This window comes from Cynocephalus volans, chromosome 3, assembly GCF_027409185.1.
Source record: "Cynocephalus volans isolate mCynVol1 chromosome 3, mCynVol1.pri, whole genome shotgun sequence".
NCBI lineage: Eukaryota > Metazoa > Chordata > Mammalia > Dermoptera > Cynocephalidae > Cynocephalus > Cynocephalus volans.
In genome coordinates this window covers 134,949,685-135,093,863 of record NC_084462.1, presented here as the reverse complement: position 1 = coordinate 135,093,863, position 144,179 = coordinate 134,949,685, and the positions used below count along the sequence as shown (strand labels likewise).

At 38.7% G+C, this 144,179-nt stretch overlaps 1 protein-coding gene and 1 pseudogene across 3 annotated transcripts; one reads left to right on the top strand and one right to left on the bottom strand.

Moving 5' to 3' along the window:
• Positions 1–20,473: 20,473 nt before the first annotated feature.
• Positions 20,474–24,506, top strand: LOC134372756 (zinc finger protein 296-like; annotated as a pseudogene).
• A 9,681-nt stretch (positions 24,507–34,187) lies between these two features.
• Positions 34,188–110,586, bottom strand: FRMD6 (FERM domain containing 6). Of its 3 annotated transcripts, none has more exons than XM_063089720.1 (14): positions 110,498–110,586; positions 76,702–76,944; positions 69,161–69,251; positions 65,835–65,938; positions 64,796–64,872; positions 62,429–62,615; positions 56,034–56,189; positions 52,573–52,638; positions 51,640–51,708; positions 49,050–49,224; positions 43,894–44,229; positions 42,580–42,711; positions 39,108–39,199; positions 34,188–37,144 (listed from the first exon to the last, which is right to left on the bottom strand). In XM_063089720.1, the coding sequence occupies exons 2-14, from the start codon at positions 76,798–76,800 to the stop codon at positions 36,860–36,862; spliced, it is 1,869 nt and encodes a 622-aa protein (XP_062945790.1). In that variant the 5' UTR covers positions 76,801–76,944; positions 110,498–110,586; the 3' UTR covers positions 34,188–36,859. The 3 variants fall into 3 exon arrangements, with proteins under 3 accessions (XP_062945790.1, XP_062945792.1, XP_062945791.1); XM_063089722.1 differs by having other exon boundaries at positions 65,859–65,938; XM_063089721.1 differs by having other exon boundaries at positions 76,702–76,900; positions 110,498–110,574.
• Between the last annotated feature and the right edge of the window lie 33,593 nt (positions 110,587–144,179).

The following is a 144,179-nucleotide window of genomic DNA, read 5'->3' as shown; positions in this document are numbered from 1 at the left end:
AAATACACTATCCCCCTGCTATCAGAATTATGCTGAGATCTGTAATTTGTCATTGATGAATTTATAGCTCTCCCCTCCACAAAGAGAAGAAACAGAATCTTGAAGGTAATCCACACAAAAGTTATTGTGCCGACACATACAGACAACTTTCACATTCACATGTCCCTGCACTTAAAAAAAAGACAGCCTCTTTAATATTAACAATGTGATTTTGTTTCCAACTAAGCAATTTTAATAATTCTTTTAGAAATACCATTGCCTAATGAACAACACTTTTTAACCTTATAATCTTTGATCACCAAATTTTTTTACCATTTTACCCATTTTTAAGTGTACAGTTTGGTGACATTAAGTACATTCACACTGTCATACAACCATCACCACGATTCATCACCAGAATTTCTTCATCTTCCTAAACTGAAATCTGTACCCTCTAAGCAATAAGTTCCATTACCCCCACCCCTCGCCCCTGGCAACTAGCATTCTACTCTATGAATTTGACTACTCTAGGTACTGCGTTCAAGTGGAATCATATAGTATTTGTTCTTTTGTATCTGGCTTAATTCACTTAGCATAATGTCTTCAAGGTTCGTCAATGTTATAGCATGTTCAGAATTTCCAGCCATTTAAGGCTGAATAATATTCCATTTTATGTGTATACCATAATTTGTTTATCCATTCATCTGTCGGTAGACATTTGGGTTGCTTCCATGTTTTGGCTATTGTGAATAATACTGCTGTAAAAAATGGATGTACAATTATCTGTTTGAGGCTCTGCTTTCATTTCTTTTGGGTATATACTGAGAAATGGGATGGCTGGATGACGTGGCAATTTTATGGCTATTTTTTTGAGGACTACCATACTGTTTTCCTCAGCAGCTGCACCATTTTATGTTCCCAATAGCGATGCACAAGGTGAACACTGTGTTTTAAACCTATCAACTCTGAACACCTTTTGTACAAATCACATGACCTCAGGACCTGCATTTGTTTATCTATCTGTTTACAAAGATATTTAGAATAAAAACTTTAATTTGCAACTGGGGAAACACTCTGAATTAGGGGCAGTTTTGATTGATGTGTAGCTAATTGGCCCCTCTTTTGCTGTAAGTCTTTTATTCTTTTGAGTGTCCGTGGGAGTTGGGGTGTGAGCAGATATCACCCCCATCACAGCTCTGGGGCCAGAGGGGCATATAAGCACTGCTCGGAAAATCCTGGTGACATATCCAATTTGTCCTGAGCAACAGAGATGTGGTCTTTTCCAGAGGGCTTTTCTGTGGGTTTGTAACAGTATTCTAAAGGTAGTCCCCAAACAGAACTGCCCAGAATGGCCCTTTATTTGTTTTTTATATTTTTGGCAACTGGCCAGTATGGGGATCCCAATCCTTGACCCTGGTGTTCTAACACCACTTTCTTTTTTTTTTTTTTTTTTAAATTTTATTTTGTCGATATACATTGTAGCTGATTAATGCTCCCCATCACCAAAACCTCCCTCCCTTCTCCCTCCCCCCCTCCCCCCCAACAATGTCCTTTCTGTTTGCTTGTTGTATCAACTTCAAGTAATTGTGGTTGTTATATCTTCTTCCCTCCCCCCCCGATTTGTGTGTGTGTGTGTGTATGTGTGTGTGTGAATTTATATATTAATGTTTAGCTCCCTCCAATAAGTGAGAACATGTGGTATTTCTCTTTCTGTGCCTGACTTGTTTCACTTAATATAATTCTCTCAAGGTCCATCCATGTTGTTGCAAATGGCAGTATTTCATTCGTTTTTATAGCTGAGTAGTATTCCATTGTGTAGATGTACCACATTTTCCGTATCCACTCATCTGATGATGGGCATTTGGGCTGGTTCCAACTCTTGGCTATTGTAAAGAGTGCTGCGATGAACATTGGGGAACAGGTATACCTTCGACTTGATGATTTCCATTCCTCTGGGTATATTCCCAACAGTGGGATGGCTGGGTCGTATGGTAGATCTATTTGCAATTGTTTAAGGAACCTCCATACCATTTTCCATAGAGGCTGCACCATTTTGCAGTCCCACCAACAATGTATGAGAGTTCCTTTTTCTCCGCAGCCTCGCCAGCATTTATCGTTCATAGTCTTTTGGATTTTAGCCATCCTAACTGGGGTTAGATGGTATCTCAATGTGGTTTTGATTTGCATTTCCCGGATGCTGAGTGATGTTGAGCATTTTTTCATATGTCTGTTGGCCATTTGGATATCTTCCTTAGAGAAATGCCTACTTAGCTCTTTTGCCCATTTTTTAATTGGGTTGCTTGTTTTCTTCTTGTAAAGTTGTTTGAGTTCCTTATATATTCTGGATATTAATCCTTTGTCAGATGTATATTTTGCAAATATTTTCTCCCACTCTGTTGGTTGTCTTTTAACTCTTTTAATTGTTTCTTTTGCTGTGCAGAAGCTTTTTAGTTTGATATAATCCCATTTGTTTATTTTTCCTTTGGTTGCCCGTGCTTTTGGGGTCGTATTCATGAAGTCTGTGCCCAGTCCTATTTCCTGAAGTGTTTCCCCTATGTTTTCTTTAAGAAGTTTTATTGTCTCAGGGTGTATATTTAAATCCTTAATCCATTTTGAGTTGATTTTAGTATACGGTGAGAGGTATGGATCTAGTTTCATTCTCCTGCATATCGATATCCAGTTATCCCAACACCACTTGCTGAAGAGGCAGTCCCTTCCCCAGTGAATAGGCTTGGTGCCTTTGTCAAAGATCAGATGGCAGTAAGTGTGTGGGTTGATTTCTGGATTCTCTATTCTATTCCATTGGTCAGTGTGTCTGTTTTTATGCCAGTACCATACTGTTTTGGTTATTATAGCTTTGTAGTATAGCTTAAAGTCAGGTAGTGTTATGCCTCCAGCTTTATTTTTTTTGCTGAGCATTGCTTTGGCTATTCGTGGTCTTTTATTGTTCCATATAAATGTCTGAATAGTTTTTTCCATTTCTGAGAAAAATGTCTTTGGAATTTTGATGGGGATTGCATTGAATTTGTATATCACTTTGGGTAGTATGGACATTTTCACTATGTTGATTCTTCCAATCCAAGAGCATGGAATATCTTTCCATCTTCTTGTATCCTCTCTAATTTCTCTCAGCAGTGGTTTGTAGTTCTCATTATAGAGATTTTTCACCTCCTTGGTTAACTCAATTCCTAAGTATTTTATTTTTTTGGTGGCTATTGTAAATGGGCAGGCTTTCTTGATTTCTCCTTCTGCATGTTCACTATTGGAGAAAAGAAATGCTACTGATTTTTGTGTGTTGATTTTGTATCCTGCTACTGTGCTGAAATCATTTATCAATTCCAACAGTTTTTTTGTAGAGGTTTTAGGCTGTTCGATATATAGGATCATGTCATCTGCAAACAGGGACAGTTTGACTTCATCTTTTCCAATCTGGATGCCCTTTATTTCCTTCTCTTCTCTGATTGCTCTGGCTAGTACTTCCAACACTATGTTGAATAGGAGTGGTGAGAGTGGGCATCCTTGTCTAGTGCCTGTTCTTAAAGGAAAAGCTTTCAGCTTTTCCCCATTCAGGATGATATTGGCAGTGGGTTTGTCATATATGGCTTTAATTATGTTGAGATACTTTCCCTCTATACCTAACTTATAGAGGGTCTTTGTCATGAATGAGTGCTGAACTTTATCAAATGCTTTTTCAGCATCTATAGAGATGATCATATGGTCCTGGTGTTTGAGTTTATTAATATGGTGTATCACATTTATTGATTTGCGTATGTTGAACCAACCTTGCATCCCTGGGATGAATCCCACTTGATCATGATGAATAATTTTTCGTATGTGTTGCTGTATTCTGTTTGCTAGTATTTTAGTGAGGATTTTTGCATCTATATTCATCAAGGATATCGGCCTGTAGTTTTCTTTTTTGGTTATATCTTTACCTGGTTTTGGTATCAGGATGATGTTTGCTTCATAGAATGAGTTTGGGAGATTTGCGTCCGTTTCAATCTTTTGGAATAGTTTGTAAAGAATCGGTGTCAATTCCTCTTTGAATGTTTGGTAAAATTCTGCTGTGAATCCATCTGGTCCTGGGCTTTTCTTTGTTGGGAGCCTTCTGATAACAGCTTCAATCTCCTTTATTGTTATTGGTCTGTTCAAATTTTCTACGTCTTCACGGTTCAGTTTTGGGAGCTTGTGTGTGTCCAGAAATTTATCCATTTCCTCCAGATTTTCAAATTTGTTGGCGTATAGTTGTTTATAGTAGTCTCGAATGATTCCTTGTATTTCAGATGAATCAGTTGTAATATCGCCTTTTTCATTTCTAATTTTTGTTATTTGAGTCTTCTCTCTTCTTTTTTTTGTTAGCCATGCTAATGGTTTGTCAATTTTATTTATCTTTTCAAAAAACCAACTTTTTGATTCGTTGATCTTTTGAATTGTTTTTTGGTTTTTAATTTCGTTCAGTTCTGCTCTGATCTTAATGATTTCTTTCCGTCTGCTAACTTTAGGATTGGATTGTTCTTGTTTTTCTAGTTCTTTAAGGTGAAGTGTTAGGTTGTTCACTTGCCATCTTTCCATTCTTCTGAAGTGAGCATTTAATGCAATAAATTTTCCCCTCAATACTGCTTTTGCAGTATCCCACAGGTTTTGGTATGATGTATCATTGTTTTCATTAGTTTCAATAAACTTTTTGATTTCCTGCTTGATTTCTTTTTGGACCCATATGTCATTAAGTAGAATGCTGTTTAATTTCCATGTGTTTGCATAGTTTCCAGAGTTTTGTTTGTTATTAATTTCTAGTTTTAATCCATTGTGGTCTGAGAAGATACATGGGATAATTCCAATTTTTTTGAATTTATTGAGACTTGATTTGTGACCTAATATGTGATCTATCCTGGAGAATGATCCATGTGCTGATGAGAAGAATGAATATTCTGAGGTTGTTGGGTGGAATGTTCTGTAGATATCTGCCAATTCCAATTGGTCTAGAGTCTTGTTTAGATCTTGTGTTTCTCTACTGATTCTTTGCCTAGATGATCTGTCTAATATTGACAGTGGAGTGTTCAGGTCCCCTGCTATTATGGTATTAGTGTCTATTTCCTTCTTTAGGTCTAATAGAGTTTGTTTTATAAATCTGGCTGCTCCAACATTGGGTGCGTACATATTTATGATTGTTATGTCTTCTTGATGGATCAGTCCTTTTATCATTAAGTAGTGTCCCTCATTGTCTCTTTTTATGGTTTTTAGGTTAAAGTCTATTTTGTCAGATATAAGAATAGCCACTCCTGCTCGTTTTTCTTTTCTGTTTGCATGGTAAATCTTTTTCCATCCTTTCACTCTTAGTCTGTGTGAATCTTTATGGGTGAGGTGGGTCTCTTGTAGGCAGCATATAGTTGGGTCCTGCTTTTTGATCCAGTCAGACAGTCTGTGTCTTTTAATTGGGGAATTTAAGCCTTTAACATTAAGAGTTGTTATTGAAAGGTGTTGATTTATTCCTAGCATTTTATTGGTTGTTTGGTTGTCTTAGGTGTCTTTTGTTCCTTGCTTTCTGATTTACTGTTTGGTTTCTTTGTTTGTTGGTTCCTTAGGTTGTAGATAGTGTTTTTGTTAGCTTGTTTTCTCTTCATGAATGCCATTTTTATTGTACTAGCGGGTTTAGATTTTTCTTAGGTTTTTATGGCAGTGGTAGTTATTTTTCGGGAACCAAACCCAGTACTCCCTTGAGGATTTCTTGTAAGGGTGGTCTTGTGGTAGTGAACTCCCGCAGTTTTTGTTTGTCTGAGAAATATACTATTTGCCCCTCATTTCGGAAGGATAGCCTTGCAGGGTAGAGTATTCTTGGCTGGCAATCTTTGTCTTTTAGTATTTTGAAAATATCATCCCATTCCTTTCTAGCTTTTAGGGTTTGTGATGAGAAGTCTGATGTTAACCTGATTGGGGCTCCCTTATAGGTGATTTGACGCTTCTCTCTTGCAGCTTTTAAGATTCTCTCTTTGTCTCTGAGTTTTGCCAATTTGACTATGACATGTCTTGGAGAAGGCCTTTTTGGGTTGAATACGTTTGGAGATCGTTGAGCTTCCTGGATCTGAAGATCTGTGATTTTTCCTATACCTGGGAAGTTTTCTGCCACTATTTTGTTGAATATGTTTTCAATGGAATCTCCATTTTCCTCCCCTTCTGGAATACCCATGACTCGGATATTTGAGCGCTTGAGGTTGTCTGATATCTCTCTCAGATTTTCTTCCATGTCCTTGATTCTTTTTTCTTTCTTTTTGTCTGCTTGTGTTATTTCAAACAGCCCATCTTCAAGTTCAGAGGTTCTCTCTTCAACTTCGACAAGCCTGCTGGTTAAACTCTCCGTTGTGTTTTTTATTTCGCTGAATAATTTCTTCAGTTCAGCAAGTTCTGCTACATTTTTTTTCAGGACATTGATTTCCTTGTATATTTCCTCTTTCAGATCCTGTATACTTTTCCTCATTTCATCATGATGTCTAGCTGAGTTTTCTTGTATCTCATTCAGTTTCCTTAGAATTATCACTCGAAATTCCTTGTCAGTTATTTCAAGGGCTTCTTGTTCTATAGGATCTAGAGTATGAGATTTATTAACTTTTGGTGGTGTACTTTCTTGATTTTTTGTATTTCTGGTGTCTTTTTTTTGGTGTTTATTCATTGTGGCAGGGGGTTTCACAGTCCACCGGTTTGAGACTAATGACTAACTAGGATGTTGCTGTGGTTGCTAATTTGGTATGGCTCCCGCCGTGACTGCTCAGTTGGCCTCTAGTGTCTTGTGTGTGTGGTTGCCTCGGGTCTTGGGCTTCTCCGGGGATCCACCTTTCTGGTCAGCTTGTACTCTGCTGGGCTGGTGGATCACGTACCACAGGGTGTGTGATCTCTGTTGAGCTTTCACTTTCTGTACAGGACTTCTCCCCGTTCCGTGTGCTCTGGCCCAGGCTGTTAGATCGTGCAGTGGCGACCCCACCGGGTGTGTGGTTTCTGTCGAGTCTCCCCACTCTGTGCACACTGTGCTGGGCTGGGGTGTGTCTTCTGCACCCCTCGTCTATCAGCTGGGCCTTCAAGACCCTGCTCAGCACCGCCTCGCCCAGGAAGTCTATCAGGTTTCTGCTAGGCACAGACAACCGGTCTCTCTGGGTGCCTTTGTAGCACTGTGTAGATCTTTCTCAGGTCTTGTTCACCTTTGTATCCCCCCGGTATAAACCGAGTCTAGTGCCTGCCTGCAGCCTGCTCTCCGGCAGGTTCAAGCGGACCTGGGAACTCTCCTACCACACTATTCCCAACCAGAAATTCGTTAGGCTTTTTTCCAAACTGGTGGTCGCAGAGATGTTATCTGCCTCCCAGTAACAGGAAGTTTACCGGGGCCGGAGTCCAGGGTGTGGTGGAGTGACAGTCGGCCCGCCCGTACTTTCTAGCCCTCCCAACACTGGTCGGGACGCCCCACACCCCCAGCCCCGCCAGAGAACCGCGGAGGGAGTGGGAGAGGAGGCCGGCCCGCAGGGTCCGGAAAGCCCCGCGCCAGGCCAAGCAAATGGGCTCAGTGATGGCCGAGCAGGGCGGAGCTGCCCGCACCTGGGAAAATGGAGGCAGCACCGGGGCAGTGAGTGGCCTGGTGGTGCAGGCGGGAGCCGCGTGGGCCAGGGATCACTCACAGTGCTGTGCCAGGTCGGGCGCTCGCTCTGTCTCTGGTTTGTTGCCTTCCGTGTTCTCGGCGCTGCCGCCTCGGGCTGTTCAGTCGCGGCGCCGCTCGGGCGCTCCCAGGAATCTTCTTTAATGCCGGCCTGAAACCTCGAATCCTGAATAGGGCAGCTGGCCGCCTTCAGTGCGGCCCCAGCCTCCGGGATCCTGGCTGCATCCACAGCAGCCCTGGCGCCGTGTTCCCTGTTTCAAGACTCGCTTTTGCAGCTAAGAATCAGTTCTTTTCCTGCTCCACACTTCAAAGCTGTTGCCTGTAAATGAGGCAGCCTCTCCTGCCGGGGGCAAAGTGGCGTTGAGCCCCCACGACCGGCCAGCAGCAGCAGTCTTCCCTTAAGAGATGGCCAGAGGAAGGTCCACAAGTTTCCCGGCTGCCTGAGGCCCAGTGGCCACCTTTTCCACCTCAGCTACTCCGCGCCAGCCGCCGCAGCCGCCGCCATCTTGAAACCGGCCTAACACCACTTTCTGACCAACCGAGCTAACCAGCCAGCCCTTGATAATCTAGTTGGAGTCTTCAGTTTTGGGTTTTTTTTTCCCCCCCTCCTCCAGTTGTCTAATTAATTTTAGCCTTTAGTCTTTTAGTATTTTTACCAATACTCATCTAAGAATCTGTCCTCTGGCTTTTCTGGTACCCAGACCTTTTCATATCCTGGGAAGGAAGTCACTTTCTGAGGCACTTCCAGAAAGTGCTGAGCATTTTTATTAGGACATGTTACTTAAAATTGTAATGGCCATTGGGAAGGCAAGAGGCTTTTTACACCTCAAGTATCTGGGCTGACAGACTTGCTTATGTTTGGTTTGTAGAACTGACTTTTGTCATTTGGGGTGGGAAAGAGGAGGTGGAAGAGGTGGGTTGCGGGCGCATTCTCATTGCAGGAAGGGGTCTGGAGCTGAGCCCTCATATTTATTTGAACTGATGCTGCCAGGGGAGTCTCCCATGGATCCTTCCCTCTGCCTTCTGATAGGTTCCTCTTCCAAATAACACTGTGGCAAGAACTGGGACTTAAGTCATAATTTACACATCTTTACTCTGTCTACACAGACAGCTCCTCTAGAGTTTTCTGTGCTGGATCTCCATTCTCATAGCTTCGAACGCTGGAGTGGCCTGGAACTCTGTTCTTAGACCACTGCCCTCGTCCATCTATATTCATTCCTTAGGTGATTTCTACAAGTCTCATGCATTAAATAAATCTGTATGCTGATAACTCCCACACATATATCTCCTATCTTGTCTTCTTCCTAAAACTCTAAATTTGTTTATCCAACTGCCTACATAGTATCTCAAATTGATGCCTGAGAAGAATGTGAAAATGAATACGTCTAAAGTCAAACTCTGTTTTTTTCCACTCTAGTAAATTTTTATCTTCTTCCCTCTTTCCTAGCTCAGTAAATGGTTCCACCATATATCCAGTAGCTCAGGCCAAAATTTTTGCTGTCATCTTTGACTCTTCATTCTCCACTGTTACTTCTAATTCAATCTGCAAATCCTGTCACTTTTACTCACAAAATACTTCCTAAAACCTGCCATTTGCCACCCCTTCACTGCCAACAATCCTCCCATATTACCATCAGTTCTTTCCTGGATGCCTGCCAGCTGGCTTCCACACGGGGCCCTCCAGAGTCTAATCTCTACAGGGCTCCCAAGGTTGATATTTGAAAATATTAACCAGATCACATCGCCCCTTGTATTAGTTTGTTCCTGTTGCTTATAACAGAATACCTAAAACTGGGTAATTTATAAAGAAATGAAATTTATTTCTTACAGTTTCAGAGGCTAGGAAGTCCAAAGTCTAGGGAACACATCTGGTGAGGGCCTTCTCTGGGGAGGAACCCACAGGGTCCCATGGTGACCAGGGTATCACATGGAGGGAATGGGCTGAGCGAGAGAGAGCTAACATGCTCAGTTGCTCTCCTTATAAAGCCATCAGAACCCTGCCCGTGGCCACCCGCTAGACCATCAACCCATTACTCCACGAGTGGGTCAATCCATTCACAACCTTATCACCTCTTAAAAGGCCCCAGCTCTGAAACACTGTAATCGGATTTCCCAACCTCATAACACTGCTACCATGGAGATTTTTTCCAATACACGGATTTTTGGAGGACACATGTGACTCATAGCACCCCTGTTTCTCATACCTCTAAGGGTTTCTTATTTTATTCCCAAAATAAAAGTCGAAGTCTTTGTCATGACCTGTAGGCCCTATGTGGCCTGTCTCTGGCTGCCACTCTTATCTCACCTCTTACCGTTCTTTGTCCCCACCCCTCTGTTGTTCTGGATGTTCTTCTCAACATTCCCACCTCAGATTTTTTTGTGTGTGTGTGTGTGTGTGACTGGTAAGGGGATTGTAACCCTTGGCCTGGTGTCGCCTGCACCACACTCAGCCAGTGAGCGCACCGGCCACCCCCATATAGGATCCGAACCCGTGGCCTCAGCGCTCCCAGCGCCACACTCTCCCGAGTGAGCCACGGGGTCGGCCCCACCTCCTCAGATTCTTGACACTTGCTTTCCCCTGAGTCTGGAACACTCTTCCCATAGTTTTCACATGACTCATTTCTTTACTTTATTCAGGTCTCTGCTCAGGGAGGGGCCTTCTCTCACTACCTTGTGTAAAACCTCACCCTCCCAACAGTACAAGGGTACTTCAAAAAGTTCATGGAAAAATGGAATTAAAAGATAATAAGAATCTTTCCATAAACTTTTTGAAGACCCCCTCGTACACTGTAGCAGGCTGTACCATATGAAATGGCACTTTTTGTAGGTAAAGAATGAGTGGTAGAATACTGTCAATCTCAGTTGGTTCCTTGCACACACGTAACATCATTGTACTTAACTCTACCTGTCGTACTGTACGTATTTATTGTTTATTGTTTATTCATTAATGTCTTGTCTGTCTCCACCACTGGAGTGCAAGCACCTTAAAGGCAGCGACCTGGATTGTTCACTTCTAGAGAGTACCTGGAAAAAAGAGGCATTCACAGATCATCTGCTGTAAACATCTTCCATTTTTTGCCTAGCCCTTTGATAAACTAAGCTCATGCTAAAACTGTTCTCTGTGCAGTCAAACTGGTGTTTTTGAAAGCCAATCCCTTTCATTCCTTGTCAAGATTCATACTCTTGTACACTCATTTTTGAGATCCTCCCATTGCTCTTATACTGTCTTCTCTTTCAGATTATTTAGTTATAAGATTAGGCCACACTTTCCCCTGAACTTCTGAGAACTGTGTACCCATTTAGGGCATGTCAGAGCCTTTCCAGATGATGTTTTCTGGGCATTTTCATCCCACATGTGAAAGACACTCTGACTCCCTGGCTCCTATGGCTCCTGTACTTCTGCTTCAATAAGCAATTCTTCTGGCAGGACAGAATCAAAGCTCGGAGAGAAGTTCCTTTTGTTTCTTCCTCTTCCTTCTGCAAAATGAAATAACCAGCAGGACAAGATTAAAAAAATATATATTTTCTGCTTTGAGAGATACGAGATTTTCAGCAGAAATGCAGAGGGCTAATAAGTTCCCATTACTTCTATGACTTGCAAGTGTGTCAATTCTGTGATTGTTTTAGGAACACATTAATCAGAGCTCCATCTTACTCAGCTGAAGCTATTATATTCACTTATGTCATGCCAGGTGCTTTCCAAACCACTGGATAGTGGACGGAATTCAGTCATTAATAAGACAATGTTCAAGACTTTCTCCAAGGAATGCACCCAAAGAATGTAACTTGAGTTCCTAATTATACTTGACTCAAAGTGTTGTGTGAGTGCCACACTGCAAATGGGGAGGGCGGGGAGGGGAGGGTAACACAGAGGAGGAATTAAGGGCCTAGATCTGGAGTCAGACATATTCATTTTTGAGTCCTATTGCTCTTGTGTGTATTAGTCAGCAAAACAGAAACTAAACCAGTAATTTTCAAAGAAAAGAATTTAATAGAGGGAATTGGTTAAATGGGTATTGGAAACCCGAAAAGGTAAAAAAAAGGGGACACTGGGGCACCAGAGAGATAGTAACTTCTGGAAGCAGCTCCCGCTTGGGCTAGAACAGAGAGAAGAGGATGAGGTTATTAGAACCTAGAAACTTGAGAAGGGGCCTTTTTCCCTGAGACCCAGACTTCTGGGAGAGGTGGGGATGCTAGTTGACTGGTGCTGGTATTTCTGAGGGGCTGGTTCTGGGAGTGTAGGAAATCGCTGCTGCTGAGGTGCAAAACCATTACTGGGATGATGCTGACAGTAACAGGAAGCGAATAGGAAGAAGCCTGTCCCTTCCACTCATCCAGCCATAGAGTCTCCTTCTCGCCTGCCCACAAAAAAACCAGCTGACAAAGCAGAAATGCTATTTGCAGAGTCCCAGCCTCAGCATCACAAAGCAGAGTACAAACGGGTGGTTTTAAAACAGAAAGTTGCCTAAGAACCAGTACAATGGCCTTAGGTAAATTGCATAACCTCTCTAAGCCTCGATTCCTATACCTGTATAATGGGGAGGAATGCCTCCTCTCAAGGGCGTTGTAAGGGTTAAATGAGATAATGAACACAGACTGCTCAGTAAGTGCATTGACAGTAGCTGCAGACCTACTGACACCCCATCTCAGCCTCAATCCAGCAGCCAGAGGGTGACAAGGAAAGGGAGAGAGATGGAAAAAGGAGAGAAGAAAGAAGATGAGAGAAAGAAGAAAGGGGAGGGGAGAATGAAAGGACGCGAGAGGTGCTCAGGGCAGTTTGTAGCCACTTCTGAAGGGAGATTTAACACTGTCAGAGAGAAGGGAAAATCCCTTGGGGACCGATCCCTTGTCCCTGAAGGCTTTTCCCACTTTGAACAAATTACATGCTCCAGGTGCTTTTAATGACTCCTGGGGGTTGTTTTGATTTCTGCAAAATCAAGAGAACTAATAAGAGTAGCTGGAGGTGCGTGATCACTTTCTAAAAAGTGAAGACTCAGTGGTTTAGCAAAAGATGACAGCAGGGGTTCTTAATAAGTTAGACCACAAGTTAATCCTGCCTCGTTTATCCTATAACTGTTTGGGATTTTTTCCCTGTGTCTTGACTGACTCTGGCAGCTGTTCCAACTGTGTAATTAAGTCATTTCTAAGAGAGCTGAGCAGCTGGGTCAGTCCTATGTGTTCTAGTGATCATCGGCTACCAGGCTGAGCAGTTATCAAACTCATGCTGCCCCATCTTCATGGAAGCCAGCAACTGGCATTCAGCTCCTACTTCCATCAACAATTCAAAGAGGGATAAAATCGAGAGCTAGCCTGCTACCTCCAGCAATATTCTCAGATGAAATATCAATGGCAATCTATCAATGAGAAAAATAGACAAGCTTGAATCGAGCCTAAGGAATTAAAAATGTTACTGTTCACTGTGTCTGCCCAACCTAAACAGGAAGAATCATCACATCACCACTGTGAGGTGTCTTCCTTTGCCTTTAGGGCCTGTGTCTTTCCTGGATATTATACATAAATTCCCCATAATGCAAAAGGTCATTTTTCTGGGTGTATAAATTGAAAGTACTGGCTGTATAAACTTATCAAATTAGTTTTGCTGATGGAAATTTTAATTAAAGGGCTGCTTTTAGATAAGGGAGAGTAATAAAGCATTTTTCATTTTGTTTCCCTTCACATCAGCCATATTCACTTTAATGATCTAATTTCTATTTTTCTTATTTAATGAATGACATTAAATTAGCTTTCCGAATGAGCTCATTTGCAAAAAGTTCATGAAGTCAAGATAAGTGTATATGGTAGGTCATTGAGTTTCTGCTGAGAACCATCAATACCCCACAGTCCTGGATGCCACTTCCTGTCTGGGGACAAGATGGGATTTATCAGAACTAGGCTTCTGGTCAAGATGGTGGAATAGACGGTCCCCAGTGTCACTCTCTCCCACAAATCAACCAATTTACAACTATTAAAAAGCAATGACAGCCAAGCTGGGGCCACCAGAGCTCCGGGGAAGAGGAGGAGAGACCTAGCGCTCTGGGGAAGAGGAGTAGAGACCTACAGAGTTCGTGAAGTCAGGAAAAGCCATGATGAGAGAAAGAAAGAACCGCTCTGACTGTTTCAAGCCCTGTCCACTTCAAGTCTGGAGTTGGGGAGTGCACAGAACAAGAGCTGGCAAAAACCATGGCTGCGCCCTTTATATGAAGTGGCTTGGAGATGGCAGAGGAAAAGAAGGCCTTGGTGGCCCCGAGGCCAGCAAGATCACTAACAGCGTTCCTGTGAACCCACAGAGGAGCGAGGGGCCACAGACAACAGGAAAAAGGAGCCACTCAGAGGCTGTTGAGTCATCCCAAGGGACTGGCGCATGGCAAGTCCCATGGGAAGTGTTTGGAGGGCAGGCAGTAGGAAAAACAGGCCCACCAGGGGAACACTGGGCACAGCATGGACAGCTGATCTGCCCTCCAATAGTGCAGGACCACTCAGTGGAGACTGGTCAGGAATATAGAACTGCAAGGGGTGCAGTTTGCTGAAAAGACTCAGGCCCAGACCAGAGTTTCCACACAACCCAGGTGTATTGGACTTCACAAGACCCAGAAGTGCTTACAAGGTCAACAATTAAAACCTGAGCTACACAAAAAGCCTTCCCCAAGGAATAAGTAGCAATGAAGCAATTTAGCTCAACTATAGGACTCAAGTGCTGGTCTCCATAGGAAGTTCCCCCATTTTACAAGTAAGCAAAGGACAACAAATTAGTTCCAGTGCAGAGTTTAAGTGGTAGGAACAGTGATTAAAGTAACAAAGAACTGAAAGAAAAAACAAAATTCCCACAGATCAGAGACCAAGTTTAGTATTAACCAGTAAAGGTCTAACATAACAAAAGAACATCTATAAAACCTAGAAGGATTGGAAGTCCTCTGGGCTCCTAAGCCAGGGGGTGGGGAGGACCGAGGGCCTCAGCCACACCCCACCCCCTCCAACATCCACAACCAGCCCAACCATGACAACTGAGCCACTGCAGATGGAATCCCAAGCCGGGCAGTGAGGGACTGAGGGCTTCAGGCACACCCCCCCAACATCTGCATCCAGTCCAGCAATGACCAAGCAAACTCTGGAAGCCTCCTGATCTCCCCTGATGGAGGCCACAAGCCTTGGCCATGCCCCCCGCCCCTTCCTCCTCTTTCCACCCTATTTCTCTCCACCTCCTCTCTCCCCCTCCCCCACAACTGCTCTGCAACAACATCTTAGAATGAGGCATAGAGCCAGAGGAAGCCAAACCCAGCCACATCCAGGTAAAGAGCACACCAAAAACACCATTTCCACATGGGCAGCCCAACATAGCCACCGCAATTGCCATGGCTGCTGCAAAGGCAGCTAATCTCTATAGCAGCAGTCACAGCCACCGTGCACATGGCACACCAGACTCTCAACTTCATCGACACAAGGAGAGGCACCAGTGGAGACCAAAAAAAAAATGTAGTCCTCTCTCTCCATAAAGCACACTCCAGAGTAATAGAAGAAACATCTGATTTATGGTAATAGGGGACTGTCTCAGTAGTAGACAGATCATCTAGGCAACAAACCAAACCAACAGAGGAACAGTTAATCTATCAGATGGAGAGAACGAATCTACGGTTATTAGAGGGGGGAGGGGAAGGGGGTGAGGAAGGGGAAAGGGGTAGAGAGAGGAGGAGGGGAAACTGGATAGGGGCATAAAGAATAAGTGTGATTTGTAACAATGAATATGCTAATAAAAAATAAATTTAAAAAAAAGAACTAGCTTTTCTTTTCATACCAAATAAATGGCTATGTCCTCTGTACTAGGAAATCACAGAGGAAACAGCATCCTGTTCATCTCTTCCAAAGGAGTAAATTTGCCATGAGATCAGGTTTTTCATGACTTTCCATAATAAAAAACTGAACAAAAGTAATAGATTTAATCTGTGAAAATCGAGATTCGGGAATTTAAAAATTGATGTGTAATAATCCAATCTTGTTGGGTGGGGGGGACAGCATTTTAAGCATTTATTGAAGGTAGTAGCAGGAGTGAAACTCAATTTTTATAATATCTTTCCTTTTTTTTAAGGTAAGAGTATACCCATTCTCTTTCATGTCAGGCTTCTATGGAAAGAGTATGGGATTTGTAGTCAAAAGACCTTAGTTTGCTAGTCTGTTATTTCCAGCCAAGATGGAGTAACAGGTACTAGATTTAAAATTTCTGCCCGATGGGCCGACCCCGTGGCGCACTTGGGAGAGTGCGGCGCTGGGAGCCCTGCAGCGCTCCCGCCGCGGGTTCGGATCCTATATAGGGATGGCCGGTGCACTCACTGGCTGAGCGCGGTGCGGCCAGTCACAAAAAGACAAAAAAAAAAAAAAAATTCTGCCTGAAAAAACCAAAAAACTGGGGGGGAAAAAGAAAGAAAGAAACAATGATTTTCAAAGTATGGATTAGAAAACAAAGTTCTGTGACTTTTGGAAGATGATGGAAAAGAAAAATGAGGTGAGCCTTACAATCTAGAGTCAATGTGATCCTGTATTAAAATCTCAGAAGTTTTTGATTTTTTGTAGAAATTGACAAGCTGATTCTAAAATTCATACAGAAATGCAAAGAACCAAAAATGGTCAAAACAACTTTGAAAAATAACATCAGAGTTGGAGGGCTTATACTATCTGACTTAAAGACTTACTATAAAGCCATAGTAATCATACAGTATGGTAGTGGCATAAAGATAAACAAATAGACCAATATAACAAAATACAGATTATAAAAATAGAGTTTCATATATCTGGTCAACTGACATTCAACAAAGATGCAAAGGGAGTTCAATGGAAAAAGGACAGTCTTTTCAATAAGTGCTGCTATAAAAAAATGGTATCGCTTTCCAAAAAAAGAGTAAATAAATTAAAAAAAAACTTCAATACACATCTCAAATCACATAAAAAATAATCAAAATGGATTATAGACATAAAAATAAAACTAAACCACAAAAACTCTAGAAGAACACATAGGAGAAAATCTCTGTGAATTGAGTTAGGCAAAGACTTTGTAGATATGGTACTAAAAACATGATCCATAAAATAAAAATTTGATGAATTAGATTTTATTAAAATTTAAAATGTCCATTCTTCAAAAGACACTATTAAGAAAATGAAAAGGAAGTCTACAGAATGAGAGGAAATATTTGAAAACTCCCATATCTCGTAAAATATTCATATCCTAAATATATTTTAAAAACTCACAAAAGAATAATAAACAAACAGAAAACCCAATTTTTAAAATGAGCAAAAGGTTTGAATACACACTTCACTAAAAAGGATATATAATGGCTAATAAACAGATATGAAAAGATACTCAATATCATTAATTGTTAAGGAAATGCAAATTAAAACAACAATGAGATATTACTACATGCCTTAGAATGTCTAAAATAGGAAAGATTGAACATGCCAAGTGTTGGCCAGGATGTGGAGAAATTGGAGTGCTCATACACTGCTATATGTAAAGTGGTACAACAACTTCTGAAATCAATTTAGCTGTTTCTTAAAAATTTAAACATATATCTATCATATAACCCAGACATTCTATTTTTAGGTTTTTACCCCCCAAAAATTGAAATTTATGTCCATTACAAAGACTTGCACATCAGTCCTCACAGAAGTTTTATTCATAATAGCCCTAAAATAGAAATAATCCAAATGTTCATCATCAAGACATTGGATAAAAAAATTGTGGTATATCCATATAAAGAAATACTCCTCAACAATAAAAAGGAATGAATTACTGATACAAACAACAACGTGAATGAATCTCAAGATAATTATGCTGAATGAACAAAGCCAGACAAAAAAAAAGAGTATGTACTGTATGTTTCCATTTATATAAAATGGTATGAAATGAAACCCGTCGTGACAGAAAGAAGATCAATGGTTGCCTGGGGATGGCAGCCTGGGGGTGGAGGGGGGCAGGATTAGGAAAAGGCATAAGGAAATTAATGGATAATGCATATGTTCATTATCTTGGTTGCAGTGATGATTTCACAGGTTTATACTGTCAAAATTTATCAAATTTTATACTTTAAATATGTGCAGTCTATTGCATGTCAATTATACTTCAATAAAGTTGTTTAATAAAAAGGCCTGTGTCCAAGTCATAGCTGTGTGATCTTGAATATATTTCTTGACTACTCTGTGCCTGAGTTCCCTCAGGAGGCAAATGAGGTGTAACACCTCACAAGGCTGTTGTATCAGGTAAGACATTGTGGCAGCAGCCCTTAGGAAAGAACTACATCAATGGCATGAAGAGCATCTTGTCTTCCCTGCAAAAGACTTAATTTTCCTATTAATCCCTCAGCAGAATGACGTTGTTCTCTCTAGGTCATGTCTTTTATGTTCAGAAATCAAAGGACATGATTTTTGAAGCTAAGGTGGTTAGATCTCTTAAATGCCTTTATAAAAAATAAAAGTCAGATGGGGAGAAATGAGAACACATGGGGAAATAAAAAGCACCTGCATCAAGGTCTGTAGCTTTGCTGAACACTTGTGGAAATTGCGCCTGCCCTACCATCAAGGGGCATAAGAAATTTAAGCCATCTGACCTATGTGTGCCCCTCACACATTCAGATGATAAAACATTATAAAAAGAAAATAAATTTTAAATAAATAAAGACCATATGATTTAGAGTCAGACCTCTGATCCTGACATTGTTCACTGGCTCTGTGACACCTTGGACAGCTCCCTCGATCTTGCTGAGCCTCGGTTTCCTCACTTGAAGAACGCTATCCCCTAGGATGTCTATGAGGAAGAAACTGAAAAAACATGTAAAGTACCTTGGACAGCACCTGGCACAGGGAAGGTGCTCAGTAAAAACACTAGATCGTGGTCAGGCTTGAACTCAAACCTGCCGGCCCCAGGTCAATGTTCTTTCTATTATCTTCTGTTGCTAGTTTACCTGGGTAGTTTGTGGCTTGGGGGCAATTAAGTACCAGGTGTCTTACTCTCCATCTGGAGCTCTTGCCACTATGCACAGTCATTTTTTTTAAGCCATCACTAATCAGAATCCATTTATTAACTAGGGGGGAAAATGGCACCTAGAGATGAAATTATACTGGTTGAGAGACCAGGAAAAATCCCTTTGGATCCTACTTCAGTGCTACTAATTACCAGTCCAGTCCCCAGTGTGACGCCTGTCTCTCCACTGGTGCATTCTCTTATTGCTGTTGTCCCTGAACCAGAACTCTTTCCAGAGCTTTCCACCAGCGTCAGTCACTGGACCAGGCAGGACGCTGCGTACGTAATTGTTGTGCTGATGGCCTTCAACCACAAGATGGCACACGACTCTCTTCTTTCAGAAGAGAAAAGCTAGTGAAGCAGGGAAGTTTCGAAGCTGGCATGTTTTGACCCAGAGTTATTAGAGGTGGAAAGGGGGAGCCAGAGGAGGGATAGGGAGTAACTGGGTAAGTAATTATGACTTGTAATGATGAACATGTTAATAATATTGATTTGATCATCACATACTGTACATGAATACTGATAGTCAACTCTGTACCCCATAAATACGTATAAATAAAAATAATTTTTTAAAAAAAGAAACGTGGCATGTTTCAAATTGGATGAAAATGTGCTTATTTTTTAAAGTTGCCTCCCTCACTCTTAAAATAGGGAGGATAAACCGAAGAGCATAAAAGTAGGTTGTTCTTTTTTTAAAAAAAAAGATGACCGGTAAGGGGATCTTAACCCTTGACTTGGTGTTGTCAGCACCACGCTCTCCCAAGTGAGCTAACCGGCCATCCCTATGTGGGATCTGAACTCGTGGCCTTGGTGTTGTCAGCACCACACTCTCCCGAGTGAGCCACAGGCCGGCCCCAAAAGTAGATTCTTCTAAGGATGACAGCTGGTGGGTGAAGGGGAGACTGGAGTAGTGAGATGCTGTAAAGTTGCTTGGAAGCTGTAGGACTTGCCTTCTTGGTGCTGCCCATGGTCTTGTTGCCTTCCTCTTTGCTCATATTTGTCAGAGCTCATAACTCCAAAAAGGGCTGCTCTTGAACCCATCAGCCAGATGTATGCTGTGCTGCCTTGTGGGGGCATCAGGGTGGACAGTGACACTGTGTGGAGGAGATGCACTCCTCCAGTGCCATGCGCATGGCAGTGGGCTGCCTCATGGAGCTGGCCTTCAAGGTGGCTGCAAGAGAACTCAAGAATGGATTTGCCATCATCTGGCCCCAAGACACCACACCAAGGAATCCACAGCCATGGAATTCTGCTTCTTTAACCCTGTAGACACCACAGCTAAAATCCTGCAGCAGAAGCTGAATGTGGGCAAGGTCTTCATTGTGGACTGGGACATTCACCATGGCAATGGCACCCAGTAAGTGTTCCACAGTGACCCTCCTGTGCTCTATATCTCCCTGCATCGCTATGACAATGGGAACTTCTTTCCAGGCTCCAGAGCTCCTGAAGAGGTTAGTGGAGGGCCAGGCATGGGGTACAATGTGAACATGGCATGGACAGGAGGTGTGGGCCCCCCCATCAGGGACATGGAGTACCTGACAGTCTTCAGGACAGTGGTGATGCCCATTGCCCCTGAGTTCTCACCTGACACGGTCCTACTCTCTGCCAGGTTTGATGCCACTGAAGGCATCTGTCTCCACTGGAGGGCTACTCCATCACTTTCAGATGTTTTGGCCACTTGACAAGGCAGCTGATGATACTGGCAGGAGGCTGGGTGGTGCTGGCCCCGGAGGGAAGCCACAACTTGACTGCCATCTGTGATGCCTCTGAGGCCTGTTTTGGCTCTGCTCAGTGCAGAGCTGAAGCCCTTGGATGAGGCAGTTTTGCAGCAAAAGACCAACATCAGTGCAGCAGCCATGCTAGGGAAAGTCATTGAGATCCAGAGCAAACACTGGAGCTGTGTGCAGAGGTTTGCTGCTGGTCTGAGCCATTCACTGTGGGAGACCCAAGTGGGTGAGACCAAGGATGCCAAGACTGTAAGCACCATGGCCTTGCTGTTGGTGAGGGCTGAGCAGGCCCAGGCTGCTGCAGTGCAAGAGCACAGCCCCAGGCTGGCAGAGGAGCCTGTGGAACGAGAGCCTGCCTGTGGCATCCTGGCCCCCTCCCTCTGGGCTTCATCATTATGATTTTGTTTATTCTTTCTATTAAAAACAAAAAGTCACACATTCAAAAAAAGGGCTGCTCTTGATTCAGGGTCTATCTGAGCTTTGACTAGATTTTTAAATTTCTGAATTCCTCTTATTCCCATAAAGATGTGAGTATATTTCTTATCTCTTTCCCCTTAACATTAAGGGCGTGTTTTTTACATTCCTGCCACGTTCTCCACTGGTGCATGTCCACTTTGGACATCATTTACTGTTGTTGTTATGCCAGTATCGGGAGATGGGAGTGGACTTTAATCCCCACCCCTCCTCAGGGCTGGGCTGAAGTAGTCCTGGCTCTCATCTGCTGATAGGGTGTTCATCTTCTTCCCAAGTCCTTCCTCCTCACTTAGAATCTAAACAGCTTATGAAAGGCAGATTGTGGAATTTAGAGATAGAAGACCTTAGAGGACCTTGTCACCTTGTGGATACAGGCACAGGCTCTGGAGCCAGGCTGATCTAGAATTCCAGTGCCAGTTCTACCACTAACCAGATATTTAGTCTTGAATGAACTATCTAAGCTCTCTAAGGACTCAGTTTCCACATTTATAAAATGAGGATAACAGAACCTCTTTCATAGGATTATTGCGAGAACTGGATACAATTCTATGTGCTCTATGAATGAGATGGATCATGAAAATGATCATGTGGCAAATCGAAGAGCTAAATATGCCAGCGAAATTCATGGCCCAAAGAGCTGGATAATTTTTGTTTTATATGTCTTTCCACTGATCCCCACAAGGCTGGAAATAACCTGAGGATAGGGGTCATATGTCTTACTTTTCTCTGTCTTCCTAGCATCCAGTTCAACACCTGCCTCATAGAGGCCCTCAGTTCAGTTTGTTAAATGATTGAGTGAATTGCTGCAGTCAACTCGACAGCAGCTCCAGGCTCCTGACTGAGACTGCGCGCTTCCCACCCCACTGCCTGCTACCTTTCTTGGTCAGCCTTAACTTCTCCGTGTTTACACTAGTCTTTCTTTGCAATCACTAGACAAAAGAACAATAACTCCTTGATTGGGCTCTGTATTTCAGTTCTGGAAAGGCAAAAGCACATTATTATTTATCATTAAGGTCAGGTGACCTATTTCTCCTGGTTAGTAAAATCCTGAGAATTAAAAATAAAAAGGAAATGATGATATATTGCTGGTGAAATTTCTTTAAATTAAATGTTTTTATGACCAATTTTCATCCTGAGAGTGACTGAGCTTTAGCATGTTGAATAGGGTAAGTATCTGGATGCTGAGTATGCCACACCTGGACCCAGGGGCAGAGAAAGGACTGTAGCAGGTGGAGCCAGCGCTCTTGCTTGCAGTGGCTTCAGATGCTCCAGCCAGGTGAGAATACAGTGTAACTGGGGTAATGAGAAGAAAGGCAGCACCATGAATAATGGAAGCCACTGGCACATCTTCCAAAGCTGTGTCTGGTTGCCAGTTTTTCAACCTTGGCCACTCCCTGCCAAAATAATAATAATAATAAATCTTTTAAAAATGTATCCCGAAAAGACCCAACTTCTTGTCCTTCTCTCTCTCCTCTGCTTTCTGAGTAAGCAATGGAGGCAAAACAAGGAATTCGGAAAAATCCATAAACTGCATATCACCCCCTCCTCGAATAATCTTAGTCCTGACCACAGAGCCTCTCAAGTGGAGGTGGAGTTGATAAGGATATAATTTTTTCCCAGAATCACAAAAAGCCAAACACTCCGGGTCCGTCCTACCAAACCACTCCCTTGTGACCACCAGAGGTCAGGCTGCAGTTAGGAATGGGCAATAGATCCCGAAAGTTGGCTCTGTCTATCCTAGTTCCTCCCAGGTCCTCGGGGCGTGCCTGGGAGCTCCTCCAGATTCCTCCGAGCTCGTCCAGCGGTGTCCTATGGGATTCCTTTCTCATTTGTAATAGACTTGGGACAGACACACCTGAAGCTGCCCAGAGTGAGGTCAGGTATCCGAGTGAATCATTCTCCATTTCCATGTCTTATGTCTGAGAACCACACATCTAGGAATCGTGGTGGGGGTGCTTATTAAAATGCAGATTTCTGCCCTGCTGGCACCCCTGAAGTGACACGGCTGCTCTCAGCCACCCAATCATAAATACCCAAGCTGGGATGAAGGAGGCTAAGGAGGGAGGAAAATTCTTACTGCCCCGCGCAGGAGGCAGGCCACTCCAGGCTGGCCCTGCTGTCTCCGGACGCCCTTCATGCTCCACGTTCCTTCTGATCATTTCTGGACACTGATTTCCGTAGTTTATTTCCTTTGATGTGCCTCTGTCGTCCTCATTGCTCAGAAAAAAGCCTTCTGGATTTAGAGGCAGTTCGGCTCTCTGCTCAGGGTAATCCTCGTTTGCGGTCCTTCCGTTTTGCTAAGACACTGTCCGCCACATGAACACCCTGAAGTACCAGCAGCTTTCAGGGAGGAGTTGGGAGTGAAATATGACATTAAACACGCACATCCATTGTAAGATGCAGCCTGCTTCCAGGATCAATAAAAAGTGCGTTTTAAAATTGTGGGAAGTCGACTCCCCTGAGCGCCTTGGTCTGAGCGTGCACGGCACGTGGCTCACGTCCCACCACCAGGCCGCCAGCGTGCCCCGCAGAGTGGACCCCGCGCCCACCCTCCCAGCCAGTAGGGCCTGTCCACGCCGCTTGCCCCGAGCCCTCCCGACCGCCAGCCCTGGACCGACACACGCCCAGATGTGTTGACCTGCGGCCGCTGCCCGCAGACCTTCCCGTTGGAGGCCATCAGTGCCTTCCCGGACCACAGGAAGCTGCGCTGTCAGGTCTTCAGAGGGCTCAGAACGCGAGGACCTGGAGGCCTGGAGCTGCCTCTGCTGTAGCGGGCAGTTCACTGCTGCACCGTGCCCAGTGGGACCACGAACTGTCCACTCACCAGACGGAATCAGAGGCCCCAGAGGCCCGGCTGCTGGGCCTGGCCGCGGTGGCCGTAGCCGTGTCAGCAGTGGTGGGGCCAGCAGCCGAGGCTAAGGGCCCCGGCATGAGCAGCCTCACCCGGCGGATCCCCACCTGCCCTGTGTGCAAGAAGATCCTCAGCTTCTTCAGGAACCTCAAGGTGCACATGCGCTCCCACACCGGCCAGCGGCCCTACGCCTGTGCCCAGGATCCCTATGCCCGTGCCCAAAGCAGCAAGCTCAATCGCCACAAGACCCACAGGCAGCTGCTCTCCCAGAGCCCCTGCATGGCTAACACCAGCCAGGAACAGGCCTCCGCGGCCTCTCCAGAGCCAGCTGCCCATGATGCTGCCCCCTCGAGCACCCTCCAGTGCAGGGGCGGAGAGGGGGCTGGAGCTGCCCATAGGGCAGGTGTCCAGGAACCTGGGGCTCCTGGCAGTGGGGCTCAGGCGGGCCCCAGTGGGGAGAGTGGGGTAGCTGTCACCAAGGAACTGAGAACTGACCCTGCAAAGAACCAGAAGAAGTTGCCCAAGAAGATGCCTAAGTCAGTGAGTGGGCAAGAGACATGGGCCTGGCAGCAGCTGTGAGTTCTGCAGGAAGTATTTTGCCAACAGTAACCTAACAGTGCACCAGTGCTCGCACACTGGCCAGCAGCCCTATACCTGTGAGCTCTGCTCCTGTGCCCACACCCAGAGCAGCAAGCTCAACCACCACCACTGCATGCGTGGCCTAGGGCCTGGCAGCACCCGCTTCAAGTGCCCCCACTGCTGTGTGCCCTTCGGTCTATGGCCATGCTGGATAAACACCTGCAGCAGAAGCACCCTGAGGCGGGCGTGGAGGCCTGAACACGGGAGTGCCCTCCCTGCTGTCTCCAGTACTACTATCAACACATTATGACCTCCTTGTCATTCCCTTCTGCAAATAAACTGTCCTTCCCTCTATTTACTAAATAAATAAATAAATAAAATTATGGAAAGTTTTCTCTCTTATAATCTCACGCCACTGTATTAATTCAACTCAAATTCATTGAGTGCCTGCTGTGCTAAGAACCTGTTCCAGGTGCTGGGGTGGATAAGGTCCTCAACTTCACAGTACCTACATGGTGGTGTAGCAGGCAGGCAGTCAGAGAATAATAAACAAATGAAGTAGTGAATCAGTGAGGTGGAGATTGTGACCAGTGCTGTTAGTGAATACACAGGGCTGTGTGGCAGACACAATGGAGAGGCCAATTTTGGAATGCGTGATCAGGGAAGAACTTTCTGAGGAGGGGTTGTGGAGCTAAGATCAGAATGAAGAGGAGCAGGGGAAGAACACGCCAGGTAGAGAAGACTTGCATGTGGCTTCCACCAGACCCACCTGTCACCTTGGCACATGGCTACAGAACTTCCACTCATAGCTTAACATTTATTGGGCACCCTTTCTATGCTAGGCATTGTGCTAGTTCTGCAGGATGAAGGCATGAACAAGGGAGACATGGTTTCTACCCTCATATTGGATCAGGGTGTCCTTGACGGGGAGGGTTTTGTGACTACAAATACCAAAATCCATGGGAAAATCAGTTATGGTGGTCCCCCAGCTAAATACAGCATCTGGTGGCTCGGATTTTTCAAAATCCAGCCAACACCCTCCACACATCTTTGGGGAAAAAAGTTCTCTTAACTTTCTAGCATTCCCCTCATACTATCCCAGTGTTCTGTGCTATGGGTGAGAAAAGAAACCGGATTTCAAAGCAGAGATCCTATCTTCTGTAACTGAGTTCAGCCTGTTTGGATTCCTTCATTTTTGGTGCCCTCTCTTGGTGCTGAGCAAAGCGCATAAGCCTGGCCTGCCCCTGATGACCTCCACTGCACACTTTCCAGACCTTGGAGGCTGTGGGAGAGAGAGAAATACCTGTCTTTGAACCTCTTATTTGCCTTCCAGAGGCTGTCGCTGAAGACAAATGATGGGAACAAGAAATGGCAACCATGTATAGGAGAGCTTTGCTCCTGCTTCTCCTGTAGCAGGAATGCATAACTGACAGATGCTGTCAATGTCCTCTCAGACCTCCGGGTTTCAGAAAGTTCCCTCCGCATCTGAAATTCTAATGAAGGAGGAAGAAGAGAAAGAGCTCTGATAGAGGGAGGGCTGTCTGGGGGCCATGGGCAGGGCTGGTCTGGAACTGGCATAGCAGGTTTCCAAGAGTAGTAGAAGAGTGAATGGGTGCACCTGAATCCTGGGCCTCGGCCCCAGAGGTGTGATCCGTAGATGTGGGGTGATGCCTGGAAATAAATCTATACATTAAGAAAGCTCCTTTGGGGATTCTGGTAATCATTTAAGTTTGTGAAACCCTGCGCTAGGGTCTAGACTTGCGAGCAATCTCCTAGTTAGCCTCTCTCTCCTCCTGTTCCAACTCCAGGATTCCCCGCCCTCCATGTCTCCAGCCCCACCCTCTGAAACCAGGCCCCACTTTTGGCCTTTAGCCCCTAGAGGCCTATGGCTGAAACCAGAGTCAGCCCATCCCCAGTGCCAGGTGCTGCAACCGACATGGGCCCTCTCAACGAGGGCTTCAGGTCACCAGACACCCATCTGCTGGCTGTTCTCACCAAGGCAACAGGAGCCAGCTCACTCTCATGTGCATCAAACCCACACTTCTCAGTGTGCAGGGAGGAAGGAGATCCGCCTCACCTTCTGGTGTCTTCACTGCAGACAACCTCCATATGGCTCCCCAAAGTCCTTTCCATTAACATCCCACCTTCCAGAGTAGCCTGTGTGCGTTGTCAGGAAGAGACCATGCCCACATGAACAGCAGCTTCCTTCTTTCATTCCACCCCCGGGCTGGGTGCCTGCATATTCTGTTCATTCAAAACAAATTTAACAGCCTACCTTCAAAACACAGATGATGGACACCACACCCACTTGCTTCCATTGGCTGGTCCTTTTCTCTTTATGGCTTCCAGCAATTCAGGGTTATTGACAGGGTTCTATGCTATGACTGAAATAATTTTTATCTTCTTAAAAAGAATTTTAAAATTTTTATCAAAGTAATACACCTACAAGATTTAAAAATCAAATGTACTACAAAGCCTTTAACAAAAAATAGCAGTTTCCTTTCCCTTCCCTCCCCAAATGCTAACACTTTCAACTGTTGACATGATTTTAGAAGAAAAGTATTTACCTCCACATTTCTAAGTAATATTCTTATATTTGTATACTGCTTTTTCATGTGTTTTAATTTGGAACACTATCAACTTCTTATTATGGAATATGAGAATACAGTACTATTACACATATTCATTCTCTATCACCATTCCACATTGTATTTCCTTCCCCTCCCAGTACTTATGCTATATTTTTTGTTAAATGGATATGGTAATAGTGTTTACATTATGATTGTGTGAGCATTCTTTGCTGAGCCATGTAGTGTACTATGATCATATATTTTTCTTCAACATTTTGTTCTCAAAGTTAATAACTTCCTTTTTGTTTGCTCAGTTATTCTGTGCATGTATCATCAAATTCCCTCCCATTCTTCACAGAACTATAAACCTCTCTCTTTCCTTTACTAAAAAAATCTATGGTTGGTTTTAGGCTGTTTTCTTTATCCCTAGCGTTTGAAAATTTTATGGTGACATGTCCTGGATTGGTTTTTATTCCTCATTTTCTGGGCATTCCTTGCATTTTTTCCCCAGTCTTTCAGTTTTAAGAAATTTTTCTAAAGATTTTTTTCTCCATTTTATCTTTGTAGATAAGCTGTGTCTCTCTGTGTGTGTACCTGTTATGTTAACAGCAACCATTGGGTGTTGGGAATGTCTCATTCCCTCATTCTTTCTGTTGCCCATATCTTTGTCTTTTTGTTCTGCTTTCAGAGAGATTTCCTTTATCTTTTAACTCTTCCATTGGAACATTCATTTGGCCATCATATTTTGAAGAGCTCTTATAATTCTCTATCTATATAGCAGTCTTCTTCAATTTTCTGAGAGCAAGATTTTTTATCTCTCTGACAATATTAATTATAAATTGTTTTTTCCAAAAGTTTTTTACTCCCTGCATTATCTGTTTTTTTTTCCTGAGAAAAATATGAAGTTATTAAAAAAAATAAATAGGTAAGGTCCTTTTCCTCCTTTTGTCTTAAATCACTCCACTCTTCAGAGTTATCCATAGTTTAGTTTGTTAGATGTCCTTCAAGGTCATTTTTCATGTGCTTACATTTAAACACACATGTATAATTATGTACCTTATCTTCTTTTTATACTACACTAGTGTGCTGCATCTTGTCTTTTTGTACTTAACGTATGCTGAAGATATTTTAATGTCTGTCCATCTAAACACTTTATTTTTAACTGCTGCATGCTATGCCACAAGATTGTGCCAATATTTATTTGACACTTAGATATGTAGCATGTTTCTCTTTTCCAATCAATACTGTTAGATCTTTTTTATATGTGTTTAATTCTATAGGATAAATATCTAGAAATAAAATTGCTGAGTTGCAAGCAAACTTTATTCAAAATTTTGGTAGAAACTACCAAGTTGTCCTACAAAAATGCTGTATTAATTTACACTCCTATCAAAAATTATGAAAGTGTCTGTTTCTTTCTACTCTTACAAACACTGGATATTATCAATCATTTTAACTTTTGCCAATTTGGTAGGCAAAAAACATCTTATCAATATATCAATGTTTGGTTACTTCGTTACTGGTAAGGTTGAACAGCTTTTCCCATATTTATTGTTGTTTTAAAAATTTCTTTCTCTGTGAATTGACCATTCATATTTTCCCTACATATTTCTACTGTGTTATTTATATTTTTCCTACTAATTTGCAGAATCACTTTGCATAATATAGACAGACAGCAATTATTTGGGGTTTTGGGAGGATTTTTTTTTGGTAAAAGTTGTGGTTATTTTCTCCATCTGGCACCGGTATACAAAAGTTTTTAAACCTTTTCTTGCACTCAAATTTGTCAACCTTTTTTATAACTTGTGAGTAATGTGTTTACCTTAGGAAAACTTTTTCCACCTTAAGTTTTCTCTATTGCCTTCTAATACATTTATAGTCTTTAATTTATTTTTGTGTAGAATAAAAGATTGAGATCTAATTTTATTTTTCAAGTGAATAGCTAATTTTCTCTACTTACTATTGCATAATGTATCTTTTCCCCTATGATATGAAATGCCACCTGTTTCATATTCTCAGTTACCATTTACATATTAGTCTGTTCCTGAATTCTTTGTCCATTATATTGCTCTAAATCAGGGATTGTAAACCACAGCCTGTGAGCTAAATCCAGCCTGTGCCTGTTTTTGTAAATAGTTTTATTGGAACATAACCATGCTCATTTGTTTACGTATTGTCTATGACTGTTTTCACACCATAATGGCAGAGTTAAATGGTTACAACAGAGACCGTATGGCCTGCAAAGCCTAATATATTTACTCTTTGGCCCTCTGTAGAAAAATTTGCCAGTCCTTGCTATAAATGGCTATTTTGGGGTCAGTATCATTAATAACAGGAACTCTATTGTGTGTTTTGCCTCTGGAAGGGTAAATATCTTCTCACTGTGTCTATATTTTAAAAAATTCTTGGATTTTCCTTGTAAATGCCTTTGGGGTAAATTTTACCCTTTAATTTGATTATTGACATGATTGGGTTTAAATGTCCCAAGTTTCTATATGCTTTTTACTTGCTCTATTGGTTCTTTGACACTTTTTTTCCTCTTTGCCTTCTTTTGGGTTTAGTAATTTTTATTATTCCATTTTATCCCTTATAACTCTTTGTTTTGTTTATTTTTAGTGCTTGCCTTAGAGTTTATAGCATTCATCTTTAAGCCATCATAGTCCACCATACTATGCCACTTTAAATGTAGCATAAAAACTTACAACCATGTATTTTCACTTCTCTTTCTTGGTCTTTTTGCTATTGTGGTCAGACATTTTACTTTTTACATATGTCATAAACTCCACAGTACATTGATTTTATTGTTGCTTTATATAGTCAATTATTTTGTAAAGAGATTTAAAATATGAAAAAAAAATTATAATTACCCACATAATATTTCTGGGGCTCTTCATTATTTGTAAAGATCTGGTTTTTCATCTTTGTTTTTTGTCCTTTGTTTTTGTTTTTGGACTGAAAAATTTCCATCAACATTTCTTGTGCATGTCTGCTGGTGTTCAATTCTTTCAGCTTTTGTATACCTGAAAAAGTTCTTATTTCATCTTTGTTTTTGAAAGACATTATTGCTGGGTATAGAATTTTAAGTTGATAGGACTTTTCTTTCAATATTTAAAAAGGCTTGCTTTTTCATCTTTATTAGGCAGGACGAGAGCAACCCCTGGCAATACATTTCTGAGTACGTTACTAAATGCCCCATGTATTAGAAACTTTTCATTCTAGCTGGTGGGAACTCAGACCACTCCTGGCCCTACATGAGCTCCAGGGATTGTTTTGTTCCATTTTCAGGGTTCCCTTGCAGCCTCTTATGCTTTCCTCACAAGTACTGTATATGCTGATCAGTACTCAGGAGGAGAACTTTCTGCAGATTTCCCAGGCCTTCTCTTTTTCTCTGTGCATCTCTCTCTCTCTCTTAATCTGCCTGTGAACTCAAGCCAACTTGGCCTACCTAAATTCTCAATTCTGCTTTCTCAATTTAGGGAGATCACCAGGACACCATTTGGTGTCCTCCTGTCTGTGTTGTGGCCTGGAAACTATCCATTCAGTGAGCTGGGGAAATGATAATATTCACCTTGTTTCTCTTCTCTGAGGGCTATTATATTTCACTATTGTCAAATGACTAAAAAACATTTTTTTTCATGCATGTTTTTTCGTTTTTTAGTTATTTAAGTTGGGAGGATAAAATCAGTTCCTACTGTTCCAACATGGTTGAAATGTTTCATTTGGGATTTTGATTGGAATTGATGGAAAAAATTGACACTTGCATTACTGAGTCTTTCCTTTTAGGACATAGCATATCAATTTACTTAGGCCTCTTTTAAATCCTCCAGTGGATTTTATGGTCTTACGCATTCTTTTTGATGTTGCCTTTAAAGGCCCCAATATAGGCTCCTTAACTTCTCTCTTAAAACATCTTATTCTTGCCCTGTAGCAATTCAGGGATAGAGTCTAAAGACGACCCTGGGGCTTCTGCTTCTTAGAGTAGCTCCTAGACCTATCTGCTTCCTGCCACCTCTGCACATGAGAAAGAGAAGAGGGCCTGTTCCAGCTGAATCTGTCATGATGGCAGAGTAGCACTGAGTAACTCTGGACTGGGCAGCTGGGGTGTGGATGAGGAAAGAGTGGAAGCACCCCTCATGGAGCCCCCACGGTAGAAAGTGGCTTAGAGCTGTTTCATCTTGGCATGGCTTGCCCGAAGCTTTTTTCTACTTTTCTCTATAGTTGGTTGGGCATGGATGTACTATGAGAAGTAAACCCTGAAGACTGAACTATTGGTCTATGGGGGTGCTACCACCTCTATCTGCTTGTGAGGTCACTCCACCTACCTTATTTATGTATGCTTGGGCCTCTTCTCTAACAAATGGTTACTAATGAACAGGAAAAAAAAATCATCTCTAATAATATCTCGGCATTTGAGGGCTAGTACGGAAGTTGGGGATGTGTGTTCTAAATGCCAAACAACCAATTTAGAAGCAAACTTGGAACATAATTCTTCCCTAATTTGGGAACTGTTTGTTCTTATGAAATCTATCGTTTGCAGTAATGACAGTAATAAATTAAGGAGACCTTAACTGACTACAGTTGACACCAGATGGGTAAACACTCATCCTAAGTAATGAGTCAGTTAATTATAGCTGTGCCATGTTTATAGACCTTCAATTAATCTCTTGAGAGTATGCAACTTCATCACCTGCAATGGCTCATAGCAACTGATCAGGACTTTTCAGAGGTCAGACTTCTCTCTTAATTCAAAGTACATGTCTTAAAAATCAAAGAGCTGTGTGGAATTTAGCTTATTTATTTTCATTATACCTCCTCTGTCTGGGGATCAATTTGTGTAAAGCACTAGAGAAATGACGAGGCAAATAAAACAGAGACAGGGAGATGTTAAAATATTTTAGTATACTCACATAATCCCCACCCTCATACTTAGCCAAACAGTCTTATGTATGTAACACCCAGCTCTTTAGAATACGGGTATATTCAGACTATGAAATGGTGAGTTCAGTGCCTCATTTGAACATTGGTCCACTCTCTGACAGCTTTATTGACCAAAAAAAAAAAAAAAAAAAAAAAGTCATTCTCACAAATGCAATATACTTGGACACTTGGGAGACCCAGCCCATTCCAAGTGTAGACCATGCTAGCTGAGGAGTAGAAAGCCTGGTCAGTCTATATTGCTTGGACTCAGCTATGGACCAGTGGTTGTGACCCTGATGCACATTAGCATCACTTGCAGAGTCATTCCACACCAAATAAATCCGCTCTTGGTTGGGCCCCAGGGACTGTTGTTTTCAGCTCTTTGGATCATTCTAATGTGCAGCCAGCCAGGATTGAGAACCACTGCTATAGACTGGAGTAGTTGTGGTCATTGTGCCAATTTTTAATACTCAAAGTACTCGTGCAGAGTGGATTTTAATTCAGAATTACAAAGCAGCAGTTAACTCTAGTTTTCCCAAGGACTTTGCCAAGTATGGGGAAATTGCCTATTTCTCCCAATATTTAGTTTAGGAGATGACAACCTTGCGTGCGTGCGTGCGTGCGTGTGTGTGTGTGTGTGTGTGTGTAACACACAGTCCTTTGATTCTGCTTCCTACATAGCCTTTGAATCTTTTCTCCCTGCTATCAATCCTGGTTCAGACCCTCCTCATCTCTCCAGTCTTGCTGTCCCTCCAACCTTCTAGTTATACTGCTTCTATTATTTGTCTCAAATCCCAAATACACGTCTCTTTTATAACTCCTCCAATGACTCCCCACTGTCTAGAAAAAAACTCAGGGTACTCATCTGGATACCCAAGACCTTTCATGACTCAGCTGGAGCGTAATTACTCTTGCCGCAAGTCTCCATTTAAGGCTCTTTTTCCCAGTACAACCTTCTCTGATCTCCCTGTCTCCCATTCCCCACCCCCCAGGTCTTTACTGTCTCTGTGCCAAACTAATGCCCATATAAGTTTTGTGTATCTCTGGTACATAGTGATGCTTGAAAAATTACTGAGTTAGATATAACAACCACAATTACTCGAAGTTGATATGACAAGCAAACAGAAAGGACATTGTTGGGGGGGAGGGGGGGAGGGAGAAGGGAGGGAGGTTTTGGTGATGGGGAGCAATAATCAGCCACAATGTATATCGACAAAATAAAATTAAAAAAGAAAAAAAAAGAAAAAAAGAAAAATTACTGAGTTAGCAAATAAGTTTCATTCATCCACTTAGAATTGTGAGTCTGTCTTCACTATTAGGTTCTGAGCCTTTCTCTAAGAGCATTGGGTAACATGGTGTATATCATAGAAAAAGCAAAGATCCTGGAGGTGAATTTGGGTTTAAAACTGTGCTCAAAACTGTGCTCTGACTGCGCACTCACAAGCTGTTTCCTCAGCTGTGAAATGAAGGTGACAACTCCCTGAAGGGTTGTGAAGAATAGACATGATGCATCTAATGTCAGATGCATAGTAGGTGACCAGATATTCTCTTTCCTTGACTCCAACTTACTTACAATTTACCAGATATTCTTCAAAATTTATGAGTAACACCCCAATAGAAAGCTTTTGTTTTGTATTGTATGCTTCCAAATGGCTCTGTCCTATAAAGGTTAAATGTTAGAAGATTTGAAACCCCTCCTCTCTCCCACCCTAGTCATCAGAGATTATACTTACTACCTTACTTAATTCCTCAAATGGTTCTCTAAATTATTATCCCCATTTCATAGCCAAGAAAGCTGGAGCAAAGAAAAGGTAATGGATTTACCTTTAGAAAGACAGCTGGGCTTTTCAGAATCCTCTCCATTGACTCTCAGCTCCGGGCTCTTTCCTTTATGCTGTGTTGCCCTCATGTTTAGTCCTACAAATGCGTGCTTTTAAATACAACCACTTATTTTTAAAAAATTAAAACCAACACTCCAATGATGACTGTTTAAGTTAGGGTTTAAGTCAGTCATTTTAATTAAAAATATTATATTTTTAAAAGTAGAGTCCTTTCAGCCCATAATTTGGGACTGAATAGTGGCTGACTAACACAACCTCACAGACCTTACCTCTTGGAAACTTGCTTTCTTCATCTCTAATTTGAGAATAATAGTACCCACCTCATGGGAACATGAGGATGAAATGAGTTAACACATGCAATCCTACTACACACGAAACAGGACCTGACACATGGTGGTGCTCAGCATCAGCTATGACCATCATCACTACAAGGACTGTTTTGCTTGAGATCCTATCTCATGGGACCTTTGGGTTGTCCTTTAACGTGCTCCATTATAGGAAAGAAGAACACAAAGAAAACATATTCACTCAATGATTCTTGCTTAATTGAGAACTCTAATAATAAAAAAGGCACTTTAAAGGCAAAAAAAAGTAATTTTATTGACTGCTAATCTTACCATGAAATACCTATAAGAAATAATTACAAAATAATGCAGTTTTTACATACTTTTGGTATCATCCTGATATGATGATCCTTTCACAGAAAGGATTATTTACAGTTTATGTAGATATAAAGCTCACTGCTGGAAATACAAATGTGGATGTGTAGAGGCAATATATACCAAACTGGTATACTGACTAGCAATGGATATGTAACAAATGTAGAATAAATAACAGCTTTATACTTTTCTTTTCCTGTTTTATTTTTTAAAACAATTTCCAAATACAAAAATGTAGATTATTCAAAGTGGATTTTCATATACATATATATTATTCTGCTGCAAACAGTGGACCAAAAAGCAAGAATGTTCTTTAACATGTTTCATTTTTGAAAACCCACAAGACTATTCACAAATCCAATTAGAAAGAGGGTGTGCAAAACCATCAACAATGCTGGCAAAACCCTGAAGACCTGATTCTGGCTGAAGCAGAGAGAAAGTAAAGTATAAAGCCCTACCTGTTTAATTTTTTTTTTTTTTTTTTAATGTTTGCAAGAAACACTAGGAGCTAAGGAAATGCACTGCATTATGATCTAAACTCTTTAGAGTACAAACTTCACCAGGATTTGTCTCTTAAGCATTTGTAAGAAATAGTGAATTATTTAATGACTTAAAAGTAAAACAGACATTAAATAATCCTTTCATACTTTTAGAGAGACTGAGATATTTTTATACATTCTGATATCTGAAACTTTGGTTCTTTTAAAGCATTTGATGAAAACAAAATAATTTCATGACCACGGAACTCTGTAGAACCTTTTTCCTTTTAAAGTGTCAGGTGAAACTAATTTGACAAGGCTCTGTTGCATGCACACCCGTGCCTGGTGCAGGAGGGGCAGCACAGAGGGGGTGTGTCCGTGTTCACTATTTGTTTTATAATACTGACTCCCATCCTCAGGTAACACTGCTTATGTTCTGCTGTACCCGAAATCTATTTCTTTTTTATCTGAGAACATAATTTTGTACAAAAATATGACTATTTGTTCAGAAAATAATATATAGTTTGGTTTTTTTTTAATAAAACCTGGCAGATAGAAAAAATGGTATATCAAAACATGGTAAACAAATGTTGTAAAATACTAAATCATTAAAAAATCTCATAGAAAGACATTGTGCTATGAAGTACTCTCCTAAAGTGTGAGCAACGTTTTTACTATACTTCAAAAGGCTGATAAATTCACTCTCCTGACTTGATTTCATTATATATTATAACAGCAGCACAGCGGTAACTATCTGAAAAATGGCCCTTTCTTGTATGTTACCATCTCCTGTATACCTTTACTTCAAACTTAACGACACACTCTAAATCAGTGGTTTTCAACCCTGTTGCATATAAATTCCATCTGGAGAACTTTGAAAGAAAAGGCAATTCCACCAGGGTCCCGCCACAAGAGACTAATTTAATTGATCTGGGGTGGGACCCAAACATTGTTATTTTTTTAAAAGCTCCCAAAATAATTCTAATATGCAATCAGGGCTGAGAATCATGGCCAAAGGCACATGAGGAAAGTCATTCTTAATTCTACATACTTTAACTGATTGTCCATAGGTATCATTCATTCAGTGATGTATCAATATTAAACAAGGAATTTTACGTATACTAGATGGTCATGGAAGCCAAAGTGAAAAGTTAGTAAGCTTTAAACACATATAAACACACACAATCCCATGTATTTATATGTATAACATATACATATAGTTAGGGTATTTTGGTTAAGCAGAAACTAGCATTACCATAATTTGCTCTTGATAATGAAACAAAAACAAAATCCAACCAAACAAAAATCACCACCAACCACAAACATTTTCTAAGATATTTCCAGAAATTTAACAGAAACCAGTTTTGTAAACTCCACAAAATGCACTATGACATGAACATAATTAATCAGTTACTTGGATGAGGAACTCAGCTGAGTCCTAGAGCTTTGTGGAAGAGCAAAGAGGAGCACATGGCACTCAGCAGGTATAAAGGAGTCACTAGGGATCACAGCATGCACAGTCTTCTGGTTATTGCTTGATTCACGTCTTCTTGACTCAGCGTGCTTCTGTTACGTACATATCTTTGGCTTGCTAGAACCACATGATTTTGATCACTTCATTAGTGTTCACTTTGGGACAGCCTCAGTGAGGCAGTAATGGCTATATACTAGGTAAGGTTTCTCCATTGAAAGAAGAGAAAACCTTCCCTCTCTCCTCCCTCAAACCATGAGCATTTCATGAGGGAGTCGTAAAAAAAATTTACAAGGAAACAAATAAAACTAACAGTATCTTTCATGTGATAAAAAATGTGATGTTATGTGTAACTGGATTAAAAAACAACAGATGAACAAACACACCATAGTCCAATACTCTGAAGGCTTGGTAACCAGTAAAGAGCACTTCCTTCCAAAGGATCAATGAACTTCTGGCACTTGTCTTGCTGTACATTCTCTGTAGTTCTTTTACCTCTGCATAATACTTAAAGTGCAACTGTCACAAGGCTTTTGTTTCCATTGTAAATATTATAAAGAAAGAGCTATGTTTGGGGTGAGGAAAATATGGCACAAGTAGTATGTAAAGAACCCACAACATTCACAGCCTCCAGCACACAGCAGGCTGCCCATAAGGCTGCACGCAGATGGACTTTATACAACAAACTCTGGAACTTCATCATGAGTGAGATCCAGAGAAAAGTATTTGCTGGTTCTTTTGACTGGAAAAGCATCTTGGATGTTGACACACTGCTGAGCCAAGCAGCTATTGCAGTAGAGGCCTTCCTCATCCAGTTCATGGCCACATCCAAAGGTATAACTCTGAGCAGTGTCCTGACACAGACCCGCAATGCGCAAGAAGTCTTTCTGGTAAAGTCTGATGTCATCAAGGCTCAAACTATGTCGATCGGTGGAGGTCTTTGGTTTTCGACATATAGTCTGCAAAATAAGGAGGGATTAAAACAACTTTAAGAATACAGACTAAACAAAAGGTTAGCATATGTGCCCTGCAAAGAGAGATTCTGCAAAATCATAAAAGGTTAAGTAATCCCTATATGTCAGAAAGTGGTTTCCAATCTAAGAGTTTCTGGACCCCTGAGGCCCTGTCAGAAAATACATCAACACCACCACCACCACCAATAATAACAGCAGCTAACATTTTCTGAGCACTTACTATATGCCAGGCCCTTATCTAAATACTCTGCATATATTAATCTTCCTAACAGCCCTATGAGGCAGGTGATATTATTCTTCCCATTTTATAAATAAATATTACAAAGCAAAGAGATGCAAATACAACAGGAATCCAACTATCCTTAGCATTTCAGAAATCAAGCAATTATCTTAAAATAAGGCTACATAGGTGAAGATACTGTTTGCTTTTTCACTGGGATATGGCAATTCAATGTGGCAACACTCTTACGCTGAGATCTGTTAGAAATGGGAAAACAAACCAATTACTCAAGTAACACAGTTTGAAGAACTATTTTCTGAAAAGTCAGAATTCCTGGGTAGCACATAAAGTGTTCTTGGTGCCGAAAAGGTTTGGAGGCAGCACCAGGACTGAGAGGCGGCTCCTGAACACTCAAAGATGTCATGTTCTGCCAATTGCTTTCCATAGCAGGGAGCAGACTTTTGGAACTCATTATCCCAAGAGGTGGTACTGGTGACAAATATAAATAGACTAAAAATGGTTCAGATCATTACGTGAATGGAAGATACTTTTAATGGATTATTTAGGGAAACTAGGCATTGTTTCCTCCAACTTTAGCTGCTTAAACCACAAAGGAAAACCTTGTTAGAAGAAGATACCACTTTCACAAGACACAAAAGTTCCTAAAGGATATTGTTCTAAGAAGTGTCACATCTAAGTGACACTCCAGCACAGGATAATCCCTTGTGCTGAAGCAGGCTTCCCAGGCTGCAACAGGACTGCACACAGAGAATCATTTGGTCACCTCACAAACTCTCAAGGCAGGCACACAAATGTTCTCCCCATCTGTAGGTGTGGAATCTGATTCTCAGCTGCGCCCATGAACATTTCTGTACAGTAAAAGTTAACACTGAGTGGCAGAGTTGGGGTACAAAGTAGGCGGTTTGACTCTGGAGCCCCTACTCCAATTCATCATGCTACACACACTGCTTAAAAGATTACTATAGGAGCTCTCAGAAAAAATATTTAATAAACACCATTTGTACATTATTATGGCTACTTCAATGGAAGTAAAAGAAAGAAAGGACAAATGTGAAAAAAGGGAAGAAAGGGGGGGAAATAGTATGTAACAAAGAGAGCCAGAATGCAAGAGAAAGAAAGAAAAGAGAGAAACACATATAGAAGGCAAAAAAAATAAGACGCAGAGAGAACAAGGAAGAGAGTCACAGAAGGAGGGAGAGAATGCTCAGAAAATAGAGGTGAGCATCAATTGCACAGTATATCCAAATGCTGCGCCCATGAGCTTCAGGAATTTTATCTATATTTTTAACATTCTAATAGTTTAACCAGTGATCACAGGTTGTCAAACGCTCTAGTTCAGCATACTTTGAAAATTCAATCTGAATGAAATAATCTGAGTGTGGAAACATTTCTGCCATAACACACCTGACAAGAATATTATTCTCCCACATTGATGAAGTCAGTCAACACACACACACACACACACGCACACGCACAACCTTGAAGCCTGAAGACCAGAGGCTTCCCTCCTAAAGTGTGAAGCAAAGAATACAATTTATCCAAATGAAAATCAACTCAAAGTGGAACTAACAAATAAAGTAAAAATAAATTCAGAATAAAACTAGAATGTATGTTTTTTGCTCATCTGTATAAATATAAATGTAAATTCCTATTTAAAATTTTCTATAACTCCAGTTCCTAATCTAAATTTGCCGATGCCTTCAGTACCTGTGGGAGAGAATCAGTGCTCTGGCCACGAAGTCTGACAACTGTTTCTGAAGAGCTGGAGGTGGAAGAACCAATTTCTTTCACAATCAACCCTGAAGTAAAACACAGAGATAAAAACAATGAACACTTCAAATTATTCACATCTTTTACATATTCTGATATATACTACTCCCAGGAATGAAAAATCAAATATTAACCGTTACTGAAAAGTCTCATTGTGACTTGTTGGTGGCAGAAAACTAGGGTGTCACACATTCTCTCAGCTTAAATAGAGGGTAATGAGTAAATGTGAGGTTAAAGAGGAGGAAGGAGTTTTGAGTCTGAATTTTCTAAAATAAATCCTAATTAAGCTCTATATGAGTAAGTTAGGAATAAAAATAAAGACTGTAAGTGTAAAGCAGTCTCTTTACTATATCCCATAAAGTTGCCCCCATTTCCATATATCACTGATTTTGAATTTAACCCTTGCTGAACAGTGGTGTGGGCTTCTAGGTCTGAGTCCACTTGGGTGAGCCATGGTAAGTGTGGGGACTCCGGCATCTGGAGTCAGACAGATCTGGGATGGAACCTGACCCAGACAGGCTCAGATAATTAATTAGCTGTGTACTTTGGCCAGTTACATAGCCTCCCTGTGTCTCAGTCTCTTCCTCTTATAAAATGGGGTTGATACCAGCACCTGTTTACTATAGTTTTAATGATGATTAATCAGTGAATGCATGGAAAGTGTTAAGTACAGGGCCTGCATCTAGAACACAGTTCATGGGACTCTTCTTGGCTGATGAAAACACTGTGGCATGTGCCTCCTGCAGTAGATCCCACTGGTAAGAGACCAACATGGGAGGCCACAGTGAAAATTCAGTACTGGGGCTCTGAGATCAACAGAGCTCCTAACACCTCCGTGCTCAGGGGAAACCTGCTAAATTTTAAGAAACAGAAATCCAGGGCTGACACTTCCCTAACTGACTGTGGCATGCCAGTGAAGCACCCTGGAAAAATGTTTCAGAAGGTAAAATTACCAACAGGAACTGGTGATGTACATGAATACCATTGAAATTGTTCTTGCCAATAGGCGAAGCAAGTGAGAACATCAAGCCCTAGATCCATAAGGACAAACAGCTTCTTAAGAAAAGTGTATGTCCACCTGACAAAAAAAGAACCTTGAGAAATGTGATTTTTATTACTGCTAGCAGCCTACAGAAATCACTTGTGTTCTATCCCTTAACTCTTTAGAAATGTCTCATAATGATTCAGTGTCTAGTATATGCCTTGTATATATTAAGTGTTCAATTATTAGTTAAACTGTAACATGAAATATGAAGACATTCCTAGTTTACACGTAGACAGTTTAAAAACTCTCGGGTGATACCTTTAGCAGAGGGTCATGCTCTAGAAAGATCCTTATCTTTTAAAAAGCATTAAGCCTTTGAATGAATCCTCATAGGAACATGTGAACTTGTGCACTGGTTGGTACTTGGTATGGTTCCTTTAATACTTCCTGGTAAATGTGCCCTTGGCTAACATGCTTATAAATAATCCCCAAAACTCAGACCCACCGCTAATAAAATAAAAAGCATGGTTTCTCCAAAACCCAGACCCACCACTAGAAAAGTCACTATAAAGTTCCTACCACATTTGAATGAAAATGAAGAACAGAGTAGTGTACATCATCACTATTCAATCTTAGCTCAATATTTTAAAAACAATGTTTAAATGCTCAAATTGTATAGGATTTGGAAGACTAGGATGATGCAAGTAAGAAAAAATTAACTACCTATAACACTATCATTCAGAGATAAGGCTATTAATATTTTATGTATTTTCTTCCCTTTTTATATACATATAAACATTTTTTAATTAGACCATACTTTTATAGAATTTGTACTGTTTTCCATACCTATCTTTCTTATGTTATTAAATATTCTTTGAAAATCTTCTATTTAATGGCTGTATAATATTACATTGTATGAATAGAGAATAATTTAACCACTCATTGTTTTCTTTTTTTGGCTATTATAAATAACATTCAACAAATATTTTCTGTATATAAACCTTTTAAAAGAGCCATCCTATTTACTGAAATTTTATTTCTATTTAAAATTACAAAATTAACATTCACATGAAAATTAAAGACAGAAATGTTAAATACAAAGTGCAAGACAACTTCCCTCATATCCCTTCCCACAGGCACTTTGGTACATACGGTACAGACCATTTTCTTTCCACAAACATATAAATGTAGAGTTACCTGTGCACATATAATGTGCATATAGTTGTGAATTTATATTTAATATATATTGAAATGTATTTGTAAGGAGAATATTCAATATAATAAAGTAAATGGGCAGCAAATGCAAAGTTTGGTATATGAACTCTAAGCATGCCCAGGGCAACCAGCCTGCTGAGTCCATGTTGGTCAGGGAGAGTGATTCTCTGCAACCATGGAAGGTCTGTTCCTGGCACAGGTCTGGAGGCCATGCTTCTACTGGGCTAGCAAATAGAATTCTGAAGTAAAAAGCACCTCATGCTCTCGCCAAGTAAATGCCAGGATGGTGGGGTCTGTGTGTGTCGGTCTTGTTCATCTCTGATTCCCAGTGTCTGGGACCGGGAAGAGGCTCACTGAGCCTCAGGGACCGTGGGTCTGACAAGGGCAATGACAGGTCATGTCAGTCCTAACAGGACCTTTCACTCCATCAAAGCTGGAAGTGCCAGAACAAGCACTCAGGCCATTTCCTCAGTGCTGGTTCCTAAGGCACACTTCTCTAAAGAGCAAAGACTAAGTCATGCTGCGTGACAACCATAGTCAGAAGTGACTGAGGTTTATAAACAAAACCCACACTGCTGCCTTTTCTAAAAATGGAGCATCTTTTATATGATAGAAACATATTATATAATATTATATAATCCTATAATAGGGTTATAATGAATACATGCTTTCTAGAAGAATTCATACACATACAGAATTTAAGAGTGTCTTTTTAAGTCAACCCTGTTTTACACTTTTTCTTCCAGACTCCTGTACCAATATAATGTAGTGGAGAAAACAAAACAAAACACACCTAGAGGCTTGACTTCTGTTTCTAGCCATGCAGCATTTGTCCTCTCTAGTCTATAGGTTTTCTCATAAAAAAAGTAGGATGCCAGACTGAAGGGTCTCCAAGGCCCCTTTTAGATGCATTATATGATTCGCTGATTTAATATAGCAAAAATTAAAGAAAATCCTATTAGACAACTACCTTTTGCCCAAAGCACAGGGCAGAAGATGCTAAACTCCCAGTCCTGGGTACTTCTCCCCTTGCCTTTCTTCCACAGAAGGCACCTGATCCTGCAGTTCATGACACTGCCTTGGAATGGCTTTTATTCCAATCTTGTCTCTGATTTAGAGCCCCTACTGCCCCTTCTATTTTCTGAGGCTCCTGTTTGTCAGTCCAGGATAATCCACTACCTCAGGAGAAGAACTTCCCATAGAGCTCACCAGAGTGTCCATTCAGCTTCCGTGACAGGAGCATGTCCTCCGTAATATAGATGCACATATCTGGGCTGACTTCCAGAGACTCTTCATTCATCTGCTCCAGGTCCCTGGGGTCATCAACCAACATTTCTATTTCTGACACCAAAGAAGGAAAAGATATTTAGAGACATGAAGGGAAATGACCACCATAATTCATAGCCACACTTTGAGAGCACTGTGGAATTATTAACATTTGAAAATAAATTTGCTAATGGGATTCTTCAATAGGAAACTCTAGGGAGAATTCTCAACTGCACGCTACTTACTCTCTCTTTCACAGGATAGCTGGGTTATCTATATGTCTTCTTAATGCCATGATGTGAGTATCAATTATTCTTTATTCTTTAGAAAGAAAAAAAAACTGTACTACCATGCTGTAAACCAAGACTGACTCCTAATACCTACCAAGAACTGCTGACACAGGCAGAGGAGCAGCTCAGGAAGCTCCCCACTTCCCACAGCTGTCTACTCTCAGGGCTTTCAGTGACTTGATTTGAGGTCCACATGGATTCTATGGAAACCAGACATGGCCTGCAGTTTTCCTTAACAGTTTCAATATCTTTCCCCCAAAACTGAGTGCTATGGCACTTATTTGAGACAGAAATATAGTATAAAACAGAGGCACACAAATGCTACGTTTGGCTGACATAGGCTGTAGGTCTCATCTTACCTCCTTAACACAGATTAAGTTCCTAGCAGCCAGGTGCTATACAAGGGTACTTCAAAAAGTTCATGGAAAAATGGAATTAAAAGAGAATACAAATCTTTCCATGAACTTTTTTGAAGTACCCTCATATTTCTTTTATATTCCCTATAGTTCTGGTTACATGGGACGCACTTAAGAAACACTTCACTAATTAACCCAATGATGTAGACTTAAATCTTTTCTTTTGGAGGGGGGGTATCAGAAGTTCGAGATGTTTCTGTCACTATCACTGCATCCACTCTGTTGCCCTAAGCACTGCCTTATTTAATCTGGGTATCAAAAATACAGACATGAGGGCTGTAGGACTAGCCTCTACTCTACTTCACATAAACAGCTAAGACTTAGATTCTACAAGCACTCAACTGTGTGGCTGCAAAGGATCATGACCGGAGGGATGCTCTGTGCATAGTCAAACGCAAGCAACTCAACAAGACACTGAGGAAGATAGCAAGACACCCCTTCTTCTCCAGTACTACTACTTAGTTGCGCCCAAACATCAATTCTATACAACCAATACTTGGAAACACTGGGAGACGGAAAAAAAGAGAGCCCGTGACAGGGCATCCTGTTACCGTCATCCTGTGAGTCCTCCTCCAGTCGGTCCTTGCCACCACTCTCCACCCCTGAGGTGTGGGAGCTGCCATGGCTGGTCATTGAGCTGCAGGTTTTTAGCTTGCGGTGGATGGCGCTGCCAGAGTAGCTGTCCTCGGGCCCTGTGTCCCGGGGCTTGGTGTCTGCCTCGATGCCAGAGGTGTGGGAACTGCTGTGGCTAGCAGTGGAGTGACGAGACAGGCGCTTGTGCTTCATGCTGCCTGCGCTGCTCCCACTGGCCCGTGACCGCTTTTCCAGCTGGTCCATGTCGAGGTCTAGGTTGTCGCTGATGTAAGATTCTCGATACTGCTTCTTCTCTGTGTGGTGAGGAACACATCTCATTGTTAGTCAACGAGACAAAGCAGCGGTTGGTTAGATTAAGTGAGTCATCAGGCCAAGAACAAGGACAATTTTACATCGAAATCTAGGGATTTCAAAGTAGTGATAATTGAGATAGGAGCTTGACAAAATGAATAAAAACTAATACAATAGATTTGAGGGGAATATTTAAACTACTCAGAGAGTTTTGAAGCTCCAAACAGTTTAGAAGAGTGCTATGCAAAATGTAGTTGCAGACTGCTTCTTATCTGCAAATTTTTATTAGTCCACAGTGAAATAAGTAATTGAGAACAAACATTTAGAAACTTCTAGAGCAATATGACATGGCCACGACAGAGAATGTGATTCTATGTTTTGCAAAAGTATTATCAATACTCAGCATACTAGGTATATTAAAAATCTGGTCCTTCTCCATAATTTCAAAATCAGTGCTATAGAAGACTATTAAATAAATATAATTATGCTAATTGCCACTCATTTTATTTGTTCATTTGTTCAATTTGGTCCATTATGAGCTTACCTTTAGCTGCTGAATACAATTTAAAATAAAACTATTCTTCTGAGAATTTCTTTAAAAATTCTAATATTTAAATTTTCATAAATATAAGATTGCTTTTCTCTATTTAGGCTGAATTAGTGAAGTTTTATCATCTATTAAGAAAACATAGTAATTACTGCTGGTTTTATGACTTATACCTACGTGGCATCTGGCTGGTAAAACTGTGCTGTTCTTCCATGCAGTCAAAGAGATATTGGAAAGTCCCTTTAATCAAATACTAAACTAACCACTACATTAAGGCACAAAGTTATAATTGAGCTGCAGGTGTACACGAAAATATTATTTAAATTTAAATAATTTAAATTTAAAACAGAGAAACAGTTTAGCTTCCTTGCCCTTTTCATAGTGAAGAAAAATAGTATACTAAAACAATGTTACAAACAGAGAGTGCATTTGGAGAATGTTAAGTTGATATTACTTTAGAAACTGCTAACTAGTAGACTAATTGGGTTCTCAGGGCCCTGTTAGTGGATTTAATTGTCTCGTTTCTTAGTTAAGTGAAAATCCTTGCACTCTTGACCGCTCTTGCTGTCTGAATCCAGCTCTGAAGTATAATCACCACAGACTCCTCAGAGAGGGAATGAGCAGCAGGAGAAAAAGAAGGTACACTTTCCAGGATGCAAAACACAAAAAATGCTTGGAGAAGGCTCTGTGTACATCTCCAGGCTCCAGCCCATTCATGCCTTTCTAAGGAATTGGGCTGAAACACAAAGGCAAGTATGTGCTGCCACACAGAAGCAGGCTGGCACCGGACAACAGAGCCCAACACACGTATCACCACAACAAAAGTGCATGTCTCAACAAACCTTCTTTCAGGGAGCAGCCTGGGTTCTAATGATTCCTATCTTCTGAAGTCAACAGGGGTAAAGATGAAGCTGAAGAGCTAACGGAGCTTACAAAATTCTCATACAATTTTTAGTCACTGTAGTTTTAAAATAGCCATGTGGCCCTTGGAAGGGCGGAAAGCGAAGAGAAAAACGTAAAACATTTCTAGAAGGTTGGAGTTCTATAGTTCAGAGACAATTAGTGATTGTTTATCTAATAATTTAAAAGCTTTTTCTTCTTTTAAAAAGCTTTTCTATCTCTCCTTCCAGGACTGGCTGGTTAGCTCACATGGTTAGAGTGTGGTGTTGATAACACCAAAGTCAAGGGTTTGGATCACCATACCAGCCAGCTGCTAAAAAAAAAAAAAAAAAAATACACACATAAATTTCCTTTTGATAAACAGCCCTTCTACACTCAATTTCCTGATAGGTTTGGAGTTGATTATAGTTCCTCTATACTCACTAGAGTACTCATGAGAAGAAAAGCACTTGCCAGGCTGTCTTCTACCTAGTAGGAGCCTGGTGTGAATCATATGTCAACATGTCAGTGTGGCCTTGGTGTTCCACGTGGCTGGCTTCTGCTCCCCTCTTAGTGCTGTATCATTTAGACCCTTTGCAAACATTTAAGAAACTTCACACCACTCATCTACAAACTGAGGAAAGCATTTACACAATTCTAAATTTTATTCTAAGAAATGCAAAATGCAATCTCTTACACACACACACACACACACACACACACACACACACACACACACACACACACACACACACACACACACACACACACACACACACACCCTGTTATCACTGGTGTCAAGAACACATATCATCAATATATCTGTGTTCTTTTTATTCACTCTGTTGTAAAAGCCCAGAGACCACATAGTTTCTCATACATTATTTTGGAATATAATGCAGCAAATGTGACGTCTTCACATAACACCTAAGATAGCTCCAGCTATAGAATAAAGGTGGGCTTTAACTCATGACACAAGGCATGTCTTTCCTTCTCTTCTAAACCCTATGGAAAAATTCTTGTGATCATGTTCTACTATAAAATGCTAAAATAGTGTTCAAGACAAGGTGACTCTAAATGAAACTTGGTTCAGAAAAACACTGACTCTTTTTATGCTGTTGTTTTGCTAAACTAATGCCAAGAAAAAGGCATTTCTTGTTAAAATGATGGAGCCCGCAAATGTGGATTAGGTAATTGGATTCAGGCCAAAGCTGGCCCACAGAAACTCGGTTTCAACCTTTCTTCAGTCCCGGAGGTACCTCTAAGCAGAGAAAATGAAGTATGTTTTCTTTGCAAGAAGGAAAAAAAAAAAAAAAAAAAAAAAAAAAGACTACCCTCAAAATCTATCCACGCTCATCTAAATACAAGATTCAATTTACACCTTTATCATTCCTTCCTTCCCCTGCTGCTCTGGTTTTGAATGTTGTTCCTCCCAAACTCATGTTGAAATTTAATTGCCATTTTAACAGTATTAAGACGTGAAACCTTTAAGAGGTGATCAGGACATGAGGACTCATGACTGGATTAATGCTGTTATCTCAGGAATGGATTAGTTTGGGCCCCTTTTACGCTCTTCCTTGCCTTCCTGCCTTCTACCACAGGTAGATGCAGCAGAAAGGCCCTTTCCAGACGCTGGCCCCTCAATCTCAGACTTCCCAGATTCCAGAACTTTGAAGAAATACATTTCTGTTCCTTATAAATTACCCAGTCTGTGGTATTTTGTTACAGCAGCAGGAAATAGATTAAGACACCTACTCACTTAAGCCCCCAAATATATTTGGTACTCTGTTTAGCAATGGACAAAGCCCTCCCTCCCCATCTAAGTACTCAAAATTCTTTGTAATTTTACCTTAGAACCTACAGAGAAGGTTAACTCATTTTCAGTCTGTAAAGGGCTCCCCTTAGGGTCATCTAAAAAAGAATTTACTAAAATGCTGCGGTCAGAGCACTAATGAAATAAATGAACTTCTCAAGGTGTCATGTTGGCCATTTAGGAATGAGGCACACTTGTCCAATAATGGGCTCTGCACCTAAGTCACCTATTCTTACAGGCTCCCTTGTGCCTCTGTCCCCGTCTGAATTCCTTTTAATATTCATGTCAGTACAGGAGAGATATATTTGTTATATCAATGAGTGATCATCGGGAAGAACTGGTAGTCTGGCAGCAGCAGAAGCCAATACACCTGACAGTTATACCAAGGGTCTCCAAAGACAGATCCAGTTTGGTGATAGACAGTGGGAAATGATTCATGTTCTAATTGTCGCTAAATTACAAGGGAATCTCCAAATAGGGTCATCTTCGAGAGAAATCAATCAGATGCATAAACTTCTATAAGGTTTTTTGCTTATTTGTGAGAGAATGGGTACTTGCCTTTTTCTCCAGGAAAGATGAGGTCTAAGGGGTCAAAACTTTTTTCAGACATGGACTTAAGATATGAATCTGCATCCTGATGTTCCTGCAAATACCCCGATTCTAATCTAATTGATTTAATATAAGATCTAGTTACCATAACAATTACAACATTAATTTGCAAAACAAATCGAAAACATTAAAAAATAAACAAATATGCAGCATAGCATTTTTGGGGATCAGAAGTTGGAGTGTATTAAATGGAGGAACCCCCCCAAGGTGCCACAACTCAAGATAAAGGGTTAACCATAAAATTAATATTACAAAGTTGAAGTCTGATGTTAGAAGCCACTAACACTGCCTTCCTCTTCCCCACCTTGACCTGCCCCTCTTTTCAGTACCCAGTACTGTGAGGCCCCAAACAGACTGCTCTATTCCTAGATCTGCATCTCAGCAAAACTTCCATAGGATTGGCTCACAAAATCCTCAAATGAAAGCTTCCTCTCATTTGTCTGTCATTCTTGATGGGCCAGACTTGGGGGCTTCCCAGCTGTCAATCAGAGAGGCTGGAGACACTTCTGTGACCCACCTTTATTGTTACTCTAAGTAATAATAACATTGCAAGGAATCCCAGACTGCCTGTGGATAATGGCACCAAGACGGGTCAGTGTATATACAGAGTTTGAGATGCAGATAAAATGTAAGTTACAGGTAATCTCTTGCCCAGTGCCTTTATAGTGTGGCTTTTTGCAAGGATTTTCAGGCCAGGTGTGAAGAAAGTTTAAAGAGACTGTATTTGAGGGATAACTAAATGACTGGAGTAACCTCAGATACTCTGAATAGGTGTTGCGGAGCCTTAAGCCCATCCCCCTGCCTTCGGGGATAATACTGAGATGTAAATGAAAATTCTGCTCTGAATCTGGAGAGGCCCGATCCCCAGATCCCATTCTTCAAGAACTTAAAACCCTGGTTCCTGGCAGCTATAGAGTAGGAGGCTACAGGCGGCAGACATCTTTTGCTTCCCCCACGCCGACACCCCACCACACCTTCATTTTCCTCCAGCTTGCGGATGTGGCGCAGGACAGGCTGCAGATTCATGTAGAGACGGTGGCTGTTGCTCAGAAGTTGCAGGAGGTGTCTGGAGCGCATGGGGCACCCTGTGTAGTATATAAGCTTCCTGGCTGAGGGCAAGCCATCTGGCAAAATTTCAAATTTCTTACCCTGTGGAGGGAAAGCATGAATCAAATTTAGGGAGAAAAACCTCTGATTTGCCAAGGTCCCCTTCATTTTCTATTTAGTAAGGAAAACTGCGGATTTGGAAATAGACGTATAAAGCTCCATTTAAAATTCCCTGAGGGGTAAATTGTCTTCCTTTTCAAAAATTTCACAGGACAAAGGATTGCCAAAAATTCAGGGAAGCATTTAGCCAGGGTCCTCTGGTAAACACTAACAATGTAAGACAGATGGTGAATTCCTTTAGTTTCTCTGGCTGGTCAGGCTATTTCTATAATGGAGAAGAGAAGGGCCCATCATGAAAGCATCCTCGGATGCAATCCCAATACCCCAACTCAGCAAGCAAGAAGACAAAGTCTAGAAGAGATTAATGCATTTGAATAATTATGGAACACTTATTATCATCCAAACACTGTGTTAGACACTATAAAAATAAGACAATGTCCCTACCCTCATGGAGCTACAACCCAGTGGGGGAGACGGTAAATAAACACATAAAGCAATTATAGTTTATGATAAATTTTTGGAAAGAAAATAAATAAGGAGTTATGATAGTAAACAATACAAGATACCTATCTACTGTTTAGGAAAAAATGGAAAAGTTCTTTAGCAGTTGGAGGAAATGAGATGGGAAATAGAAAGAAGAGCTATCAGTAGAGGTATAAGAAATATCATTAAGTCTGGGTGAGGGTTTGGTTAAGGCTCCTTACAGCTATGGGATATTATGAATTCCTTTAACTTTCCTAATAATGAATAAGGCAATAGATTTATAAAAATGAATATTTCACATACGAAGATCCTTGGCTGGAGGGCAGGGAAAGCAAGGAGGAAGGCATATTCTAACTACATAACTCAAGGTCAGCACAAAGCAATATGGGTTTGTGTAGCCCAGCTAAGGATAGATGTTTTTGTTTTGGTTTGGTTTTTAATACCTCGGAGCTTTTTATTTTAAAAAAACAGCAATAACTGACATTTCGTGAGCATTAAGCATGTATTAACTCATTTAATCCTCACATGTTGTCTATGGGGAAAGGTTGATTATCCCCATTTTAGAATGAAACCAAGGCACAGAGAGGTTAAGTAAGTTCCTTAAGGTCACATAGCTAGGCAGGGCTGGGTTGGCTGCAAGATGAATCATCTGGGAAACTTGTCAAAATCAATTCCCAGTCTCCACTCCTGACCCACTCAATCAAAAATCTCTTGGGAAAAGAAGGTGAGGCCCAGAAATCTGTATCTTAAGCTCCTCAGATAAGGCTGATGCACAACTAGATTCTGGAACCACTGAGTCCAGGACCCTTAAAAAACTCAATGTCATAAATGTATTTTATTACTACTTAATTTGGAAGATAAAAGGGCCAAGTGGGGTTATAATTTGCTCATTTTCAAACAGGTCAGATCCTTTCACAAAGAGCTTGAACAAGAGAGAGCCAGTGAGGAGGAGGTAGGCCAGGCCCCAATTAATGTATGAGTAAAGTGGAATCAGATTGAATTGTGCCCAAGTAATTCAAGTAATGTGATGTCAGAAAACGGGTCTTTTGCCTCACAATGCAGAGTGGAGTGAGCATTCACCTTCTATCTGCAACGTTGCCCTTTACATAAGGGCTTATACAAGCCATCTTCCTTACAAGAAAGAAGCACATGTCTACAAATCCTTATCTTCCTCCTTTCTTCCTGTATTTTTTCTAATAACTTCTGAATAAAGCAGAATCATGGATTTTTATGACCACCAGATGTAAACACACTATTAACTGTAATTCTTTGAACCCTAACAAAAAATAAATATAGTAAAGCAGAGAAACAGCTGGGAAAAATAAAAAATTTGCTATAACAAAAGAAAGTGCATCATTCTCAATATCATAAAAATAAGAGTACTTTTCCTGTTAAGAATAGTAGATCTTTCTTTATAATGATGACTATTTTAAATAGTCAGATATTAATAGAAACATCTTTTTATATCATTTTTTATTCGTTGCTCAAAAGAAATAACTTTCAAAAGAAGGGCCGACCTCTACAAGAAGAGTAAGTTACCCTGTGGTTATGGCTTTCTGTTTTCCAATCCCTCTGCTGTAGGCTTTTTATGATAATTCTATTTGATTAACTCATCTTGTACTTTTCTCACTATTTCTTCGGCAACTGGAATAACTTAGGGTAATGTGGTAGAAACCAGACAAATTAAAATTAGTAATTTCTTTTGCTATAAGATTGTTTGATTTTAAGTTCACTACTGATATGAGTGACAAGGATATGCACAAGGATATAAGAAAGCTACTATCTTCAGCTTCCACTTTTAAAAAACAACTTTTGTGCTTAAGACAACATTGTTTAAAAACAAAACAAAAAATAACAAAAACCCACAAAAACAAATTGAGACTTTTAAAAAAAAGTTAGTTATTATAAACTTACCACAAAAACCAACTTTCCAACATTTGTCCAGGGGAAATCATAAAGTAATTGTTTCTCTTCATCTAAATTCTGTGGAAAGAATTACAATGCATATAGAGTTAATAGTAAAAACGACAGACACTCTAAAATGGCTCTAACTTCTCTCCCAGAAAACTAAAATACAGTAATTAAAATCTGAAAGAAGTCCCCAACTCTCTTTGGTGAAGTGCAGACAGTAATTAAAAGATTAGTGATATAATTCTGTAGCTTTTGGTTCCTGTGTGACTGAATTAACTGGCCCTTTCGAGGCAATCTTTTCCCTTCTGGCCTATTCCTAAATTTAAATAAAAAGTCCTAAAGACTCAGGCATTCAAGAGATATGATAAGACACTCAGACTTTCATAATTGGATACTTTGCCTACATCAAAGATAAGGCATCCTTATATTTTCCTACATCTTGAAGAAAGAGGTATTCTCTCTCCCCAGTTGATGACTGTAGGATAACAACATTCCATCTGTAAAAGGGAGACAGTTACCACACACTCAAGGGACAAGTTTTATCAGAAAAATGTAATGGAAATTAAAATGTCTAGTTGGGCACTGTATTAAAATGTCATGTTTCTTTACACAGTTATAAATGCTTCAGAGGATAAAAGAGCATATTTAAAATCAATCACAAAAAGAAAAATGTCTGGATATTAGTGATCTGTTAGTGATGAGTCTGGGTTAATCTTTGGCTTATTGTTTTCTGTTATGGAGGACTTATTTCTGTCAAGGAACGGGTTGAGTAACTTCATTCATCCTATATCCTCCACATCTATGCTAGACAGACAGGAAATAATGACCAGTTAGTGACTGGAAATGGACCACTGAACCTGTGACAGGACCACACAGGCACACTGTAAACATGAGACATGGCTGATACCATTTGATACTCATTTCTCATTTACCAACCTGAAAAATCTGTATTCCCCGCATGGTCAATCCAAGGGTCAGTGAAGCCTCAATTTCCCTTTTATCCTGTAGAAATAAAACTTCATGAAAAAAAAATTTCATAAACTTTCCTTCTCCAATGGACAATTCAGCACCAAAGAAACAGAAGGAGAAATTTCTGGATTGGAAAGCTTTTGACTTAAAATAACTTTGTTCAAGTCTTTTCCATACCTGTAGTTTCCTGTAAGATTTAAAAAAATCGTGAGCACATATTAAATCAATAATAATATATTCTACTTTTTAAATCCCCGAGATTTCAAAGTTTTAGTGTCTTCACTATGTTAGTGAAATATGTGACAATATTCTAAGTACTTATGTTATTGAGAATTCAGTAAACAAGACAGTTTTTGCTGCTTTTGTATCATATCAGTTTTTTTTTAAAACTTCCTATCTTATGCTTATTCTCTTCTCAGAAGTTAGAATCTTGAATCTAATGTCATAGTTATGTTCTGAAATACACCAGACTTTATATGTTTAGAACTGGGCAAATCTCTCAGCTCTGAAGCCAAAATTAGAGGCAAAGGACTAAAAAACACTTAAGACTCTCTCATGAGGACAGATAATAAAGCTGTAAAAGCTTTATATTCAGTTAGTTTGGAAATACTTATTTTTAAGAAGTTCAATTATCACTTGCCAGTATAATACACATTCTACCAGCTACACCATAAAAAGTAAAAAATAAATTTCAATAAGCATAAGGAAATAAATTCTACAATTAAAAATTTACTCTGAAATTTGGCCATATCTTTTAAGTGCTCATCTGTAATAAGTACATATAAGGTATGAAGTTAAAAACAGAAGTAAATAAAATCCCTAAGTAATTAAAATATTTCACTAAGAGATTTGTCAATAAAAACAATAAACAAATATGTGTAGATCTTTAAGTTTAGTGTCAATTTTCCCACAAATGGGTGAAGAAAGATTTTTAGGAAATGCATCTTCCCCTGGCATAGCAAAGAGAAGATATAGCCTATTTTCACTATTTGGGCTGTTTCTTTCCAACTAATATATTTTCATACCAAGAAAGGTGCACACAGTATAAGGTTTAACAGGAGAAACCAATCCATCATTATCTGAGTTTCAGCCAATTTCCCTTTCAAGGCTGTACTGATCACTTTCTAAAATAAGACTGTGCTCATAAAAATGCTGATTGTTCATGGATGAGGTGTGTATTGGTGGGAAAGGGGCACAAAACAGCTTTTTTCCAGAATGTTTCTTGTCCTCTGTTTACCTTATTTCCATTTTATAAGCAGCCCGTAAATGAAGCAGATTTAATGGCTGTCAGTTGATTTCTCCAAAGAATGAAAAACTGCCCAGCAGGTAACAATATCTATTCCCTCACTTCATTCAGTTACATTTTTATTAAATATCTTGTTTTACGCAGACAAGAGAACAATTTTCTATGTAATGCAGATGTACCACACTTTAAACAAATTAGAAAAATTAATTTTCAACAAAAGATAAATTGGGGATATCTACTTCACTAAAAGGTTCCTATTTCTTAATAGCATTCTTTAAAATAGCAAGCTTTTCTAGCAAATAAGGTAAGAAGCAATTAATATTTATTGAGCACTCACTAATGTGCCAGGTATTATACCTCATTATTTCAGATTCATTATGTCATGAAATCCTACCAACCTTGTGAAGTGTATAGTATCATCCACACTTCACAGATGGCCCAGGATTATAGTTGTGGCCTAGGATCCCAGTAAGAGTTATTAGTGGCATAAGGTCTCTTCTTGATATCTAATTTCAAAGCCACAATCTTTCCAATATATCATTCATACTTCCAATACATTTTAAAATAAAAACTGTTTGTCAAAACTGTCATTTATTTGCCTTTTCTCATGTAAATTGAGGTGCCACAAATGAAATCTTAAGGAAAAAACAAACAAACAACTCAGTCCTTTAGGAACTTAGCCAAAGGGATCTTACAGAACTCAATTATGCCTTTCAAGGATGATGGGACATTAACAATACATCTCTTGGGCATGGAAGACAGAGAGAGAAAAATCATGTTTTGGTCCCTTATTATGTTTTTGAATTAGCTGGGAATATTACCCAGCAATACATTCAAACTACAGCCCAGTTTCCAAAGGTCTAGTTCTGCTAACCTTACCACAAAAGAAGTGGTAGAGAAAACAAGCATAATAATAACAATGATAATGGTAACAGCAGTGAGCCGCACATCGTTTAACACATTCTGGGCACTGTTTGAAGCACTCTTCATCCTTTAATTCCTTTAGTCTTCAGCAATGCTAAGAGGTAGGCACGGAAACTGAGGCTCAGAGAAGTTAAATAAGGTCACATAGAAGCCAAGCTGGGATTCGATCCCAGGCAGTTAGGCCCAGCAACCATACTCTTAACTATTTCATCCTATTTGGCTTGAAAAAACATGCCTTTGCATACCTAAGTGGGGATTCAGGAGTTCTTGTCAACAAAGTGGCACTTGCGGAATAGGGAAAGGGATGGGGAGGAGGAGGAGAGAAAACAAATAGATGACAATTAGTAATGTGAGTGATTCCCTGCAGAGCATGGCCCCAGTTGTTATTTGGGTGTGTGACCTCTGCCCCAGGATGAAGAAAATGAGGCTAGAGACACACAAGACACAAACAAACATAAGAGAGTGAGGGAAAGGCAGAGTATAGTGGCTTAAGCACATAGGCTTTGTTATCAAGAAGGCCTGGGTCAAATCCTGGCTCTGCCACTTAGTTTTGTGATCTTATTTTTTTTTTTTTTGTCTTTTTCGTGACCGGCACTCAGCCAGTGAGTGCACCGGCCATTCCTATATAGGATCCGAACCGGCGGCGGGAGCCCAGCGCTGCACTCTCCCCAGTGCGCCACGGGCTCGGCCCAGTTTTGTGATCTTAGATGAATTATTTAATCTGCTTAAGCCTCAGTTTTCTGGTCTGTACAATTCTTTTTCTTATAGAGTTCTGAGGATTAAAAAAAAAAAGAATATAAAGTTGTCCAATAAACACAGTACTCCATAAACATAACCTGTTGTAGTGATGTTCTTATAATTAACAGATAGAATGCAGGTATGGCTCTTCACTTTGAGGAATATTAAAAACTACTAATCAAACAAGTTGGAAACGTTATTCCTCAAAGCAGAAAAACAAATTTGGGGAGGAGAAAAATAGTAGCAATTCCATAATCACTGAAGAGCCAGATTCACAATTTGTAGCCACACTTGTTATCGCACTATTCGAACCATTAAAAAAATATTTTGTCCTGCTTCCAGGCCAAAGGGAAAGCACCACTGCCTCCAAGACTGACCTATGATAACAAACAGCGATTCAAATGAAACTCTTTTAAAAGTCTACTAAAAAATGAAATAAGAATTTTCAGTAGAATTGACACCCTAATTGAGAAGATGTTTTTTTTTTCTCAGAAGCTGCATACTTATTGCAGTTTTGTACCTTATACAATCTGTAGTAGTGAACCGCAACGTCATCCAGTCGGACAGCCTCTTTGATATATTTAAGATGAGCCTCAGAAGCTGTCAGTGCAAACTGATCTTTGTGCATGTTTGGAATGTGCTTCAGGATGTAGTCCTTCCCCCTCTTGGAAACAACCTGTTGGGATACAAGGGGTGTGCAATGCAACATTTGTTGGAGGGATGTAAGTTCTACCCCCACCCCCTAAATAAAGAAAGGATAAGAATCCAAAACAGGCCATGTAAACTGGCTAATTTCCATTAGAAAATTCCCACTTTCATTGTTTTCACCATCTGTTATGTTACTAGGCTGAATCAGCGAGTACTAAAAGCTACAAAGTCAATTTGGCTGTAGTGCAGCATATCTCAGAAGAAAAATAACAAGAAATGGAAAAAATTAGTTCTTTTGGCTTTAAAGTCATCATGAAAAAAAACTGCGCAAACACATCACTGTTTACACTTGCAAAATTACTGGTACTATGAAATACATGTACCATCAGCACATCTTCAGGTTCTAGATCCTTCTTAACTCTTAACTCTAAAGTTATAGCCACAGAGTGGCAAGTCCTAGATGTTAATCCAAAGTAGGCAGGGGACTGGGGAGGAGAATTCTCCGAAACATTTTTGGTTCTTATATAAAAGGCTGATACAAACACACTTTTTGAATACTTAGGAATAAACAATATCATTCAAGCATTCATTGTGATTCACTGTGGCTTAGATTTTCATTGGACAGTAGTCTAAGCCTTTAGGTATCAAAAAAATAGAATCCAGCAGCTTTGGGCTAAGAGAAAGGTGCTGAGTAAAGTCTTAGCTGATTTCATTAGGATTATGAAATGTGGAAAGAATTATGCAATGTAAACAAAAAGAGTACTGCTTAAACTTTACAGAATAAAAAAATTAGAGAATTTAGTTTTAAAATGTCTTTTTAGTTATTTAAATTTTTCTCTTCTTATTGAATATTTTATAGAGAATTCAACATGATAAATTATTGGTCAAGAACCAAGAAGACATAGGAAACCTGAACAGACCCATAACAAGCAATAAGAATGAACAGTAACCAGCAGTCTCTCAATAAAAAAAAGCCCAAGACTGGATGGCTTTACTGCTGAATTCTACCAAAACTTTAAAGAGGAATTAATACCAATTCTCTTCAAAGTATTCCAAAACATGGAAGGAAACAGAGGCCATTCTCCCAAACTCATTCTATGAGTCCAGCATCACCTTGATGCCAAAACCAAAGATGCAACAAAAAAAGAAAACTACAGGCCAATATCCTTGATGAACATAGACACAAAAATCCTCAACAAAATATTAGCAAATAGAATACAGCAATGCATCAAAAAAATTATACACCATGATCAATGGGATTCATCCCAGAGATGCAAGAAGATGGTTCAACATACACAAACTAATGTGATACACTACATCGATAAAATCAAGGACAAAAACCATATGATTATCCCAACAGATGAAGAAAAGGCATTTGACAAAACTCAACATCACCCCTTCATGATAAAGACTCTCAGCAAATTAGGTAGAGAAGGAAAGTATCTCAACACAATAAAAATCATGTACGACAAATCCACCACCAATATCATCCTGAATGGGGAAAAGATGAAAGCCTTTCCCTTAAGAACAGGAACAAGACAAGGATACCCACTCTCACCACTCCTATTTAACACAGTATTAGAAGTACTAGCAAGAGCAATCAGGCAAGGGAAAGAAAGAAAGTGCATCCAGATTGGAAAAGACAAAGTCAAACTGTTTCTGTTTGCAGATGTCATGATCCTATACATAGAAAAACCTAAAGACTCTACCAAAATACTCTTAGAGCTGATTAATGATTTCAGTAAAGTTGCAGGATGCAAAATGAGCATGGAAAAATCAGTAGCATTTTCACACTCCAACAACAGACTAGTAGAAAAAGGAATCAAGAAATCAAGCCCATTTACAATAGTTTCCCCCAAAATTAAATGCCTACAAATAAATTCAGCCAAGGAGGTGAAAGATCTCTACAAATCACTGCTGAAAGAAATTGAAGAGGACACAAAAAAATGGAAAGATATTCCATGCTCTTGGATTGGAGGTATCAACAAAGTGAAAATGTCCATAATACCCAAAGTAATTTACAGATGCAATGCAATCCCTATCAAAAAACAATGACGTTTTTCACAGAAATAAGAAAAAAAAAAAAAAAAAAAAAACAATCCTAATATTCATATGGAACAACAAAAGACCCCGAATGGCCAAAGTAATCCTGGGGAAAAAAAAAAAAGCTGGAGACATTACATTGCCTGACCTAAAATTATACTACAAAGCTATAGTAATCAAAACATCATGATACTGGCATAAAAATAGACACTCAGACCAGTGGAGCAGAATAGAGAACCTAGAAGTCAACTCACATTCTTACAGTCAAGTGATCTTCAACAAAGGCACCAAAAACATACACTGGGGAAATGATTGTCTCTTCAATAAATGGTGCTGGGAAAACTGGATATCCATAAGCAGAAGAATGAAACTAGACCCATACCTCTCACCATATACCCAAATCAACTCAAAATGGATTAAAGATTTAAATATAAGACCTGAAACTACAAAACCCCTAAAAGAAAACATAGTGGAAATACTTCAGGAAGTAGGACTGGGCAGAGACTTTATGAATAAGACCCCAAAAGCACAGGCAACAAAAGAAAAAATAAACAAATGGGATTGTATCAAACTAAAAAGCTTCTGCACAGCAAAAGAAACAATTAACAGAGCAAAAAGAAAACCTACAGAATGGGAGAAAATATTTGCAAACCATGCATCCAACAAGGGATTAATATCCAGAATTCACAAGGAACTCAAACAGCTTAACAGTAAAAAAAAAAAAAAAAAAAACCAATTAAAAAATGGGCAGGGCCGAGCCCGTGGCGCACTCGGTAGAGTGCTGTGCTGGGAGCGTGGCGACGCTCCCGCCGCGGGTTCGGATCCTATATAGGAGTGACCAGTGCACTCACTGGCTGAGTGCCAGTCACGAAAAAAAGACAAAAAAAAAAAAAAAAAATTGGCAAGGGAGCTAAATAGGCATTTCTCAAAGGAAGATATACACGTGGCCAACAGACGCATGAAAAAATGCTCAACATCACTCAGCATCAGGGAAATGCAAATCAAAACCACACTGAGATGTCATCTCACCCCAGTTAGACTGGCTATTACGAAAAAGGCAGAGAATAACAAATCTGGCGAGGATGTGGAGAACAGGGAACCCTCCAACACTGTCAGTGGGATTGTAAATTAGTGCAGCCATTGTGGAATATAGTATGGAGCTTCTTCAAACAACTATAGATAGAAGTACCATATGATCCAGCAATCCCACTTCTGGGTATATGCCCAAAGGAGTGGAAATTATCATGTTGAAGGGACATCTGCACTCCCATGTTTATCGCAACTCTATTTACAATAGCCAAGAGTTGGAACCAACCTATATGTCTATTGAAGCACAAGCAAAATGTGGCATATATACACAATGGAATATTACTCTGCCCCTCAAATGAATGAGATTCTGTCATTCATAGCAACATGGATGAATTTAGAGAAAATCAGCTAAAGTGAAATAAGCCAGAAACAAAAAGGCAAATATCCCAAGTCCTCACTCATAAGTGGGAGCTAAAAAAAGAAAAGAAAGAAAGAAAGAAAGAAAGATACAACAATCACAATAATGCATTTGTTATAATGCAATTATAATGCAATTAACTTTCAAAAAGAGAGAACAGAACTGAGGCCATCTGGGGTGGGAAAGGGGGAGAGAAGGAGGGGTTAGCAAGAAATTGGTAAAGGGCCACAAAGATGACCACATTGTATAATGTTGAATGTACTAATTATCCTGATTGGAGCATCACATATTACACACAGACACTGATATTCAATGTAGTACCCCACAGATGTGTATAATCATGCTTCAATAAAAAAATAAAAATTAAAAAAAAAAACTGGTCAATTATCAAGTTTTGCTGCGAACTCAAGTTACAGATTTTTCTTTTCAGATTCCTTTTACATGGAGATCATCTAAATCAGTACTTGTCCACTTTTTTTTTTTCAGACCAGAACACACAGACAACAACATTTATAAGGGTACTGAATCAGATGGTTTTGGTGATCCCAAGGGTGGAGATAACTGGCATCTTGGCACACTGGATTACATGACACACTAATTGGAAAGCTCTGATTAAAATGACCAAGATTTAGTGAGTTCCTGATGACAACTAGAGAATGCAAATACGTACTACAGTCGGTAGCGTCTTAATACCTGTTGTGATTTCTCCTCAACAACTGAAGCACTCTAAGTTACTCAACAAAAACTTATTAAGTACCTCAATATGAAGTACTGACAAAACAGAAAAGATTAAGTTTATACTTGTCCTTTAGAACATACTAACAAACACTTAGCTTACTGGGGGCAAGAGATAAACAAATGACTTGAAAATAAGATGTAAAACACTTATGTCCAACATCTTGATTCCAGAGGAGGGGTGCTGGACATGTAGAGAGTCTGGTCTCCCCAGAGTGAACCACACCTGAGCTGTCTTAGAGGATGAGTAGGAATTCGCCAGGTGAAGAAGGGAGAGGAGCTTCACTGGCTAAAGATAAGGCAAGAAGAAAGGCCCAGAAGTGTGAAGCACCACAGTAGGTGAGAAGACATATCAACTGTTGGATGTCACCAGACCATAAAGTTCAAGGTGTAGGACAAGCAGAAAGGAAGCTGGAAACGCTGGCATGGACCAGGTCCTGGAGAGTTTCTAAGTCATGCTTGGGAGTCTGGGCTTCGCTCCACAGGTGACAGGGGGAGCCCCTGGAGGTTTAACTCAGAAGCAAAATCACCTCATCTGCAAGCTGTGGGATAAAGACTGAAGCAAGGACAAGCCTCTGCAATCGCAATGCTGAATGCTGCTGAGAGCTGGAACCTGGGAAATGGTAGAAACTATGATGGGGAGGGGATGCGATGAACACTTAGGAGGGATGCAATGAACACTTAGGAGCAGCTGGCCTGTGAGCTCAGTTGGTTAGAGAATGGTGCTGATAATACCAAGGTCCAGGGTTCAATCCCTGTACCAGCCAGCTTGGAAAAAAAAAAAAAAAAAATTAGGAGAACTAACAGCAGCAAAAATATACAAGAGAACTTTATTTCTTAAGCTGGGTAATGGGTAATCAAGTGTATATGTTAGAGGATGCTGCAGTTGACTGGATGGCACCAGGAGAAGGAATGGTGATGGGGGGATCCGTATGACTCTCAATTTCTGGGTGACTGGCAGTGCAATGAGCTGAGATTAGGAATACAGAGGCAGGAATACATAGAATTGAGGTGGGAACAAGATGAATTTGATTTAGGACATTTTGAGTTTGAAGCGTCTATGGGTAAGCAGCTCCCTCATGGATATAGGGGAGAGAAACAGATTTGGGCATTGCCAGCACATAGGTGATCATTAAAAGCATTAATCTGGATGAGATCTCCCAAAATGTGAGTGGTTAAGTGTCAAGGGCAGCATTAAAATACAGGAAAAGGAGTGAAAAGTATCCATTGGATTTGGCAATATAAATCTCACTGATGACCTTAGGGACAGCACGATTAGTGAACTGTTGGGCAGACAAGGCAGACGGAAGTGGCTTGAGGAATACAGGCAGGAAGTAAAGAAGGTGAAAAATCAAATACACAAGACTTTTCCAAAAAGCTTTACTGACAAGGGAAATCTTCTTTGGGATCTTTCCCAAAGATGGATGGGTGAGAACCAATATGTTTCGTATGTTCTGACTGAAGAAGAGTTAGTCTGAGGAGAGGCTAACGATATGGGGGAGAGAGAGAAGACACAGTGAAGACCTGGAGGGAGAATGGGAACAGAAATAGGGTGGGGTGGAGAAAGGGTAGCTGAGATGGTTTCTGTTGGAATAACCTAAATTTCCTCTCCTGGGAGTGAAGGACATGGAGGTCAGAGCAAGAAGCTGACTTGTATTTGTTTTCTCAGCACAGGAAAAGCTGTGAATTATCTTACCTTTTAAAGAGTAGTGTTTTTCTGCCTTCAAAGGGGGAAAATGATGCTCCAATAAGAGCAGGTAAGACAGCAAAAGCCATATAAGTGCCAAAGGAGGCTGGCAGAGTCCAAGTTCCACCACAATTAGGATGGACAGCAATCCTCTTCCCCATTAACGGCACACCCCATGTACCATTATGTGTGCCATGCTCTCAAGTGTGAAATTTGTTTTGGGGCTTCATGAAGAGTAAAACTACTGGCCACGAAATGTCCGGGTCCCCTCTTCTTGAAGCAGCGTGAGTAGCAGCAAAATGAACTAGAAATGCGCTAGAGAAAACACTCTTTAGAATCTGAAGACAGTGCCTACCCAAGATGGGAAGTAAGCCTCCGGCTCAAAGTATTTTCCATAGTGCTTATTCCTTTTGAAGTTCCCAAGATCAGCCTGCAGGGCAAAGGCTGCTAGCAGGAAGTAGGCCTCTTCTCGGAGCACACACTGAGAATGAAGAACTTGTTTTCTCAGGTGCCAGTAATAATAGAATCTTGCTGCTCTGTCACTAGAAAAACAAAAGAAAACAGAACTCACATTTTGATGGAACAATCCAATAGCATGTAAACAGAACCCAAACCCTGCTCTCCATCTGGTGACAGGAGCCCTTCTGTTTGTGCCCCTCTCTCCGACCTCATTGGAAAGGGGGAGGTTGCAGCTATACCTGATGGCAGCCTCAATGAGGTCACAGGGGGTCAGAAGTCCAAGTCAGACTATCCAGACAGCAAAAATAACATCTCCTGAGGCTTATAATATTTGATCCATTCAGAAAAGGAAGAAAAGATATGAAGTATACCACTCCAATATGGTAAATATTTCACTGAACAAGTATTACAACAGAAGCCCAGGCACTTTTTCTATTAAAGTAATTTTTCTACAATGATGATGTACATGTGAAATAAATAAGGACAAATCTGAGGGGCAGTCCTGGCTTTAATGTTTTGCTGTTCTGTTTTGTTTTGTTTTTTAGCTTAGCACACTATAAATACTCTAAGGCCCTTTAAAAAATGTTTATTTTTATATACCCTTCAAAAAAATTTGCTTAACTATAGTGTTCTTTTTTGTAAAATCCTCTAAGAAAGAATAAACAGAAATCTTTCCTTAAATATGTTTTTTATTTTATGATTAAGTGGATGTTACTTTATGGGTGTGTTTTTTAGGCATATGTCATGACAATCATGATACTCCCCACGAAAGTAAGTACTAATAGTGCCCTTGTTACAACCCATGGAATTCAGAAATAAATACAGTAACCATTAAATATGTCGGGTAAGAAGTGCTGACTGGGGAAAGCACAGTCAAAACTCAAAAAAAAAAAAAAATGTTCACCCACAAATAGGATGCTTTTGTGATCAAAGTACAGATAAGAAAAAAATTTGTGGGTGTATGTATTTTAGTGAAATTATTTGCTTCCCTATCATTTCAGGTTAAATGTTTAGCTGAGGTTCATAGTTAATATCATTAGTAGATAATCATAAAAACATATGGGTTTATTTTAACCAAGACCATGTTTAAATACAAAAAAACTTAAAAATAAAGCATTTATTCAACTTTTTCCCCTTAGGACAGAGTACTTTTCAGAGCACTGCTTTTTATAATGCTGACCACACACTGTTTGAACTGGTTCATCCCCAGGGAGATAAAGGGCAGAAGGATAGGGATTAATTAAAAATTCATTAGCCCCAGGGGGTTAATTAATGGTTAAATAATATATGTTCCTTCTTTCCAGGGCATATCACACTTACTGGGTAAATTGGGTGAAAATTTTATATAAACTGAGAATGAATATCAAAGTTTCTCAGCGTTTAAAAAAAGTTCTTTATGGGCTAATATTTTTTACTTTTTAATTTGCATTTGGCCCTGATATAAATAAAGAGCAAATTTTATGTATAGCTCACTAGCCAAATATATGTTAGCTTCTTTCACATGGAGTTTCTCAAAGTTTAAAAATAAATAAATAAAACAGAGTTCACATTTCTAGTACTTTCTATCAGCCAAGAAAATCACCTCTGAAAGTTTTCCATCACTGAATCCTCCTATACAAATGATTAACTGAGCTTCTGAAATGGTAAATTCTGAATATGTATGATATGCATGGTATTATTCATGAACTCACCTCCAGAAAAAGAATCCTACCTGCCTTTGTGAAACTGACTCTGAAGATTCTCACAGGATAGTTCCAAAGGGCCTTAATCTTTGGTTTAAAGCTATTCCCAAGAATACAAGCAAGACCCCAAATGTGAAAACAAAACCAAGCTATCGAAACACGCATGTGCTTTTAGAGGAGGGTTCCTGCCCCTCCCCCTCTCTCCACCCCATCACCAGAATAGATATTTATAGTCTTTCAAAAAAGTGGTAGTTCCTTCTTGAAAGAAATATCTTTCTGGTGAATGATTTATTTTTGAAAATGCAGAGTATAAAAAAACATGAGCAGGTATGATGTTTACATTTCATCAACAGTCTAACATTATCATTCGTTCATTCAACAAATATTTATTGAGTGCCTACTGTGCCTCTGTTTTAGGGACTGAGGATACATGCATGTGCAAAAAGATTAAAAAAGAAAAAAATTTCTGCTCTTATAGAGTTTATAGTCTAACAGGTGGAGACAAACAGTAAACATGAGTAACTTATGTCAGAAGAAGTGCATAGGAAACAAAGGTCTCAAATCTCTCCCTGCTCTCATACCTGATCAATCTGCCATTTTCCACATAGTACTGTACACGGAAGTGGATAATCATAGGAGGCCCAAACTGGTCAATACCCTAAAACAAAGACACACATAAAAATCAAGCTATTTTTAGTTACTTCAAAAATAGGTTCTAAAAACAACCAAAACACCATTGTTTGCAAGATACTTTTTAAAAACTGAAAGGTTTTATCTCCTTATAATAAGTGGGGCTTTAGTGGGTACACAGTTGTCCCATATGGATACCAGAAGGTTATAAAGCAAAACAGGGCACCATCCCTCTATCTGGTTCTCATTCACTGTAATGCCAATGACAACATAAGGGAAGATAAAAATAAATGCTAGTGGAAATTTCTAGCTGAGATCCAGCTCCTTGCTCAGCTCTGTCCCCTGGAGTGACCATTTGCTCCTTATTACAAATGTCCTCTTTTTCCTTGGACATTTCACATACCAAATTCTAAAATGTTGTTTGTTTATTTAGACATTCAAGTTCCTTACTTTGTAGTTGACTACAATTTATTCCAAGAATTCTTAAACACAAATTGTAGGGTCTAGGATTAGACACTGGGGTTTTATTTCTGACTTACTAGGGTGATCCTGAAAACACTAGTTCCCTGTGAATGCTCTCCCACATAAATGGAATTGATGTTTACTAAACAAAGGCACGAGTACAATAAACTAAGTATCAAATGCAAGTATAGTAAAAGTAGGTTTAAAAACTACTAATAATTTCTTGAACTTCAGTTTTGACAACTAACATAGCCATAGGAGAGGAGCAAATGTTTCCATCCTTTTCACTTCAAAGAATTATCCCAAGATTACTAAAACATTATCATTCAACATAATTTAATAGATATTCAGAATCTACTGTTACATGCTATAAATTATTAATACTTGATTAATATGACATTTTAGAACTTATCATTAATTTCCCTTTCCTATTCTTTACTGTATAAAGTATTGCTTAAGATTTTTTTTAATGTATAAAATAAACACTTAAAAAAATCAAAATAATTTTGCTCATAAATGTAATCTCACCCAAGTGACTTCGTATTGTCGTACCTTGCTGGCCTCTTTCTTCCATTCTTTTGGACAATACTTATAAAGCTTTTGTGACAACTCCATATATACGTGTTCATTATCTGCACATTAAAAAAAGGAGACAAGAAGCTAAAGGAGAGATTTTTAAAAGAAAAGAATATACAAAGAAACAACTTTAAAAAAAAAAACCTCAAGATTTATAAATGTATTCTGAATTCGCACACTACCAAAAAAATTCACAAGATACTGAAAGATAAAAGATCCTGTGGGCTACACATTAATGAGACTCTTTATGAATTGTTTTACTTTTGCAATGGAGAACACATACTACTAAAGATATATAATGTTTAAAAGAAATGTTAGTTTCCAACTCCTGCTTCTAGGGTCATTAAAACTTAAAGTCTAAACTTCCAACAATGTGGGCATTACTTAGTTTCAGAAAAACATGCTTTTGTTTAGCTTACAGAAGACTGTTCTCATAAGTGCAAAATAATGAAACAGAGCAGAAACACCATGTTATTTGCTATGTAAGAAATTAGAAAACATTGATAACAGCCCATTTCCAAGTGAGGAGACTGACCCACACTTTGTGAAGAATAGTCTTTGAGGCACAGAGAGATAAATACAGCATGTTCTTACTCATGTGGGAGCTTTAAAAAAAAAGTTGAGCTTTTTTTAGAAGTGGAGTGTAGAACTGTAAAATTGTGGGTTATTGGAGGCTGGGAAGGGGTGGGAAGGGACAGGGAGAGGTTGGTTAAAGGATACAAAATACAGCTAGATGGAAAAAATAAGTTCTAGTGGTGTACAGTAGTGCTAGTCATAAATGATTAACAATAATTTATTGTATGTTCTCAAATTGCTCCTGCTCAAATGTTCTCATCACAAAGAAATGATAAGCGATGATAAATATGCTAATTACCCTGATTTAATCATCACACTCTGTATACATGTATTGAACTATAACTCTGTACCCCATAAATATGTACAATCAATATGTGTCAACTAAAAAATAAATAAATTACATATAAAAAAAACTATTCCTTCTCTGTGTTCCCCACATCAAAATACAGCATGACAATATGATAACAATTACTCACACTGCCTTTGGGACCAATCTCATGGAAAGAGGAGAATCTTCACTAAAAAAAAGCATGAATGCCGGGATAGTCCTTCAAGGGGATAATGTTTATAAGATAATCAGAAAATAAGACTGCTAAAATCTATGTAAAATGATCTAAATGTATGAAAACAAGCTGATAAAAACCAAAAATTTTCAGATTTCCCAAAGAGAATCTTTTAAAAGAGAGACATGTTTCAAGACATATTTCACAAGAAAAGCTTTCAGCATTCCTATTTTATACTAAGCTTTATAAAAACTTATTCCTTTTCTCTAACTGTCACTAAGGGAAAGCTCTGCATACAAATGTACTCCTTCTAGAAGGGAAGTGTGTTCCTTTGGACTATTCCAGGATAAACACAATTTACTACATTGTGACTTCTGGCTGAATGAATACTGGGATTTGACTGGAAAAATGCCAAAAGAGAACAGGAAGGATAAAGCTACTTTTTGGCTATAAATGGCATATCAGGTCAACCAATTTGATAGAAAGGGATAAGGAAGAAGTCCCAGAGACAAAAAAGGGGAAGCTATTTAAATCCATTTATCAGGTCAACGAACACTATTGCCCATCTCTCATATTACTGATTAAACATAAAATGAACAAGACCAGACAATCTCCCCAACAATCAGTTGAAGCTGATTTGTATTTGGCTCGAATTCCCATCTACAGAAGCAACATAATGAACACAATTGAGACTGTTCACCATAATGGCACATATATATTTTTAAATGACCACTATATCTGTACTATCTACAGTTTGATCAGAGCTTGCTATCTTAAGAATTTTCAAGCACACATCAATCCTGCAAAGCTGGTGGAGCAGTAATTTCCATTTGACATGTGAAAAAACTGACATCGAGAGAAGTCAAGTGGAGTGTCTAAAGCCACACTGCTAGTTAGTGGTAGAACCAGAATTAGAACCAGGTCATCTGATTCTCATTCCAATGTTCTTTCAACATAGTACAATCTCTCTTTTAAAAAGGACATCTTAAAAACATTTTGAAACCTATGGAAGCTGTAAACTGGTTTAATTGGACTGACTTGTTGAACAACAAAGATCAACAGTCTGGCTGCAGATGTAGCAAGAATTAACTTTGAGCATAGAATAATAAAAGTTACTCAGAATCTATAGGGCACCTTATTGCTTCTAGACCCTTCCTTGAAGGAATGACTGAGGATGTACTAACACAAGGACGAAGCTTAGCATTTGTGTTTTTATTGCTTTAACTACCACAGGAAGAAACTGAAGAGCAAATGGCTGATTCACAGGGTACTGATGTGTTCCCTGCATCATGCTCTTCGGCCTCTCCTAAAATGGCAACTTAAACAGCTCACATTTGGAGAAAAGCGGCCTTGTTTATCAGCTGACTATGTTACAAGATATCTCGAGCTTTTAAATTTAAACCAATTCCAGTAACAGAAAATAATCCATATCCAAGTATAAAAAACATAACTAACTACATTTCACAAAGAAGTCCTCCTGGTAAAATGAGCAAAGATTTGAAAGGCTTTTGCCGCAGAAAACTAAATTAAGAGAAATCTGACAATATAATTTCAAAGAAGAAAGCTTATAGGAAATGGATGTAGATGGAGAGAGACCTGGGAAGTTAACTATAACTGAGGTGTTATGAAAGAAGAAAGCTTATAAGGAATCCTTGAAAATCTACTCTACATAATACAGAAGAAATTGACCCTATATTTCCAAGGCACAGAGTCCAATTGGAAAAAAAAGAAGGGATGAGAGAAAAACAGAAAATGAGATTAAATTAATAGATCATTCTGTTATACTATATAGTCAATAGCAAGCAAACTTTAATGTCAAAAGTTACAAAATAAATTAAGTTACAAAAATATTTAAGACACTTTCCTACCAGCTCCAGCTGTTCCCCAAACACAAAACAAAAATCAAGCTTAGTTTACTAAAACATAAAAAAGCAAACACACAAAATCTAGATTCCTAAAGAAGAATCAATTTTTAAGTTCAAACTAAAATAAATACATGACCTAAAATCCTGAATTTTGTAAGAAATACACAGTAGTTGAGACTAAAAAAGAAATACCAGATTAAAAATGAAGACCACTTTATGGGTATTTTGACAACCACAATTTTATAACAATTTGCCTGATTTAAATTACAGCTATAAAATGTTATTTCCTCAGGGACTGTTGGCTAAATCCACCAGAGATGGGACTAGGACTTACTTTGTATAACACTGAGTCCAAAGAGGTGACAATCCTTTAGCCTAAGCAGGTCACACACCTGGACCAGCAACTGGTGACACAGAATTTTAACCTGTAGGGGGAAAAAAGTACTACTTGAAATAGCAATTCAATTAAGTCCATACAGTAAGCCACAATCAGGGAATTTAATGCAACTTGCCTTAAAAGAACAAGCTGACACTAGTAGAACAATTGCTGGCTTATTGGAATCACTTTAATCTGGGGCTATGTTTCAATAATGATTATCACAATACCAATTTTTACAACATGGCAATAAAGTGCTAATGCAATCTTGCACAAGACTCATAAATCTTATGATACATGGACAGGGCTCTCAAACCATGGTGCATGATTAGAGTATTTCAGAAGGTACGCAGAATAGCTTACTCAGATTACCAAAAGTATTCACTTGGCAAGTATCTTTTTCTTTTTTCTAAAGTTTTATTTATTTTTAATTGACATATAAAATGATATATATTTATGGTGTACAACATTATGTTTTTATTGATACACATACACACACACATATATACACACAAATACACACCCACACACATTGTGGGATGGCTAAATTGAGCTAACTAACATATGCATTACTGCACATACATATTTTTTTTTGCAGAGAAAACATTTAAAATCTATTCTCTCAGCAATTTTCAAGTATACAATACATTGTTATTAACTATAGTCACTGTGTTCTACAATAGATACCCTGAACTTATTCCTCCTAACTGAAATTTTGTATTCTTTAGACCATTTCCCTAATCTCCTCCCCCCTCCCCCCCCCGCCAAGCCTGTTTACCACCATTCTATTCTTTGCTTCTATGAGTTAGACTTTTTAGATTCCACATATAAATGAGATCATGTGGTATTCATCTTTCTGTGCCTGGCTTATTCCGCTTAACATTATATCTTCAGAGTTCATCCATGTTGTTGCAAATGACAGGATGTCCTGCTTTTTAAAGGCTGAATAGTATTCCATTGAGTATATATACCACATTTTCTTTATCCATTCATCTGTTGATGGACACTTAGGTTGCTCTCATACCTTGAGTACTATGAATAATCCCGCAATGAACATGGGAGTGTAGCTATCTCTTTGACATGATTCATTTCCTTAGGTATATACCCAGGAGTGGGACTGCTGGATTGTATGATAGTTCTATTTTTAATTTTTTGAGGAATCTTAATACTGTTTTCCACAATGGCTATGCTAATTTACATTCTTTTTTTTTTTTTTTTTTTAAAGGAAAGTTGGTATCATTTAGCATGCCAAGTCTTTTTATTTTTTATTTTTTATTTTATTATTATTATTTTTTTTGTCTTTTTCGTGACCGGCACTCAGCCAGTGAGTGCACCGGCCATTCCTATATAGGATCCGAACCTGCGGCAGGAGCGTCGCTGCGCTCCCAGCGCCGCACTCTCCCCAGTGCGCCACGGGCTCGGCCCGCTAATTTACATTCTTACCAACAATGTACAATGGTTCCCTTTTCTCCACACCCTTGCCAACACTCATTTTTTGTCTTTTTGATAGCAGCCATTCTGACAAGTTTGAGGTTATATCTCATTGTGGTTTTAATTTATATTTTGCATTAGTGATGCTGACCTTTTTTTTCATATACCTATTTGCCATTTCTATATCTTCTCTTGAGAAATGCCTATTCAGGGCAAGTATCTTTTCAAGAAAAGTTTTCCTCTTGATGGTCTAAGAAAAATACTCATCTACTGCACAATGAGTGACTGCCTAGCTTTTATTTACTTTAATCAATCACTGTTATTGTCTAATATTTTTTAGTACCTAAACCAGATTCCTTTCCTGAGTCCTAGTATAATTCAATCATAAAACTATATTAATTTGAAATTCTGGGGATAAGTTATTCTGAAAAGTTACAAGTTAAATGATAAAACAGTCTTTAAAAGATACAATTGTAATATTTTCCCAAATGTTTAATGAAGTGTTGGGTGGGGACAATAATTCTGCCAAGTCTGCCTTGGATTCAGAATTACCAAAGTTTATTAGAGTTGGGATTGATTTTAAAAGACCACCCAGGTCAATTTCTTAAAACTCAGACAGCTTAAAGTCATGTAGCTAGTAGTGGCAAAGAGAGCAACTCACAACTCATTTGTGTATTAAAATACTTTTATATATGTATATTAAAATATGTGCAACATGACAGTTTATCATTTTAGCTATATATATTACATGTGGCATTTCTCCTCTCATTGATACTATTAGCTTTCAAATCTTTTCTTCAATGACAATGAGGACAATAACAGTTTAATTATAAATTCTAAATTAGTTAACTCTGAATTAATGACGTTTTATCATACATTAACATGGAACTCAGATTAGAAAAATAAAAACATGCTGAGATCCCTTGAAAATTGAAAGCCAAACGATTCAAAACTGATGATAATTCTAATTATAGTAAGAAAAGTGGGTTTACTGCTCTTTTCCACATTCATTATTAAAAGGCAACCAACCTGAAACACCTTACCCACTGGAAAGAGCAGAAGATATTTAAGGCCAGAGTCGTATCAATTCATCTACTTAGAAGCACTAGGAACTCAATGAACAGTGTGCTATTTTATATTCAGGATATACAGTATACATTCAGTAAATGTGTGATGAGTGAAAGCCAGGAATCTGATTGCCCATGGGTTCCTCCTCATCTTCATTCTGTTCCATGGCTGCAGACTACTCCCTGATTTACTGAGCAAACCATTTTATAAATGTGCCATTCAGCAATTTAGAAAAAATCTGTCAATGCAAACCCATCAACACCACCGGGAGAATACATTTGCCAATGGGAAATCATTATCATCCTCTTTGTGTATAGCTACCTTGATTCAGCCCAGTTAAGATCCTTGATTTCTATCCTACAGAAGTCCTATGCTATTTCCAACATTCACTAAAAAGACTCTGGATTTTGAGTTCCACCTTACCATAATTCTACTTTACAAATAAGCTTAAATAAACAGAATGATAAAGAGAAGAAAGTGCCAAATGTCATATAAAATTCCTAAATTGAACTATATACTACCAATTTGAGACTTAAAATGTCATATCGTCTATAGCACCTTTAATCCATAATTTGACTGTATTTAAAAATGTCAGACACAAAGCAGCCAGGAAAAATGTAATAAAAAGTTAAAATCCAAACCACAAACTAAATATCCGTAAAACAAACCATGCTGTAACTTTGTGACTACAGACCAAATAATGCTGTACATTTCCTCCACACATCCCATGTAATTATTATTGTTCCACTAGTTTAAATCAAGTATTTGGAGCCTACTGACTAAGCTCTTTAACAACTATCAAATAAGTACAGTGTTCTTGTTTAAAAACTATAATTAAATAAGGCTGTGTCTCTAAGGTCTTACCTGCTGTGAAAACAAGCTTGAGTTTTCAGTATTTGCAAATTATGAGTCTTTAAGGCTACATTTTAGCTCATTGTGAAATTTCTCAAGTTCTTTCATCCTTAAGAGCAATGAGAACTTTAAAAAGTGCTATATAGTATGAGGTATGAAGAATAAAAGTTAAAGCTTTATCTAAAAATATATTCAATATGGAAGTTATAAATTAAAACAGCATTTGACCCTAAGTGTCAATGGTTTGTTATTGCACAGAATATTTAGAACTAGAAAAAAAATTTTTTTTTGTTCACTCCAATCTTAGTGAAGATGTATAAGCTCTTAGCCACCATTTATAGCACTCAAAAACTTTATGACTCTTACATTTACCATGATTTTATTTCCAAAGTTTTCATATCGAATATTTGCCTGATGTTTAAAATCATTTAAGCCTCTATTAGTACAACTCATAAAAGTTCAGAATAACTAAGATACTAAATTTATTCCACATGCAGAAAAGCAACATTCTATCAATTACACTTGCCAGGGAACAAACTTTCTTTGTTTAAAAAAATATTTAGAAATGATGAAGAAACTGAAACCGTTCATGAAGTAGTTTTTGCTACAGTTAATTTGTTACACCCAAATTCTATAACATCAACTGCTATTTTCTGAATATGAAGATAATACTTTGCAGGAAAAAAGGGACCCCTGTCAGCCTTGAAGTGTTTGACTAGCACTGGGGAAGCCTCCACACTACTTAACCCAGTCCCTCCTTCGGTCCAGCCACTTGCTAGAGAGGAGTTGAGGCATGGCAGAAGAGTCTACTACACACCCTGGAATAAGAAATCTTGTAGGCCTACGCGAGGTTTTCCTTTCATTAACAGAGCATCCTAATGAAATGAACAAACAGCTCAAAGAAATAAAAACAAGTGCTACTCTATTAAGTGCTCACTTATGGAGCAATTCTCATGTGCTAGGCACCGCACTATAAGTGCTTTATGCATGTGACATCTTTAAATCCTTGCAATGTCCCTGTGAGGAGGGTAAGATTATCCCCACTAAATAGATGAGGAAATCAAAGTAAAACACGCACACACGTACGTTCAACCAACCCCCCAGGTAAACATGCTCAAAGATGCAAAGTAAGTAGTTGAGCAGAAATTTCAACAAAGGTCCCTGTGACTCTAAAACCCACTTAATCATGATATGTGGCTTCAATGTCCATGACCATAGTCCTGACCATCTTAGAGAGATTATTATATTAATTTTGTAAAAGAGGAGAACTGAAGCAGTATAAATTTATCTCTAAGGATTAAAATAATAATAGCAGCTACTATGTATATCTATTCAGAAATTATGGTATGTGTTGACCCTGAATTCTCACAATTATCCTGCAGCATAGGTATTATTGTAATTTTACAGGTGAAAATGTTGAGGCCAAGGGAGGTTTAATTAACTTTCCAGAAGTCATTCATTCATGAGATTTAAATTCAGGTCTGTGTGTTTTAAGTACATCCATGTCTTTTCACTACAATACTGCCCTCAATTAGTCTTCATAAAGGGAAGGCAGAAAGGAAGCTAATACAAATCGAGTACCTACTATGTTCCAGGTATGTGCAAGTTGTTTTTACAAGTGAAAAGGGTGATTAAGCTTAAGCAACTTGTCCAAAGGTCCCAAATCTAGCAGATTGTAAGGTCAAAATATGAGTAATCTTGTACCATTTCTCAACAGTGATGATGATAGTTACATTGTTATTACTAACAACAACCAACACTGACTTTGTGCTTACTTTGTATCATGTGCAGATGGTCCCCAACTTACAATGGCTCAGTTTATGACTTTTTGACTTTACGATGATTTTAAGCTGTGTATGTTAATGGTGGGTACCCACAAAACCATTCTGTTTTTTACTTTCATTAGAGTATTTAATATATTGCATGAGATATTCAACACTTTATTATAAAATGGGCTTTGTGTTAGATGACTGTGACCAACTGTAAGCTAATGTAAGTGTTCTGAGTACGTTTAAGGTAGACCAGGCTATAAGCTATGAGGTTTGGTAGGTGTATTCAATGCATTTTTGACTTACAATATTTTCAGTGTATGATGGGTTTATCAGGATGTGACCCCACTGTAAGTCAAGGAGCAACTGTACTGTTCTAAGGGCTAGGCCCCTGACACAATGCCAAAAATACAATCCAGTAAATAGAGTTGTGGAGAGTGAAAGAAATTAAGTGGTGCTGGTACACAGGTCTTTGCCTGTCTGGCTTAAGATTTTAGAGTATCTAGAGACCCTGTTTAGGGGATCTTGTAAATTGCGGATTCCTGTGTCCTCCTGTAAGACTTACTACATCAACATTTCTAAGGAGTGCAGCCAAACAATCTGAATATTTAGCAAGCTCCCCCAAATAATTCTGATGTACATTCAACTTTAAAAATCACTGATCTATAGCAATGAATGAACTGACTATCCTACAATCTGTTCTGCATAATTATTTTCCTCAGCTGAGATTTTAGTACAAATTAATTTCTTTGAAAATTACAGTGAGCTTTTAGTATTTCTCACTAAGTCAGATCAGTCTTCCTTTCACTTAACTGTGGTTAGTAAGGTTTGTTCCATACCCTGCATGTGTATACACGCACATGAACATACACACACATATTCCATCAGGTAAAAAGACAAAAATGGAAGTGAGAGAAGCTTCTTAAGTGCTTATGCTATATGTCCCAGTTTATGTATATTTTAAAAATATGGAAGGTATCTTTTATATAACTGTATAAAAGAAGTCAAACAGTATATTCACATCTATAAATAGAATTACATTTTCATTTATTTTGCCAGTGCCCACAATGAAAAGAGATATATTACCAATTTTTATTTGGTTTTAAAAACCAAATGCTGCCAAAATAATAGCCTACCACTTCACTCATCCAAAACAACTTCCGTACACTGAGCAGAAATGTAGCTAATCACTAAAAAAATCTGCCCAACAGATGATAAAGTTCCTCCAGTAGGCATACCTGATGACCAGACAATCCCTATAAGCAAAAATGAGGATACATTAGTAAATCAAGAAACTATCTTGGTTGTCAGAATAAAGCCAAAATGATATGGCAATAAGCAGAACCTTTTCCTACCTAAACTTTTTAATGAAGCAATTTAAATGTCGTATATATTCAGTATAACATTTAGAAATATTCTTTTATATAGCAATTAGATTAAAAACATAGTAGCATATAGGAAAGAAAACTAATTCAAGGCATGCACAAAGGCAATTTTCCCCCTAATTCCATCAGAATACATACAGTGAAAGAAAGAAATGAAAGTTCATAATACGGAGAGGGGTTGAAAAATGCTAGGCATGATATTGATTACCATAAAATTGTTTGGCAGTCTCTGACAAGGCTAAATATATGTATACCCTATGATTCACAAATCCACCCTTGGGTATAAACCCAGAAATGTATATACATGTACATACACATAAAATGTTCATAACAGTTTTATTCGTAATAGCCCAAAACTTCAAACAACCATCAGCAGTAGATGAAAAAAATAAATTTGGCATACTTATACAATGGAATATCACATAACAATGAAAAAGAAAGAATTATTGTCATATGCAATAGCATATAACTCAATTTTTAAAAGTTAAAAAAATAGTATCACATTCTGTAATATCCAGGTTAACTAAGCGAGTTGACTCTCACTCATGAATGGTTGCTTAGTGCTCAAATGCACAGCCTATGCACCTAATTCTTAAAATTGGCTAGACTTTGGCTATTATTAAAACAATAATTAAGATGTGCATTAAAAAACCAGCAATTATTACCATTCTGTGTGTGGGTGGTAACTCCAATCATTTAAAACACAAACTCACAAGTTATATTTCAATAAAAAGTTTAAAAATAGCAAGTGTTTGTTTTTCAATACAGTAACCAAAACTCTGTAACTCTGCCCCAGGCGACAGAATATGGAAGGCAGTTGAACTTAAGCCATAATGCTAAGCTTATACCTGTGTAGGCTATTTAATGCCCCAATTCTGCCACTTTATTGCTGGTCTGATTCTGTGATGATTTCACCCTTAACCAAGTCATAACTTGAATGTGGTCACTGGTAAGAACACAATATTTAAACATTTATAAAATTGGATCTACTCACATTTATGATGATGTTCAGAGATTCATCATTGGGAAGGAAAATACACACACTCCGGCGGTCTTGCATGACTCTGTTGTTATGGAAGTTCAATTTGTTCATTGTGTTGTGGGCTCTCTAGTGGTCAGGCTGGTGTCTGAGTGCTCGGCAATTCCTCAGGTTCCCAGCACTCCAAAGCCAAATCTTGTCCTCATCACATACCCTACAGGAGAAGCATGGTGGTATTCAACTATGTAGGTTTCATAGCTGTAAAAAAAGCCCAAAGGGAGGCCTGTGAATGAAGGTGGTGAGACTGGAAGGACAGGGAGATGGAGAGCACAACTACTCGTGTGGGCACAGGGACAGCATGTCTCACACCAGGGTCACCAAACTTAATAAGTGAAAATTCACTGAAACTTATTCTGTATTTTGCCCACCAATGACCATTTTAAAACTTTCACAGTCATGAACTAAACTTAAAGCCAATGAGAGCCTCACACATTCAAGGCAGTGCTATTCACGACAGGACAGGGCCCACAGAAACAGAGATCCTGCCTTTGAGGAGTTTCCTGTCTCACATGGGAAATAACAAAGGGTTCTAAAACAAACAAAATGACAAAAATAGTAGCAACAACAAAATTCTTTTTCTCTTTTTCTTCCACTACTATCAAACTCAAATAAATGTCTTGGTTCTTACATTATTACATTCATTCTTCAACCACTATGGTCTAGTTTCCATTTCCTTCACTTTACCGACATGCCTCTGACCAAGGAAGCCAGTGACCTCTAGACCAGCAGTGGCATCCCAGGGCTCACTTTCGTGGATCTCTCCACGACATTTACTGTGATTGCTAAGCCCTCCTCACAACTTCCTTCTCTCTTACTTTTTACGGTGCTGCTCTCTCCTGATTCTCTATCCTGATAATGCAAACTTAATTTTTCTATTTATTATCTCACCAATTAATACATAAAAATAACAAGACTATATAAATCAAACCAAGTTTGTATATAAAAGAAGTATGGACTTTGGATACCTTTCATTTCTAATCAGTTTACTAAACTTATGAATTTTATTTTATTTTTTTTTACTTCCCTCAGGTTTTTAATGTACTCATATATAATTATGTTTGCAACTAATGAAAATTTTATCTCCAGTTTTCAATAATCACACCTTTTATTTCTGTTTCATGTTTCATTGCATTAGTGAGACCTGGCAACATAATTTTTTTTATTTTTTATTTTTTATTTTTTTTAGTATATAATTCTTAGGTTTTTTTTTTTTTTAATTTTATTTTGTCGATATACATTGTGGTTGATTATTGTTGCCCCTTACCAAGACCTCCCTCCCTCCTCCCTCTCCCCCCCCAACAATGTCCTTTCTGTTTGCTTGTCATATCAACTTCAAGTAATTGTGGTTGTTATATCTTCTTCCCCCTCCCTCCCCCAGTTTTTGTGTGTGTGTGTGTGTGAATTTATATATTAATTTTTAGCTCCCACCAATAAGTGAGAACATGTGGTATTTCTCTTTCTGTGCCTGACTTGTTTCACTTAATATAATTCTCTCAAGGTCCATCCGTGTTGTTGTAAATGGCAGTATTTCATTTGTTTTTACAGCTGAGTAGTATTCCATTGTGTAGATGTACCACATTTTCCGTATCCACTCATCTGATGATGGACATTTGGGCTGGTTCCAACTCTTGGCTATTGTAGAGTGCTGCGATGAACACTGGGGAACAGGTATACCTTCGACTTGATGATTTCCATTCCTCTGGGTATATTCCCAACAGTGGGATAGCTGGGTCGTATGGTAGATCTATCTGCAATTGTTTGAGGAACCTCCATACCATTTTCCATAGAGGCTGCACCATTCTGCAGTCCCACCAACAATGTATGAGAGTTCCTTTTTCTCCACAACCTCGCCAGCATTTATCGTTCAGAGTCTTTTGGATTTTAGCCATCCTAACTAGGGTTAGATGGTATCTCAATGTGGTTTTGATTTGCATTTCCCGGCTGCTGAGTGATGTTGAGCATTTTTTCATATGTCTGTTGGCCATTTGTATATCTTCCTTAGAGAAATGCCTACTTAGCTCTTTTGCCCATTTTTTAATTGGGTTGCTTGTTTTCTTCTTGTAAAGTTGTTTGAGTTCCTTATATATTCCGGATATTAATCCTTTGTCACATGTATATTTTGCAAATATTTTCTCCCACTCTGTTGGTTGTCTTTTAACTCTGTTAATTGTTTCTTTTGCTGTGCAGAAGCTTTTTAGTTTGATATAATCCCATTTGTTTATTTTTCCTTTGGTTGCCTGTGCTTTTGGGGTCGTATTCATGAAGTCTGTGTCCAGTCCTATTTCCTGAAGTGTTTCTCCTATGTTTTCTTTAAGAAGTTTTATTGTTTCAGGGTGTATATTTAAATTTTTAATCCATTTTGAGTTGATTTTAGTATATGGTGAGAGGTATGGGTCTAGTTTCATTCTCCTGCATATGGATATCCAGTTATCCCAGCATCATTTGCTGAAGAGGCAGTCCCTTCCCCAGTGAATAGGCTTGGTGCCTTTGTCAAAGATCAGATGGCAGTAAGTGTGTGGGTTGATTTCTGGATTCTCTATTCTATTCCATTGATCAGTGTGTCTGTTTTTATGCCAGTACCATACTGTTTTGGTTATTATAGCTTTGTAGTATAGCTTTAAGTCGGGTAGTGTTATGCCTCCAGCTTTATTTTTTTTGCTCAGCACTCTGGCAACATAATTTTAAAACATTGGTGGATATTTCCTACTGTCATGTGTCTAGTGTTTCACATATTTTTGCTAACAGAACTCTATGCAACTGAGATATGTTAAGACTAGTTGGCTCTCAAACCATTAGTACTTAGATTATTCCTTCCCAGCCATATTTACAGGATGCAAAAGAGAACTTCCAGGAATATGGAACAGTTTCACTAGTCAGGAGTATACATAACCATATATTTTCACAGAAAAGCTAGGAGACTACTTCAAAAAATTCATGGAAAAATATAATTAAAAGATAATATGACTCTTCCCATGAACTTTTCAAAGTACCCTTGTATTATCAGTGCTCACATAAAGCATAAATGAGATAGAATCTTAGCCTATTTATTTCTTAAGGTTAAATGTCTATCTGTCAGCAGGAGGGTAGAGTATACATTCTTAGCACAATGAGTAAATATTATCTACTGTTTCTTTTTAAAGTAGAAATAAAATATCATCCACAAGGGAATTACTCAGACTAAATAAAAACAAATGGTAATCTCATATATGGTATTTCCTTATTAGGAAGGTGACTAAAAGCCCACTTTACGAGTATTCTGCATTTCTTAAAGGATGATAGCAACTGTTTCATATTGGGTTACAGCCAGCACACTGCCTCATGGAGCCGCTGAATGTCAGTGCTACAGCTCTCTCCAGAACGGATGGTTAACCCGTGTGTTCTACCTGCATCCCAAATTCAATCACCCATCTAAAAAAATACACACTTTGGGTTCAAATGAAAGCATCAGTTGGAGGGTTCAAATGAAAGCATCAGTGGCTAACTGGATCAGAATCACCTGGGTCTTTGTAATAACTACAGAACCCTGAACACAGTGACATTTCTACTCAGGCAGGATCTCCAGGGTCAGGGCCAGGTATTTCTGATTTGCAACCACGTTTGAAAATCACCACTTTTGTTAACAGAAGGAAGGTACTGAGCAGAAGGTTGGATATATCTTCATAGTATACACTAGGAAAACATCTTGAAGATAAAGAACTGGAGGTAAACAACATATGTTAATGATATCACATCATCACCAAAACAATAAAAAAAAAATGCTCTCAACATTTTTCAAAGTATAAATTATTAAAACAGGTCAAATTCGTATACTCAGGACATTTTCCTGAAAAATGTTACTAACTGGTCTAGGGATAAATAAGTTTGTGAAGTACTGTACCCTATATATGCCCTCTCTTAGAAATTCAGAACAAACAGCTCTGAGAAGTCCTGCAGACAGCTTCTTGAATTTAACATAGTTGAGCACAGAATACTTTGTACCAAGGCATATCTATTACAGCCCGGTAGCATAATATTCTTAGGCATACCATTTGAGAAATACAGTTCTAAAATGATTTCTTTGTCAAATACTACATTTCATGGCAAAATTTTCCCCTATGTATTAATATATTCCAACACTCAGGCCTCCTCTTTGCTATATGAAATTGTTTCAAGAAGAAATTATAAGCTAGGATTAAATGCATCTTACAAATTTAAATTCAAACTCTTAAATAACATTAATCCCAATATAACTCTTCTTATTTAACACTACACTTCAAATTGCGTTAGTCCCATAATTTTCCATTTCTAATTAAACCAATCAAAACAGGGTATTTCTACTGACCTCCTTTCTAGAATTTAAAAAATAAACTAGAAAAAAATATCTTCTGAGGTTTGAGATGTTTCCAGAACTTCATTAAAATAATTTAAAATTTTCATATGGGTACAATTTTTATTTTATTGTTCAAAAATGCAGCACAATTGAGGACTGGAAGAGGATTATTGAAGCAAATTTAATAAAAGCAGAGTCTACAAGAGGCAGTGCTGTTTCACTGCTGATTTTTCTGCTTTGAGGATGGCACGCCCTAAAAGAGAGATAAGATTAAGTTTTTACTTTACCCAGGACAGCATTAAAGCTGATTAAAAGGTTCCACTGAAATAGCAAAATAACTGCATCTCTAATATGCACCAGTATAAAACTTAAACTTAAATTGGGAAGTCCTAGAGAAAAGAACTAGACTAAATTTATACCAATTTGCACTGCAAAAATTAGCTTCTCAGCCAATGGCTACTTATTCTGTATCCTAACCTGAATCTCAACTCAGTCCCAGGAGGACACATTTCCTACCTCAGGGCAAACTGTTCTGTACAATCTTAGGACACATTTTCTGTGAAAGACAAATCATTTGTACTAACATATTTTCCAGGAAATAACAAAACAGCTTTAATATTAATCAAACCCCACCTTGCCATCTTAATTATTAATACCCAACTTGCAAACAAAATGTGTTAAGCTATAAAACGCCCCCGCTTGAATTTTAAACCCACATTATTAGTCCTTTATTTTCTGAGAAGCCCCATTAGTTACAAAGTTACTTAGTTTCTTTTAAGAATCAGGAAGCCAGCACATTCAACACTGATTTACATTTTTTAGAAATTGTGGAAAATAAGCTTTAAAACTGGGTCCCCACCAAATAAAAGTATGGACTTTAATCATAATGTATCAATAGCGGTTCATTAGTTGTGACAAATTGTACCATAATCAAGCAAAATACTAACAAAAGAGGAAACTGGGTATGTGGGTGGTATACAGGAACCATCTTTGCAACTTTTCTGTAAATCTAAAACTACTCTAAAATAAAAAAGTTTATTTTTTAAAAAATGTAGGTCACCAGAAATTTTCTACCCACATAATATAATCTTATTTTGAATGGAGGCAATGGAGGATTCTCAATTCTGGGATTGCCTCCCTAAAAAAAGTAAAAAGATGGTGATTTGATAAGAAGATTACTATAAGACAATCATGACTAAGGAGGCATATATCAACAGTTAATATGATATCTTTATTACCTACCAAAAATAAGGCAAAAAATTATCTTAGAAAATGGATTGCAGAGAGTACTATATTTTAATCATTAAATTAATTACGCACATTACATTTACACTCACATTACACACACACAATATTGTAATATTTATTTGCTGAAAAGCAGAATATAAAAGCTATAGAAGATGTTCCCCCTATACCCCAAAGTTCACCATCTAGTTAAGGACACATCACTAGCCAAGAAGCTTAAGGTGATGGTATTGCCCCCGATTCCTAAGACCACACATACTCTGATGGACAACTCTGATGTCAACCTCAAGGGAATTCATAAACTAAATATATGAATACTGTACTACGAATACTGTGGCTAAGATCATTTTGGAATAAACAGTATACCATCTTCAATGTATGGTATCCTATCCTAAGTGATATCAAAATGCATTGGGTAAAATGAGTTCCATTTCTTTTGTTCATTTATTTATTCATTCCTTCAACATACATACATTAAACATCTACTATGTGCCAAGTGTTGCTGTAAGTACTGAGTATATAGCACTGAACAAAACAAATCTTCTGCTCTGATGAAGACAGAGAATAAACATATAATGTAGATAGTGATATGTACTATTAAGAAAAATAAACCAAAGTGAGAGTTGATAGAGATAAAGTGGCAGTGTGGATGCTATATTTCACAGAAGGTAAACAGGGGAAGCATCTGTGATGAGTCGATATTTGATCAGACACCTGAATGAAGACAGGAATGTCCCTTCCTTCCTTCTATCCTTCTATCCTTCCATCCTTCCTTCCTTTCTTCCATCCATCCCTCCACCCTTTCATCCATAACTGAGAAGTCTTTTCCAGGCAGAGTGAACAGTAAATTCTACTTAATTTGAGGAGTAAGTAAATTGAACACTTTCTGCTTAATGGCCTGTTTTGCAGTTACTGTTTTACCTAAAAAGAAAGTAGTTGACATCCATCAACCCTCGGGAGCCAAAAGCTCTGGAAAGGACATCAGGTTCTTTGTTGCTGTCACTTCCCTACCTTCCAACCATTGCTCTGGTGGATAAACAAGGCACTGTATAAGGCTAAGATCTCCTTCCATGTGGCTGAACCTCAGCTGTTTAGAGACAATATGGATAGAATACTGATTAGGAACATAAAATTAACCTCCCGAATTGTCAAACCTAGATCCTAACCTGGATTCCACAATACTAGCTGTATGACCTTGGACAAGGACCTAATCTCTGAGCCTGATTCTCCATCTATAAAATCTGTTATATTGGCCTCCCTAAGAGTATGGAAAGGTTAAGTGAGATAATGAACACAAAGTATTAGATATCAGCCTGTTTGGGTGAAAAGAGTTGTTCATTAAAATAATAGTCATGAGCTGCCAGGTCAGAGGAACATATACAACTGATCAACAATAATACGTATCATATAGAGATCGAGACCTTAGAGCCAGATGTGGCAACTGGGCTAAACTTTGGGAGGTCTACTTTGGGGTGGGGAAGTTGTGTATTGTTGCTTGTAAATGGGATAGTGGCATTATATTAGGTGGCTACCCCCTTTGAAATTTTGTTTGGAAAAAGAGAAAGTGTGTATGGTTGTGTGGGTTCAAATGCGCACTGGCTGACCAAAGGATGGGAGGTAGAAGACATCTGGTTTAATCTGCTTGGTACCATCTTTCCACTGGGGAATGCCCCTCTCCCATCCCAGTTGTTTGTAGTGGAGCTATCAATCACAGTGTGTTCTCCACCCTAGAAGGAAAGAGAGGTAATGTAAGTTAGGTGTGACCCAGCGTTGGCCAAACAGGGTACACCATTCTCTAACTACAGTGCTTGGTCTAAATGGTGAATATATAATCCAAGAAAAGCTAGAATTCCTCCATGAAATTTGTTGTACAAATGCTGAGGGATGCTCCTCTCTTTGGACTATCTGTGAGAATGACATGAGCCCACGGCTGTTGGCAATCACCTTTGATGCCACATTAAGAGAAGGATGCCTTCACAGAGTAAAGAGAAGCTCAGAAAGAATCCTGATTACATTTCAACTGCTGCATCTAGCTGTGTCTGAAGCCAGAAACCATTCACAAGAATTACCATATAGTGAGCCAATAAACTGTCTTTCTCATTCAGCTAATTCTGCCACTTGCAACTAAATAAGTCCTAATATAGCCCAACAAAACTAGAAACTGATTGGGTGCTTGATACATTCATTCAATAATTCAGTGTTTACTAACACTGGCTATACTAACATCTATATCTACTTCACTTGAAAAAAAAAATTGTCCTAAGTTTTAAAGTTTCTCTCTGTTCCAAAACATAGAAGAATATTCATCATAAGCAGAGAAGACCTAGAAGGTGGTAAAGAATCTGAATAACTGAAAAATTTAGGTAGTTGGTTGCTGTTCAGACTCTATCATTCTTTAAGAGCACCACATACAGCAAGTCATTTATGGGAATAACACATAAATTCATTTAAGGCAAACAAAGCATATGGGGCAATTAATTCCTAACAGTAATTTCTGGCAACAAAAGAACATCTCATCGTGAATACTAATGTGTGGGTAAATAGTCCTGTCTTATTAAAGCCACAATGTGTTTTACAGAATCATGCTGAATGTGCTTTTACCATGTTGTCCATTTGTAAAAAATTACAGTAGCTGTGAAAAAATGCTTCTTCTGAAACAAAACAACTGGAAAGCATAGTTGATACATAATTTGGAAATTGATCAGTTAAAAGTATAATTGTAGTAGTTTTAGTAAAAACAGCTTTAATTTCAGGCATATTTTATAAATTTAGTAAGGAGGAAACCATTAATCTAATTATCAAATGCAATCTAATAGAGACTGCAATCTGACTGCAACATTATTACACTCCACAACTATAGGTGGCTGTGTATGTCACTTTATTGAGTTAATGGAAAGGTTAAAGTTTGGAAAGAGGGAATATAGCAATCGGCAGTATAATGTGCTCCTTAAGAGCTTAGACTCTGGAGCCAGACTGCTTGGTTCTGAACCCCAGCTCTGACACCACCTGGGTGCCCTTGGGCAAGTCTCCTTACTTCTTTGTGTCCATTCTTCTCACCTTTGAAATAAGATTGTTGTGAAGATTATTAAATGGGTTACTCATATATGCAGCACTTGGAACAGAGCCTGATACACAGTATGCTCTATTTACTACCAAGAAACATAACTGGCTTCATATCACTGAAAGCAAGTGGAATCACTGCTTTTTGGTCATATGTTGTGGTCATAATCTATCTATTCTGTCATTAACCATATAGAAATGGTGCTTCTCTCCTAAATAATTTGTTGGTAGCTAACAAATTATTCCACTTCTGTATCTAATCAATGAAATTTGCTACACCCTGGGGTTAGGAATGAAAGAGACTCTTCCGATTAAAGTGAACTTGAGTTGGTGCCAAGTAATACTCATCACACTCTAATGAATAAAATTATATGGCTAGTCTTTGGCTATAGAAAAGGGAGAATATAAGACAGACAGAGAGATTTCTATTGCAATAAGGAAAAAAATTAGTGAAATCGATGTACTCATAAGCTCCTAAATTACTGCAACCAATATGGCTTGTCTGCAGTAAGACTCAAAGATATTCATACCTTTTGACCCAATAATCCCACTTCTGGGGAATGTATAAGAACTTAACAATTCAACCAAAGCAACCACAATTCTGTACAAACATACTCAAAGTAAAAACTGGAAAAAAAATCGAAATAGTCTAACAACAGGATTGGCTTAGTAAATTACAGTATATAAAAAACAATATCAATAATAAAAAAACATTTATTGAGTACATTCTCCCCAAATCATATAGCCAAAAATTACCCTGTTTCACTATATGTTTTTAGAATAGAACTAGCAGGAATAAAGAAAGCCTGAAAAAAGGCAGGAAGAAAATCAAAGAAAGAAAAAGATCACAAGTATTCTGTTAGTCAATGAATACATATAAGCCAAGTGGTATTTGAGTACTCCAGCTCTTGTTAAAGTATTAGTATTTATTTGTCTCTCACACCATTTCTAAATTCTGGCCCTCAGAAAACTTAGAATCTCTTTAAGAGTCAAAACAAAGTAGAAACAACAGGAAGTGAGACAATTGTATTTTTAATTAAATGCTAAACTGTGTGCTAAAATTAAGGCTGTGGGGTTTGGGAAAACGCTGAAAGTGTAGCATTCAGGAGAGATTTCATGAAGGGAGGAAATGGCTTGTATGTTGTGGGGAGAAGAAAAAATTGCAAGGCTGGGAAGTAATGCAGGCACAGGCCCTGGTAGAGAGGCAAGAGAGGCCTGGGCCCTGCAAAGGGGCCCTGTGTTGCTGCCCTGTGCAAACTCTAAGACTGGATAGATGTGAAATCAGGTTATGGAGTGTTCCCCTGCAATTTAAGGCATTTTCTCTCCTTACTTTGAGAGTCATTGGAATGGTACACAGTATCCCGTTTTTCAAAGTTTTGTTCCATTTGTTAACCCAACCAATCATTTTCTCCAGCTTTGGCAATGGTTTTGCACCCTGCACTATTCTGACTCCTGCTTTTTCAAGTTTTCTCCTTTAGCACCATGCTTACTTTTTTTACTTGATTACAGAGACAAAGCAAAGGGTATGATAATAGTGGTACTAAGGAAAATAAAATCACTTTTCTTACACTAGAGATTAAAAACCTACTCCTCCAAAGCATGATTCTGGTATACCCTCTCTAAATTTAATAGTAACAAGCATAATTCTGTTAATCATTTATTACTATGGCTTCCATCGTGGAATTCATAAAAGAAGTAATGGAGATCTTTAAATATTTCAGAAAGCCTGTTAGAAATGGCATATTCACCCATGTAATATCTCAAGGAAAATTAAAAGATCATTCACTTAAGAAACATTGATACTATTTTTAAGTGCTTATTTTGATAGTACATTTAGTCTTACATGCCAGAGTGAAAAAATGAAAACAAATGACTTGATTTGTTTTGAAAGGCAATCTTTCCAAACATAAGGCCAGAGAAAGGTGGGGGAGAAGAAGGATAACAAAAGTGATTCTCAATGACTGAAAGGTTGGTAAAGATTTAACTGCTTAAAACTAATCTTAGTAAGAAAAAATTTCCTTCCGTCTACCTTTTTAATTGCTTTCTTCTCTATTATATATCCTTGCTGTGGTCTCACCTGGATTTCTAAATGTTCTCTGTCTTATCTCATTCTTTAAAACCCCCACAATGCTGCCAGGGTGAACTCTAAATTGCATATTGTGCATATCATACCCCTGCTCACATTCTTTTTAACGGTTCAGCACGTCCACGGGATAACACCTAAAGACTAAGGCACAGCAAACTTTCACCATCGGGTCCCATCCTTCTATGGTGTGACCATTTTCCCACTCATGTTCTGAATTACTGTACTAAAAATCTTTTCCTCGTGGTTCCCTCAACAAGTCTTGCTCTCATACTTCTATGATTTTGACCATGCTGTTCCCGCTGCCTAGAATATCCCCCCTTATATATTATCCCACCTACCCACTTCCAAAAGAACAAAACAAAGTATCTCCTTTCTCCCTGGAAAACTCAAGACTGGTCTGTGAAGCATGGCTCCACATTCCTGGACAGCTGAGAGAAGCTTTCCAGCTCCCCACAGAGGACGGGAATACCCTTAAGGATAGGTTCTGTCAGTACCTTTGTCTCTAATGCCTGGGGAAGTACTGGCTCTGTAACAGGCACCCAGTAGAACTTGTTGAATAAATTATTTAGATATTGACCAGAAAAGTGAATAAATTACCTAGCAATTTAGATTAAAATTATGTTCTTTGAGGTATACTTTTCCCTTCCCAATGGGAGTCAGTGTTGGTCACAGCTTCTTGAATATTTTCTGCATATTAATTACAGGGGAAAAGGTGTACATTTTTTCTTGTCTTCAAATTTAGTGGACACACATAATGTGAGAATACTATTTTCTAGCATGGTCAACAAAATAAAGTTTCTTGAAAAGTCTCCACGTGTGTCAGGTTAAACCAAACTTACGTGAAAGCAAACATATAAGAAGACACATGGGTTGGGATGCACTAAGTTGCACGTACCAAATATATCCAACTCTGCAGCCAAGTTTTCTGGGTCTGATTCTTAGCCAGCTATTTATTGGCTGTATGACCTTGGACAAGTCCCCTTACCTCTCTGTCTCAGCTTCCATATCTGTAAAGTAGAAATAATAACAGTACATACTTTATAGGGTATTGTAAGGCATATGGTAAGCACTATATAAGTGTTAACCACTAGTAGTTAAAAAAAAAAAAAAAAGGACTAGTTAGATGACATAAGGGAAAGTTTATAAAACTAAGGTACCTTGGAGCCTAGAAGGTGGGTGGGTGGGGTCATGGGTGATTTGATGTGGTATCTCACAATGTCATCTAGGACCTAGTTTCTTCCTGGCACTTTAGAATGAGCTCTGTCTTAAGGCTGGCATCTCTCAGAGTGGCCAAATCACCCAGAATGTGGAAGCAAACAAAAATACTGAAACTCACCCTAACTGGATGTCTTAGGTCACAAGCCCACCTATCACTGGGCAGGGACAAGAATTAGTCTGATTAACTTAAACCACCAGGGTCCTCCACATTTGAAAGTGGGGTCAACTTCTCCTGAAGTACATGGATATCAAAACCCAAACCTGGATCCCTTTGGGAAGTTGGGAGATGAAGGGAGATGCTAGTCAGCCAAAAAGAAAAACAAAGGCAATAGTAAAATTCATAAATTGTAAACCAGGGGAACTTTATTTTCACAGCCATCTGTATTCAAAAGTCATATCAGGTTTAGCAACCAGGCACAAAAATTCCTTTCAACCAAGATGAATTTCTAGCATGACATTGCCAACAAAAAGTGCTGTTCTCAGGGAAAATCCTCCAACTTCGAAGCATCTGTTTCTAATTTCCACAATGAAATCTTTGATTCCTTCATTCATGGGACTTACACTCAATCCCTTCTGACACAGGAACTGCAGTTTTCTAGATAATGATTTTCCTGTGAAATTCTCATTATCTGGTAACAATATAAGGAATCTTAACATTAACTTCACTTATTTTTCCCCAGAAGTATTTTTTTCCTAAGAGAGTATAATGCCTTTAACAAAGATTAAACTGAACATTTGGGAAATTGCTAGCTTTCTTGTAAAATCACAAAAGGATTTTCCATGTCACTGAACGACTCACAACAACGACAACAAAATGTACAAGCTAAAAACACCAAGTCGATTGACAACAGAATAGATAAATAAAATATGGTACACACATTAAAACAATTCAGCCGTGAAAATTAATGAATTACAGCTACACATTAACAAGTATGAATCTCAAAAAGAATACTGAACAAAAAAAGCAAGTAACAGAAGAAGACATATAGTGTGATTCTATTTCTATGAATAGGAAGTTCAAAAATAGGCAAAACTAAAGAATTTAGGGATATATGTAATAAGACTATAAAGAAAGGCAAAGAAATGATTACCTGCAAAATTATAATAGTGATGCTATGGGGGTGGGGTCTAGGGGTAGGAGATATATTCAGAAAGTGGCAGGGAGCTTTAAAAGTTCTACAGAAACCTTCTCTAACCTTCTTAAGGTTCTCTTAAGCTTGTTAGAGGATATAGTGGTGTTCTTTTATCACTATTACTGTTTAAAATGAACATAGACATTATAAATACTCTTCTATGTGTGTATTTCATAATTTTAAAAAGTAAAATAAATCAGAGGTATTGATGTTGAGAATGCTGCCAATAACCACATGCTGATAATTAAATTTTTAAAAGATACACAAGGTAGACAAATCCACTGAGTACCCCATGCAGAGTTTAACTAGTACATACTAAAAAAATCCTTATACAAGGTAGACAAATCCACTGAGTACCCCATGCAGAGTTTAACTAGTACATACTAAAAAAATCCTTATATTATTCCACCTACTACATAATTGTTTTCATGGCTCTAAAGCTAAAAAGCCTTAGAGCTTTTAGTGTTATTAATAAATTCTTATGGGAGTTTTTATACTCTAGTGACATGTGTATGAATTATTTTCTGAGTTTCTACCTACTAAATGGACAAAAATGTAATAAAGTACAATCAAGTGAAAACTTTGCCACTGTATCAGATTTTAGAGATGATCTAGTCCAATTCCTTAATTTAACAGGTAAAGAAACTGACACTTTGAGAGAATGGCCTGGCCAACATGATCTGAGTCAGTTTTAGGCCTCAGGTGTGCTTTTCCTTACAGGATTTTTCTTCTTTTAAGTTCTATTCAAAAACTCTCATGGGTAGGAAACAATTTAGCTTAATTTAGTCTCTTTTCAGAAAGTTCATATTTTATATATTTAAATAGAAAGTTAAGAAACGTGCTAAAATGTAAACATAAACAAATACCAATAAAACTGTCCTTTTACCCTGATAGCTATAGAATCATACACGAAAATTTTTATGAAGAAAGAAAAGAGCTTTGAGATGATAGGAATCCAAATTTTACCCTTATGTACATAAATTATGGGGCTGAGATTATGTTGTTACACACAAACACCCAAACGAGCAGCACTTGCAATGGGACACACTCTAACGCACGCACACATACTGTACATGCATGGAACGGTGCAAAGTGAGACTCAAGAGGGCCAGGCACTCTTTACAGTAAAGATCAAAAGCATAATCTACCGACTTCAAAGTAAAAGATTCCTCTGGACATTTAAGGCTTTATATTGCTACAATATGGATAATATTGAGTTGGCCTTGGTTTGTAAATTGTTTCAAAACCCCAGTTGAGAAGAGTTACAGAAATAAGACATGTGAATTAGTACATGGGAAATAGCATGTTACTACACTGGTAAGAACCACTTGAAAATGAGATTCCACATGCTACGGAAGAGTGCGATGCTATGGGGCCGGGTACTCTTTACAATAAGAGAAGATCAGAAGCACAATCTACAGACTTTAAACTGAAAGATTCTTCTGGACATAACAAGGCTTAATATTACTACAAAAGTCCTTATTTCACCCCCTTGGGGGTTTTGTTGTAAATACATAAATCGGAAGAGACAAAGTTGTCACATAAACTTAAAAGACAAAACTCTGGTTTACAGGGTTTGAAAGCCCTTAAGAGAAATGATAAAAATGTTTATTTCATATATGGCTTCTTTATTATGGCTTCACAAAATATTTACTGTTTTCACTGTCATGAAGGGATTCTATCTCCAATACATTAAAAGACACTTATATCCTAACAAAACCTTCATTAACCAGAGAACAGTCCAAACTTTAAGCAACTCCTGTTCCTCTACCTGTCATACAGTGCTTAATTCCCTTAGCTTACTTCTTTCTGGAAGATAACTACCATGAATTTGCCAGCTCTACCAAGAGTGAAATCTTGTTTTCAAGTGGTACTTATCTATGTAGTAACATGCTATTTCCCATATACCAATCCACAGACCTTATTTCTGTAACTCTTCTCAACCAGGGTTTTGCAATAATTTGCAAACCGAGGCCAACTCAATTATTATCCATTTATTCTAAAGGAAATAGAAATAAGGCCACTTAACAGTAAATCTCTGGGCTTTCTGGTGTGTGAAGTTAACAAAACCCAATAGTGAGTCACTGTAATAGCCCAGTCAAGTCACTACCATTTGACCTACCTGTGCATTGGACTTTCTGGTTGTGTGATGTGCATCCCCCTCCACACTGCCAGAAAAGAGCATTCCTTCTTATAGTAATCATCCTCTAATACTATGAGAGAGTCTTAAAGTTTGGTTTTTAAAGGGTGTGGAGGAAGGAAATCAGAATTACACCTTACCTTACACTAAGAGAGTTAATCCTCCAATAAAAATGAAACCATACCTCAACCTTGAAGGTTAGAGCTTTAAAAAAAAAAAAAAAAAATCAAACAACAACAAAAAAAATCACCCTACCTCTCTGCTCAGCACTTTTTCATATGGTTCTAATTGTATAGGAAAGGCAACTAGTCCTGAGACTGACCCATAGACATTTATCCTGGAGAAACCGGGTGAGCAGCCTATTCCACAGTCAGCCATCACTCACGGCAGGGCCACTGCCCAACACCAATGTGCACTGGTGTCCTCTAACTCCCTTACCCCACCCAAGTATATATTGTCAATGATTGCCTTGGAATCATCTCATCTCTGACCTGTAGGCAAACCATTCAAGTGTTTAAAAAGCACTTATTCAGAGGAATGCCTATTTTCCTTCCCAATCATCACATTTGGAAGAATGAATTAAGAAAACATGGTGTCAGTCCTTGCAATGGATTTTCTAGGGAAAGCTGGATGAGGATTCTTCTTTCTCAGGCATAAGATTTGCAAAATTGTAAATTATCTACTGGCTTTTCACCTTCAATACAGGTCTTGATAATCAGACAAAATCCTGAAATTCCCTCTAAAGAGTCTTTCTTTCAAAAGTATCTTCCAATCAAATGCATTCTAGAATTTAGAAATTATTTTCAGACTTCTTCTGGTCAAGATGGTGGAGCATCACCCTCTGCCACAATCAACCAATTTACAACTATTAAAAAGCAACAACTGCCAAGCTGGGGCTGCTAGAGCTCATGGGAAGAGGTGGAGAGACCTACAGAGTTCATGAAGATGGGAGAAGCCATGATGAAAGAAGGGACCAATCTGACCGTTTCGGACCCCGGCGGCTTCAAGGCTGGCCCTGTTGAGCGCACAGAGCAGGAACTGACAAAAGCCACAGCTGTGACCTTTGGATGAAGTTGCTTGGATGCGGCAGGGAAGAAGAGGGCCTTCATGGCACTCAGGCCAGCAAGACCACTAATAGAGTTCCCATGGACCCACATAGGAGAGAGAAGCTACAGACAAAGAAAAGAGGAGTCACTCAGAGGCCGGTGAATCATTGCAAAAGACTGGCTCATGGCCTGTTCCATGGGAAGCGTTTGGAGCACAGACGGTGGGGGAGACAGACCCACCAGGGCAACACTGGGGCACAGCATGGACAGCTGATCTGCCTTCTAATAGTGCAGGACCACTCAATAGAGACTGATCTGGAATACAGAACTGCAGGGGGTACAGTTTGCTGAAAAGACTCAGGCCCAGACCAGAGCGTCCACCCAAGACAGGTGTACCAGACCTCACAAGACCTGGTAGTGCTTACAAGGTCAACAATTAAAACCTGAGCTGCACAAAAAGCCTTCCCCAGAGAATCAGCAGCAAAGCAGCAATTTAGCTCAACCACAGGGCTCAAGAGCTGGTTCCCACAGGAAGATCCCCCATTTTAGAAGTAACCAAAGGACAACAAATTAGTTCCAGTGCAGAGTTTAAGCGGTGGGAATAGCAAATAATCCAATACAGGACTGAAAGAAAAAAACAAAAAACCCACAGATCAGAGACAAAGTCCTGGTATTAACCAGGTCTAAAACCACCAAAGAACACCTAAAAAACCTAGAAGGACCAGAAGTGCCCAGGCTCCCAAGCTGGGATGGGGGAAGGCTGAGGGTCTCAGATACACCTGCCTCCCCCACGCCCACACCAGCCCAGTGACAACCACCAAGCCACCACTAGAAGCCCTCCAGGCTCCTCAGTCAGGGCGGTGGGGGGCTGAGGGCCTCAGCTACACCCCCCAACATCCATATCTCGGCCAGTGATGAACACCAGGCTGCTGCTGAAAGTTCCCCGGGTTCCCCTGTTGGAATGAGAGGGGTGCCACAGGCCTGGACCACACCCCCCATTCCTCCTCCTTCCACCAGATCCTCCCTCCCCTTTCTCCTCTCCCTCTTCCCCCCAACTGCTCCACAACCACATCTTAGAATGTAAAAAAATAAATAAATAAAAAATAACTTTTAAAAAAAGAAAAAAAATTATTTGCCCCAAGAGTATAAGTCATGATGATTTCCTAAGCTGCCATGTATAGTAACTGGAAATGATGGCTGAGCTCTAAGTAATCCACTTTAGTAAATAAAACCATTAAGAACAAAGATTCTGATAATATAAAAGTACATCATTTTAGAGTCTAGTCACCTACACCACAAACTCTGGATAACTCACAAACTTCCATTGGTAAGTGATCACTTCTAGGGACCACTCCTCAGAATCAGTATAAGCACCATAATCCACACAAAATCATGCAAAAAACAAACAAACAAACAAACAAAACACCTCTGTACTTTTTTCTTTCCACATTTTTCCATGTATTTCTTCCAGTTTTGAGAGGTTCTTAAAAATAACCTGTTATATCCAGGAACTTCCAATTCCTGCCCATCAAATATTAACTCTTACAGGAATTGTCCTCTGCCATAAACAACTAGAAAACTACACACCAGTTTTCAGATACTGAATGAGTGTGATCCCTGACAGAGGGGAAACAAACTAGGTGAGCTTAATGATTCCCACAGCTAATTGCCTGGAGGCAGTTTCAGTCCACAGTGAGGAAAGGAACCCTTGTGGAGAGAGATAAAATTTGGGAGGCAGAGGCACTAGAATTTGTGGGGCAGCACAGAAGTAGTGGCACAAAGAGAGAGGTTCAAAGATTTATAGAGAGGTCCCTCCAATCATTGGCTAAGTACTGATCTGTGCCTATAGGGAAAAACTCCACAAGGCAGCGGAAAGAATCTTTGGAAAGCAATAAGCCAAACAATTCCTGCACCTCACCCAGGGCTGGGAATAGTTCTCATTCTCACTAGCCCGAGAGAGGAAACCTTGTAATACTTATGGCATCAGATAGCTTACTCTGAAGCACATAACCTTAGTAGTGCAGGTAAATTAGCTGTAGTCTAAAGGCTGCTCTGGACCCACTCTAGCAAAGCTTAAAAGCAAACCTTGAAAGGATCAAATTGAGCCCAAGTAAATTACCTACATGCTAGAATAAAGTCCAAACTCTTTAAAGCCCAAGTATCTTACCTACATGTTACAATAACGTCCAAACTCTCAAAATTCAGAACACAATAATGAAAATATTATGAACGATTTTAAGTTAATAAATTCAACAATATAAATGAAATGGGAAAATCTTTTGAAAGACATAAACTAGCTCATTTGAGATAACGTGAACAGCCCTATATCTGTTAAATAAACTGAATTTTTAGTTAAAAATTTTCTGACAAAGAAAGCTCCACAGTTGATCTTAGCCAAAAGGCTGAGAAGTGATTGACAAAGAAAACTCCAGAATCAGATGGCTTCACTGGTGAACTCTATCAAAAATAAAACAAAAAAAACAATTCTACTACACAAACCTTTCCAGAAAACTGAGGAGATCTGGAATCAAGAAGTTGATTCCAAATTAGCCAAAACAATTTTGAAGAAGAACTAAGGGGACTTCCTCTGATTTTTTTTTTTGGCCTGACAAAAATGCTCTATGTCTCGACTATGGTGCTGGTTACATGATTACACACATTTGTCAAAAGTCATCAAATTTTCCACCTAAAATTTGTGAACTTTGTTTTTATTGTATGTAATTTATTATAGAAAAGCTGATTTAAAAAAATATTTAATGAATCTATATCTTCATTAAAGTGCCTTATATGTTAAGTAATACTATACTACCTCAAACCCTTTTTGCACAAAGCAGGATATAAACAAAGTAATACAATACAAAATTAGCTAAACTGGCTAAATCCATAGCTTCAGAACTAGATCTTAGAATTAAAATGTAGGAAGTTATGGCGATTTGGAAAATAATTTTCAAGGATACAAAATAAAAACAAAAGCTGGCCTTCTAAGTCTACCAAAGGTATCGTGGCAAGAATTCTGGAGAGATAAAAGAAAATTTCTTGTTAAAAACTACAGAGTTTTAAACAGATAGTATTCACTTGTTTACATTGTATAATTGCTTGTATGTCCCTTTCTTCCCTCATCAACCAGGCTCTAGCTTCTAGAAGATAGGCCCATGCTTTGTGCATCATTGAATTTCCAGCAAAATACCTGGCACATAAATGATTGTCAAATGAAAGAACGAATGGCAGATATTCTCATACTAAATATGGTTTCATTTGCAATGTCCACATTAGTAAAACTTCCAACAGAAGGGCCTATGATAGATATGCTTCCATAAAACACTAGCATTATTTTGTTCGACCTTCACAGCCTTCTGCATTTCAATTTAAAGATTACAAAGTTCTAAAGAATATATCAAGCAACTGTACTTAATGTCTCACCCTTAAATGTATAATGTGCATTCGTTTCAAAACACCTTTATTTTAATTTCCCTTTTCTAACCAGTCCTACAATAGAGGATTTTTCAAGGTAACAGCTGTTCTGAAGAAAGGATTGATAGTGTGGATTAATTTGGCTCCTACATCTATAATATACTGATTACAAATTTCCTGAAAACTTACTCATCAGGAACAGAAGCCTAGTTCAAGAATACATAAGGCGGTTACTACAGGAAATTTTGTTTTATGTTATAAATTTGATAGCATCCATGAGCTTTCCCTACTAGGTTTTCACTCTACATCTCAAATACTACTATACAACTGAAACTCATGAAAATTTCTCTTGACATTTCTCTAGGCACGCCTACAAGAAAATAATTTAGAAAATTAGAAATCATCAGCTCAATGTACTTCTTCACAGATTTAAAATAAACGTGGGCTCAGAAAACAAATATTTGAGGCTAAAAAAATATTATTTTAAAAATATTTAATTAGAACTTATTTAAAATTCTAGATGACACAACATTTCTTAAAAACCATTCCCTGATTTGATTTCCTTAAAATAAATGCCCTTAATATGATATTTGAAAATCCTGGGTTTATTTGAACTAAAACTTCCTTAAATACGTTAATTTTTTTGAATCTCCTTCTATAATTATAAGTAACAGGAGTTCCTCAACAGAGATTTCAGAAATGGCACCACTGCAACTGACCTTTTTTCAGTGTGACACAAAACTATGCAAAAAATTAACTTCACCACTGTATTTAGATGGGTTTAGTTAAGCACAGAGTTCTTAACTATTTTCTTTGGGAAAAAACTACATAAGGCATATCTGATTATGTTAAAATATATGCGACCACACAAAATTCCACTCTTTCTATTTGGCTCACACACATCACAAACTTTACTGCTGAGTTTTTTCATGATATCATATTACTTCACTCCAAGATCAGACTAACGAATTATTAATATTTTTCAGTCATGGGCTTAGAAGTATTAAATAAAGGTGCTATCCACTGTGATCTTGAAGAATTAAATAAGATTTTTTTAATATCCTATTTTTGAAAGCCTTGAGAAAAGACCTCACTGCAAATACTCTTGAAATAATTACAGTCAATAAAATAAAAGTTGTCTTGCAAGTAAGCTTTATCTGAAATTTCTAGCCCAATTTCCCTTTCGTCTTTTATTTATTTAAGTAAGCATTTTTACATTCTGATTATTTTACAAACTGCTGTGGAATATGTGAGAAAGTCGAGGAGTTCAGAATTTAGTCCTGTTAAACTCCCCACTCCAGTCCCTACCTCCAGACCAGTGTGCCCTGGTAGGTCCCATAGCACCCCTACTTCTTAGAAATACTTACTGAAATTAAATCATTATGTACGCCATTATTTAAAATCTGCCTTTCCAGCTAAAAGGTAAAGGTTTCAGGAGGGCAGGTACCATAGTGTACACACCATTTGCCAAATGAATGAAAAAATAAGGCATTTAAAACAGTATTAGTCATTAAAAAGAAACATATCTAAAATAATAAGATGGTATGTAGTAATGACCCATTTATATGGAAACTTCATCTATCTATGTAACAGAACCAAGGAATTTGCAATAAATGAGGTATTTGGTGAATTAATATTCAAATAGATTATGTAAAAGCCACTACAAAGCTACAAAGGAATGGGCGTACTAAATTTAAAAAGCTACTTGAGGAAGCAGACTTTATACAAGATTTTGATATTTTCTAGTTCTTCTACAGCATCATTATAATCAGACTACTATCCAATGGAAGCTAAATCTAAATAGTTAATCTAGTAAATCTAAAATAAATTTGCTAGGCATGAGTAAAGTATATGGTCTTTGCCTTCAAGAAACTTTTAGTACAGTGGGCAGCTAGAAAGTATACATTAAACGATGACTATACAAAGTTGCATGTGCTAGGTTCCAATGATGGGATACAGGCAACATGCAGCCCTGGTTCAGTGGAAGGAGAAACCAGAAGAGGAAACATGATATAGACTAAGTGTGCATGTTTTAGGACAATGGGGAGAACAGTTTGACTATATTTAAGGAACTTGGAGATGACACTGGAAAAATATGTCAAGTATCCACAATACAAGGATAGCAAACTCATGTGCCTACATGTGCAAGCAACAAAGTGAAGACTGCAGGATGAAAAATGCCTATAGCCACTTGGTCTCAATGTCAGGGGCAAGAGGATCTCTGCTGCAAAGCACATACCCCATACAAAAGGGGAAGCTGTTATGTTGCTCCAACAGATCATTGCCAGACCTTCCAATTTTTCATGAGAAGGTACAAAATTCAACTTTTCTAAAAAAAATGTGAAACTTCCAATTTTTAAATGTTGGCAAATAAATTTTTTAACACTGTGTTCAAAGCCAAACCATGTCTGCAGCCAATCTTACTGGTTGGCCACAGCCTTGCAAGTCTGGTTTGCCATGATGAATTCCATGCTAAGAGATCTGGACTTCATCCTACAGTCACTGACTTTTTAAAGAGACTTAAAACATTTATTTCAAAATTTGCTTAATTTTATACCTCTACATGCTCCAGTATCTAGTGTGTACAACCCTCAGCACTACCAAATTATTTCACACTGGCCTTGTGTATTTCTCTGCTACAAGCCAATTACATTTATTTAACTAACTGTAGAGTGACTTATAAGTTTCAGCTGAAAAAACACTCAAAATGATACAAATAAAACAGGGTTGACAGAGCAGTACCTAAGAGAACGCTGACATTATGTGTACATGCTGCAACCCACCAGAAACACATACATAATCACTGTAGCTCCACTTCACAAAAAACGTGCCATAATCAACTGCAAATAAAAAGTCCTTGCCCTTTCCAGCATCTACCCATAATTACCAACTTTCTAAAAACTAACACTATACTTTCTTTTATTACCAAACAACATTCAAATACACGTAACAACGTTTTCATTCTGCCAATCACTCTAAGCTTTTAACTATCCAAAAACAATACTTACACCTTACAGGCCTGTTTCTCAGCGTTTTAATAAGCTTAGAGAAAGAAAAGATAATTAGTATAAGAGACTTGATTCATTTTGATCATAGTATTACAGTTAGCATTATAAATCAAAGGTAATTCCCAGAAGACAAAATTCTTGGTGCATAATTATGATATAAAATGCAGAACAATGAAAATTGCTTAATCACATACTTTGAAATAATATTTACGATGAAAGTCATCAACAAGGCATAAAAGAAAAATTAAAGAAGCAATTTTTCTGTTAGTTAAATTGCTCTGGCTCTTGGGAACCCCTAACCGGAGCCATCCACCCTATGAATGATGGCATCTAGGCCAGTGGGACACCATGCTCTGTGGCCTAGTCAGCTCAAACCTAACACCATTGCCGGAAAAGAAGCCAACTCAAAGCACATGTCTCAATGCTCTTATGAAAGGACCAATAGGTGGAATTAAGGAACTCATCTTTACTGGAAACAAAGCAAAAAAGTCTAACAAAGTGTGAGTGCTTTCAGGATATAGTTCTTATTCAAAGACATTCAATAAAGAATTTAAAAACTGCATTAAACTGTTTTCCTATTTTAAAATAAACTACAATCTACAGACTAGAGTCTTGCCAGCAATAACTAGGGGGAAGCTCAAAGGCTCCCCATCCCTGCAGGAGCCTGTTGAAGACCCTCATGGTCCCCAACATTCCAATTTCCCAAGTCCTAACTCACATCCTATCAGTCATTAAAATGTACTTGCATCCTACTTTAATTATTTATAAGAAACTGAATTGTAGGGCCGGCCTGTGGCTCACCTGGGAGAGTGTGGTGCTGATAACACCAAGGACACGGGTTCGGATCCTATATAGGGATGGCTGGTTCGCTCACTGGTTGAGCGTTAAAAAAAAAAAGAAAGAAAGAAACTGAACTGTAAATAAGTTATCTTTCATAAGCTTTTCATTCTTTTTTGAACCTAATCGAATCAGCTCTTTGTCCCCACCCCTTCAGTGACACAGCTCTTGTCATGGTCACCAATGGCCTTCAGGTTGCTAAATCCAATGAGCAAGTCTCAGTCCTCACCCTACTTGACCTCTCAGCAACATGTGACACCAATGATTCATTCTCTCCTCCCTGAGACATTTTCTTTACTTCAGGGACAGATTTCTAATGTCCCTCCTAACCTTCTGGTTTCTCCTTCTCAGTCTTCTTCATAGGTTTTTCCTTATCAACTCAATTTCTAAAGGATGAAGCATCCCAGGTTTAGCTGAGTCCATCATCACAATTAGAAAAACAACTCACAGTTCATTCAATAGAATTAATATCTTCTAATAATAACAGTTACTCAAGGAATGGAGACATCATTGTGTCCATGATGTTGGGAAAATGTGCATAATTCTTTTGGCTTAAAATACTTTCTTGTATTGTTTGTGAGATTTCTTTTCTTCTCCACAAACTGTAAATACTGATATGCCCCAAGCCTTGGTCCACAGACCTCTTTCTCTGTCTACACACATCCCCCAAGTGATCTCATCCAAATTCTACTGGCAACTTCCAAATTTGTATCTCCAGTCTGGACCTCTTCCCTAAACTCCAGATTCCTACAGCCAATAACTAACTCAAATTTCTCCACCTGGAAGTCAAATATAACATGTTCAAAACAGCTCCTGGTTATCCTTCCCTAACAAACTTCTCCACAAGATTCCATCTCAGTTAATGATAACTCCATAGTTATGCAAAATGCTTTGGTGTTCATATTAATACTCTGATCTCTCTTTCTTATACCCCTCAAAAAGTTGGTCAGGAAATCCTATTGGTTTTACCTACAAAATAAATCTTGGCCATTTCTCACCATCTCCTCCACTGCTAGTTGCATTTCTCAAGTGGATGGTTGACAACTGCTGACTTGTCTCCGTGTTTCCACCCTTGACTACCCACCTCTATTTTTCTATTTTCAACACATCAACCTGTGATTCAATTAAAATGCAAGTCAAATCACTTCACTCCTCTGCTCAAAACCTTAATGGCTCTCCATTTAACTCAGAGTAAAAGCCAAAGTCCTTAAAATGGTCCAGGCAGGCCCAACCTGATGCACTCTCCAACCCCCTCTGACCTCAACTACTACAACTTTTCTCCCTACTCCCTGTGCTTCACTGCTACAGCCTTTTCACTGTTCCTCATACACACCAGGTACACTCTCATGAGGCCTTCACTAGTCCCTCCATTAGCACACTCTTCCCCCAGGTACATCTATATGGCTCACTTCCTCCTTCAAGTTTTCTTCTCAGGGAGGCCTACCCTGACCACACTACTCCAAGTGCAACGACCCCACCCCACTCACTCAGCATTCCTAATATCCCTTAGCCTGCTCTATTTTTGTTTTTTCCCCATCACACTTATTACTTTTTAAAATACTATAAAATGTACTTTGTTATGTTTATTGTTTGTCTCCTACTATAAATATAAGCTCCATGAAGGTGGGGTACTTTTCTTTTTTTTTTGTTCACTGCTGTATCTCTGGGGCCTAGAACACTGCCTGGCATATAGTAGGCATACATTATGTTGAATAAATAAATGAATTTAAACTCTTAATGATTTCAATTTTTTATTTTTATTTTTTTTAATATTTGAGACTTTTACCACATTCTGAACATTTCTGTTGCTCCTAGAAAAGCCCCTTTGTACTCAAAGATCACAGCCTGACTTCAACCAACACAAATCCACTGGGCCAGGGAAGCTCGGGACATCCTACCTTTGGTCATCATTGATTTTTCTCCCTAAAACCAGGACTCAATTTAATGTGGAAACACTAATACCTTTCCACACATGTGTTTTGATTCCCCAACAAGATGTTAAACACTTTGGCAGGAATTGCACAAAGCATTCAGCATAGTCCTGAATACTTACTTCATAAAGACATAAAATCTGTTTTTTGGTGAACTTAGTGAACATTTCTAGAGTGTTAAGTTTACTAAGTTCAAGATTTTACACACACAATGTATAACAGGAAACAGGGTTATCTGGGGTAAGTCCCCCCTTTAATGAACAGATCAGAATGATACAGCATGATTCTCAAAGAAGATCCTGTGCCTCTTTTGGCTGAGCTTGTAATTATGTTGTTTAGATGTAAATGTGTCTTTCTAATGTGTTTAAGTTTGTTTTTCTTAAATGCTCCCTTTGAAACTTTCAGACTATTAATTTCCTTTGAATGAATGATTTAAAATCTTAAACTTTAGCCTTCGTAACAGAAAACTGCAAAGGGGTCTGATCCACATTACGTAAACTGTGCCAGTAGTGGGGCAGGGGTAAGTAGAACTGGAAGTATTAAACAATTTTCTCACACCAACAATAGTGGATTTCTTTAAAAGGACTCACATGAAACTCTAAAGGGTACATGAGCAAAAGACATGTGCCACTGGTACTTCTTAAGTTTAAAAGCACTTTGCACAACATCAATCACTATAAAGAGAATTTTTTAAACCAACAGATTTGCTTTTTTGGCAGCTGGAAAGAAACAGTTATCTAGCAGGCAGAAACTGGTGGACTGAGATGGATGGAAATTAGACGAGAATTAGGAAAAATAACTCGATCAACTAGTGATCAGTGGGGCAGGACAGCTGTTCCTAGTACAGCAACATAGATTGCTCCAATATCTGTAACTGAGAAACAGTATGTTTTGCTGCCTGCTTAATGCCATCAAAAAAGAAAGTATAATAAAATCCCATGCACTCTTTGTAAATGAAGGCTCAGGGACCTCCACGAAAACTATAAATCCTGTACATAATTTTTTTTGGTCTTAAGCAATAATAGTTAACATCACTTGACTGTTTACTATATGTCAAAGACCCTGCTAGTTGCTTTAGATATACCACTTCATTTTATAATCAAAACAATCATGTGAGATAGTTACTATTATGAGGGTACTTAAAAATGTTCATGGAAAGATTTCTATTATCTTTTAATTCTATTTTTTCACAATTTTTTGGAGTACTCTGTATTATCCCTTATTTTACAAATGAGGAAAAAGATGCTCAGAGAGTTAAGTAACTTCCCCAAGGTTCCACACTGGAGAATAGAGGAGCCTGGATTTAGACCCCAGAGGACTGATTTCAAATTTCTGGTTCTTACCATTTATACTTTACTGCCTCTCTTCTAATGCTGTCTTCAAAACATATTACTCTTTTCTGTAGTAATTTCACTGACCAACTTGTCAGAGTTGTAGTCCTATGGTCAGCATATTTCTTATTTTCTAACATTACAGATGCAAAATTTGTGCACTATCTCATTTAAGCAGAATATATTTACTACATATTTATAAAACGTCAGTAATTTTACCTTTTTTCACCTTGCTAATAAGACCAAGACAAAACACTGAGCCTTTTCTTGAACTATAAAAATGTCCTTTATTCTTTAGGGAAACATGAAAGAAAATATCTATATGAATAGTTTTCCTTTGCAAGCACTTTGTTTTATCTATTAGATCTCTCAGTGAAATCATAATCCTTTGTTCTACAATAAGTGCTTCCTGGGGACTGCCACAGACTTCAGTATCAGAATTTCATGGCTGTTTTCAGTAGATAGAAACTGGATGTTTCCAGAGATATTTTAAAAAGTTAACTTGATGGGGGGGCGAGGGGGGATTTAGAGAGAGAGAAAACCTGCGTACATAGGGGGAAGCATAAAGGCAGGAGGAATCCAAAGAATGAATCTTTTTTGCAACATTATCTTAAGAATGGGGCTGGCCATTAGCTCAGTTGGTTGGAGCACAGTGTTGTAACACCAAGGTCAAGAGGGTTCAGATCCCCATACAGGCCAGCTGCCAAAAAAAAAGAATGAATTATTATTCTGAAAATATTTAGAAAACAGTCCTCTGAAATTAGGGTCCATCCTAGATCATTTATGGATCCATAAAGCAGTGAATCAAGCAGGACTTCACAATATCACTTACTTGGCACTTATAACCCAAAGTCTCCTTGGAGAGCCCTAGAAGTGAGAAAGAGAGGGAGAAAAGGGAAAAGAAAAGTCCCAGCAACTCTCTATGGAGGGCAGAAATAGAGCAGGCAGGAAGAATTAAAATTCTTCCTCATAGGGCTACAGATCTATTTTCTCTGGGCAGGTCTGAGTCTATCCCAACAGAGCCAAAGGACACTGTTGCATCAATCAGAAAAGGGCACCTGTCCTCCAGGCCAGTGAGACTCCCAGTGGGCTCACTACTTGGACTTCAGAGTAGGAGACTGTGTTTCAGCCCTTATGCTCCCCACCTTGCAGGTCAAAATCTGCACAGCTACAGGCGGTTGCCTCCTCTCTCTCCAACAGGCAGGTGGCACTAGATAAGATTAGACTGAGAGAAGCACCTTCCACTCTTGGCACTGTCATCAGCTGTAAGACTCTATATGAGTCACTCACCTCTCAAGGCCTCAATGCCTCCATCTCTAAAAAATGATGGGTCTGGCTGAGTAAGATGACACCTAAGGCCCCTTCCTCTCCTCAATTCTGAATTGAAATCTGGCAATATCTAGTTGATATATTCCAAACTGTATCCCTAAAACACCAGGATTCTGTGGGCAAAGTTGAATCCTTAGTGTTTGTGTGATATGGTTCTTTTTCTCTAACATCTTATTTCTGAAGTTTCTTTTTTCTTTTAACCTTAAGACTATACTCTCCTTTCAACCCCAAAGTACTCAATTGTTTTTATAGCCATCAAATGGTCACCCAACCACATATCAGTCCCCAACTACTCAAATGTTCATCAATAGAATGGATAAATAAACTGGGTATATTCATTCACAGAAATAAAAGAAAAAAGAACTACTGCTACCTGCATCCATTTGGACATATCACATGATATTATGTTAAGCTAATGACACAAAAAAGAACTCGTACTTGACTGCATTTAAATACAGTCCAAGAACAGGTTAAAACTAACCTATGACAACAGAAGTCAGAAGTGATTACCCTTAGGGTAGGGACTATGACTGTAAGGAGTGATTTCTAGGGGGCTGCTAATGTTTTGTTCTTGAATCAGATGCTGGTAGGCCAGATGTGATCATTTTGTATTGTACAATTCCGATCTGTGCATTTTTCTGGTTGGATATAATAATTCAATAACAAGTTCAAAGAAATAAAGCCACGAGGACCAAAAACAAACAAACAATCAAACAAACAAAAAAAAACAGATAAAGGGGAAAAAAAAAAGCCATCTACTAAAGCTATAAAGCACAAGTGCTGCTACCTGCAGGGAGAAAATGAATTACATTTCATTTAACGTGACCAGAGAGAGAACTACCAGAAGAGCTAAGTGAGAAACTTCATTACATTTCCTAAAATCTTCATCAAGAGTTTGCTTGACTTTTATAATCATTTCCTCCCTCACATGAAACTTGGTCTCTAAATTAATATAAAATATTGCTTTTCCCTCTGTCTTTGTATACCAGTAAAATGATATTGCTCAAAGTTCTATAAAATATTTGTACAAAGGAAAAGTTGTTGGAAAACATCTGAAAATACCCCCAGGATAATCCATTTGGAATACTAAGGGTCTAAATAGATACTTCTGGTCAGAATAATGCCAATTATCTGCACATCAGGGGAGCGTGGTGCTGGTAACACTAAGGTCACAGGTTCAGATCCCCATACCAGCCAACCACCAAAAAAGTAATAATAATAATTACTAGCACATTAATGCAATGACCTGGAAAATAACCATTCCTCTACCTAGTTTCTTGCTGTATAGATTGACCTTGCTAGGTAAGGCCATGTAGTTGGGGAAAGTCATTCAGGAAAATGCTGTGCTACAGACAATTCCAAGGGAGCTCCAGGAAAATTGTCTTTTGCATGGGACTATATTCGGTTCATCTGTGAGTTGGTTTTTAGCACATTTTTCTCTTTCTGAATTAATACAACCAACTGTCAGATCAATGATTTCTTTCCCCTACTCAGTGTTCTGTAATCCCTCTTTGATCAATATGGTAAACTGCATGATTGCTCCATTTGATACATATAAAAAGTGATAGTATACAAATTTGCACCAGAAGTAATTACACCACTAAATCACACAAGATAATTAGAAGCACAGATTGCTTGTTTTTACCCAAACTTTATAATAACTTCAACCATTATTGCTGTAGAGCCTCTCTGGTCCCACAGCATGAGAGGTGGGCATTAGTAGTTTCCCCAAATGCTGGGGGACTAATTAAATATTTGTGGAATCATTAGCATTTAGACAAAAAAAAAAAAAAAAATGTTTCTAGTCTTTGAAATGGAAAGTGGCTTTTTGGGGAGCAGGGTAGGGAGTGCAGTAATAAGCATCCAGTCCCTGCACATTTTTTAACACTAAACTAGTGATTCAACACTAAGGCAGGCAAGGTTTCCAGGATGAATATCAATTAGCAGCCCTATTTCATGTTGTATACAGACCTTATAGGACACCTTAATTCTAATCATTCTAATCCTTTTTTCTCAGCTAAAAAGATCTTATTGCTTAATTTCCACTTTTCAAAAGAAAGTTCTCCCTACTTCAGCCTTGTTTTAAATTCTTATACTTCTAAGTTTAAGTTTTCCTGACAATTCAATGCCCAGTATTCCACTTCCTCTTTCCTCTGAAATTATCCTTTTAACTTGTTTCTACTTATTTTTATAGGCCCCCAAAGCCTCTTCTGCAGGATAATGTTCAATTCAAAAAGCCCTCTCAGATATACCCTATAACAAAGTTTAACCACAGAGGCCAACAATACCATTTTTCCTGTTTGGGTTTTAGGGAAGATACATTTTAACTAAAATTTCACCACTCATAAAATTCCTTCACTAAATCTTTCCTATTCCCTCCTCCTATACTGGACTGGTTTATACACAGTTACAATGTAAGCAGACTCTCAAAATGTGTGATTGTATAATTATACAAAGACCTCCTAAAAATATGTAATTTTAAGTGTGCAACAAACACCCTTTTTAACTCTGGTGCTGAGAGAATAGGTTTAAAAATGTACTTAAGTTTTTAATAAATTGTGTTTTGTTTCTTGTTGGGGGTGGGAAGGAGGTAAAAGGTTAAAAATCCTCATAAAAGGACCAACTGCTATACCTGAGACCAAAAACTGTATTATAGCAAGATTCTACTGAAGATTGTAAACACACACACAGAAATTTTTTTTCTTCAAAAGAAGAAAATTGGAATTGCATGAAGAAAAAGGCTCCAAACTGGAGCATTTATGAAATTTCTATCAATGAATAATAGAAAAAAAAGTCTGCATAAATGCAGAAAGCTTTCTATCCTTTAGAAGACTTAAAACAGTACTAAAATGACTCTAAAGAAAGCCCATGAAATTTGGTTCTCAACTCAGAAAACTACCTAAGGGATAATTTGTGAATGCCATCTGGGATCCAGGCAGTCTCACCAAGAAAAGGGAAAACTTGTTGAGATCATCCAAATCTAAAATTCACATACATTTTTACATCTGGACTGAATTAATCTTTTCTTGGTTCTGGCTTTCATGTAATAAAATAATTGTTTGCAGGTTTTATTTTATTTTTTAACCCACAGCTTTAAAAATCAAAATGTGCAATATCCAAGTTGAAAAATACAAAGAATTCCTTTATCAAAAAAGCTAGTTGAGAGACTGGACTCATTTACACTAAACTCTGAACCTGACAGTTCAGTCAAAAACAATTCTGTTTGAAACTTTCATTTCAAGCCTGTGCCACAAAAGGCTACACAATCTATTATGTCATAAGTTCTGAAGGCCAAAAGCTTTATAAGCATAGTTAAACATGGAAACAAAGTCTAGAAACTAGAAAAAGCTCTACAAGCCCCCACTAATTCAGCTAGTCCAGGTGAAGGACAGTTTTTAAAAAACTTGTGGCTAAAAACTGCTACCTAGTACATTGGCATTTTGCTTTCAAAAGCACTATCTTCATCTTGACCTGTGTTGTTTTCAAGTGTTGTCCTGTAGAGACAGGAACATCTTAAATCTGCAAATTGAAATTATGTATGTAAAGCTGGTACCTTACTCCTGTTGCCCCCAAAATGGAGGGGTTGGAAAGAGAGAAAAATTTCTGTCCCTTAAAATGTTCTGAGCACTACACTGTAGCCCATCAGTTAGATCGCAAGGATTTTTACAAGCAATTCAAAGGGGGGAGGGGGGGATTAGTTCATATTACAGTCTGCTTTCTGGAAAAGATAGCCTGCAGATAACTCGATATTAGATATCCCCTGGAAAACCCTTGTCATCTAATAATCCTACTAAAGGTCCATTTTAATATGAAATATGAATCCAATATGTTTACAAACATACTGAAAAAGGATTCAGATGTCAGTTGTCTCATATTGTGGAGTATTTTCATTTTGAACATAAAACTTTTATTTCTGAAAACCACACCCAAGGAAAATGATTAGGTGCTAGAAGTTTTGTACTACAAAGACAACAGCTAAGGCATCTGTTTTCCTGCCTCCCTTCTAGTCTTCTCCCCTCCCCCACTCTCCATCCTGCAGGCCATTTGTAGATCTTGGCTGTTAAAACTACTTTCTACGATAATCTCATAATGCTCTAGATTCTCAAAAACTTCTTATCCTTTAATATTGCTGAGCCTAAATTTATACACTGTTCTAAGAAGGAAGCCCAAAAGTCACAAGCATTTTTAATGACAGATGCATTACGGAAAATTTTCCCTACAAAGTTTTGATGCTGTGAAATATCAACTCCCTGAAATCACAGAAAGGAAATGACTTACATTCTTGGAAAATGAAGCCACCAGCAGCTTTCTCCAACAGCATTTTCTAATCCCCAAACTACACCCTGTGGCAACAGGGAGTATTTCGTGCAAAAACTAAATTTAAATAGATGCTTATAAAACCAATAAACAAATATTGCCAGGTCCCAGAAAAAAAGGGAAGCAATCATACATAGAAATCCAGCAAGAGATACTTTTCCTCCATATTCAGAAATGCTGGAGAGCACAGGCTTGAAGTCACAAGCAACCTGAGAACTCTTGCTGAAGTTTTCCTTCCCCGCTGTGGGCAATGCACAGCTCCTGAGGGAAATACTGCCAAAACAGATTTTTGCTCAAAAATAAAAACAAAAATCGTGTAAAGGGGTAAACAAGCTAATATTTCTTTGGACACTAGCTACACAACTACACAGCCTGAAAACCCACCAGATTTCATTTCAGCTCTAAAATATGCTTATTTTGACAGCTTTCCATCTATTCATAACTTTAAGAAAACACCCTTACCCGTCCCGGGACTCGAGGTTTTAATCTGTGTGACCTCACAGGAGTGGCCCCCAACTGTCCATACCTGACAGCACCTAGCCCGCCCTCCTGGAGGAGAGGCTGGAGCTCTCTTTTGCCTGGGGCCGGGCTTGAGCGCCGCAGGGTCCTCCAGGAACCCAATTTCTACAGGCCGCGCCCCCCGCTCGTATCCCACCAAGGCCCCCTTCTGGCGCCGACGAGCCTCAGCTCAGCCTCCGGCTCCCCGAATAAGCACTTTCAGGGATGGTGGGGCAGACGCTGCGCTCGGGTTCCTTCCTGCACCCGGGCTGCCCGGCCTCCGCGCGCGCACAACAGGCGGCTCGGCACAGCCCCCAGGAACGCGGGGCTCAGGTGCTGGCTCCGGCGCCCCGTCACAGCCACCGGGCGCGACAAGCAGGCGCCCCCAGAACAGGACGCGGGGGACTACCAAAGAGCCCTGCAATCCGGGGAGCCCCGCGAGCAGGGGGATCGGGCGCTGCGCACCGAGCCCGGAGGCAGCCTGCAACCCGGACCGGCCTCCCTCCCTCCCCGCAGAGGCGGCCCGGAGCTCCGCGCCTCCCCCGCTGCTGGGCTCGGCTGCCCCGGGGCCCCGTCCTCCCGCCTCGGCGTGGGAGAGCTCCGACTCGCGGAGAGGTACCCTTCCCACCCGGTGCCCGACGCCCAGAGCCGAAGAAGCGAGAAGAAGGCGAAGAAAGAACGCGGAGAGGGGACACTGCCTTTGCGCGGACCCGCGACTTCCAGAAACCCTTTTGAAACCCCGTCCAGCCGCCGCCAACGCCCAGCCGGCAGGGGGCACAGCGAGCGGCCGGGGCGCGGTGCCCGGGAGAGGGGGCGGACGGGGAAGCCCCTGACGCTGGGTTCCGCTCGTACCTCAAAGAAAGCCCCGACCACCAGGCGTCCGTTCTCGTCAGCTCTAAGTCTCTTCCTGCCGGCACCGAGCCTGCCCCACTCCTCTCAGCCCCTTGGCCTGGGCAGCCAGAGGAGCGCTCCGCGTCCGCCCCGCCCCCCGCCCACGCCTCCGGCCCCGCCCCCTGAGGCCCCGCCCCCGGCCGGCCCCGAGGTAGCTGCGGAGGCAGCCGAGCCGTGGGACTGAGCGCCGAGCTCACTACCGCACGTGGGGCGCCCGTCCGCTCCGCCCCGCCCCGCCCCGGACCCAACCAAGCGTCCCGCGGAGGGGTGCTGCTAGTCGGGAGCAGAAGAAAGCGTAGAGAGCCACCCTTCCGGAGCTCTGGGGAGAGAGGCGAGCCTCAGATGGGTGTTGTAGTGTGAACCATTGCCGATCTAGGCCTTTCCCCGTGCGACGGGGACTGAGGTGCAAGGGGACACTGTCGGCTCTCCTCCCCTCCTGGCCGATGGCCCTGCCCGCCGCCCGGCCCCCGCTCCCCCGGGACGCTCCCTCCCGGAGCTGAGTGGGGCTGGCCGGGGGCGGCTGTTTGGCCTGAGCATCGTCTTACTAATGCGGAACGACGGCGGGGAGGCCACTCAGAGTGGAGGCGGTCCCCAGCGGAGGAGGCTTCGTGACTCCTTGCTTCCCTCCGGTCCTCCTGTCCCGCACCCACCTGCCCACCTACCACTTGAGACGCCGCGCCCTCGCAGGTTTTATACTGGATGGAGCGGGCGCCGCCGAGGAAGCTAAGCCTCCCCCGCTAACCGTTCCTCTCCAGTTCTTCAGGTAGACAGCCTCTGTCTGCTGGGGTTTTAGTGCCTGTGACCCCTCAGAAATTATTTTTGCCCCCTCTCGATGGGGCCAGCGGGTGATGCAAAGGGCCAGTGGAAGATGTTTGTACAATACCAAGAATAGAGCCAGGAGATGGAGGTGTCTTTGCCACCTTTAGTTGTTGGGTCTGGAGAAGGAGCAAGCTACGCTTCTCCGGTCAGCCTACGCCCACAGGGACCTGCTGCTGGGGACTGGAGACCCACCCTCCACCTGGCCCCAGGCTCGCGACCCACAGAACTCCAGTCTCTTGGGTTTTACCCTCCTGGGCCTTCCTTTGACTTTGCTGACCCAGTGACCCCTGGCCAGAGGGGGCAGAAACGCCCCACTGGATTCTTCACTGAATGGGTGAGGGGCTGTATGTGTCTGGCTTTGACAATCAGGTGAAGATCCAAGGAAGCAGAGGAGGACCTACAAAAGGACACTTTCCAAAATCTGATTGATGCTGACAGGGCTAACTTTAAAATTGCTCTGCTCTTTTTATCAAACTTAAATGCGTAAAGCTAGCCGTTATTGGTGGAAAGTGTGTGTGCCTTGCTGGCATCCTGGCAAGAGAGATTCGGTTTTGTGTTCATTACAACTGACGCTCACTTGGCATAGTTGCCTCTTCACAGCATTTACATCTTGGGAACCATGACATTAGAACTGAATATTAGGAACTGTGATCTTTTGTATTTTCACATGTGATAATACATTCAGAGCTTATTTCTGATAAAGCTGGTCAGTTTTTAAGTATATTGCACTTATAATTTAAAGCCATGGCTCCATTATGAAAAGAACAAGAAGTATGTTTCAGTGACTGCCTTTTAAATCAGTGTAAATTAATATACCAAAATTTAAAAATTGGTTAACAGCAGTTGATCACAATGTGGCATTTAAAAGTGGAGGATTACATTTTTTCTCCCATTTTTATATTTTATATGCATTTTGAATGAGTGCATATTGAATACTAGTTGGTAAAGTCTTAAATTAATTTGATATCTAATGAGATAACCCAGCATTTCATATGTAAAGGTAAAAGATAAATGAGAAACATTTTACTATCTTGGAAAACAGTTCCTAAATCTGATTTATTTTCAGGTTTCATGCATGAAAATGTAGCAGATAAAGAACAACATATTGTTAGATTGTGAAACATTGCTGCAAATATACAATAACTAGGTAATCTAAAGAACAAAATATTTTAAATAGCTTTTTTAAAAATGTGTTGAAGATTGGGTTTATTGTCTGGAATTAGATTGTAGCAAAATTTACTATGTGAATATTTTCTGAATCGTAATGATCATATTAGCAGTATGAACACCACAATGAACATAGACTCTTATATAATATGTCTTGTATACTAAGTACTTTCTAACTCTTAAAGTCAGTTTTATAAACCCCTGTAACATCATAAAATTCTGAAAGGACTGATTTAGAAAACAATACCTAATCCATTGAAGATGGAAGAGGAGTTTAGACAGGATAAGTTGTTTTAGATATTTCTTATCACAGGAAATATTTTTCTGTGCTTATTATAATAAAGAATGCAGTTTAGTACATAATTCAAAGTTATATTTTATGATTCTTTTTGATATTGGGATATAGTTTTCTCTGGTATGCCGAGATGTTCTTCTAAATATGGGACATTACCCACCAGTGAAACATCATCCTAAATACATGTTAAACTATTACTTTTTTTCATGGTATTTAAATATTAACACAACTCTACGTTTTTGCTTTTGTTTATCTTAGGAAAAAGTTATTCATTCCATGAATTCATTGAGAACTCTCATGCACCAGGTAGAGGGTTAGATTCTGGGGTTCAAGAATAAAAAGACTCCTGAATCTTATAGTAGGTTGAGGGAATAGACATTTGAGTAAACAGTTACAATGTACTTAATGCTTGCTATGGTAGAGACATGCAGAAGGAATAGTGGGAAGGCCTAGGACCTCTTGGGAGGGCATCAGCCGTCCCCTGTGAACTGAGATGGGAAGGATGAACAGAGGATTGCCTGGGAACAAGTTGGTTAAGGCGATGGTTCTCAAACTTGTCAGCACATTGGAATCACCTGGGGACTTTAAAAAACTATTGATGATGCCTGTGTCACAAGCGTATGATTTAATTGGTGTGGGATATGGCCTGGGCTTTGGAATGTTTTAAATATCCCCAGGATATTTTAACTGTAGATATATTTGGGATCCTTGGGTTAAGGTATCCCAGGTAGAGGGCACAGAATGAGAAAGCACACGGAGGTGTGCTTTTAAAGCATAATGTCCCTAGGCTTATTTTGTAATTGAAGAGGCTTAACCTTTGCTGGGTTATGTTTATACATTTGGGTGCAAGGAACACAATTATATAGAAAATGAAGAGATATGAACTGCTGTAATTAACAATCCTTTACAAGTACTTCCCAAACACATAGATAGTATGTTGACAGTTAAGATTAGTTCAGTAAATTAGAAGAAAAAATTTTAATTTTTATTTTATATAATTCAAGCTTATTTAGGATTCAGAATATGTTTTAATGCTGAAATACAAGTTCTAGTCTGAGAAGTCAGCAACTTGACCTACTGGCTTTTAAAGAATACTTTTCCAAAATTAAATACTGTTCATTATTCTGGCCGAAGGTCATAATATAGAAATTAGGTTCATTTTTCTCTTTGGTAATTACTGAGATTCATTTTAAAAGCAAAACAAAATTCACTTTAAACAAGACAAAATTAATAAGTCCCACTCTCAGGTTTTAAATGTCCATGTAGCTAATGAAAGACAGTCTTGCATGGAAGTTTAAATAATGTAGTGATATAGTCCTGGTTTTCACTGTGTAATATTTAAAATTCTCTTTTTATTATTCTCAGCTGGTATATTATTATGTTCTGTAAAATAACACCAAAATAGGTTTTTAATGCTCGAGAAAAGTCAGGAAAATTGATTGTCAGTCATTTAATTCAGCTGTCTAATTATCATACTCCAAGAGTCTCAAACCAGTAATACATATAATTATTTTGCAGAGGCAGCCCAACACAGGGATTAATATTATGTGACAATCTTACTCAAGATTTACCTTTATCCAATTTAGAGATCCAAAGTTGAAAAAATTAAATTAATTAAATTCTGTTCTCTTGCTCATCAAATTTTGAGAAAATATTTAAAAGTAGGATAACTTGGTTATCCAGAGGCAAAGTTTGGTTTTATACAGCATGTAAAAGTTTACAGGAGACATATTTGAAGAGCTACTTTGTTTCCGTTCTTTTATGGTTTTAGTTACACCACGTACATCACATTCCTGTTCCCTGAGGACTTGAATACTCCAGAAGTCAGAAGAAAGGATTGATAAGGCTGGGAGAGCCAGGCCCTAGACCTTCACTCTTGGCCCTTCACTCTTGTGAAGGAGAGGCAATTCTGAATGGTGCAGTGAAATTGTTTGTTGCACAAGGTAGATTAACCCAGCATAGATAAGTGCACTGAGGCCTTGGAGTTGAAAGGCATAGTGGCAGAAGCAGTGCCATGTTAAGGGATACTGCTGCTAACTAAAATATGTTACAGTTGAGGAAGTGCATGTGCATGTACACGTAGGACTGCTGCCATATGCATGAGGCTTTCCTTTATACAGAAGAAGACTGGGGACAGGTAGAAGGACCCAAGTACAGAAAATGTCTAGTGGAAGGGCAAAACAAAGGGTAGATTGACTACAGTACAAAACTTAATAATGTATGCCATTTGGGTGTTTATACAATGGGTCTTAAAAGTCTCAGAGTAGTTTTTCAGCTCTGATTCTTTGATTACTCTCTGAAAAGCTGAAAGAAATCATACCTACCCCAGAGTTGAGAGGCAACTCCCTCTACTCCATAGGGGGAGATAGATGAGAGAGGACAGAAGGCAGGAATCTGCTGACTGATTACTGAGTTAGGCCTCAGGTGCCCTCTGATTATTTGAGATAATATTCTAGGAGGAGTCACTTTCAAATTCTGTAGTTTTGTTTGTTTATTTGTTTTGGCCACTGGCAGGTGCAGGGAACAAACCCTGGACTTTGGTGTTATCAGCACAACACTCTAACCAACTGAGCAACTGGCCAACCCTAGCAGGAGTCTCTTGCAAAAATAAATAACATTATAGATGTAGTGGGCCACTGAAGTTCTCTTTAGTGTCTTATGACATCTTACATATTTGTGCCTGAGACATATTGAACCAGAACAGTTGGAAACCTGAACATTCATCTTTCAGAACATGCGTTTACAGCCTGGCCAATACTAGCTTTCTTGAAAATATCAACAAAAGTTCCATTTGTAAAGAGGGTTTATGACATCTGTCCATTCTGTTTTAATTTAGTTGCCTCGAGTAGATTATTGTAAGCATACTAAACATGTCCTTAAACTTAGTTGCTTAAAAAAGTCCTTAGTTGCTTAAAAAAGAATGATGAATAAAAGTGCAAATAAGATATCATAGTTCTGCAATTTCAAGCACTATGTGTAGGAGGTGCCTCCAAGGGACAACCTATCTGTCCATGGTTGGGACTATGGTTATGAAATATAAGGTCCTATATGCTAGCTATACTGACTGGTTGGATAAAAGGAAGAAAATGTTTTGGGACACCTGCAGTAGATCCCTATTTGTTTCTCTCTATTCCTCAGTTAGAAACAAAATCTGCATTCACTCGTTTGGCTTGGCTATGGAACGAAATGCCAAAAAATCTTAAGAAAGTCTTCTACAGCCAAGGCAGTGGTTCGATTTTTCTTTTTTGAGGGTAGCCTAATAAATAATTTATAGCCTAAACAGAATTCTTATACTCTAATTCTTTAAAGAAAGAACAATGGTAATTAGTCCATGAGGTTTGAATCAGAAATCATAGCTTGGGAGATTGTTCTCAGAGGACCTCATATCTTCAGATGTTTAGTTTTAGTAGACATGGAGAAAAAAAGTGTGGGACAATAGCATATTGAACTGAATCTAGCTTTGAAGGTAAGACTCTTGAGGGGGAAGGCACTTCTTAAACATGCTATCCTTTAAAAAATTATATATTTGTGATTCATATATAATTAAGCAAACATTCTCTGTGATTTCTTGAGCAGAAAAACAGAATCAGCAAATGAGTGATTTTCTGTTCTGCCAGTAGTCTATATTGGATAATCATTTTAGTCTTATGCCCCAATTTCTTGAAGGATAAGAGGATATATACCTAATATATGATACTTTTATGTATAATACAGATAATATATAAATCAGTATACAATATTATCACATCACATGTTTTTCATTGCACTTTTCACCATCTGAAATTATTTATGAATATACAAGAATACTTCAAAAAGTTCATGGAAAGATTTGTATTATCTTTTAGTTCTAATTTTCCATGAATTTTTTGAAGAACCCTCATATTTACTTGTTTATCAACTGTTTCTCCTTTTAGAATTTAAGCTTCATGTGAGCACAGACCCAATCTTTCCAACTGCTTGTGGCCCCAGCATCTAGAACAGTGTCTGACACATATTTGTTCAATAAATGAATCTAATAAACTATATGTAGAGAAAAGGGTGGGGTACGTGTGTGTGTTAGGTATGGAGAGAAGTGAAATGCAGTAAGATGAGAATAAGAGAGAATTAACATTTTTTGAGAAGCTTCTCGGGCAGATATTCCAGGTATTGATGAGAAAGGATCTGTTCCTTAAGAAGACTTTTGGTCAATTTGAATGGGACCTGATATCAGCTAGTTCATGTAATTTTTTTTTTTTTCAATTATAGATATATGGTATAATGATCAGTATTCTGTATCTATTGATATTTCTTATTGTATATTTTATTTCTATGTTCAGCCTTGCCCCTGCCTTTCTGCACCCTACAGTCTTTCAAGATATTAAGTTTGTTACAGGGTTTTTACTAGAGTAGTTATTAATTATTGAATTCCTTGCCAACAAAACATTTTTATGAGATACCCTTGGGAACAGAGTGGTTTGAGTTGAGCAAGGGGAAAATGAATGGCCTTGCTTCTATTTGCTCAGTCTCTTCCACCTCCATATGAAGTTTAACTGAAACTTGTGTCATCTAGAGCTGCCCCTCCTCTGAACCCTTGGACTGGAAACTGCTCTGTCTACCCTATCCTTCTACCTCCCCCCTCAGACCTGTTGTTTGACTTTCAGACTTTCAGTCGCCAAACCCTCCCAATTGTTTCAGTCTATCAGCTGTTTTTTTGGCTTCACTTCTTTCCTTTTCAGTTTAATCCCTGGTGTAGTCTCGTGTCCCAGTCCCCTTGACCTCCTAATCCAACCTTCTTAACAGTTCCAAAGTTTATGTCAACTCAATCATCCATTTTCTTGCATATTGCTTTAAAGTCACTGAGGAAGCCTAAAGAAAACTGAATAAACGAGTTGATTAGTCACATCACCAAGACAACAGTTCTGACAGTGGAACACTCACAGATGCTTGGTCAACTTTGTATTCATTTTTGTTTGGCTTGCTTTCCTTTTCACTATAATGGCTGTTCAAATTTTTATGGCTCTCTCCAAGTCCCTCATCCTACTCTGAAATTCTGCCACTCTCAAGAGTCAACCTAGCCCTACTCTTTCCTGGTCACTGATCTAAGAGGTTTATAAGTATTACCTTGTGATTCCTCACAACAGCCCTTGGAGGGAGATTCTATCATTATCCTGGGTTTACAGATGCCCAAGGTATTAAAGAAAGTAAGTAGTGGTGTCTGGATCTAAGCTCATGCTCTTTTTCCCTATACTGTCTTGCTTCTGTTGCAGGGTTGGTCAGACATTTTCTCTGTAGGGCTTTAGTCCTCTCCACCTCCAGATTTCTCTGTGTCTTTCTCTTCCTCCATTTTTTTTTTTTCTTTTTTTCTTTTCTGCTGGCTGGTATAGGGATTGAACCCTGGACCTTGGTGTTATGAGCACCTTGCTCTAACCAACTTAGTTAACTGGCCAGCTTCTGTGTCTTTCTCTTAGGCCATTCTCTCCTTACTCTTCTCAATCTCCTCTTATCAAAGTTCTGTATATCAAGCTTTCCTAGCTCTTCTAGGAATTTCTTCATCATTCATTTGTTGATTCATTTAGCTGATACTTATTTAGTACCTATTGTGTACTAGGTATTAGGGACACAGAGGTAAACAAAACCTAATCTCCATTCCTGGAGTTTTCCATTCAAATGATTCCTCTTAAATATTCACCATCTCCTGTACACTTCTTTCCACCTACAAAGAAGCTGAAGTCACTGTAGATTTCATACTGTACCTAGCAATGCATCCAACAAGACACTGGGTACATGTTTGGTGATTGAATGATTCCAGGTAAAGTAATCACGGTGTGCAGATTTGTTCTTAGTCTCTGGCCTCCTTTTCTTAAAAAGTGGCCCCAATTCAGGTGTCTAAAACCCTCTAGCTCTTACCACCTTCCCTTCTGAGCAGAACCTATAAGGTTCTAAAAACCATCCCTTTGCCATCATCAACTGACTAGTTGCACTTTAACTGAAATGTATTCCCACCAAAGTTACCTCAAAGTGGCACATATACTTTAAGCCTTTTGATTGGATCTGTGGTTGTGGAAATAAAAATACATGGCCTTATCAAAGGAATTTTAGCATCTGTAAGGTGGGAAATATTTGTGAGACAAAGGAATCTTTGAACTCATATTTTGCCACTTCTAGTGGTCCTCAAGCAGAGGGTCCTTGTGCTGCCGGGAGAACACTTGGCAGTCTCTGGAGGTATCTTTGGTAGTGATGACTTCTTGAGGAGAGGGGAGAAGATGAGCAGTGCTACTGGCTTCTAGAGGGTAGAGGTTAGGGATGCTGCTAAACATCCTACAATGCAGGGGACAGCACCGCACAACAATTATTGCTCCTGCTTAAGAACCACTGATCTAAAGCTGATTTCTTTTAAATGATGGTTTCCAAACCTGGAAATGTATCAGAACCAGTTAAGAACGGGTGACAGGGCTGGGAATCTCAAAATAACAGTAACAAGCTCCAAATGATTCTGACACCCACATGATCCTGACCGTGTGGGTAGTTGTCCTGTTGATGCTTATGCTAAAGCAAGTTTTAAATGAAGAGGCCAGATTTAAAATACTTTTGAAATGTTTCATTTGAAGCCCCAAAATGGTTTATGTACTATAACTCTACAACCCCCTTCCAATGAATAAAAATGTGTTAAGATGTGATTAGTCATCTTTTTTTATCACAATAAGGACATTGACGTCAGCTCATACAAATTGGAGAATGGTTGCCTATTTTTAATCTCTTGTGATGTGAATGGAGTAACTAAAATTGTGATTATTAATCTGGTCAATAAGAAGCCATTCAACTAAAGATAAAGCAATGGAACCTACCAGTCTTAGTGAATCACATAATTACGTCTATGTTCCAGAAACTTCCACATCAATCTAATAGTGCATAAATGAATAACAGTCTTAATTAACATTTCCATAAATATGTAAATGGAGGGCAGCTCTGAGAAAATGAAATATAGACTGAACAGGATATGTAAGTGTCCTAATTTCTACTTCTTCCCATTTCATATTTTTGCTCTTTTGATGCTGTCTAATGAGCATCTATATATTTCATATATAGGGCCATATTTCATTCCCACTGCACTGACCCACACAGGGCTTTGGAAAGTGACACCTCATAGATAAATACGAGGTTGCATAGGTGGATACTATATTGTTCTATAAATGACAAGTTCAAAAGGGTGGTTTCCAGGAATGCAATGCATTTAAAATAATAATGACAGCTGATTATTTATTGATCATTTACTGTGTTTTAGGTACTGTGCCAAGTTTAAGTTTATTATCTCCTTTAATCACAACAGTAACCCTATGAGGTAAGTACCATCATAATTCCTAGTTTATAAATAAGGAAACCAGGGCACAGAGAAGTTACCCAAAGTTAAATATCTCATTAGTAGTGGAATTTCTAATTAAAAAAAAAAAAGAATGAAAAAAGTAGAAATATCTAATTTTAATTAAAAAAAAAAAAAATCTGATACTGGAGTGTCCACCTTCTTAGTTCAGCCTATCTGATTTTCAGACAGCAAGCTGTATATCAGAAAACTGGGAGATATACCCATGATATGTGCCCCCTCAAACTGATTCAAACCTAAGTGTGTATGTGGAATGGCTGGGAACAAAATTCTCAGCTAGTTTCCAGTGAGTAGAACTATTTGCAAATAATTATAAAGAATTATGTGAGGTCATTTGGCAAGAAGGAGTCAATAGAGCAGTGCTTGATGACACCACTTCCACTCCAAAAGCTTAAGCTTGCCTATGTCTAAAATTGAGCAGACTAAAGGCAAAATGACCAAACCTCTCAGGTAAGCTGCTACACCCCTGTGCATTCTATCTGCAACTCAGCTTTTTTCCTTCAAGTTTCCAATTACCTTATTTGAGCCATAGGAGAAAGTCGGACAGTTCAGATTACCAATAAGGAGCTGACTGGCAGTCCATGGAATCACCTTTGCCTTTAGTCCCTATTATTTTATCATTGCCGGAGCCAGTATGTAAAATCTAGCCTGTGACCAGAGGCTCCTCTGTCAGCTGTGGCTCCTGGAGCAGTGGCCCAGCAGTGAGTCTCCAGGAGGAATGCAAACAATGCAGAACCACCCCCAGCTGGAGGCACCCTGTCTGAATGGAGTGGTGGGGACAGAGTTACTGTTCCCACTGGCAGTAGGGATTGGGCACCATGCTATGCTGTCTCACTCCGCTCATTACTCATGGAAAGAATTTGGTAAACTTTTGTTTCTTAAATCAGATTGTCCTGTTACCTTTAGCATCTTGGAGAACTCATAAATAAATATCCTTGAGTTTCAAGAAAAGTTAGCCATTAAAATCTTTTGGGGGAGTTGAGGAAAAAGGAGTTAAATTGGAATAAATTAAAAAAAAAAACTTTTTGTTGGATTTATGGATTACATTCATGAAAATGTAAAGATACAAATTTGTCTTGTGAATTTAATCTTTATCTTTATTTTTCAAGGTTGCTCCCACTATTTGTAATTGCTATTTTAAAATGAAATCCCTTTAATCTTGCGACTTATTATTATCCTAATTAACGAGGGGCGGGAGGGGGGGATGTTTTCTGTGTTCTCCATTCCCTTTAAGTTTAAAGACAAGACTGTATTGCAAGTATGTGTGGTACCATAAAATGTTAAATGTTGTTGCTAATTGTACTGTTCTGTGCTGATAACATGCCATTTGCTTTAGGTCAGCCCCCAGTCCCAGTAACTATTTCTAGCCAGTGGTGTCACTCTTGTAACTCATAAAAAAAAAAAAAAAAAAACCACATGCGCGCGTGCGCACACACACGAGTATTTCCAAAAGTTCATGTAAAAAATTGAATTAAAAGATAATACAGATCTTTACATGAACTTTTTGAAGACCCCTTGTGTGTGTATATAGATGGCAAAAGTGTGTTCCTAAATGAAAGAATGACATATATTTGACATTCATTTACATACTAATGGGAACACACCAATTACTGAGTAAAATCAGTTTTTAAAGGATTTTGATGGATCAGTTTTTAAAGGCTTTCACTTAAAATGTTTATTCTTTCCCTTAATTGGGAGACAGTTAGACAAATAAATTTTCCTGCAAATTATTTTAAAGAAAAATGAAAATTTATTTTTAAAATGTGAAATATGATGACTGTTTACTTAAAGTGTTTATGAATGTGAGAAGATGGATCAGAACGAATCTGGTCTTTTCTACTCTACAGTTGTCTCAATCATACTTTTCTTTCTCAGCTCTCTTGGGGAAGGGACCCTCTGCTCTCTCCCCACTGGGGACATATAAAAAACAACTCCATGACCCGTGGGAAATGAGCACTTCACCATGTAACAATGAGAGACCTTCCAGGGGTTACATCCCATATTCTGGCCTTTCCCTCTAGATTTTTATCTTCAATTTGGACCTTACATATAAGCACTTGAACAGCATTTTATAGTTTTAAACCACAGGCATTATCTCATTTGCCTGACAAAAACAGGAGGATGCTAGCCAGTGCAGCGACTTCTTGAGCCCTCTTCTACACAAGTCAGCATTTCACATGGCTGTTTCCCTCTAGCTGCCCAGAATGGGCCGGTAGCACATAGCCAGACAGAAAACATCAACTTTAGGCAAACTTGATGAGTTGACCACACAATTTAGTTAGTGGCAGAGAGGAACAGAACTCCAGGATAGGAGTGGGGAGAAGTCAGACAATGATCTACATCTGCCTTCCTCACTTGTTGTGCAAATGGGAGCATAAATGGGCCAGAGTAAAGAGCGAGGTACATGCCAGACAAACTGTTTTTATTGTGTTCTTTAGCAGGAAAATAAGAATGTTTTTCTAGATAAAGTATATGGAAAAGATAAATTATAGCCGCTTTATTGAATGATTACTACACATCAGGCACTGTCCTTTGCAAGTATTTTTTCATTTGATTCTTATATCTCCCAATGAACCTGTGAAGCAGAAAACATTTTTTTTCTTTTAGTAATCACTTAAAAAAAAAATGAGGTAGCTGAGGCATGACGTCCCTTGTCCTAAGTTATAAAGCTGGATTCAAACCCAAATAGTATGACTGCAGAGAATATGTTCCCCAAACCTAAATGTACTACCTCATGGTAAAACTTACTTGAAATATTAAAGGAAATGAGAGCATTTACAATTTTTTTCTAAGTGTACTTTTCTAAAAAGTTGGATAACCAAGAACCTTTACTGATATGTCAAGGATTTTGTTTGCCAGTACCTGGGCTCGTGTAATTCAGAATGGCATTGGGTCCCTGAACAGGGCTGTGCCAGACTCTGCCTGTTTAATACTGATAAAGAAGTTGAAGCTTAATACCAAGCACTGGTCAGTAGCCTCTGGGAGAACAATAATCAGAAAATATACTCTCTATTTTACAGCTGGAACTAAACTTATAGATAATTTAATCTAACATTTTCATCTAATAGATAAAAAACTGAAGCTCGGAGCAATTAAGTTACTTTACCAGTTTACATATAGCTAACTAGTGGCAAAGCCAGGATTCTAGCCTGATCATTCTGATTGTGTTCTTTCAGTTACACTAAGCTGCCTCCAAATCGTGAAAGAGAATTTTCCATTTTTTTCCAGTGTTTTTAAAAATATCAAAAGCTAAAATCCATGTATTTTATCAAATTTATCTAAAATTTTTTTTGCTTTTATATAGACATTGGTAAATGAAAATGTGTTTGGATTTCCCAAGAGTACTTGAATTTCATGGGTTTTACATTTACTAAAAGGGATCAGGCTCAGCAAGTTAATTTTCATGGGCTACGAGGTTTGATCAATGCATTTACCTTGACAAATAATGGTTTTGGGAATAGGAGGTAGAGATAATTTATATATATGGTAAGCATTCATTCATTTATTCAAACAAACATGTATTGCATGCTTATTATATTTTAGACGCTGTGCTAGGCACAGGTCATGCAAATATAATTACAGCATAGTTCTTTCCATTGAGGAATAACTTTTCCCTTTCTTTCCTATTAGCAAATGATCTGACATATTCTTGCTGCTCTTAAATTAAAATTCTTGCTGTCTCTCAAGATGTAGTTAGAGTACTACTTATAGTATGCCACATGATTTTAGGTGGTAATAGATAAGCATTTTAAAAAATATAGTTATATATTCATTTCAGTGTATTCAATGTAGTTATATATTCACTTCAATGTAGAAAAACCAAAACAGCTCACAAACCCACATTTAATGGATGTTATGGCTTAGGACATGCTGCTCATGCTGGTGATTCACTTTATGCAGAACATATGAACTACAGGCATGATGGTCAGGCATGTTCTGTAAACCTTCTGCCATAACATTTCAAAAGTATGATGATATGGATTTTTAAAAGTACAGATGGTATGGATTAATAGCACAGATTCTTCGTGTGTTGAATTTCTGTGTTCATTACTGCGTTCTTTTAAAAGATGCACCAAAATGTCACTTCTGAAGGTTAATAGTCATTTAGCATGTGAAGTATAATACATAATTTTATTATGCTAATCATAAATAGTTCCATTCTCCTTAAGGAACTTGTTTCTAGATAACATGTCAGAAATTTAAAAGAGTTATTATTTGTATTATTTGCTTTAAAATGTTTTATTTGTAAAATGTTACCTTGCTTTTATTATAATTTTATGGTTACCTTCTAATTATGGCAAATAATTATTCACTTTTTCATTTTTAATTCAGAGATGTGCAGCTGTGTTTGTATTACAAACAGTAAAAATTGAAACTAATCAGTAGTAACAAGCCATGTTAAATTTACTTGTTTAATGAGATGGTTGATCTTTTAGTTAGCATCTGCAACCTCAACCTGCATATTGAGCAATAAATAGTCTTTTTCCCTATATTACAAATAGCTCACACACCTATATCACTGCTTTGTGGGCTCTTAAAAGCCAGGTTTCAGGCTGTGAACAGGTGTAAAGGCTATAACAGGTCAGAGGGAGCCAGCATCTCAGCTTTCCCAACTAAAAAACCCTGATAGTGTGATTTGAACAAACAAACAAAAAAGTGAGAGAGAGGAGGTGAACAATAATAGACTCTCAGGCCCAGTCTCCAGAGAGTTTGAGTTGGTAGACTTGGAGCTGATAAATCTACATTTAAAAAACTTTTCAGGGCTGGCCAGTTAGCTCAGTTGATTATAGCGGGATGTTATAACACCAGGGTCAAGTGTTCGGATCCCCATGCTGGCCAGCCACCAAAAAAAAAAAAAAAAAAAAAATTACCATGAAAAAATTAAAACCTACAGAGAAATATCATTTAAAAAATCCCCATGTATCCCATTACTTAAATTGAACAGTTATTAACATTTGCTTCATCTGTTTTTTGAGGCATTTAAAGCAAATCCTAAACATCATGATATTTCACACTAAATGCTTGAGTATGCATCTCTTAAAAAATAGCCAGGTGCCACTATCACACTTAATATTATTATTAATTCCTTAGTATTCAAACTTTTCACATCCCCAAAATGTCCTCTTACAGTTGGTTTCTTGGAATCCAGGTCAAACAAGTTCCATGCATTGCATTTAGTTGCTATCTGACTTAGTTTTGATTTTTAATGAATAATTCCCTTTTCATCTAAAACCACCATTAACATTGCTTCGGTCAGGCTAGCTGTCTAGGCTTGCATGAGACCATTCAGATGTAGAAAGGATCATAGACACCATTCCTCTTTCAATATATTCCCATACTCCATGGGTTTACTAGACCAGATCCTTATTGGAGGTCTTAGAAAGATGAGATAGGGGTGAGATGGAAGGGGCTGAAGGATTGGAGAACTTCAGATAGACAAGAAATTATACTCCTAAAGCAACTTTGCATTTTCTATGCCATCTTTCCCTCAAAAGTTTTACAAAAATGTTTCTGAGATTAAGAGTTTTTCTTTTCAAGCAGGAAGTGTGACAACAGCATCCTTTTGGAGGCTCATAATACACATTTAGTATGTTAAAGACTCTTCAGTGTTCCACAAAGAAATTTTACTGTTTCCCAAACTTACTTGATTATGGAGTTGGGGGTTCCCTCTCCCCCAAAGATTACCTATTAATATCTCTTGGAACACAGTTTGGGAAGCACATTGATCTATGCTACTATTATTGCCACTTTTATTAGGTACCCAATAAGAATCTGGCAAAATACCTAGTAGTCACTTCTGCTAGTTTTTCCTCTTACTCTTAGACCTCGTGGTGTTAACTGGTATTTTCACTCCCATTTAAAGATGAATGCTATTAAGTACATGAGATGAGCTGAGGAGTAAGCTGCTGCCAGAGTTAGGATTTAATTTAAAGCCCTAAAATTTGAAGATTTAATTGGTAAAAATCCAAATAATCCCCAATTACCAGAGTTTGTGTTGGCTATTATAAAGGAAAAAAGTAATTTCAGTCTGTTTCTCATGTTCTCATCTCCCATCCCCTCATCCTCTTATCACATTCCCAACCTGAGCATGAACAACCCCTAACTTGATGCTGTGAGGAACAGGAGAACTAATGAAACTAGACATCCTAAAGTATCCCTTTTTCCTTTCATGATGACAGTGTAAACATTTATGGAAAAAAATTGAGATACAGAAATCAGATGTTCCTAATAACAGAGATTAAGGAGGCATCTATGGTGGAATCTGTAAATGTGTTTCTTTGAGAGAGTTCCTGCAAGTGCCCTGTGATGACTTCTAAATGCTCCCTCTGATATGCTGCTCTGGCTGCCACCATGCGGAGATGCCAGGTGGTGGTGGGTGGCAATGACATCAGTGAAGATTCCTCTTTCCCGAGGGAAGCAGAACTATTACTCAAAAAATGTACCAGTTTAATTCTGGAACTTCTCATATTCTCACCTTGGGTGGTAAAAATGTCTCTGTGGATTTTCTCTGCACTATCTGGGCAAGTACTCAGAATGAACAGTTTTTTCTTAGCCAGGAGAAAATCAAAACTCCTTTTCAATAAGCAGGAATCCCACTCCTCCACATTCCTCCTGAAGCTGCCAGTTTGATTCCTGGTCCCCAGGGTTTGAACTTTGCATCTGTATATATGGCACCAAAATTTGGAAATAAGTGGAAGCCCTGTATCACAAGACAGTTGTTGGCTGTGTAATTTAGGTATAATAACTGGCCATTGTAAAAATTCATTGTAGTATTGTTCTCATTAGTTGACATTTACATTCACTTTTCTTCCCCGTTTATAAAATTTTCCTCCTCCATTTGTTTATTCTTAGTTGGCACAGTGAAATAGAATCCAACTTAGAACTAGATGACATGGACTTGAATCCCAGCTTCACTCACTATCTGTCTGACCTTTTGCAATTGACCTAACCTCTCTGTGCCTGCACTTCTTCACCTGTGAAATGGTGATTATAAAACTATCTCAAGGATTATGAGTTTCATGATATGAAAGATATGGAAATGCTCATTTCATATCCAGTATGTGGGCACTTGGCAAATGCTGGATTCTTTGCTTGCTTCTCTTTCCCTCTGCATGTATAAATTATTACCCAATCCCCTTGTTTCGAGTAGAAAATCAAGAATAAACTATTTCTTTGATTTTGTTTGTTTGAAATAATACTATGGACCAGGAAAGGCTTATCCTAAAGTGATCTAATTCAATTTGCTGGAGCAGTGGATGAAGTGTATAGGAAAAGTGCTGGCCAATTGGCTGGAGGGAGAAGAATGCTAGTCAGCACCAAGCCTCTGCACCTGCCCACATCAAGTGCTAGGTTTCTTTTTTATTTATTCTAATTATTTGACTTCAGCAAGAAATAGCAACTAAGCATCCCTTTTCTGCTTGTATAGACATCAAAGGGCCTGTTTCAAGTTGATAAGTGAACTCTAGTAACTGTAGAATGCATATGATCACAATGAATGGATATAATTAAGAAGTCAAGGACTGGCCGGTTAGTTCACTTGGTTAGATAGAGGTACTGATAACACCGAGGTCAAGTGTTCAGATCCCTGTATTGGCCAGCCATCCAAAAAAAAGTCCTCAAAAACAAGACAGACAATAAGAAGTATTGGCAAGGATGTTGTACAACTGGAACCCTCATACATTGTTGGTGGGAATGTAAAATATTTTTCATTTTGGAAAACAAGTTGGCAATTCCTTACAAAGTTAAATCCACATTTTTTGCCCTTAAGAATTAACCCAAGAGAAATGAAAACATACAAGGGTACTTCAAAAAGTTAATGGAAAGATTCATATTATCTTTTAATTCTACTTTTCCACAAACTTTTTGAAGTACCCTTATATATCCACACTAAGACATGTATATGAATATTCATAGCAGCATTATTCATAATAGCAATGGAAAACAATTTAAATGTTCATCAATTGGTGTATGGACAATGGAATACTATTCAGCAATAAAAAGGAAGAAACAACTGATACATGCTACAACATAGATGAACTTCAAAAACATTATGCTAAGTAAAAGAAGGCAGATGCAAAAGACATATTGTATGATTCCATTTAAATGTTAAATCTATGGAGACAGAGTTATATTTGTGGTTGTCTGGGGCTGAGGATAGGAATAAGGATTGACTGAAAATAGGCATGAGAGTTATTTTGGGGGGTTTGGAAACATTCTCAAACTGGATTGTGGTGACGATGACACAAGTCTAAAAATTTACTAAAAAGTCATTGAGTTGTACATTTAAAATGGATAAATTTTATGGTTTGTCAAGTATACCTCAAGTTCTTATGAAAGAATGCTTATTGTTATATAATTCATGAAATAGTCTCCATATTAAAAGTAGCATTCAAAGGTTGTGGAGAATATCATAGTCAGGCTGTACTCTGGGAAATAGGCACGCATCTTTTTAGCTGAAATATTCGCTATTTTGTGAGTGATAGGAAACAGCCCAAATGTTCCAACTTTATTTTGGTAAGACATGGAGCAGTGAGTGAAGGAGGGAAGCAGGATAGGTAATGACAGAGCTAAAGAAGAGAGAGTACAGAGAGAAGATGAGCATGCGAGAAACTGCTTCTGTTCTCCAGCTTCAGGCATGGAAATGGAAGGGCACCTTGTACGAACTTGCAGCCAACATGCCCAGTCTGACATTTCCTGTCTTGGGCCAGCAGTCTCTCTTTGCCCTATTCTCTCCCAGTACTGATTTATCTTAATTTCTGGTGTCTGGACTGTACTCTATCTGTTGGATCCTCAGCCACCTATACACCAGGGTGTCCTATCTGGCTAGACCTTGTTCTGATGTGGCTTAATCCCTATATGCAACGTTTGAAGCCAAAGAAAAACCTTATCCTTCAGTCATTATTTTTCAGTCACTTATTTCTTTCTAGGAGTCATTCACAAACGTATGTCTAAGAAGCTGAGATTATTAACTTGTAATTTACATTATTGAAGAAAATAAATGTGGCAGAGAATCCCAAAGATTAGTGAAGTTTGGCTAGCCCAGGACTTGGTAATTTAGTAATGCCCTCTTTGAACTCCATCCAGTCCCAGTATTTCAGAGTAAGATTGTGAAGAGACAGGGAGCATTGCATCTTGCAGATAAATATGTTACACTTATAATACTGATTGCAATTCTAAAGGCATGTAAAAAATTATCACAAATTGTGTGAGTCAACTAAATATCATATCATTTGGCATACAATGCCTACTTAAAACCTACTTAAAACTGAAAATGCCCTCGCAGGCCTATCTGCCACTTTAATAATTTGGATTTTTAATTATATGGGTATTTTTTCCAATTACAAATTATAGCTAATAGTTATTGAGTACTTGTGATGTTCTAGACACCTTATTTAATCTTCACAACAACACTATGAAGTAGGTACAATAATTATCCCTGTTTTACAGATGAGAAAAGTAAGACATCAAGAAGTTCTCTGCTCAGAGTGACAGTTTATAAATAGCACAACCAGGATGCAGTGCCAGGTCTTCCTGACTCCAAACCCAGTGTCCTCAATCACTATACTCTACATCTACATAAACCTCATGATAATAAATGTCTTGAGAAAACGGTTACCTTCATTTTTACAAATGGGGAAGCCATGAGGGGACAGGGCATATGACTGTTACTCAAGAATAGGCAACAAGGGGCTGGCCAGTTAGCTTACCTGGGCAAACTGTTAACACAAAGGCCAAGGGTTTGGATCCCTGTACTGGCCAGCCACCAAAACAAACAAACAAACAAACAAACAAACAAACAAAAAACAAGCAACAAGTAGGTTCTTTGTAGATTTCTGTCCTTGAGCCACATGGGCCTCCTCTTCAGTGCTTTGTAAGTTGTTCACCAGGTTATAAGACTCTCTTGAACAGAGCTCTCATCTTTCGTAGGGTACTTACCTGTATTCTAGCTATAGGTTCTCCACACAGCCAGAACATTTCAGACTCTTCATTTGCCGGAAGTCACCTGAAAATGAAAGGACCATTTATGTTTAGGTTACCAGATAATTAGAGCTGATTATGTTGCAATTTTGTTTGATTTACATGTAACTCAAAGATGTTGACATCAGTTACACTGCAGAAAAGACAGGAAGGGTTATGGATCAAGAACATGGAGCATATATGCATATATTGTTAGTAACTAAAACTAGTCGTTTGACTCAAGGTAAGTCATTATCAAATTCCTTAAAGGTCTTCTTTTGGTATGTTTTAGAATTGTTGTCTTCTTAATCGGACATCAGGCAAAAGTAGCAGGGAAGAATGACAAATTCTGAGACTAGAATGAGTGATTTGCAGAGGAATATGCCTTAAAACTTTTCATTATGAAGAAGTAATTACTGCTATATTCACTGTGCAGAAAACTCCAGTTTTGACCCTGAAAATGATGATTAAAGAAAAAGTCGCACAGGCAAGGCTGCAACATACTGTGGTGTTTCCCATTTTCCTTCTAAAGTTCTCTGATCATGAGTTCAAATAATGTTACTCAATAATTTTTATTTACTTCCAGTAAGAAAATTTTCAAGAGGCTTTAATCTGTTTGGCAAACAAATACAAACTAAGACAATTATTTTCCAGGTCTTGGTACATAAACAGTAACAACTGCCATTTATTGAGAACCTACTATAGAAAAGGCATTGTACTTGTCATTTTACATTATTTCTAATCCTGTTAGCTTGGCAAAGCAAGATAACTCCTATTTACAGGAAAAAAGAACAAAAAACAAAAACAACTGGGGCCAAGGGAGATTAGAAAACTCTGACTCGAAATCCATGTGCTTTCCATCATCTTGTTCTTCATCAGATCCTGGAGTACCACCAAGGATTGGATGATTTTGTGGCAGTGTGAACAAATATTTATCTTGCCTATTTAATGCCTAGCATGAACCTAGGAAATGACAGCCCCCCAAATAAGACATGGGCCTTGCTCTTCACAATCTCATAATTCAGTAAAGAGAAAAGGAGAATAGGATTAAGTTCTAAAAAGAATGATTCAGACAGTAAGTGCTAGGGGAATGAGGGGAGGGCACAGTTACAACTGAAGAGAATGTGGGAAGCTTCCTCTAATGATGTGAGACCTAGGTGGACCTGACTGAAAGCAAGGTTTGGATAAGCAGAGAAGAGGGGGAACAACATTCTACAAAGATGTGGGCCTTGGACTGAGCATGTGTGCAAAGAAGAACAAGGACAGCCACCTGGCTGGAGTCCGATGGGGTTTGTGCTAGGGAGCAAAGAGATCTGAAGGCTATAGCAACTTATGGCAGCTCACTGGGACACTAAAGAAATTAAGTTCTGGTCAGGGTCCAAGCAAGAGTTATCCAGATACTGCTTCCTGCCAGGGCTAGAAATATGTCTATATCTTAGCCATCCTTTTTTTAAAAGGGGGAATCCCAGAAAGGACAAATATAGGCTTAGAAATCAGAATTTTCTTGGTTCTGTTTTTAGTTTCAGTCATTTATTCTCTAAAAATGCAACAATAGAAATTATCGAACCACTTATGAATTAGTTTCTAAGTGAGTAAAAATATATAACCACCCCCCAACACCACCACCACCCCCAACACACACACAGATTCATCCCATTCTAAATATGCAGATTGCTAGAAGTAAGATACCAAATGTTCAAAATACTGATTTTGGTCATGAATTTACCCTCACACTGCCCTCTTTAACTCCCATTTGGCTTATAAAATGCTGGAGACAGTGGGCAGTAAGTTATGTTGTAAAACTATAGATATGTTGGTATCTTTTAGTATAACAGGGGAGAGTGTTAACTGACTTCATAGTTTTTCAAGCATGATTTCTAAATACACTATAACTTTTTATTATCATTACAATTTTCCTGCTAACTGGACACCTTGAAAATTTTCCAATGTGTTTAATTACACAGTTTCTAATTTGTGCAAGATTGGAGTGAACAATTATTTTAGTGAGTTTTAAGAAGGCCTTAACGTAGCCTTCCAGACAATTTTTCTCGGCCTCCCACAGCTCTAATTTGGATTTAACAAATTCACTTTACCAACTTGCTGAGCATAAAAGATTTGCTGCTGATGTTAACCTGTCTCAATACTGCAGTTTAGAAGGGCAAGTGAAAAACATCCCTCTGGGCTCCAGAGGCTGGACTGAAGCAGTTCCAGACGATGCGCTCATCCCCTGGCTAAGCGTTTTATAAAAGACAGAGCAATGGGATAGACATATATATTTCACAATGGTATAACACACCCATACATGCTCACCTTACAAATTCATCTCACTTTTAGGAAAGCAGCAATATGAAAAGCTAGGAGTGAAAGGGGGAAAGTTCAGAAATTGGACAGTTCAGTTTACCCTTTTATTTATCACTCAGGCTCTCCCAGACACTTGGAATTTTCTGTTATTTCAGTCTTTGAATATTGTTACCCACATGTTGTTCTCAAATAAGGGCTACAATTTCTAAGCTGGGAAACAAAAGAGTAAGTTTCATAGGAAATTCTTTGAATCCATTTCCAGAGCCACTAAACCATAGTTCTTGCTTTCTAAATGCCATACAGTATCTTCTTCCTTTCATTTACTTACATTTACTCAACATTTACTGAGTAATAAACCCAACGTTTACATTCAGACTGTTCATAGTCTAGTGGGAGAGACAGATAAGTCAATTCAATGTCAGAACACAGCATAGAGAGTTGTGATGTGATCAGGAATAAGTACTGGTGGGAATGGCAGGGAGGAAGCAGGGGTCAGCAAGTCTTCCAGGAAACTGTGATATCTGGGAAAAGTTGGATGACCAGGAGAAGTCCAGGTTGAGAAGATGTAAAGAGGCTTTCTAATTGGAGAAACAGCACATCCAGAGGCAGGGAAGCATGACAAAATGTGTGTGACCTTTGCAAAAATATGAAAGGTGACAGAGCTACAAGAGGGCTGAATGATTTGCAAAATCACAACTTTCAGAGAGACTGACCAGGGGGTTAGTTTTCATCATCTAATATATTTGAGTGTTTAGACCTGTGAAATTCAGGAGTTCATTTCCTTGATTGGCAGTCAGGAAATATGATGGCAGACTGGTTCCGTATGTATAACTCATTGAGGAAGAGATTCTGCAATGTGAGAATCTCACTTAATTTCTTTTTTTTTTTTTATTGAAGCATAATTGATTGTACATATTTGTGGGATACAGTGTTGACTATCAATACCTGTGTGCAATTATGTGATGCTCAAATCAGGATAATTACTATATCATTACACAATGTATTCATTTTTTGTGGCCCTTTACCAATTTCTCGCTAACCCTGCTCCCCGCCCGGCCTTCCCCGCCTCTGGTGGCCTCAGTTCCATTCTCTCCTTTTGAAAGTTCAAAGAATTATTGTGATTGTTGTATCTCTTTCTTTTTTTGTTCATCTGTTTATTTTTTTAGTTCCCACTTATGAGTGAGAACATGCAGTGCTTCTCTTTCTGTGCCTGACTTATTTTGCTTAACATATTTTCTCCAAGTTAATCTATGTTGCTGCAAATGGCAGAATTTTGTTCTTTTTTATGGAAGAGCAGTAGTCCATTATGTATATATACCATATTTTCCTTATCCAGTTGTCTGTCAACGGACATTTAGGTTGGTTCCAGCTCTTGGCTATTGTAAATAAAGCTGCAATAATCAGGGGAGTGCAGGTATCCCTTTGACATGATGATATCCAGTCCTTTGGGTATATACCCAGCAGTGGGATTGCTGGATCTTATGGCAGTTTTATCTGTAGTTGTTTGAGGAAACTCCATACTATTTTCCATATCGGCTGCACTAATTTGCAGTCCCACCAGCAGTGTAGGAGTATTCCCCTTTCTTTGCATTCTCATCAGCATTTGTTATTGTCTTTTTGATAATAGCCAGTCTAACTGGTGTGAGATGATATCTCAATGTGGTTTTGATTTGCATTTCCATGATGATTAATGATGTTGAGCATATTTTTATGTGTCTGTTGGCCATCTGTATATCTTCCTTTGAGAAATGCCTATTCAGCTCCTTTGCCCATTTTTTAATCAGGTTATTTGTTTTTTTACTGTTAAGTTGTTTGAGTTCCATGTATATTCTGGATATTAATCTATTGTCAGATGCATAGTTTGCAAATATTTTCTCCCATTCTGTAGGTTTTCTTTTTGCTCTGTTAATTGTTTCTTTTGCTGTGCAGACACTTTTAGTTTGATATAATCCCATTTGTTTATTTTTTCTTTTGTTGCCTGGGCTTTTGGGGTCATATTCATAGTCTTTGCCCAACCTACTTCCTGAAATGTTTCCCTATGTTTTCTTTTAGGAGTTTTGTAGTTTCAAGTCTTATATTTAAGTCTTTTATTCATTTTGAGTTGATTTTGGTTTTGGTATATGGTGAGAGGTTCAGGTTTTGTTTCATTCTTCTACATATATATGTCCTGTTTTCCCAGTACCATTTATTGAAAAAGCTCTTTTGCATGTATGTTCTTGGTGCCTTTATCAAAGACCAGTTGGATGTAAGTATGTGGGTTGATTTCTGTGTTCTCTATTCTGTTCCATTGGTCTGAGTGTTTTTTTTTTATGCCACTACCATGCTGTTTTGGTTACTATGGCTTTGTAGTATGACTTGAAGTCAGGTAGTGTGATGCCTCCAGCTTTATTTATTTTTTTGCTCAGGATTGCTTTGGCTATTTGGTATCTTTTGTTGTTCTGCATAAATGTTAGGATTGTTTTTTCTATTTCTGTGAAGAATGTCATTGGTATTTTGATGGGGGTTGTGCTGAATCTGGAGATTGCTTTGGGTAGTATGGATATCTTCACAATGTTTATTCTTCCAATCCAAGAGCATGGATTGTCTTTCCATCTTTTTGTGTCCTCTTCAGTTTCTTTCAGCAGTGATTTGTAGTTCTTATTTTGAGATCTTTAACCTCCTTGGTTAAATTTATTTGTAGGCATTTTATTTTCTGATAGCAATTGTACATGGCCTTGATTTCTTGATTCCTTTTTCTGCTAGTTCATTGTTGGAGTATAAAAATGCTACTGATTGTTGATTTTGCATCTTGCAACTTTACTGAAATTGTTTATCAGCTCTAAGAGTTTTTTTTTTAGAGTCCTTAGGCTTTTCTATACGTAGGATCACGTCATCTGCAAACAGGGACACTTTGACTATGTCTTTTCCAATCTGGATGCCCTTTATTTCTTTCTCTTGCCTGATTGCTCTTACTAGTATTTCCAGTACTGTGTTAAATGGGAGTAGAGTGAGCATCCTTGTCCTGTTCCTGTTCTTAAGGGAAAAGCTTTCAGCTTTTCCTCCACTCAGGATAATATTGGTGGTGGGGTTGTCATATATGGCTTTTATTGTGTTGAGATATTTTCCCTCTATACCTAATTTGCTGAGAGTATTTATCATGAAAGGATGTTGAATTTTGTCAAATGCTTTTTCTGCATCTATTGAGATAGTCATATAGTTTTTGTCCTTGATTTTATTAATATGGTGTATCACATTTATTGACTTGCATTTGTTGAATTATCCTTATATCCCTGGGATGAACCCCACTTGATCACGGTGTATAATTTTTTTGATGTGTGGCTATATTCTGATTGCTAATATTTTGTTGAGGATTTTTACCTCTATGTTCATTAGAGATATTGGCCTGTAGTTTTCATCTTTGTCTGGTTTTGGTATCAGGGTGATGCTGGCCTCATAGAATGAGTTTGGGAGAATGGACTTTGTTTCAATTTTTTGGAGGAGTTTGAAGAGAATTGGTATTAATTCCTCTTTATAGGTTTGGTAGAATTCAGCAGTAAAGCCATCCAGTCTTGGGCTTTTCTTTGTTGAGAGACTACTGATTACTGCTTCAATCTCATTGCTTGTTTTTGGTCTGTTCAGGTTTTCTGTGTCTTCTTGGTTGTCCTGGTAGTTTATATGTGTCCAGAAATTTATCCATTTTGTCCAGGTTTTCAAATTTGTTGGCATATAGTTGTTTATAGTAGTTTCTAGTGATTTTTTCAATTTCTGTGGAATCAGTTATAATGTCTCTGTTTTCATTTCTGATTTTTGTTATTTGGGTCTTCTCTCTTCTTTTTTTTTTTGTCAACCTACCTAATGGTTTGTCTGTTTTGTTGATCTTCTCAAAAAGCTAACTTTTTGTTTTGTTGATCTTTTGTATCATTTTTTGGGTCTTTATGTCATTTAGTTCTGCTCTGATCTTAATTATTTCTTTCTGCCTACTAATTTTGGGATTGGATTGTTCATGCCTTTCTAGTTCTTTGAGGTGCAGCATTTGAGACCTTTCCAGTCTTTTGATGTGAGTGCCTATTGCAATAAATGTCCATCTTTGTACTGCTTCTGCTGTATCCCACGGGCTTTAGTAAATATGTCTTTATTTTCATTAGTCTCAGGAAATTTTTTGATTTCCTGTTTAATATCTTCTTGGATCCATAGGTCATTCAGCAGCCCATTGCTTAATTTCCATGTATTTGTATATTTTCCAGAGTTTCACTTGTTATTGATTTCTAGTTTTAATTGATTGTACTCTGAAAAGGTATTTGAAATTATTTCAATTTTTTAGAATGGTTGAGACTTGATTTGTAACCTAACATGTGGTCTATCCTGGAGAATGTTCCATGTGCTGATCAAAGAATGTATATTCTGTGGTTGTTGGATGAAATGTTCTGTAGATAGCTGCCAGGACCAAGTGATCTAAAGAGTAGTTTAAATCCTGTGTTTCTCTGTTGATTTGTTGCCTAGATGATCTTTCCAGTGGTGAGAGAGGGGAGTGTTCAAGTCCCCAACTATTATCATATTGGATGTATCTCTTTCTTTAGGTTTAATAGTGTTTGCTTTATATATCTGGGTGCTCCCGTGTTGGGTGCATATGTATTCATGATTGTGATGTCTTCTTGATGGATAGATCTCTTTATCATTATTTACTGGCCTTCTGTGTCTCTTTTTATGGCTTTTGGTTTAAAGCATATTTTATATGGTGTAAGAATAGCTATTCCTGCTCATTTTTGGTTTCCATTTGCATGGTATATCTTTTTCCATTCCTTCACTGTTAGTCTGTGTGTGTCTTTACAAGTAAGGTGAGTTTCTTGAAGACAGCATATAGTTGTGTCTAGCTTTTTAATCCAGTCAGTCAGTCTGTGTCTTTTGAGTGGGCAGTTTAATCCATTTACATTTACAGTTGTTATTGAAGGTATTATATTACTCCTGGCATTTTATCAATTTTCATTCAGGTGTTTTAAAAATCTTTTGTTCCTTTCTTCCCCTTTTATTGTTTGTCTTCCTCGTTTGTTGGTTTTTGAAGTGTTTTCCTTCTCTTTCTTGCTTTCATTTTTGTTCTACCAGTGGGTTTTGTTCTTTCTTATATATTCATAGTAGTGATTATCCTTTTTCAGGCTCCAGATGCAACACTCCCATTAGGGTTTCTTGCAGGGCTGGTCATGCAGTGGTGAACTCCCGTAGATTTTGTTTGTCTTGGAAATACATTATTTCTCCCTTATTTCTGAAGGATAGCCTTGGTGAGTATAGTATTCTTATCTGGCAGTTTTTTTCTTTTAGTATTTTTAATATATCATTCCATTTTCTTCTGGCCGTCGAGTTTCTGTTGAGAAGTCTACTGTTAGTCTTATGTGGGCTCCCTTATAGGTGACTTGATGCTTTTCTCTTGCTGCTCTTGCTGTTTTTAGGATTCTTTGTCTTTGAGCTTTTGCAGTTTGACTATAATGTGTCTCAGAGAGAATCTCTTTAGATTCAATCTGTTTGGGGATCTTTGAGCCTCCTGGATCTGAAGATCTGTGTCTCTCCCTATACCTGGAAGTTTTCCATTATTACTTCATTGAATAAGTTTTCAATCTCTTTTCCTTTCTTCTCTCCTTCTAGAATACCCATGATTCAGATGTTTGTGTGCTTAAGGTTGTCTGCTAGCTCTCTTAGATTTTCTTCATTTTCTTTAATTCTTTTTTCCTATTTTTGTCTGCCTGGGTAATTTTGAAAAGACCATCGAGATCAGAAATTCTTTCTTCTGCTTGCTCTAATGTGCTGCTTAAGCTCTCAGTTGTGTTTTTTATTTTCCTGAATGAATACTTCAATTCAAGCAATTGTGCTAACTTCTTTATTAAGGTATTAATCTTTTTGTAAATTTCTTCTTTCATATCCTGTATATTTTTCTCATTTCATTGTGTTATCTGAGTATTCTTGTATCTAATTGAGTTTCCTTAAGATTATTGCTCAGAATTCCTTTTCAGTCATTACTAGGGTTTCTTGCTCTATGGGGTCTGGTACTTGAGAATTACTGCATTCCTTTGGTGGTGTCATATTTTCTTTCTTTCTTTCTTTTTTTTTTTTTTTTTTTTGGTATTTCTAGTAATCCCTAGAAATCTATGTTGATGTCTGGTCATCTGGTAGAACAGTTGCTTCTTCAATTACTCTAGAGTGGGCTTTGAGGAGAGAGATTTCCTCCTTTTTTATGGGCTCCACTGGTGACTCTTCTTGTGTCAGTGCAGTGTAGTGGGAGGCAGGCTGCCTGCATGGTAGCTGTGACTGCTACTGTGGCAGTGAGTTGCCCTTGTGGTGGCAGTGGCTGTGGTGGACCACCTGTGTGGAAGTGGTATTTGTGACATGCTCTGGGTCCCCTGACGGGTTCCTGCCTTCTGTCAGGTGACAGAGGGTGCCCAAGGCTCCTCTCCATTCATTTCTTAAAGTATGATCAGGAATTCCACTAAGATCATTTTTGTTTTGCTCATTTTGTTTTAACAACCACCTATTCCTTTCTCACATTCTATATATCTAAGATGTTGTTTTAACATGTGTAAACACTAGATGATTTCAAAATTTGATCTCCTATTTTTTTGATGAACAGATTTTATTTATTTTCACTTTACATCCAAGAAAACTGAGGATCTTAGGACAAATAACAAAGCCGCAAAATGAGTCAGTGCAGAGAAAGAATTAGCTTGAAGGACTCCCAAAGCTTGGTTTGGGATGAATATTTACGGCATTATGAATTAAGAGTAAATATTCTGGCACCTCAGTTGAGCATTTACTGTACTTGTGATGTGGGAGTTGATCAGGAATTGACTCAGAGTGGAACTCTACTATAGGAAATAACTCTACAAATGGATACTATATAAGGTTGAAGCTCACAAACATACAGTGAACCATTTTCTTCTGTATTTCTTCCTGTAACCATGGATTAGGGGTCAGGACCACTACTACCCCTCTTCTCTTATCTGAGACCCTCATCTGCCTTTAATAATTATTTTATCCTACTTTCATTGGTATAAATGTAATGAGGGTAAGAAATAGCCTGATTTGTGCACCGTGCATGATACCCATTCCTCCTCCTTTCTGCAGATTGCCCCACCTAAGCAGGTGCCCTTACCACAAGGTGTGAAGCCTGAAGTATATACAGTTTGGGTTGGGGTGAGGGGATGCAGAGGGAGATGCTTCTTTAAAAAAAGAGTAAAAAATTATGTGTGCAAAATTAAATACAAAAATGAATAATTGTTTAGAATGAGGAAAGATATCACAACGGGTTACTGAAACCTTGGAGATTTGGGACTTTTCCTAAAATAGCTTTAGATGGGTTATTATAAATATTAAATAGAAACACATCCTGTTGGCAGTCTGGCTTTTGTTCTGCACCTACAACGCACTACAAGTCCTGGCCACTCCCAGCATTCACAGGAACCTGTGCAAGAGTGGGACCCAAAGGTCATGTGCTTCATTGGCTTCATGGTTCACCCCATGTGGATGAAGGCTACAGGAGAATGGCTTGGATATATGTACTGGTTTGCCATAACAGTCGCAGGTTATGCCTGTTATTCTTGTTTACATTTTAGTAATTCCCTTTCTATTCGAAAAAAACATTCTGGTTTGCATGAGGCCACCCTATTTATGGTGGTTCCCTTTATGACCACACAAGCTGGGCCCACATGGGGAACTTTCAGTTGTAACTTTAGCACCTTCGATGGCTTTCTGCTGCAACCGGGCCTGGTAGAATCTGTTTTCCAGTCTTAAAGTGAGGGTAATCACATTGACCTACTTACAGTGGGTTGCAAGAAAGATTCTGTTGTGTGTTTTTCTATCTTCTTAAAAGGCATTGTTTTGGTATTATATAAATTAAGACATTTTAAAAAAATCAGTCATTGATTCTTTCATTTGTAGATCCAGGAATCTGTAAGTAATATCATCTAATCCAACAGATTTAGTCAGAGCTCTCTCTTATGCTTTCATGAAGATCCACCCATCTTCTTGAACAACCTACAGGGTGGAGCAGCAGGACATGCAGGCCTAGTTGTAAAGATTGTATGGGTGCCTGTTCTCTAGGTGAAACGTTGCGTTTGAATGTGCTAGTGGAGCTAACGAAGTTCATCCAGGCAATAACTTGGCCTTGGTAGGTCACCCTGTGTCAGTTCATCATTATTAGAGAAAGATAATTGGGAAAGCGAGGCAGAAAAGCTCCACCTCCATGAAAAGCTGGTTTGCACAGCTGGACCAGTGAGGACGTCAAGACAGCTACATTGTGGGTAGGCTACTGGATCCAACTCCACCACTTCAGAGCCCTTGAGTCATAACGTCAAGCACAAATAACCAGGCTTATTTTCCCTGCCAAAGTCACATGCAATGTCGAGGTAACATCAAAACGTTAAGGTTTAAAAGGCAGCTTCCTCTGAGTGCTGATTTGGGCACATAAACAGTGGCGTGGTTAAATGCCACTCTATGTTTAAAGTAATTATACTTCAGCCCTGGAATGTGGTGATGTGAAAGCCTCATTGCAGCAAACAAAGTTGATTCTATCAGCAAATTCCAGCATGTCAGCTGGCCTGGATGCTGCTTCTCCCTGAATTTACTACTTCCTCCTTAGGAACTGTCTATGGAAATGTCAGAACTTGAAGACAAGTGTGGGTGCACTGCTCAGCTCTTTTAAGGCTGGTGCCAGCTTGCAACCAACAATATGTCTGCAACATGGCGTGGAGACCTCAGCCCATGGCAGCTTGTAGTCACTGTGCTCAGTAGGAGGCCTGGGAAAACAGCTGAGGCCCAGAGGAGTGGCAGTGGCCTGGGTTACCCTATCTTGTCAGCTTCTGGTGGGGCTGGACCGTCACTGCTCAGCAAGCCAAAGAAACCTATCCAGAGAAAGCCTGGTAGAATGGGCAAGTCTTCCTGGGGAGGGTGGCATCCCTAGGAGCCAAGAGATGACGGTTCTCGGCTGCTGGCTCCAGAAGCCCTGCTTTAATGGGCCCAGGCAAATGTCTGACTGGTGTAGCCTAACTTCATTCTCAATAGAAGGACACAGGGGCCCTTTTATCCTTCTCTACTTTGGAATCGTACCTTTCTCAAGGAAAAGGACTCAGTAGTCACCCCTCTGCCCTTCATCCTGGCACCCTATCCTCAAGCATGTGCCAAATCAGTGGAACTTTCCTTGTGGTCTGGGGAGAATAATTTCCCTTTACCCTTACAGAACGTTCTTCATAAGTTACTGCTGGCAGCTATATTCGTGCTAATTAGCTGCCCCTGATGGATTTATTTCATCCAGTTGTAAATTTTAAGAGGAGAAGTTCCCAGGCCAATTTAAAAGTAGAATTCACAGACCAAGCTGAGTGGAAATCAGGTTTGGATGACCTCCACAGAGCAAGTCAAGCCAATTCCCATGGTGTTTGAACACAGCGTTCCCAGGGAGGCAAGTAAAAGTCAGAGGATAGACCTGGAAGAAATCTCATGTAGACCATGTAGTTCAGTCACTCCATTTTACAAGTGAGGGACCTGGAGCTCATAAAGGTGAATTAACTTGTCCTATCACATAGCCTGTCACCTCTGAAAGTGAAAAGGATATGGGTCACTATAGACTACAAGTTGTCTTCTGGGACAACTTGAACACAGTTATCACACGGAAAGGCCTTGTCTATTATTCTCAAGGTCATCTTTCTTTTCACCTTCGAACTTTTTTTTTGCACGGAGTTATACTATTCCCCTAAAGAAAACACATGGGATCCAGGTGTTGAGATATTTCAAATATTCCAAAAAGTATACAAAGTAGCTGATATAATTTTGGTAGGTACAATGGACCAACAGCTAGAAAGCACAAAGTGCCCCTAACATCTGGATTGACCTGTGTCCTAGGCTCTAGTCATACACAGTCCGTTAGCTATAGACCTTTATGTGCTGAGTATGGAATAGTCTCGATCCCCCATCTGTCTCTGGCACTTTAAGAGTAGGTAGGGAAGATTCTGTTAGGTGGTGATGGCTGAGAGGTTTGTTTGACGGGGTATTTGTGAAGAAGTCTTTCTTGTCATATTTATTACAACTCTTCCAAATGGTATTTTTTCCTTATGTGTTAACCTCCAATTATCAGAGGTGAAAGCCAGAATCTTTTCTATTATTTTTTTTCCTTTCTCTTCCTCCTTCCTTCCTTCCTTCCTTCCTTCTTCCTTTCCTTCCTCCTCCTCCTTTTTGTTGTTCTTATCCTCCTTGTTTTCTCTTTCTCCTCCTCCTCCTCTGCATACCTCAAAGCCCAACAACACAATTTAATAAACAGCCATCCACAGTAAATTTTTGTGTGAGAGATACTGTATCCGTTGGTCACATATTGAACAATGGCCTCCTGTGCATTTATTAAAAATAAGTGTTCCTTCATATTGGTCAGCTTCTGTATAAATACTATGTGTACTAATGTTTTAATATAAATACAAGAAAAGTCTTTCTTTTGCGGAATCGAGACCAGGATGGGTTAGTATGAAACTTCTGTCATGAGAAATTTCTGATATGTGCAGAGCAGTGAGTTCAAATGATGCCAAAATCACAGTCACGGGAATTTTAAACCCCCTGATGAGTGATTACATATTTTTGTCTCACAACACAACCAATTATTTGAAATTCTTTAAACATAGAGAGTCCAAGGATAATCTGGACTTCCTTAATATTACACACACACACACACACACACACACACACACACACACACACACACACACACACGGAAGTGTATATACATTATATATGTGTATATATTTATATAGTCTGCATCAGATGAAACTGTCAATTCTACATAAAATACATTGTAATAATTATTTACTGAATGCAATGGATTAAAATTATTTCCATTTCAACTAAATGATTCTGAAAACAAAAAACAAGTAATCATCTTTTCAACCACACCTGCTCCTCCTGTAGACTTCTTCATTTCAGTCCGTGGCTGCATCATCTACCCACCACCTCGGGCTAGAAAAGTGGGAGTCATTCTCAGTACCTCCCAACCCTCACCCATCACAGTAACCTATCACTAGGTCCTGTCATTTCAATTCCAAAATACATTTTGACTCTGCCTACTTCCTTCCCCATCTCCATTTACTCCAGTCTTCCCAAGCCACCATCATTTCTTTGTTGGACCACTCATCAATATCTTCCCAACCAGTCTCTCTCTTTCCACCCTTGCCTCTCTCCAATCTGTTCTGCTCACAGCAACCGGAATGACCTTTCAGAGAAGGAAATGTGAGCAAGCTGTGCTTTTTTTTCTCAGATTCCTTGATGTCAAGATCTTTTGCCACTTTTCCTTGGCTCCCTAAACTCCAGCTGCTTTGGCCTTCTTTTGGTATCTAAAATGATCTGAAACATTTCCTTCTCCTCTCTCCCCTTGTGCCCCACTCTAGACACTGGCTACTTCCTTTTCATCCTCCGATCTTAATTAAATATAAATCCTCAGAAAAGTCTTGCCCCCAGACTGATGTAGATAATGTAATGTAGCCAGAGAATGTAACTGTTATTCTCAAACATAACACCCTGTTCTTCTATTTCAAAACTATCACCACAATTGTGAATTTTATATTTCTTATTATATTATAATAACATATTATTATATTATTATTATATTATAGATAATTTCATACACACACACACACACACACAATGTCTTTCTCTCTATAATGCCTAACTTCTCTCACAGACTATAAGCTCCATGAGGGCAGATACCATGTATGTTCTGGCTCAGTGCAGGCATACAAATATTTGTGAATAAA

What these genes read in the sequence shown, in the direction of transcription:
- FRMD6 (XM_063089720.1), bottom strand. Translation starts at nt 76,800, where the DNA reads ATGAACAAATTGAACTTCCATAACAACAGAGTCATGCAAGACCGCCGG. An exon ending in CTCTGAACATCATCATAAAT is followed by an intron (nt 69,252 to 76,701) that starts GTGAGTAGATCC and finishes TTCCCCCTACAG; the next exon opens with GTTAAAATTCTGTGTCACCA. An exon ending in GCACTGATTCTCTCCCACAG is followed by an intron (nt 37,145 to 39,107) that starts GTACTGAAGGCA and finishes CTTATTTTGCAG; the next exon opens with ACTATATGTCGAAAACCAAA.